The sequence below is a fragment of the Gigantopelta aegis genome, chromosome 4 (assembly GCF_016097555.1).
Source record: "Gigantopelta aegis isolate Gae_Host chromosome 4, Gae_host_genome, whole genome shotgun sequence".
NCBI classification, from domain to species: Eukaryota; Metazoa; Mollusca; class Gastropoda; order Neomphalida; family Peltospiridae; genus Gigantopelta; species Gigantopelta aegis.
In genome coordinates, this window is record NC_054702.1 from 94346557 (window position 1) to 94490735 (window position 144179).

The 144179-nt window shown below is 38.2% G+C and overlaps 2 protein-coding genes across 5 annotated transcripts; one reads left to right on the forward strand and one right to left on the reverse strand.

The window, feature by feature from the left end:
- The first annotated feature begins 4347 nt into the window (after nt 1-4347).
- LOC121371463 lies at nt 4348-35194 on the forward strand. Of its 4 annotated transcripts, none has more exons than XM_041497373.1 (4): nt 4348-4728; nt 28944-29338; nt 32172-32301; nt 33518-35194. In XM_041497373.1, exons 2-4 carry the CDS (start codon nt 28971-28973, stop codon nt 34343-34345), a joined length of 1326 nt encoding a protein of 441 aa, XP_041353307.1. In that variant the 5' UTR covers nt 4348-4728; nt 28944-28970; the 3' UTR covers nt 34346-35194. The 4 variants fall into 4 exon arrangements, with proteins under 4 accessions (XP_041353307.1, XP_041353310.1, XP_041353309.1 ...); XM_041497376.1 differs by lacking the exon at nt 4348-4728 and adding an exon at nt 20861-21008; XM_041497375.1 differs by lacking the exon at nt 4348-4728 and adding an exon at nt 25057-25288.
- A 36681-nt stretch (nt 35195-71875) lies between these two features.
- LOC121371464 lies at nt 71876-118509 on the reverse strand. Its single transcript, XM_041497377.1, has 4 exons — nt 118058-118509; nt 79512-79892; nt 75060-75189; nt 71876-74468 (listed from the first exon to the last, which is right to left on the reverse strand). Exons 2-4 carry the CDS (start codon nt 79862-79864, stop codon nt 73740-73742), a joined length of 1212 nt encoding a protein of 403 aa, XP_041353311.1. The 5' UTR covers nt 79865-79892; nt 118058-118509; the 3' UTR covers nt 71876-73739.
- Between the last annotated feature and the right edge of the window lie 25670 nt (nt 118510-144179).

Genomic DNA, 144179 nt, shown 5'->3' on the forward strand with positions numbered 1-144179 from the left:
CTCTTTGGCTCAATCCTACCGGGACATTCCAAATTCCATAACACCATACCACCCTCCGCCTGTTACCAGCTACGGTCGGACTGCTGGTGCTCCCCTGCACCTGCCAGTGCAGTCGGTCCCCCCTCCAATCCACCCCACCCCTTTCCTGTCTTGGACAGAGGAGCCGGTCGAGGCCGACACCTGTGCCCAGGACAGGCGTGCGCTATAACAGCGTAATCTGAATGTGCACGTTAAACACTCTGACCTGATCTTATGTGCACGGAAATAGCATGAAACAAAGCAACAACATTGTATATTCTAATGTTACAACTTCTTTCTACACAACTAGACACCCGCTCTTTGTAACATTTCTCAGTATTAAAATAGACAATACCTACCATGTGCTTCACACAGTTAAAGTTTGTTTTGTTTAACGACACCACTAGAGGACATTGATTTATTAATCGTTGGCTATTGGATTTCAAACATTTGGTAATTATGACATATAGTCTTAGAGAGGAAACCCGCTACACGTTTCCATTAAGTAGCAAGGGGTCGTTTATATGCACCATCCCACAGGATAGCGCATGCCACGACCTTTGATATACAAATCGTGCTGCACTGACTGGAACGGGAAATAGCCCAGTGGCACACTGACAGGAATCGATCCTAGATCGACCGCGGATCAGGCGAGCGCGTTACCACAGGGCTTCGCCTTCCCCCCCCCCCCCCGAACAACAACAAACAATATACAAATGAAAATAAGTATAATTTAAAATTTTGGATTGAAATCAAAATGTTTTGAATAAATAAATAATTATCAGTAGAATTTAAAGAATTCCAAAACATTTCTTTTACCACATATATCTATGATACAATGCATTTAAAAAATTTGTATAGAAATAAAAAAGTTAAAATAAAAGCATCTGCTAAAAGGTTTACTAAAGTAAACAAAATTATTTTTGCAAATATGTCTCATAACATCTTCCTTCTTATTTCTTTTTCACAACCTTAGGATTGGGCGGGGTTCAAGAGGCAGATGACCCGAATTTCCTTTTATTAAAGTTATATTTTCCGATGGAGCTTCGCCATCTAACCCGCTTCCCCTTGCATAATTTCTTGCACATGCACCTGTTTTTAGTTTAACAGTTGTGTGTACCTAAAAAAAAGGACCTCAATTACTGTCATCTCTTCACTTTTACTGACACAACCTCCCCTCCCCTCCCCGTTAGTTATTGTGGACTAGATACGGCCCTGGACGGTTAATTTTATTCCACAACATTTGCTAAATGAAATAAAGACACGTCATGTGGTAGACATCTTGATTTTGAGTTTTCGCTCTGATTAGCTGTGCTCGGATGTCGATAATGCAATTACTGACTTGAGGAGGATCCTGTGCACATCACAGCGGTTCCAGGACACCTACATCGTGGGGGTGAAAGGTGAACCCGGTCTGGCAGAACTGCTGGTGAATAATTGAGAGAGTTTAACGAGAAAGTTGGATACGTGATCAGCTGTGAACCCCGAGGTCAGAGTTCAAATAAACACTGCCGATTGCTTCTAAAGTATTGGCAAAGTCTGCGCTGTACCCCCAGATAGAGATTGTTTATTTATATCTAGAATTTGTGATTAACGTCTTTATTGTTGCTTGTTGATTGTAGATTTACTCGATAATATGCAGATTTGAATATTTGTTCAGTTAGGAAAATCGCGTTTCTCTTATTTTGCCAGAAGAGATTGTCTTATGGTTGCATTATTATTACCCTTCAGGGCCGTACTACAAGCTAGACCCAAAATACATTTTAAAACTGAAAATAACACCTTTCTTACCTTTAATTTCAAAAAATTTAACATACTTTTTTAACATAAATTTTTAACATACTTTTTTGACGTTCTAACAATATAGAGTAATGCCAGGACAGATTATAAATCAATTCAAAATAACTAAATTTCCGTTACATCCATTACAACATAACGTCATCCCATTGGTTCAGACGTAGCAACGGGGGTTTGTTCAATTTTAGGTGAACGTAAAAGAAATAACAGACAATTCTTAATTCTAAAGTATACTAAGTACGTTAATATTATCAATTAGAACATAATATCTGCAGATCTACAATTTTATTCTCTTTAAATACTTGTTTAAAAATTAGTACAGTGTCAAAAAGTGTGTTTTATATATAAGAAGCCCTGCGACTAACCATCATCAAACATGACTGGTACAACAAAGGTCTCTACCTTATCATTATAGAAGGACCACCCCATCTCTTGTTTGTACCACACAGGTGCGTGATTACAGTATTTTTGACACCAAGTAACCAATGATTATAGATTTTGGATAAGCAAACATTCCTTTTCTTTGTAAAATATTTATTGTATCGTCTTACGAAGTAAAATGGCAAGATATAGGTATCACGTTTTCTACGGCGGCGGCGGCGTTAAAGTTTCACGTTTAGATCAGTTTCTCACAAACTATAAGTCCTAGGTCAGTTAAACTTGGTTTGTAGTTGCACCCATGGCTGTTCATCACAGTGCATGCACTAGACAATGGTTTCAATAGCTGTTGGGTGTTTTTATATTGTAAGAATTATGTCAGACAAATGTTATATTATGTCGTAACAAAATAGTTTCAGTTTTTTTGTTTTGTTTTGTTTTTGTAATAAAGGACGTGGTATGTAGTATCCTGTCTGTGGGATGGTGCATATAGAAATTGGGGGGTGGGCATTGTCACTCGAAAAGAGTCGCCCGGGGCGTGGCGACACCGGGTTTCCTCTCGCATTATCTGTGTGGTCCTTAACTTATTGTCCGACGCAAATAAAAATGTTGTGTGTTTCGTTAAATAAAACATTTATTCCTTCTTGGTTTTCTTTACAACTTGTAAACAAACAACACACACTTACATACGCACGCGAGCACACACACACACACACACACACACACACACACACACACACACACACACACACACACACACGCGCGCGCGCGCAAACATGCATAAAAAAACCCATACCTACCCCCTCCCCCACACACATTTACACACACATACACACACACACACACACACACACACACACACACACACACACACACACACACACACACACACACACACACATACACACACACACACACACAAAACATATAATTACACACACAAAAGAAGCAAATCCATCCACAACGTTGCTAACGATCTAATTATACTAGTGTGGTGTTTCTCTCCGGAGAGATTAAGAAGCTGTCTCCGCCTTCCGTTCAAAGACCAGATAAAACTAATGTTAAACGGATGTGAAAAGGGAAGAAATAAATCCACGGTCTTCAGCAGGCTGGAATCAGATAGGCTTCATGGGAATACTCCAGGTGCTTCTCTTTTTTTTATGCTAAAGGCGTTTACCATAAATTTTTGAAATTTTTCATCCTTTGCGCCTCACCATAAAACAAAGACTCAAATGAAAGACCGGTGCGCTGAAGTGAAAACCAAATGCTTGTATCGTGTGTTGTTGGTTATATTTGGAAAAAGAATCACTTTAAGTGTGCGTTGAAGAATGGTGGTTTCGTTCCGATTTACCGCCTGCTAGGCTCTGTAATTCTGCTGCCTGAGTTAAGGGTTTTCAAGAAATCATCTCATGGGGAGGTGGAGAGAGGAAGTCAACGATTGTTTATCGATAATTCAGCACAGTGTTTTATGAGGGTTACTGGGTGTCTGACATATGCTGATTACGACATTTGGTTTAAAAATAAAGAAGATCTTTTTCGTCTAATAGTTCTGACTAATGGTGATTACGAGAACTGGTTTAAAAAAGAGGGAATAACCCCTCTGCCGTCAAATAAGATCTGGGCAATGCTGATTATGACATTTGGTTTGAAAAGAGGTAAGAACCTCTCTGCCGTCAAATGATGCTGATTGTGACATTTGGTTTTGAACATTAAAAACGAAACTCGCTGCCGCCAAATGAGATCTGAACAGATAGTAATTGCATTTGGTTTAGAAAATGAGATTTATGAAAACAACCCGCTGCTTTCAAATACGCTTCTCCTGAATGAAGCATGAGGCTTTATATATATTGACAAGACAGCACATACCATGTCCAATTCGTGGAACTCTAGTTGAAACAGGAAGGAATGAGGAGGATGTATTTTTAATTCATAGTGACTCTGCTGGATGCTGTTAACGTCAATAAAGGCATCTTATTTAATTATGTTAGATCTATGGTCGTTGTGTACTGGAACGAAACTCCACAATCACCCACCTACCCCCGACGTCATGTGAGTATTTATGGAACTGCCCTGGTGGCCACTGATGTCGAGATGACTGCAATAATTGGCTGTAGCCTTCTGTAGAGTTACTTTTCTCTTACACTGACAGGAAGCTACAGTCACGTGTTGGAAACAATAGCCACAACGCCTTCAGTTCAGTGAAGCATGACTGTTCAGATCAAATGTTGGGAGATTTTTGTGTACACTGTGCAAGTCGATCACTTTAAATGGATTTTTATAACAAAAACATCGGCGTAGATTGACAGAGTGGGATTGCTCTCCTTTAAAAACAAATTACAGCCCATATGTTTGGCCATCACTGACATTTGAGGTTTCCTTGGAAATACTGCTGAAACGGATCTGGAAGTGTGAACAACACTGTTCGCTATGACGATGTTTGAGAAAGATGATTTTCTAATGGAGCGAGGATGTGTGTGCGCTTCACAGCTTTCATTATGACATACTGGAGTTGACCGATGGTCAATATGATTACAGGTAGGACTTTTGAATATTAAATACTAGCAGATGAATATTGACACAAACAAAACTTCGGATTGAACAGTTTGGTAACAGGTTGCACTGGTTAGCTTCAGCTATAGCTTGGAATATACTGTATATATGTATATATAAGTAATAAATAAACTACTGAATGTAAGTGCTGAAAATTAGCGTTTAAATGGTTATCCCGGTATTATGCTTGCATTGAACAATTATTTTCGCGCGTATCCATGTATACTCCAGAGCAAAAAGAAAACAAAAACAAAAAAACAACAATACCACTCCCACGCCTCCCCCCAAACCCTGCCCCCCCCTCAATAAAACAAACAACGATAACAGCACCCCCAAACCCCCCCCCCCAAAAACTCCAACCAAACAAACAAAACAACAACAACAATAACAAAACCAACAACAACCAACAACCTACTCCCCCCCCCCCCCGCGCAAAACCCCATCAACAAACAGAATGAATGAATGAATGAATGAATGAATGATTAACGACACCCCAGCACGAAAAATACATCGGCTATTGGGTGTCAAACTATGGTAATGAAAACAAATAAGGTGATGATCAACATCAACAGAAAAATTCAAGATATAAATAAAAACAGTGTAAAGAACTGTGAGCAACAATACAAATACAAATATCACAGATAGATACTGACTTGTACTCTAAACTTCAATTTGTGCTGTATTGGCCATTCTCAAAGAGAATGTTACACCCCTGCACCACGGTGAGGTTACAGCACGCGCAGGGGACAACAAACAGAAAACAAAATACAAAAGTCATGCTATCAGCTGTCTGTTACTGGCTGTCTCTCACTTGTATTCTGTCATTCTCCCTGTCTCTGTCTCTCTCTGTCTCTCTGTCTCTCTCTCTCTCTCTCTCTCTCTCTCTCTCTCTCTCTCTCTCTCTCTCTCTCTCTCTCTCTCTCTCTCGCTCGACCACGCTCGATGATAAGAAATCATTGCAGAGTCTTTCTTACACAATCAAAATTACACGTTGTTATTGGAAGGGATTCATTCTAAACGAAACAGAGAATTATTATCACTTTATAATTCACGTACGTGTACATTTATCCCGTTATGTAACACATGTTTAATAAACAAACCCACTTCGTGATTTTGACACCTACTCCACCTAAAATTTCGACAAAAGAGCAAAAACAGTGTCAAGAACTTGTGTCCATGTGAAAATTGAAGACCCACCTGAAAGGTCACGATAGAAAGAAAATGGGCTTTTTATTATGTAAAATAACTTCTCAGCACCTTCGTTCTAATGGAAGTACTTGAGAAAATTTGATGGTGGAAATGTCGGACCCTTCTCCACGTGGGAACAATGGAAGACACACAGAGAGCCAATAACAGGATTAATCTATTGTCGAGCATCAACAGTCTTGATACTCTTAACAACTCAAAACTTCAGCTCTCCGCCCGCGGCTCCGTGGGATACTTTCTTTAGACAACTGGTCGCCTCTTAGGAAATGATTTAAACACCGCACTGGGGAAGTGTGGTTTGTCTAAAGTAAACTACATGGTAACACAGTTGTCATGTGTGCCACACATGCTCATATTTATCTGAAACCGTACCATACTTTATAATGTAAAATGATTGTTTATTTGTGGAGAAAACAACAGTATTAACTCGAAAAAATGTGTTGGTTATGCACGGTTATATATTTATCTTTATATCCAAAATTATTGTAGTAATGCCATTTGTTTTTCATATAAAAATACACCCACCTATTCTGTCTCTCTCTCTCTCTCTCTCTCTCTCTCTCTCTCTCTCTCTCTCTCTCTCTCTCTCTCTCTCTCTCTCTCTCTCTCTCTCTCTCTCTCAAAATTGTTTGTGATGGTTAATAAGAGCGAGAGAGAGAGAGAGAGAGGGGGGGGGGATGGGGGGTGGGGGGAGTTGGCCAATCGTAAATAGAAGTGTGTGCTGTCCTTTCTCTGGCAGTGTGTTTATAAAGGTTCAACAGTCAGAAAATGGGCCCGGTTTAGGCATACCTTAACCTTGATAGCATACAGACTTGATGAACGTCCAGTAAACCCAAATGCTTACAGAAGTGGTGTGTTAGATTAAGCCATCATCTCTGTTTTGTATAGAGAGCCATGCTGAGCACTGCGACAAATACAATAGCCAGCGGTTGTAACTAGCGAAATGTCGGTCTGGGCTAGTGGAAATTATCATTTTTTTAAAATTATAATACATAAGGCATTAGGCAAAGCTTTTGTGAGGGCTAGCGACTTTCTCAACCATTTGTGGAACTCTGCTTGAAGCGTGATAAATTATATTATCACCCCATAGTCTCCAGTCACACCAAACTGCACAGGCTATCTTCTTTTTAACAAACCCAGGGCTGTTAGACGGAGACACAAAGTAGGGACTATAGTGACTGTGTGTAAAAGTTTAATACTGTTGGACAATGGACTCAGAACCTGTCTTGTTTTCTGATGTTGTTCTCTTGCCCTGTCCTCTACCTAACACTCTGAGCTGTCCGTCAAACTGACCCGATCATTGTCCGGCGTGGACGTTGTTTAATGAAGACCCGCTTCCGTGAGATAGCGAATCTAGTCAATGGAAAGGATCAAATGGGAGTTTAATTTGCTCCTGTGTGAATTCACAACTCTTTGTTGCCAAAGCCAGTCACAATAATTCCAGGTGAAGTGTCTCGCTCGCTGTGGGCTTCTGCTAACTCTAATGGAGGCACACAGGTCAACTGTCGCATGTCAGGGAAACCTTCACGCTTGCGTCTAACACGAATTGAAACGTGCGTCTTTAATGGAATGGGGCCATCGCTGAAACCGATAGCCAGAGTAGATAAGAGTGGTGAAAGCGTATGATACGTTTCAAGTTGATCCTGATAAGAAACTGGATGTATTACACTCAATTACTGACAATTCAGGATCCTTTGCGTCTGACTAAGTCGAGATATTGATGTCATATTATCTTGACGGATAGGGAATGACAAGGCACCCGCGGTACATGATCGCTTGTTAAAACAGAACTGATAATGTTTTGACTTTGGAGGTTAGAGATGTGTTCTTGGCAGACGGATTAAACTATAAACTAAACAATGCCAACTGGGAGCTATTATTCTGTGAGCACTAGCGTATTTGGTGATTGTATGTGAAACAGTAATGGATTGTTCCAGACTGATACCGTCATCGGGAAGATATGGTAAATATATTGCCCCAGACAGTCTATTCAGATTTACAAATAATACATTATTCTAGATTTTATTCAGAACATGTGAACTCAACGCATGATCACATTCTAGAGGTTACATGTCATAAGTTATGTTATTGTAACAAGTTTTAAGTTTATTTATTGCTCACGAGCATACAATTTACACTGTTTTTGCTTTGTGTTTGTTGCTGTGCTAGTGTTGTATGCTCTCAATACATAATTGATGTAAGTGATTGATTTAAATGGTTAATACTGCTAATACACCACTACTACTGTTATACATAATATATTCGTCGTCATGGTATTTCAAGGTATTGAATTACATGTTGAGATTTGATTGAGATGCATGAACACTTAGGTAACCGGTCTAGATGATGCATGATGTCGACCTTGTCACATCTTAGTTCGAGAGCAAATTTTAGATTTAGTGGTTATTTATAAGACCATTTATACTTAAACAATTCTGAAACAACATGACCCAACAGTAATAAGTGTACCTGTTAAAACAATATGTCATCATCAAGTAAGTAAAAGCCCAGTTTATTATTAGAATATGTTTTAAACACAGTACTGAGATGTGAACCCACACCGTCGACATTATCTGGAAGTGTTCATGCATCTCGAATATCAAAATATAATTCAATGCCTTGAAACTTTGCTCCGACTCCATGATGATGAATAAATTACTTTTATGGAGGTGGGTGGGTGGGAGTTTCTTTCGTTGGTTTGTGTTTGTGTGTTTAAATATTTAAGATGTGAAATTTTTTCATTTAAAACAAAATTAACCTAGTCTCAAAAATTAAATACAGGAAACAATTAACCACATTATCGGCGCATGTTAAGTTAAAACACCAATACGATAATCGCCCGTTAACGTTTTAATAAGGGGATATTGCAGGAATTGTATCCATTAAACGTTGTGGAACAGAGCGTAACGAACTGCTGTTCACTTAGACTGTATTCATAAGGCAGACTGCAAAATATATTAAACAGCCGATAATGTTTCGCTAACGTTTAACAACAGGATGCCGAGGAAACATATTGTTTGCAAAACAAAAATCAGTAAACATTACAAACAAAACGTTATTCAATAAAGCAGAACGGACTTGTCAAGACAAACCCATTCACAGGTGTTTTCACAAGACTGATAACCGCATTTGGCAAAGATCACTAAATTGTGCTATTAAGTCATAAAGAGGCGGTAATTTTCCTGTCTGGAAGCAATTTTGTGGCAATAAATACCTCGTACATTACCGGCAAGGACTTAATCGTCTTGAAGTTTCGTCTGTAACGTAATGGTGTAGACTACCGCATTGCTTTTCAGTCGTCCTATGCGTCCATGTTTATGCTGTGCGTCTGTTATCAAAATCAGCTCCCTTCAAACTTTCATTTGATCCACTCAGTGTTATCTGAAAGTAAATCATGTTTGTGGGAAATGTTTCTTCTTGCTAATGGACGGTAATTGCGGAAAGTTGAAACACCAAGAAACCTTCCATGTAAACAATTAGTAGGAAATAGTTTACTGACCGACTCAGTAATTCGGTTTTGAAGCTAACCCAGAAATCATCGGTGGTTGACCATCAAAGACTAATTACGTACTTGTGGGAATGGGAAGAATGGTTCCAGTGACCACTTTTTCCTTTGACGTGTTTAGATTCCATTTTGAAGACTAGACATGTTGACAGAAGCCAGTTATTTTCCAAACTTCATGCTTCAATATGTTAGGTAACACGTTTTAGTTAACAACAACATTCTCTTCAATTAGAATATGAAAACCCTTTGCACATCTAGTAATTGGAAGGAAAGACGTGTTATTTTACGACGCACTCAACACATTTTATTTACGGTTAAATGGCGTAAGACATATGGTTAAGAACCACAAATATATAAAGATAGGAAACCCGCATCCCACCATCCCACAGACAGGATAGTAAATACCACGACCTTTGTTACACCAGTTGTGGAGCACTGGCTGGAACGAGAACTATCCCAATGGGCCCACCGACGAGGATCGATCCCAAACGGAAAGCGCATCAAGCGAGCGCTGTACCACAGGGCTACTTCCCGCCCCATCTAGTAATTGCTACAATTCTGAAACCTTTATAGAGAGATACATTACGTTTAGACTATATTCGAGGTGTTTAAAAGATACACAAAGCTGCTTCCAATAAACAGGCTGAATATTGTACAACAGACCCTACACAAATGTTTTAGATATAAATATATGGATGGATTATCTGTAAAGAGATAGATGTGTAAATGGACGAAGAAACGGACGGACGGGTGGATAGATAGATAGTCTTAAATTTAACATATGCTACTCCTATGTGTGCTCATCTTTAAAACATTAACTTAATGCACATAAATCATCAAACTGTTGGTTTCTGAAATGTGCAAATATGACAAATGAGACTGTAAACAGATACAGATTGACTTGAGAAACATCTTCAATTAAATATTGTAACTTCTAACTGACGTAAAATCGATGCCGTTTGGTAAATCTACAGCCGAGCTAGTCAGGCAATTATGTCGAATTAAAAAAAAAGCAAACAGAAAACAAAATACATCCACACAAAACAAACAACAACAAATAAACAGCATTTGTCAGCATTTAATATTATGGTTAATAGTATTTTAATGAATCTAGAATTATAGCAATGAATAAATACATGCACACATACACATACACACATAAATACACACACACATACACACGCACGCATGCACGCACGCACACACATGCATGTATCGACACATCCACATCCACACAAACACACACACACACACACACACACACACACACACGCGCACACACACAGACAAACAAACACACCTATTCACTACACCACATCACTTACAAACAGGCCAACACACACACACCCATCCACCACATCACACACAAGCACACAAAAACGCACACACCCCTACCTACCACACCACATCACACACAAACAAACAAATCAATACACACACACCCATCCACTACACCACATCTCACACTGTCACGGGGATCCTATAATACCCGTAACTGAATAAAACACGATTATCCAAATATCTATCCTAACTGTATATCTATTAGATCTCTCTGTAACGGGCAGTTATACCCGCGTGGCTCGTCTCTAGGTATGATCAGAGATAAGATCTTATATAAAGTATGTATAATATAGCACGTTTAGTTCACTAGAAAACACAACAAAAACACAATACACTTTGGAATCTGTATTAATCTACGCTGACAAATGTACTGCCGCAGTAGTTAATTAACAACAACATATAATAACAGCCCAGAACTGATCACTTAATTAGTTAATCTCTAGGTGTCTAGTTTACACAATATTCTAATCACTTCACCGTGACACAACACTCACACGTGTGATAATTGAGAAACGCTTCCAGGGGAATTTAAGTAATAAAGGAATTACAACTCTATTCCTAACTGGTTAATTTTTAATTAATCTTTAACTACTCATTCAATAACATTGTAATACAGAATTAAACTGGTACCTATCACAATAAAGACAATAACCCACAGTTTACCTAGGTCCTCTAGGATGACTGGTTAAGCTTTATATATATAGAACAGTGAGCCTACAGTTTACTGCGTCAGATTACCGGCAGCACCGTCTAAATAATATTGGTATTATACAGTATTAAAATATTTAAAGTCACATCAATCACATCAAGGTTATACAGCAGAGCAGAAATAATATATAATTACCAGTCCGGACGGACAACGTTCCCCCTGGAAGCCTTCCTATGTTTCTCCCTGATATCTCTAAAACCCTAGCTATTTATTATGAAAACCCAGTATCGCCTGGGGGTACATCGCGGCATCGAATACCTACAAGTGATATTTCCACAGCGACCAAGACGACAATTTTCCTTCGATGGCCAGACTTGCTGACGCCTAGTCGCCAAAATCACGGTCGTAAAAACTGCACTCGCGGAGGTATTACGTAACTACTGGCCACATGGCCTCCGCACCTGGGCTGGGTGTGTATTAGGCACAGCTCGACCACGGTCGCGCGGAGGTATTACGTAACAAAGTGCCCATCTGGGCTTAAGTGCATATTGGAACTGCACACGGCCCTCTAAAACAATTAATATCGCCACAGGCGAAAAGAAATAAGAGCATGTTCCGTCACACACACAAACAAACACACCCATCCACTACACCACATTACACACCAACAAACAAACACACACACACACACACACCCTCATGCACCACATCACATCACACCCAAACACACCCATCCACTACACCACATCACACACAAACAAACCAACACACACACACACAAACCTATCCACCACACCACATCACACACAAACAAACCAACACACACACACACACACACACACACACACACACCTATCCACCACAGCACATCACACACAAACAAACCAACACACACATCCCTATCCACCACACCACATTACACAAACAAACAAATCACACACACACACACACACACACACACACACACACACACCACATTACATACAAATAAGCCAACACACACACACCCCTATCTACCACACTACATCACACACAAACAAACACACCCATCCACTACACCACATCACACACCAACAAACCATCCACTACACCACATCACACACCAACAAACAAACACACACACCCTTATCCACCACACCACATCACACACAAACAAACACACCCATCCACCACACCACATCACAAACAAATTAACACACACACCCATCCACCACACCACATCACACACACTTACACACCCATCCACCATACCACATCGCGCGCGTGCGCGCGCACACACACACACACACACATATACATCCACCACACACATATCCACCTAACCTCATTACACACGAACACACACACGCACGCACACACACAAACACACACACACACACACACACACACACACACAGAGAGACACACACACACATACATCCACCACACCACATCACATACAAAGAAACACACTCAGACATACATACATCCACCACACCACATCACACAAATACACTCAGAGATACATACATCCGCCACACACCACACACACACACACACACACACACACACACACACATCGATAAAATCGATGCCCAACACAAGCAGAACTATCGTAAGAATAGTTGTGTCATAAAGAATGTCTGTGCGAATGGTGTTACTTCATGGCATTTGACGACCGGATTCGTAAATTATTAATGTTATCGAGAGACCTAACAGTCGAGGAAGATGAACAGTAATTACTCCTTTGGGGAACCTTAGTCCGCCAACTTTGAAATAATAGTTTTATTCATAGATGTCGCTCTGTTATTTTAATTAATGTTTGTAGAAAAATCACATTATATTACTTGGCTATTAAATGATATTTCACAATGAAAATCTGTCGCTAGAATATTTATTTTTAAAACACAACCATTCAAAAGCTTAATTAAACATTTATAGATGTGTGATTGAGCATTTGACAAGGACATCGTTTACAAGAACTGTCGCAGAAAACATAATTTTAAAATGAGACAAAATTGGAAGAAAAAAACCCTAGTGAACCGAACATCTGTATCATTACCCCTTTTAACGACTGTAGTTTTTTGGTGAAATCGCCAACAATTTAATCGATTTTTAGGTACAACCCTTTTCACGATTGGCCTATTATTGAGCGTTGGTGCTAAAATGTTCCATTACGAGTCTTTTAGGTAATGGCAAGTTAGTTCATTATGACCTGCTTATACTATGCGAAGTTTAATAACGATTTCATCGCTGGAGGAACCTTAGCAGACCACGAGGCCGTTTAACCTGGATTGCCTTGATGATCCTGTTAGGGATAAGGGATCAGACAGTCTAATTTGACTGTAAACTGGAGCGGGATATTGCACAGTGATGGAGTTACGACGGGCCATAAGATCGATAGACCCGATAAACTGTTAGTGGATCCTATGAGTTATCGTCCTTCTCAATCAGTGCTTCTCGACTGGTGTATCAGGGGATGTGGTATGTTCTGCTTTGTTGAAAAGTCTATATAAAAGAGTCCGTGCTAGTGATTGGAATACAAGTAAGTAGTGTACGTGGTGTCAGCGGTGTAACACGCTAGAACCAGAGATACGTGTAATCGTCAGACACCTATTTTCGTCGATTAAATAACCCTCACCTGTTGAATGAAGAAATGCATGTGAAACATATTGATATGCTATCCCCAAATTCGTATAAACCGCTTTGACAAACTACTTATACTTTGGCAAAGAATATAATGAAATAATATTGTACTTTTATCCACTTCTGGTAAAATAAAAATAACAGATACAGCTCGAATATTGCTATAGTTATACGTCGCATTGTATGGATTGTTTTTTTAATGTTGATAGCCAAACTAGTGTATTCTATATATAGCTAGTGTACCATAATCGAACAGTTGTTTTCTAAGTATGTTGTGTTGTGCACGTATACGAAGCGGTTATCACAAATATCCTTAATCATTTCATGAGTTACGTATTTAGCAGTTAGCGTTACATGTTTCTTTAGACTGTTATATTCAGTTCGTAATAGCCGATGCATTATGTGTATTATATTATACACTGCTGGTAAAAGCAAATCCAAAATATATACAGATCAAATAGTTCTACAGTTATACTTCACAGTATATAGGTTTTTTTAATGTTGATAACCAAACCAGTGTATCATATATACGAAACAGAATTGTTCGTTGTGTTGTGCGCGTATGCCAAGCGTTTAGCACAAAAATTTAATGTCTTTAATCATTTCATGAGATACGTATTTAGAAACTAATATTGCACGTTTCTTTAGACTGTTTTATTCTGTTCGTAATGCAGACGTTAAATTCACACAAACATCAATAAGTCAACGCATCGATTTAATCTTAAAATAGCCGACGCCTTACAAAGATGTCTGTGAGTGTTGAGATTATTGGGTGTAGTATTCCAAATTTGAGTCAATCATTGTCACAAGTTGCTGCAAGTACATGTATAGGGCTGCTTATTAGTTACATCCCACGCGTTCTAGAAAGAAACATCTAACAACCTGATATCAAAGTGCGAGCAGTGTGAATGTTCTTTCGTTGAAAAAAAAAAGGTTAGTGTGAGAGGAAAATGCCTTGTAGGCTCATTGCAGCCAGTATACTGTAACTGGTGTAACAAAGACCGTGATATGTACTATCCTGTCTGTGGGATCGTACATATCAAAGTTCCCTTGCTGGCAACTAAAAGGAGTAGCCCATGGAGTGACGGTAGGGAATTTCTTCTCTAGTTATCTGTGTCAGGACTTATAGATTGTGGTACCCCCATTATCACGGCTAGTGATATTCAATGTTGGGCTAGTAAATAACTACTATTGCCATGCCCGACGGCTAGTGATTTTGTTTTGGCCAAATGTTGCAGTTAAGTCTATTTTGTAAATATAAATATCCTGACCCCAACCCCTCAATGTTAGTGTTTCTAAGCTATAGATCATCCTTTAGGCGACATATCCGAATTTTACTATTATTTAGCAAAATTGTATTAACTAGTGAATTTTTAATCGTAGCCAGTAACTTTTTAAAATTACTGATCCCATGGCTAGCGGATTTAAAAAAATAAAATCTAGCAGCCCTATAGTGTGGTCCTTAACTATATGTCCGATCCATATAACATATAACCATAAATAAAGTCTTGAGTGCGTCATTAAACAAAACATGCCTTTCTTGTTTTCTTTCTACACTGTCGGTGGTTCATGTCTAGATGTCATCAGTGTGAAAACAGAAGCAAATAAAACATTTCAGTAAAACAGCTGTACTGTAATGACCATTTTAACCTATAAGAATTCATAAATCGTTAAACGAGGTGAAACCAAAATCTTGGCCACCATTGAATGGCATCAGCATGGTTACTTGCATTGCTTATACTGATTTACATACTGCAGAGATTGTGTCATAAATTTATATTTTAACTGTAGTGCCTGCATCCGATTAATGTTCAAACACACTGTCCTAGGCACACTTCGGTTGTCTGTGCAAAACCGAAGGTTAGCGATTAACTGTTAATGCTTAAAGAAAGAGAGAAGTCTGTGTAGTGGCCGTACATCTCCACATTCACCCGTTAAAACGCAATGTGGATACCGATACCAGGATGCGATCCCAGTACCTATCAATGTCCGATGGCTTAACCACTATGGCACTAAGACAGGCTGGTGTCGTTAGACCAAATCAAACCGGTTTTCTTTCTTTCTTTTTTTTTTTCTTTTTCACTTGCCCATATCCAGTAAGTTCTGTTATCTTCGCCAGTTCAAGGTGTCGACAGTAAAATATGAAGACCTTCTGGTTAGATTAATCTATGTCAGCTTGGTTTACTGGCCTGTTTTTTGGATGATTATGGCCCTTAGATGGCACCACCATCAGCCTTTCCACTAATATCAAATGTGTTTCTCCTCGCCATGCTAAGAAGTATTTCGTCACATCTTGAAGCACCAAGACGTAGCAAATGAGGTGCATTCAGATTAGAGGCCGCTGATGGCAGCTATAAAACGCAATGTGTAACAAAACATAAATTGAAAAAAAAATGTCCTAGAAATTCCATAGCACTTTAATAATTTATAGCTGTAGTGCCGGATGCTACGTAATGAATGTGTTTCCGATCAATAAATATCACAAGCTGCAATATGTTGGCTATCAATAAATATTAAGATGTTATATGTCGACATGGATATATGTCATAAATATATCAGCTATAAATATATGTCAAAAGCTTAAATGGGTCCGCTATGAATATAATATAATGTCACTTGTTGACATATATGTAAACCGATTATGAAATGTAAATATCAAGCTGAAGTATGTCAGCCATAATGGATAAATGTTTCAAGATTGAAATGTGGATGTCATTAAAGTACTAGTATATGTCAGGCTAGTTTTGAAAATCAGTCATTAATAAATGTCAGAAGCTGAAATATGCTCGTGATCGATAAAGGTAACACAAAATTAGAAGAAGAAATATGTCAGCAGTCGATAGATGTTACAAGTTAAATCTGTTGTCGATCAATAACTGTCAAAAACTTAAAGCAGACAATGATCAATAGTGTCAAAAGATGAAGTACATAACAATGTACGCTCGTATATGTCAAAAGCGGAAATACGCTGGCAGTGAAATTATAGTTATTAGAATAATATCGAATATTGCCCTTTGTCAATACGGTTTTTATATTTCGGTTGTGAATAATACAAAGATGCGTCAGATTCGCAAAACAAACAAACCGAAGAAACATATTGTGATGGATATCCATTATGCTAAACGCTCATCATAAAGTCATTTATCAGAGATTTGCCATGTGTTGTGTTTGTCTAGCAGTTATGAACAGTGAAGGGTTATTCCGGAATTACTGTTTGCTTGCCACTCGTGTAGCATTGTTCAAATGTGAATTACGATATTGTAAATGTGTACTCGTTTTCACTCATTTCCCATCATTCTCCACCACGACAAGCCGGCACACCAGCTGTACCCGAATATTGTGGAATACTCATTTGTGTTTCACTCCACTTGGCAAATACTGCACTGCTGACTGTAAATACAACCCTATGCATTATTAATTTCAGGAGCCTTAACAGTATCGATTTTGATTTGTGCTGGTACAAAAACATGCTAAAATTGTCCGACACTGCGTGTGCTAAATAAGTACTAGTAATTTAGAATGCCTAGATACCAGTGATTGGATAAGGCTTTAAACGTTAATATTACTTTATACTTTAATTGACGCATAAAACTTGTAAAAATGTAATTATATCGATTTTTCAGACTCCTATCACACTTGGTAATTTGACATATAGTCTTAAAGAGGAAACCCGCTACATTTTTTTCATCAGTAGCAAGGGATCTTTTATATCCACCATCCCACAGACAGGATAGCACATACCACGGACTTTGATATACCAGGCGTGGTGCACTGGCTGGAACGAGAGATAGCCCAATGGGCCCACCGACGGGAATCGCTCCCAGACCGACAGCGCATCAAGCGAGTGCTTTACCACTGGGCTACGTTCCGCCTCCTAATAAACAACAACCCCCACCACTCCACCCCCCAAAAAGCCCAAGCAAAACAAAAATGACGTAAAATGTCACGATACATGTTTGCCTCCATTAGAGATGTATATTTTCTAGGTGTCTACATAATCCCGTTGTTAGTCCAGTTAGAGAGAAGCTTGATTATTGGGTTTCAAGTCAATAGTATAGTATTAGTATTAGATACGGACCAAGCCACGTGACCACTATGAATATACTAAGACACAATCCGAGTTAATTCCTTTCCCGATTTCCACCTATCGACTTATTACACTTGGAGTTTGAAAAGCATTGATACATTTTTTTTTAAATCATAAATCTCTGCACATGGGCGAGCTACTCGTATATCAATATTGTCTGGTATACTTGGCTGGGTCTGCACGTTAAACATTCTTTCGTTTGACCCAGGCTAGACACTTGCAACAAAACAAACTTTTTTAATTAAGTCTTATCCAGTGTTATTTCTTAATGAGTCTCGAGTATCATAAAGGCTAAAAAAAGGAGAGTGAAGAACGAGAAGAGAACTATTCCCTAGCACAATGATTTAGTGTGTATTGAGCACTACATACACTCCATATATCACAGAGGTGGTTTGTGTGCTTTTCTAGCGCAGTATTGTGGATGTGCTTTAATCAACGGTCTCAGACACACGTTAAACTGCACTGTGTTACGAGCTGCATCTAGCGGCATTGTGATATTTCATTTCATTTCAACTTATGTTCGTGCTAATATCTAATTAAGGCTCAAGCACGCTGTCCTCAGCACACACCTCAGCTATCTGGGCTGTCTGTCCAGGACAGTGGGTTTGTGGTTAGTGGGAGAGAAGAGGGTGTAGTGACCTTACACCTACCCACTGAGCCCTTACAGGATTTGTGAACAGCGTCTAAATATTGTAATTGTGTAAATATATGATGCCAAATATAACTAAAAAAAAACTAAAAACAAATATATACAAATTTATTTCACTACTTAAAAGCAGTACAATTCGTAATTCTGATATCGTTGGGAAATATGCATATTTTACCGGCAAAAATCGGCAATTTCCGTGATGACGTCAGAGACGCTGTCCAACCGTGAACCGCTATTCAATAGCCTATTGAACTCGCTCTAAGTTGGAGCCTATACCGGGCTGCGAACCCTGTACCTATCGGCCTGTAATCCGATGTCTTAATCACTGCGCCACCGAGGCCGATGCATTGTCATAAGCAGTACTGTTGTATTAGGGCTTTGTGTTGTGTTACCTCTTAACTTAAATGCTATCCATGTTTGCATTAATTTTGCAATCATGCAACGATTTCGTACAACTGTCTCTGGATTCTGTTTTAGTCAGATGTACGGTTTCGAATATGCCATGGTATTTGTAGGTTTTATTTATTAGCAGAAGATATTATTAAACTAATTATGTGAGAGAAAAAGACGACTTTATTAAGCCTGTACTTCTAAGTATTGCTTAGGGGTGGGATTTAGCTCAGTCGGTTGAGTGCTCGCATAAGGTGCTTGCGTCGTAGGGTATTGTTTTTTCTCGTTCCAACCAGTGCACCACAACTGGACAAAGGCCGTGGTATTTGCTTTCCGGTCTGTAGGAAAGTGCATACAAAAGATTCCTTGCAGCATTAGGAAAGATGTAGCGATCTTCTCCTGATGACTACGAGTCCGAATAACCATATGTTTAACATTCAATAGCTGATGATTAATTAATCAATGTGCTTCATTGGTGTCATTAAACAAAACAAACTTTAACAAACGGCATTGTGATAAGCAGTACTGCAGCATTAGTGTCGCGTGTTGTGTTACCTCTTAACTTAAATGCTATCCGTGTCTGCATTAATTTTACAATCATACCACGATTTTGTACAACTGTCTCTGGATTCTGGTTTAGTCAGATGTACGGTTTCGAAAACGCCATGACATTCCTAGCTTTGATTTATTAGCACAAGCTATCACTAAACTAATTGAGTGAGAAAAGAATACGATTTTATTGAGCCTAGGTACCTGTATTTATTGCTTAGCGATTATAAAAAAAGAAAAGAAAGAAAGATACATTACTAAAAAGCAACATCACTATTACATTAAATTATTATGTGCTATCAAGCATTACTGTTTCCAGCTGGGTTTGATCATTAATAAGCGAGACGGCCATGACGCCCGTAATGACACCAGAGGACGCCACTAACTGCACGACGTCTTCACAGCAATTACGATCAGAAAATAATTAACACTCTTCGCAGTTCATTTTAGCTGTTCCGGTGAAAATTGGTTATTACGCAAGATTACTGACGTAAAATGTCCTCAGAGCTGCCATATCGATACATACTGTAGGTGATGCCGAGATTTGTCCTTTTGTGTCGACGTTAACACAGTCTGTACGTGGTTCTGTGATACGTCCACTCGTATTGACGTTAACACCAATTCTGGACGAGTGTTGATCATGAAAGGACGGCCAAGATCTTAAGACTGTCTGTAGGCCACGCAAGCAGTGTTGATGTTCAGGATTGCTGACTGTACAAAACTATGTGTGGAACATGCAAGGAGCATGTCCGCAAACAAACAGGTTTTAATTTGAAACATGGCACGTCTCATCGAGTTGTTTAAGGTAGAAATTAAGTGAACCTCACGCCATCCTTTCAAAGGTCCCAACAAGCGAAACGCAGCACAGATTGACACAATCGTTGGATGCGTTCGAGCGATTCATTAATTTGCAGATGGAATGGAAGTTACACACTGGCCGGTGTTTGACGATATGATATTTAGTTTGTTCGCCAATCCATCCGCAAAGCAGTTATCATCTCGTTTGAGCGCCTAAACATCGCTCGGCGTGATTTAACCTGTGGGAAAAACACACACGTTTAAAGCGAACACAAATACACTCTGGAATATTACCCATCTTTATGGAATTTATTGATGGTCGCAAACAAATATCCTCCTTTCCAAGTAAACATAAAAGAGAGAATTTTTTAGCAACCTTCGCTCAGGGCTATTACGGGTTCGTTGCAATATTTCACCTGCTGTTGGCTTTGAAGGACTGTTCTTGTTTTCTCTGATTTGCCGCTAGGTAAGTATTACCAACTAATTAGAATTGTGCTAATAAAGCATGGACTTTAACGGATGTGTATAATAATTCTAAACCATGTGCAGCCAAGCGTCACGTTGCTTTTATTTTATTGATCTACGGCTTTAAGAACGCGCGGACGTTACAAATGAAACGTTGTCCAAGCCACATTGTTTGGACTGACGCATGGAGGATCCCAATTGATCTAGACCGTAGATAATTAATTAATTCCCTTCGTTGCAACTTTACTGCCGATTGCCGCTGTGCAAATGGCAAGCGTAAAATATTTTAGATTATTTGACAGTTCTAAGCGAAAGAGTAGTTGTTGTTTTTTCTTTATGGGACATGAGTTATAACAAACGAGCGCAAGTACGTCGTAGACATGCATTTCGTTAGTGTTATTTATATGTTTGTATTTTATGTTAGTCTGACATTTAGATATTTAAAAAGCACAGGCAAATAGACAAACAAAAATATTATACTTACAAAAGTAATATCCATAAAAAAAGTAGGAAATTATGAAACTGAAATATTTCTGAAAACCTGTCATTTATGAATGCTGTCAAATATGCAAAACTATGTACATCGCAATTCTTCTGCTTTACTTAATTTGCAAGCCATATTACAGTCCTTCAATCTACGTCATAAAATAATATATACGTACATTTGAAGTAAATACCTGATGAATATCTTGTTTTGTCATTGTTCATAATAGATAGAACTGTTTGCAAATTTTAATTTGTTTGTGAACACCTGTAAATCAAATAATACTATAGTGTTTTTCATTCAGTGTTTTTTTTTTTTTTTTAAATACGCCTATATTCAACAAACCCTACACCTACGTCGTCTACGACGGTCTTTGACGTCAGTTGAAATTCTGTTAGATTCGTAGAATGTGCTGTCAAGTATATGCCATTACAGATTTCCATTTGAATCTCAGACCAAAACAGCCACATTGCTCAAGTGTAAATGCAATTTGCCGTGTGCAGTTCTTGGCAAGTTAAATAACGTTCGTACAAACTAAAAATTACTTTAGTACAAACTAATATTACAATGCGGGTGTCAAGTTGTATAATATTTTGTGTTTTATATTCATTATTTGATTTTAAGGTAGAATAGATTTCAAATGGTTGCAGTTATGAATAATGTCATAAAATTGTGAATATATGCATATTTGATTTGTGACATGTACAGTTTGCGACATCTAGTAAGTACAATACTTTGGTATTGTCTCATAATACGATTATTTAATCTGTCATATGACATGATAATGGCATAATAGCTACATTGATCCTAGATAATACGAGTTTAGTGTCCTACAGCCGCTAAGAAAACAGATTTTTTTTTTGACGACGACACCTCGACAGAGTTTAAACTTCGGCTATTTGGCGTCTAACATAATACTGGTTAGTTTGACTCTTGATCCAGGGCATTCAGGGCTCGCCATATTCCATTGTCAAATTAGGAAGTTGCTAATTCATATACAAACATTGGCTAATAAAATGTTCTTGAAATTACTGCCTCGGTGGCGCAGTGGTTAAGCCATGGAACTACAGGCTGGCAGGTATAGAGTTGGCAGCCTGGTACCGGCTCCAACCCAGAGCGAGTTATTAAGGGCTCAGTGAGTAGGTGTAAAGCCAGTACACTCTCTTTGCTCTCACTAACCAACTTACAACTAACCCACTGTCCGAGAGAGAGAGAGAGAGAGAGAGAGAGAGAGAGAGAGAGAGAGAGAGAGAGAGAGAGAGAGAGAGAGAGAGAGAGAGAGAGAGAGAGAGAGATAGATTGATTAAACTTACTGCCATCACATAGACTACTCCTAATAACGTAATAAGGAATCTTTTATGTACACTTTCCGAAAGGCAGCACACGGGTTTTAAAGTACTTGTTGTGGGTTATTGGTTGGGATGGAGAAAAGAGAAAAAGAATCTATTCAGCTATCGTACCTAGTGAATGTTCTGCCACCGTGATACACTCTGCCCAGAGCCATAGAAACTACTTCATTTGATTAGTAATTAGAAGTCTTTGATCGTTTGTGCACCTTCCAGTAGACAATATAGCACAAACCATAACCTATCATGCATAAACCCAGTTTGGTGATATCTTAAAGCATAGTCAGTGTTTCTTTGTCATTATTTGACATCGGAAACAACCAAATCGTTTCACTTCAATGCTATTACCACCCTATAAACACACTTATGTTCTTCTTTGTGTGTTATTTGGCTTGCTTCTCGTTACAGATATTTATTTAACTGACTACAAACTAGATTAACTGGAAATAATCAATCAGGGTTCTTCCTACTCTGGCCTGGCTACTGTTAGGGTATGTAGAGTTAACCACGTTCCCACCAGGGAGTGACAATGTTTCACGCTACAGAGAATAATCAATTTAAATCCACTTTTTCTCACTTCAAAAGAAATGGGAAATATGTTAGAGGTTTTTTTTTAACCCTTTCCTTTCGTGACTACTGGTTAGCAGAGTGAACCTTTTTTTTGTAAATCAGATTTAACATTTAAATTGTTATAAAAGCGAAACCTTCACAATATAGTGGAGGAGTAAATTAATGTTCTATCAGATGTGGAAATTTACTGTCTTTTTTGTATTCTGTGTCCTATTTAGAAAGAAATGTTCCGTGAAAGGTTGTAACTCTGATTTAAAATTCAAATTGTTAAAAAAAAGCGAAACCTTCACAGTATAGTGGAAGAGTAAATTAATTTTCTATGAGATGTGGAAATTTACTGTCTTTCTTGTGTGTTTTTTGTCCTATTTTGAGAGAAATGTTCCGTAAAGGGTTGTAACTCTTAAAGAACGTGTCAACTGGACGTAAAAGTAATCAGGCGTGAGAGATAACGTCAGCGCCATGATTGATTTAGACTGGCCGTCAGGTCGTACATCACAGGCGAACGGTGGCAGTCGTTGCCCGGAGATACATGCGAGTCGACAGTCTTCAAAAGCATGCTTTCGCAATCAAATGCATGACGGCGGTTTGCTTAAAAGACTCCAGTCTAAATATCCATTAGCATTAATAGGGATTTATAATTAAAATCCCAACATCTCTTCCCCCAAAACGACCATATGTGGTCATATCGTGACTAAACGAGTTTGGGAATTTTGGACCCAGACGCTCGAGTTACAAGTCGCTAAGAGTAGTAATTAAGGAATGCGCATTAAAATTAAACGAACACATTTAAGGATTCCCTTGTTTCACAGCGGGATCCTCCGAGTCATTAAATTAACCACATTAAGACTCTTGTTGAAATATTGTCACGTCAATGGAAGAGACACCGCTGGCACTGAACTGAGGTACATGCTTAAAAGATGGAATAGACTTATTGTTCCTCACCCTCGTTCCAACAGTACTCAATATGTAATATGGCGTGATATATGTCCTGTCTATTTGGAATTTAATATAACAGATAGCCAGAGGTAAAACAAATAGCATGTTGCACTGAGCAAATTGTTGTGAAGCTTTCTAAACTTGTCAACTCGATTTGGTAGGCCTAGACAAGGTGGGAGTGGGGGTTGTGGTATTATGATTTCATTGTGGCAAAGCACAAGAGAGTAGACTGCAATATATTTCGCAATTAAATAATTAATGGCCAATTCAGGAGCATGACATTTTTTCCTACTGGGTTGAAACAAGGGTTGTGACGAAAATGTGTTGATTATCAGAAATAATATTTGGCTAACTATCAAGACATGTCTTAAGTACACCGAATACCTTCTAATGAAATACAATTTCCTTTCATATTTCATATTTCGTCTTGTGTTTTGTAATGAACCAATTTGTGACATTAAGTAAAAACAAAATGTCCTTATTACTAACCTTAAAAGGATTGTAACAGATGCAAAAACGCATATTAAACTGCTACATTGCGATTGTACTTTTTACGCAATCATTGCCACAGAAACACCCACAATTTGTGACACGTAGGCGTAAAATACATAAAGTGTCACCCATGTAGAGACATTCCTTGTCGACTAAAAGTATTTGACCAGTCAGATATGGAATTGCTAGCTAGTTACGTAACAGTATGTAACCGGTGCGATACTGGCGAATCGTCAGCTATAACCTATATAAAACGCCAGTTGAGTATAGCAGGAAACTGGCCCGCGGGTACGCTTGTGACATTTCGCGTTCAAAAGTATGCCTCGCTTAAAAATAATCCATGTCTGTGCATCGGAGGTGTGCCACGCATTTATTACAAGTCACATACTGAATATTCTGAACATGCTTTTGTCAGTAGGGATTAACGGAGATACAGAGAGGTAAGGCGTGCAGGTAACTCATAGGTGTACTGTATTTTAATATTATCATCTGTGTTCGTACGAAGTCGGTGCGTATTGTGTGTACAAAAAAAACCTAGTAGTTAATTAAGTATAATATAAAAGGTATTTAGCTCGTTTATATATATATATATATATATATATATATATATATATATATATATATATATATATATATATATATATATATATCATTGACACTAATGAGATGTAAACACTCCAAAATATATTATTTGTAGGTAGAAAGGTAAATATATTTTTGGAGTATGTACGGCGCATGTTAAAATTCGGAATAGTTACAAGCCACACAAATTGCTGGTATTGGTATCAGAAACGGTATTACATTCGAGTATGTATTTATCTTATACATAAAAGTATTTATATTAAATTTCGAAAATGTTTCTTCAAAATTTAGATATATATTAAAGTGGTAGTTATCGTTTAGAGTTAGACATCAATAGTAAATATATTAGTAAACTACATGTCACCTGTCACGCTCTGTGTGCACCATTGTGCTGTCTGAACATTTAGCGACACAATATGTTATTAACATTTAGATGTTAAATTTACATGTTTATTTATCGATAGAAAAAATAAATCAAACACGTTGCTTACTATTTGATTTTTTTTTTTTAAACCCTGACAAACACAAATCCGTTACCTATACATCATTTGTAATTAGATTGTCGTAATTGTTTTAAATGTTAAAAAGAGAGTGGTCAACATAAATATCAAACTATTATGTCGATTTGGTGTTTATTTATTTGAAATGTATTTATTTGTTTAGAGTGTATTTTCAGTTTGGATGAGGGTAGGAAGAAACAAATGTATTCTATAGAAGATAAGATGTGCACACAATTTTCAAAGGCTCCCACAATTTTACTAATAAGAAAGAAGTATATTTTTGTGAAATGTTTCATTGATGTGTTGAAACGTTTGCCTATTCACATTTCTGTTTTATAAGACCTCAAGCTGATAGTATCTCCAGTGTGTTGACTTTTCTCTGAATGTTTTATTAAGTGCGCTATGTCCCCGCGGTCCTGATCCCTAATACATTAACACAATATAGCATTACAATTATAAACAGACAATGACAGTTTCGAGACTGCTATTGTCACGTAACTGTATGTTTCCGGCTGGTATACTCGTTGTATAGAAATACTTAAATGAAAGGACACTGGTTATATAATATGTTTAAACATTATTCCACGTAGCCGTTTCACAACATTGTCCTCCTGTTTACATATGGAATTTGCGTAAATACCCTTCGTGTTTACTGAACGGTAATCCATATTATTGGTTATGGGTGGCTGTCAACACGAAGGCTGCAGACTCGATAGGGTTAAAACTCCACAACTTGACTGAAATGTTACAGACTTGTTTCTCCGACCGTTGAAGTGATAACGCATTTGTAACAGTTCTCTCTATTGCTTTGAACATGTCAGGTAAGTTTGGATAATTGTACACAGAGTGGGTGGGTGGAAATGGGATGGCTTTCATTTAGTTTCTGAATCCATGCTTATAAAACTATAGAGCCTAAGACTCAAATCTTTACTGACGTCAAACGGTTGCAATGTTGTTTGATATGGCTTTACCCTGACGTTGAAGTCTCAGACTGAGTTTAGACTCTAAAGATTTTATGAGCACGGGGCCTGTTCCAAGTTGATGATTTTAGATCAAGCAAAAGTCAAGGTTTGTTTTGTTTAACCACTCCACTAGAGCACACTGATTTATTAATGTCAAACATTTGGTAATTTTGATATATAGTCTTAGAGAGGAAATCCGCTACATTTTCCCTTAGTAGCGAGGGATTCTTTATATGTACCATCCCACAGACATGATAGCACATACCACAGCCTTTGATATACCAGTCGTTATGCACATCAAGCGATCGCTTTACCAGAGGGCTACATCCCGCTCTCATGACGTTGACTATCCTGCCTGTGGGAAGCACAAATAAAAGATCCGTTGCTGCTAATTGGAAAGAGTAGCCCATGTAGTGGCGACAGCGGGTTTCCTCTCAAAATCTGTGTGGTCCTTAACCATATGTCTGACGCCATATAACCGTAAATAAAATGTGCTGAGTGCGTCGTTAAATCAAACATTTCTTTCTTTCTCATGACGTTGAAGTCGCAGACACTACTAAATGTTTTAGTCTAGACGCTAAAGGTTTAATAAGCACGGGGCCTGTTCTAAGGTGATATTTTTGCTTCACGCAGGTATAAAATGTTTTTGAAATACACTTTTCTTCTTTTATTTTCCAAATAACATTTCAAATTTCAAAGGGTGTTGAACGAAGTGATATGGGTCATTAAACAAACAGTTCATTCCTTTCAGACAGACGGAAATCCAGAACGTTCTTTTCTATTTCAGCACGCTGTCATTTACGCGTTATCTAAAACATGATATAATTCAATCGACAAAACATAGTTATTAATTCAGATAAACTACTCTAATGAATTTAATTCTGTACTTGCTCAGTGATGCATCGGTTTCGAAACAATCGTTATAACGGGGGAAATACGAACGTACATAAATATGCTTTTATATTTATGTATACCCGTGTACCGTTATATGTTTATTTGAGGCAACAACAAAACGCCGATCGAAGACACACACACACGAACAACATTCATAATCTAATTAATATCGCATTGCCAATGAGATAATTTCTCCAGAGACACGGCGGTGGCATGAACAAAAGTAATCAGAACATACGTGCTGTGGTCGCCCAGGAATCGGCGAACATCAGTTGGACAAATTTAATTTAGTTCCTAAGCTCATTTTTTATATGATATAACGGCATGTTCAAAGTGGAAATCGATATGTTGACATGTTGATGTTGTCACTGCTACCTTCTGTCTATATATTTATCTTTCTATCTATCTGTCTCTCAGTCCGTCCGTCTGTCCGTCCGTCCATTTATCCATCCATCTGTTTTGTCTGACTGTCTGTCTGATTGTCTATCTATATATCTGTCTGTGTGGGTGTATATCTTTTTATATGTCTATCCGTCTATATGTCTGTCTATTTTTAAAATCAATCAGTCTATCTATCTATCTATCTATCTATCTATCTGTCTACTATTTTTTAATCAGTTTCCTCTCTGTCTTCCCTCTTCCTCCTTCCCTCCTTTCCCTCCTTTCCCTCCCCTCTCTCCCTCTCCCTCTCTCCCTCTCGCTCTCGCGATCTCGCTCTCGCTCCTCGGGTTACAATCTACGATACAATAATAAATTGTCTCTTTTATTACAACAGCTCACATAACCAATATTCCATATGCATTTGTACTGTTTAACATCCTTAATGTTCAGAAAAATAAGTATCATTATGACAAGCTAGAACACACGAGTACTAGTATTACATTCTGCATAGGAACATTAACTACGGAATATTAATTTCAAATAAAGTCTAAATACTAGAGCGTCAGATAACGCGATAAACCATACACATTATCGTTTTTCAGCGTTCTTTATTGGAAATCTGTGACGAATCGCAATTTATTTTGTATCATTAATTCCTTGTAATTCCTTGATTGAAACCATCCCAGTTGTGTGTCGGCTTCAGTAAACCTTTGTTGTTTTATGTTTGGATAATGACATCATTGCAGTTTGGTTTCACATGGTTTTACCTTTGTGCTTTTAATATTTCAGAATGGAGTCAGATTGAAGTAGAGTCCAATGACGACACCAGCGCTCCTACCAAGTTTTGACCATCTCGTGTCGATGGCGGAAAAACATCTTGATCCGCTTCTGGAATCCTTCTGGCGGAAATTCCCTTGTCCTCCGCCATGGAAGCCCAGCCTGTTGGAGAAAGTCAACTGGACTGGGTGTGTGGGCGAGAGTGTGGGGCAGCAGCTGAAGATGTTTATGGTTGACAAGTGTAGGCTAGACTTTGGTCACGACAACGCCTCTGACGGGACCGATGACGACCTTGGCGAGGAAATGGCTCCTGACCCCTGTGATATCTCATGCAAGGTCATGGTCGTGATGGCCTGTCTGCTTGTGTCGATCTGCTTTACGGCAGGTGTCGTCTACTTTTGCCGCAGGTGAGATGGATGTGTCACACTTAAATAGATCCAGATGACTAATTGCAAGTTTATGATCTGAACAACAAAACCGTAATACATTATCAGGGCCCTATCAATGCAAAGTCGAATGGGCATTTGGTAAAATAGTGGTTGATTCCATGAATCTCTATCAAGTGCCTTGTATATAAACATTGACACAAAGACTCTGTGTTAAATATACTTTCGGAACTAAAAAAGTAAATCCACTTTATCCTTACAGTCAATCATTTGTTGTAAAATTCACACAATATTCTACAACCAGTGCATAGTTGTAATTGATTCAGTTTCTTTATGTTTTTATTTTCTCCTCTAATCTCCCTCTACCCACACTTTTCTTAATTGTATATGATTTTTTAAGTAGGTCTGTTAACGGAATTGTCATATATTGTACTGTTACGTCTGATTGTAAATCTTTTAAACGGTCTTTAAATATGTATTGCTAGTGTTTATCAACATATTCTGTTCAAGCTAGGTGTGTTTGAAATCGTAATTGAACACGATCATTTAAAGAAACCGAAATTTACTCCATAGCTCATAACTGTATCTAGCAGAGGATAGGATATCGGAAATCGGGATACAATTATTCAGTCCCCTTATGTCCCTCAACCATCCATTAAAAAAGCTCATTTAGCATATTATAATTATAAAGCAAAATAAATTTATCTCATTACACAGATTGTTTTTTGTCTCCGCCCTGTTTGGCAGCAATGCGTTTGAAAGTCTTTTGATGTATGTCATTTGTGAGTGAGTCTGAGATATATAATGAAGTCTGCTTCCGTTTAAAGGAAAATGATAGCTATTAAGTATTATCCTGCTCTTCGGGTTAACTGGAGATTTATGGTTTCCTGAAGATTGTAATTATTTTTTAATACATGTGGGTCAAAACCAAATGGTGTAGAATCAAAAATATATTATATAGGCCTTTCTAGACTTAATGAATGTATGGATGGAATTAGGTAACCTATTATTTAAGAAAATATACCTAGTGCCTGCCTGTAATTAAAACTGAAATCAGAATAGTGCTAGTTGAGTTCTGAAATGGTAAATACTACAGACGTATGAAGAATCAGTTTGGTAGGCAGATATATGGCAGGCTCGTTCTGATAACATTCGCTAAGATCTCGCTAAGACAGACCAGTAAGAGTTTATACTGAACCTTAAAAGGACATATTATGAATTATTAATAAAACGAACGTGTCATTTATTCAATACAAAAAGGGTAGTTCATGATTTCACTTCCATAAAATTTGAGAGAGACTATTTGGTTTGTCGTTTTGTAAAAAAAGAAAAAAAGAAAAAAAAAAGAAAGAAAGAAAGAAAAGAAAAAACAGAAAAGCGCTGTGCAATAAGAGTAGTATTTGAGGCTTGCTTATTGTTTTTACGTGTCCGTATCCATTTAAGGTTCTGGCAGGTCCACGCCAAGCCAAATCTTTAACATGGCCATTGCTTAGGCTTGGGATAAAAGGGTATTTACCTTTAAGGGATTACTAATATTTTGGTGCACGTCCACCCCAAGCCAACTCTTTGGCATTGGCAGTGGTTGGGCTTGGGACCAGAAGGGTATTTACCTTTTGGGAGACAATTTTGATTTACTTAACCACAAAAAGAAAGAAAATTATTTGAGAGGATTACTGGCGTTGTTTTTGTCTCACCTAACACTAGTTATTACACAGTTTTAACGTAAACCTCACGAATACAAGAGACGCTATGTACAATATCAGATGATTCGCCTGATGCTCACACAATAATGATCATCACACCAAATACCCCAGCTGTCGGTCTTATCGGTGTTAGCTGGCACCACAACCACTCACATATAGCACTAACTTAAAGATTTGTGTTGCATAGCAACATTACGGGATGCATCCATTGCATCAGTTAGTCAATGCATTTTGGCTAATGCTTGCGACTTAACCAATATTTCTTATCGTTGTAAAGCATTGCGTCTGCACTCAACATGTCATTATTAATAACAAGCTGAAAGGTTTTAATGTAACACCAGTTTACAAAGGGCTTTATATCAACAGAAGGGAACTACTACTACTACTACTACTACTACTACTACTACTACTACTACTACTACTACTATTATTACTACTACTACAACTACTACTACTACTACAACTACTACTATTACTACTACTACTACTACTACTATTACTACTACTACTATTACTACTACTACAACTACTACTATTACTACTACTACTACTACTATTACTATTACTACTACTACTACTACTACTACTACTAGTGCTAATATCAACAGTACTACTACTACTACTACTACTACTATTACTGCTAGTGCTAATATCACCAGTACTACTACTACTACTACTACTACTACTACTACTTACTACTACTACTACTACTACTACTACTACTACTACTACTACTACTACTACTACTACTACTACTACTACTACTACTACTTCTTCTTCTACTACTACTACTACTACTACTACTACTAATAATAATAATAATAAAGGTGATGATGACGCTGTTGACAACGTCGATGATGATGCTGATGGTGGTGGTGGTGGTCGTCGTTGTCATATTTGTTATTTAAATATTTAAAAATAAACGTATTATCGGACCTAAAACATATCTCCATCCTAATGGATCATTTGTGGACTGAGGTTGGATTTGTTCCAAACTTGTTAACATGATGACGATGGGAGTCACTGTAATTATTATTTGATGCCTAATAGGTCTATTTCTATTATGTTTCACTATTCATGATTTGATTTAAATAAAGGAACAACTCTTATGTGTATTGACGTAAACGTAAAGTGTATTTATTCTGTTTCAGACGTGTCTCTATAAAAGCCCGCGCCACTGACCGAGACAGCCAGGAGTCGATCCAGTCGGAGCAGACGGACGTTAGACCGTACTCCAGCTGTCACTACGCCTCAGCACCTGTGATTGACAGGATAGAAGGGGTAGGTTTGCATATTAATAATCATATTATTTATCGAATCTGTTTGGAATGATCAGTAGAAGAACAGTTTATTGAGATACCAAAAAGGCCAAAACGATTACATGTATTTTGTTAATTGAAATGAAAATAGCAATAATTTGTTGTGGAAAATATAACTGTCGTTCGTCTATTTCCAAAAAAAATGATACAAATGTAACAACTAGTGAACGAAAACCTACAGTGTTTCTCACTTTCATATATCAGTTTGCACTTTGACATTATCTGTATGGTCCATAACCATTATGTATGACGGGGCGGGACGTAGCCCAGTGGGAAATCGTTCACTTGATGCAAGGTCGGTCTAGGATCGATCCCCGTCGGTGGACCCATTGGGCTATTTCTCATGCTAGCCAGTGCTCCACAACTGGTGTAACAAAGGCCGTAATATGTCCTATCCTGTCTATGGGATGGTGCATATAAACGAACACTTGCTGCTAATCGAAAAGAGTAGCCCATGAAGTGGCGATAGCGGGTTTCCTCTTTCAATATCTGTGTGGTCCTTAACCATATGTATGACGCCATATAACCGTAAATAAAATGTGTTGAGCGCGTCGTAAAATAAAATATTTCCATCATTCCTTCATTATGTAAGACGCCATTTAGCCGTAATTAAAATATCTTGAGTGTGTGTTAAGTAAAACATTCCTTCCACCCAATTACTCTTAAATAAGATAAATTAAATAGCTATTTCACCACAGAAAATATCCTAATATGTTGATGATGTTGACAGTGACGACGTTGAAACAGTTGCTCGTCTAAACAATATTGATGCGAGTTGCTCTGGAATCACATGTTGACGAGCATCAGTTAAAGCGGTAGCGGCAATTGATTCGATGCGCTAAGACGATTTCAAAAGCGCTTACCTTTGCATAGACTAGTATTTGGTCTGCTGCTCTGGTCTGGGATATGAAATGGGGACGGGATGGGGGTGGTCAATCGATCTTACTACTTATTACACGTCAAACGGGCGAAATCAAATTCCTTGTGATGTTTAGGTTTGATAGATATTAAACCTGTATTTCCCGTGGTATGTGTTGTCCTGATTGTTGGAATGTGTAGGCTGTTAATGGACAAATCTAAGACTATATATCAGAATTATCAAATGTTTAACATCTAGCAGCTGATGATTAAGAAATCAATGTTTTAAAAATATATTTTATTTCCTGTCTGTATTTCAGGATACTTCAGCCATACGTCTGGGTGACTTGATGATCAGTCAACCCGTGTGTGAACTTCCACCGAGTTTCTTCCCTTCCGCCGTCCTGTGGCCGCAGCAGCAGCAGCAGCTGCAGCAGCAGCAGCAGGAGCAGCAGCAGCAGCCTCGCAGTAGAAATGTCGACCTTGCCAAAAGGGAGCTTCCCGCTATACCACACATCTGTGACGACGTCGGCCACTACTACACCGAGTCCTCACACCCGTACGAATACATCGACGACTCGGACTCGGTGGGAGACAGACGGTTCAACAACTCCAGAGACGGGCACCACTTCTGTACCTGCGACTACGCCGGATACGGAAGTTCCGAAAGTAATAACAGTGACCCGGATGCGCTACGGATTCCTTTGAGAAGTGCGCAGAGGCGGAGTGTTTTAAATGAATCTGTTCCACAGAGGAATTACATACTGCAGCCCAATTTACTGGATTTGAACTCGGTTGTGCCGATGCCTCGAGAACGTACTTCGAGACACATATTTTACGAAGACGATAGAGATAGTTCCCCCCATGCTGAACATCGCTGTACCAGTTTTGTGCCAGCTCCTTCTATTCCACCGTCAGTGCCACCAAGACAAGCGAGGTCTAAAAACTATACGAGTCATTATGATGACGATTTCAAAGATTGTGATTTCATCAAACCGCGTGAGAATGACAGCAGGGGAGGAAGAGGTGATACGGAAACCCCAAAGACAAACAACATGGTTGACAACCTCTTGTGGTTGGATGACGAGTTGCAGTTTGACACTACACACAGACGATCTGTTAACCTAATGCCGGCTCAGTATTTATGACACATGACTGACAAAACTGTATATCTTGACATATTTGCTCAAATTATTCATGTGTCAGTTAAAACAATATGTGAAATTGTAAATGTTTGTTTTGAATACCAGTTCGCCTTAATATAATAGCATACAACATTGCGGTGAAATTAAAACGACCAAACTGTTAATTTGTCTTGTCATATCTCAGCACAAAAAAGTGTAGGGTATACCTTTACATGATCAAGAATCCATCATCTTTCTATATCATTGTCGACAGGTTGTTTTTTAAACAGTATAATACAAATCTCTTGTTGCTGCCAAAATCGATTGATTGCTAGTCCTGGTCAGATGGAATCATTTTATGAACGTGGAATACAATATGCTGTTAATAAAACTTCTGTTGCATAAAGCCATATCTCCTTTTTCACATTGACGGATTAGTGTGTGGAATTCAAGATAGTGATAACATAATCATTATTTTCCGAAAGATTCTGCTTATCTTGTCCTGTTTATACGGCTAGAATTAAAGAAACAACTCCTGTGAATGTCAAAGGAAACATACTGGGAATTTGAGAGTTTTATTAAATATTGGAATGTGCAGTGGAACACGGAAATTGTTGTTGAATATCGGGCTAGAGATTTTTAAAGCTATCTTAGCGCTACGAAATCGAAAAACCATCGTAGGCCTTATTATGACTTTACTGCAGAATGCGAAACAGTGACGTCATAGCTTACGATTGTGTTACGATTTCATAGCGCTGAGACAACTTCGAAACTATGGGCCCAGATTCATAGAGCATTACAGTTTTCAATAATAATACACTTTGAAGAATATGTCTTCGCTGTAAGACGTAACTTCATTCATACAGTGCCAAATTAAATAGTTAAACTGACACATTCACACGTTCTTTTTCTTTTCTTTCTTTTTAAAAAACTTTCAACGTTCCACTTTTGTAGCAGATAATTTTCATGAAGTACACTGCATTTGATTTTAAAATATGGTATAGATTTTGAACTATTTAAATACCATTTCATCTTTTATTTCTAAACTGTAACCCAGTCTCCAATAAGTACTCAAGTTTTTGTCGTTTTAAACTATTACACAATTTAAAAAAAAGAAAAAAGAAAGGCTTGCTGCCAGATTGTAATTACTGAATATCCACAACGCAACAATTATTACAGAAAAAAACACTATTGCCCAAAAGGCGCCATCTTAACAAGCCATTGATTTTGTTTTCAACCCGTTTCTGCACGGGCCCTGGGCTGAGCTGAGCAGTATGTATACGTTTGACAGTTGTGACGAGGAGAAAACAGTCCCTGCCCCCGGGCATGCTCAGATAAAAGAGTATGATCACACATTTAGACGTGGCAGTAGGCGACGCTCTGGGCTCTGTCGATAATTATACTGATCCCCATAGATACATTATGGACACCTGTTACTGTAAACACATTATGCTGATAAGCCACACATACTGCAAATTCAACATAAGTTGGTTTATATGTTGTATTTCAAATACATTAGCAATGTGTTGACAAGTGTCTCTGCACATGCCGTGCATGTTTCCTTTCAACTGATTCTGCCAACAGAGAGTTGATTATAAGTTTTATTGCATGCTCTGGCTTTCAGAAAGAGAAAACAAAATTATTGTCAGCTTTTTTCTTTCTTTTTTTTCTTTTTTTTTAGCTTGGGGCTGGCAAGGATAATAGCAGCAGCAGCAAAGATTAGGTCATTGTTGCTTTATTTTGCAACATTAGAGTTCGAACAGAATATACATTTATTAACGACACATGAGAAACATGAAATTATTAATGTACACTGATAAAGTTTAAAGTTTGTTTTGTTTAGCGACACTACTAGAGCACATTGATTTAATAATCATCGGCTATTGGATGTAAATTTTTTTGTAATTTTGACATATATTTTTAGAGAGGAAACCTGCTACATTTTCCCATTAACATCAACAAGGGATCTTTTATATGCACCATCCCACAGGCAGGATGGCACATAATACGGCCTTTGACATACCAGTCGTAGTGCACTGGCGGGAACAAGAAATAGCCCAGTGGGCCCACCGACGGGGATCGATCTAAACCGATTGCGAGGCAAGCGAGCGCTTTACCACTGGGTTACGTCACGCCTACTGATCAGACAGATTTTACGGAAGATAATCATAAAATATTATATATAGTCGATATTTACAAACAGAAACTGAGATGTATGAAGTTTGTTTGTTTTGTTTAACGATACAACTAGCGCACATCAATTTATTAACTATTATCTACTAGATGTGAAGCGTGTAATAATTCTGTCACGAAGAGTTCAGAGGAAACAATTATACGCTACATTTTCTATTAGCAGCAAAGTATCTTTTATATGCACTTTAACACAGATAAGACCACACATACCACGGTCTTTGATATACGAGTCCTGGGGCACTGCAGGGGGGGGGGGGGGGGGGGGGAGAGAGAAAATATTTGTTTTGTTTAACGACACCACTGGAGCACATTGATTTATTAATCATTGGCTATTGGATGTCAAACATTTGGTAATTTTGATATATAGTCTTAGAGAGGAAGCCCGCTACATGTTTTTCCATTAGTAGCAAGGGATATTTTATATGCACCATCCCACAGACAGGGTAGCACATATCACGGCATTTGATATACCATCGTGGTACACTGACTGGAACGAGAAATAGCCTAATGGGCCCACCGACGGGGATCGATCCCAGACCGACCGCGGATCAAGCGAACCCTTTACCACTGGGCTACGTCCCGTCCCTGCTTGGGAAGAAAGAAAGAAATGTTTTATTTAACGACGCACCCAACACATTTGATTTACGGTTATATGGCGTCAGACATATGGTTAAGGACCACACAGTTTTTGAGAGGAAACCCGCTGTCGCCACTACATGAGCTACTCTTACCGATTAGCAGCAAGGGATCTTTTATTTGCGCTTCCCACAGGCAGGATAGCACAAACCATGGCCTTTGTTGAACCAGTTATGGATCACTGGTCGGTGCAAGTGGTTTACACCTACCCATTGAGCCTTGCGGAGCACTCACTCAGGGTTTGGAGTCAGTATCTGGATTAAAAATCCCATGCCTCGACTGGGATCCGAACCCAGTACCTACCAGCCTGTAAACCGATGGCCTAACCACGACGCCACTGAGGCCGGTCTGCTTGGGGAAAAGGTCATAGGATAGGTCCACTGAGGGTATTCTATCCTACGACCAACGCTCGTCGGGCGATTAGCTAGAAGACGCAGGATACAGCATCGTATGACAGATACTCTTTGAAGCTTGGTTTTCACTGCCGGGGGCGGGACGTTGCCCAGTGGTGAACCGCCCGCCTGATACGCGGTGAATCTAGGATCGATTACAGACTATGGAGCATTGTAATGACGAAAGAAAATGAAATATGTTTACTTCCAACTCTATTAGTTGTACTGGTCGAAGTAATATGACTTGTGGATTAGACGTTCAAAATTAGGTTTTGATGTTTTGTGAAATTGGTCCCTGGGCCGTTTAGTTAAACAATATTTAAAGAAAATGGCAACAGACCGTATTTTGCATCAAGACTCTTGACGATAGTCTACGAGAGTGAAAACATACTGGGCTATTAATGCCGCTCACCCTAGTTATTGGCAGTGTAAAATAGTTCAGTTATTGCAGCTTTTTTAACATTAGCTTGACCATTACAAATATTTGCTCCAGTTATCACTTTCAGCAAATTCAATGTTTCTGGGCCCAAGCTTCTAAAACCTTTTAGAGTCCAGACTCAATCTCTAATGACATCACACCCATGCAATTTGTATGGCTTTGCATGACGTTAAAGTCTCAGACTCTATTAGAGTCTTGAGTCTAGACTCTTAAACGTTTTATTAGCACCAGACCTGGTCGCCCTGATGTTGTAGCAGCTTAAACAGAACGGTACATACCACGAAAACCAGGGTCATTTACATAGGGCAAGATTGCAGATTTTATTATTTCAAAGGAAACTAATATTTTTACCTAAACTGCGCATTGGAGATTACCAACATATCTGATACTGATACGCGTGTAAACATTTATGTTATTAATATACAGGTATAACGAATCTTATTACAGTGAAATCATATTTTGAAAATATTAAATCAACGAAATCTAATTTAAATGTTCGGACACAAGACATTTTGTTTTACAAAATTTCACTGCATAAAGTTATATACATTTTTAATTAATTATTTTGAGTTTATTTATCTCTCAAGTCTGGCATACCATATGACGCATCGACATTTGTGTGGGAGCAAATATATATTTAGCACAGTGTTACACTTTGTAATGTGTGGTCTAGGGCACGAAAGATATTAAAACAACCATCTATAGCTTTGTTTTTGATGACGGTAAACATCTGGGGATGGCTATTTTCCAATATAGGTTAGAAAGTCGCAAACCAAACTTCTTGAGTAAAATGTATGCTCTAAAACTGTGCTGATACCAGACGTTTGTTAAATATTATATTATTCTATCCCTCTCCCCCACCCCATCCCAACTTAAAGACACGCTTCCCTCTATCCACAACTAAAACTAGTGTGGCTTTTATAACTCAGCAACTGAATACCGGACATAATAAATATTTTAAAAATAGAGAAAACTATTGGTTAAACTGATGGTTTTAGGAGTAGTGTATAATATTAATCGATTAAAAGAAAGAAGACGAACCCAGTTCAGTATTGAAGTTGTTGGGATGAGAACCTGTCATAAAGATAAAACGAAACACTCAATAATTCTGTGTTTAACAAACCAAACACTCTACAAAGTGATATAATCAAGTCCTTCAATCTACATCAGATAGAGTAATGCATGGTTAATGAAAGTTCTTGTTGATTTTTTCTTCTTATTTCGCCGTTATTCAAGAAAAGCATCAATGCATCAAAGACATCCTATCATTAGATTTATGTGTCTTGTAATGCTTCAATTTTATAAAATACTTTTTTCTTCTACTTCACTAGTTATGCTAGCGTGAACTAATCTACCATTATCAGAACTCCGAACCGAAGGTTTTGAACATTTCTAAACATTCTATGAAACAGCTCCACCACACACATAAATTAATTTAATAATATGATGTCTTTGACGCACCAATGCTTTTCTTGAACACCGACAAAATGAGCTAATATCCAATCTAAAATGCGGCAGGCATTTCCCCAGCTAATTAAGCCAACTGCTGTGACGTCGTTGGCAGGATTTGATAACACCATGACAACAATTCAGCGACCCTCGATGTACACAGCTCTTAAGGTGCATTTTAATTGTTCAACTAGTTCCAACGGTCTGTAATATGAATTGTTTTGGTGGAATGTTTTTTTTTTAAATTTATTATACCGATGCCTAAGGGCAATAAACCTCATAGGACATTTTCCCGGATTTCTTTTCCTTTTTAAGCGTGCGAACTCCCTTTGTCATACTTGACACATATTCGCAAAATAACAACCAAAGAGATACAAAACGATGCAGATTTATTGCCCTCACAAGTTGTAGGGACGGGACTTAGTCCAGCAGCGAGGTTCTTGTCTGATGTTATTGGGTTATTTCTCGTTCCGGCTAGTATTTCAGAACTAGTGTATCAAAGACTGTGCTATATACTGCCCTGTCTGTGGGATGGTGCATATAAAATATCACTTGCTGCTAATCGAAACAAGAAGCCAATGCCGCGGCGGCAGAGGGTTTCCTTTCTAATTATTTGTGTGGTTCCTGACCATATGTAACCATAATTAAAAGGTGTTGAGTGCGTTATTAAATAAAAAATGTCTTTCTTTCTTTTAAAAGATATAATGCGTCGAAGACCTGTCCTGGACAAACATCCCAGATAAATGAGGTGTGTTCTAAGATCAGCGTGCTTGGATATAAGACTTAAAATGAAAATGAAATAAATGTAACCTCGTAGCATGCAACTATTATCATTATGGTTTATACGTTCTCAGAAGGTGAAAATCGTCACTACAAGTAAAACTATAAGAACGGACCTTTAATTTCGTTTAATATTTAGATATGTTCACCGACGGTAATGGTGTAGGCATTGGCCAAACGACCTACATGTTGTATTTTCATGATAAATAGATATCTGATGGTCATCAGACAATGTGGTTTGTTCGCGCTAATGGCATCCCGTGTTGTGGGGACTTTACGCCACACATCCGAGGATTGTTTTCCCATTAGGCCAAGTCTTATCGAATGTGCTATGCAAGTAATTTGCATTATCATTAACACCATTTAGCGGCCATATGCAGACCGTATGCAGGCGGAACACATGGCTAACAAAACGCGGTCTCGTTCCACACTTAAAGCAACAGCTGCCGTACTGGAGTTTCACAGTAAGCTTGATTACCTGAGTGGCAGATGCACTAGTATTTAATATTTAGAAGTCTTGCTGAATCTCCGAAATTCTTACACCGAGAGTGTTTGGCAAGGTCATTGTTTGTGCTGTTGAAATAAGATGTAAAAATCTTCTTCGTTCGACCTTTGTATGACTTTGCAAATACCAAACTCTCAAACCGAAAATATAAATATTCTCGAGCGATTGGAAGACATTAGTGTGGAATCTAAGCATTATTTAGCCACCTCTCTGTTCCGTAGATGCGCGTCTGAAACAGCAATCAGCGTTATTGTTTGAAGTTCGCGAAGAGACAGGTGGCTTTTACATACTGTTCTTCCCACGAGCATAAATCATTTCCAGTATTTGTAGTTCGTGCTTAATTGATAGAAAAAACACATAAATAAATCGCGCAAGCTTTCAACACAAATTTATTCCAGTAGCCGACTTTCTCTACAATACAGTTACGTCTGTTGTTTACCTGTAACCAAAAAACCAACCGGTCGTCGCGTAGATATACTGTAATCGGCGGTAGGTAGTGAAACAAGAATATTCTTTAAACAATAAACTCCACGATACATTTGCGAATAAACTTTTAAATTATGCGATAGACAATGGAACAGATATATTGTTAATCTAACTGTAATGATACGTTCAAACAATTCTTTTAACGAATCGCATCTCTGCATGGTAAAGCGAAATTAGTATTTTAATAATGCTGTTGCGAAATACGCTCATGCACCACTTTCGAAAATGGGCAAAACCACGTCTGTCTATCCTGTCACGTTTTGTTAACCTTCCTTTGCCATTTCATTTCAACTTATTTTCGTGCTTATATCCAATCAAGGTTCAAGCACGCTGTCCTGGGCACACACCCCAGCTATCTGGGTTGTCTGTCCAGGACATTGGGTTAGTTGTTAGTTGTTAGTTGGTTAGTCGTTAGCCTGTAGTCCGATGGCTTAACCACTGTGCCACCGAGGCCGGTTTCCTATGCCAAAACATATTTTTCTAACATGGCATAGTATCAGTTTTTATTCCAGCCCGGGTGAAATAGCTTCCAAATGTTTTGAATAAGACATTATAACAATAGTTCAGGAAATCTAATCTTGCTTATAACATGCATATAAGGAGTTCACATCCACACAATTATCCCAGAAGCTGTTATTTGTAGCGGCCAGTGCTGGAGCAGAATTAATATTGACTGATATAAAAGTGAAACGCATGACTGCACAATTCATCTTGTCCATGTGTTTATCATAGGTGGTCAAAACGAACCGTTAACGGTATAAAAACATCCATCGATTCAGACTGTTTCGCAAAACGTAACAACATTTTGTAAGTGGTCGAAGTTGTGTGCGCTAACGTTTAGGGTAAATAATGACAATGTGTGATCTCTTTTATTTAAAAAAACCCCGTGCTAAATGGGACATAGGTTTAAAACGGCACCATCATTCTCATCCATTTTGCCCACATTTTTAAATACACTTAACAAATATCCCATTCTTCATCATTATCACCACCACCATCATCATCATCATCAGCAGCAGCAGCAGCACCAGCACCACGATATCCAGTACCACCACCATCTTCACCTTCATCACAACCACTACCATATTCATTATTAAATCATTAAAAATAGCATCATTGTCGTCCTCATCATCATCGTCATTGTGATCAATAACATCATCGACATCATCATAACTGTCATCATCATCAGCATATCTATCGTTCTTATACTGAGATTAGATCCAAAACTAATTATATTATTTTAAGAATTGACCGCAATGTGCACACTGTATGACTCCGTATAGTGGGTTATACAAAAGTGTGCACATCGTTTTTTTCGGTCCATACTTGCATGAACCAAAACATAATTGCGGTCAAATATTATAATTAAATTTATATGCATACTTTAACAATATATAACTGAATTTATTTTGTTTAGCTTTAAATACGCCTGTAGTATTGTTTGTGTAAACTTCACTGATAGTTTTGTCGCGTAATAATGCAAACGTCCATTCACATTTTGATAAGCTATGCCATTTCCTCTAGCTGGTGTGCATTTTTATGGGTCATTTAGTTATATTGGAAGGAATTGTCCTATTCGTGTTTAGTTTATATTTTATGAAAGTGAATGAAGGGTACGTGTCTAACATTTATGCTGTTGGTGGAACCGTTTAAACAGCAGTAGAACATCGCTTACAAGTAAGTTACAGGCGTGAAGTTTCCTACATGATTTCTTTGGCCACCCGACCGAGTCTCATCTCATGATTAGCGAAGAGGGTTTTTTTGTTTGTTTTTAAATCAATACATATAGATCAACATGTCTACTCTGCTATACCATTTTTTAAATTAATTTATCGTATACATTTTTTTATTGCTTTTGTAGCTTTCTCGTGTGTTTTCTTCAAAATATCTAAATATGGTTGCCTGAATAATCCGGCTTGTTGCACAAAAGTAGTGCGAGTCAGTGTGTGTGTGTGGGGGGGGGGGGGGGGGGGGGGGGGGGGGTGGGGGATGATGGGGGTTTAGTAGGCGTGGCTATGAACGAAAAAAAGTAAGCACCTCTGGACCAATTAGATAGACGCAAAGAAAATTTAATTATTAGACGAACAACCACCCACGTGTTCCCTAATGTTGTACATGTTGTCAGTGAAGATGGATGATACGAATTTAGTAATATAATTATGTATTCAAACAATTTAGTTTTAATATAATTTACACAATTCAATAGGCTAAATGAGTTCTCCGTAGACTGGCAGGATATTTTCACAGTGGCGTGCTAGGTCTTCAGGCCTGAACGGATTCCCCCGATGTGCAGCGAATTGTTGCAAACCTAACGGAAACGGTCTAAATCTCTCCATCAGCGAGCACAAAGCAGCAAAAGAAAAAAGGAACATTTATAACGCATTTGCTGTGACAAGGAAAATAGCTAAAGTGGCGAAAATATGTTCCGCCCATTACCTTGCATACCGAACACTTTGTTGTTAATCGCGTGCATTGGTCTGTAACCAAACAAGCAAGACGAATTTCTCCAGTTACCTCCCTGCATGTAACTCTTCCATCAGACTAGATGTCAGCTGCTGTCAGCTCCTAAGTTTCCGCTTGTGCTCTATGAGTGCAACCTGGTAAAGGTGGTAGAAGATAAAAGAACCACGCCTCCGTCCTTGCGTGTGCCTCGCATGCAAGGCTGTACCTAACGAAGGGAAAAAAGAACAAAAACGCCCCCCACCTCAAAAAACCCCCAAACAAACCCAAACCCAAATCCAAACCCAAACCCAAACAAAACAACAATAATAATAATAATAATAAAAATAAACAAAAACAAATAAAATAAATATCCCCCCAACCCCCCCCCCCAAAAAAAAAAGAGAGAAAAAAAGAGAAGAAAACCCCCACCACCAGCAACATTATACAAATAAACAACAACGAAACAATGATCTTTTTTGTTCAAAAGTAGCTTTTTGTCTCACTTAAGAAAGAAAGAAATGTTTTGTGTAACGACGCACTCAACACATTTTGTTTACGGTTATATGGCGTCAGACATATGGTTAAGGACCACACAGATATTGAGAGAGGAAACCAGCTGTCAACACTTCATGGGCTACTCTTTTCGATTAGCAGCAAGGGTTCTTTTATATGCACCATCCCACAGACAGGACAGTACATACCACGACCTTTCATATACCAGTCGTGGTGCACTGGCTGGGACGAGAAATAGCGCAATAGGCCCACCGACGGGGATCGATCCCAGACCGACGGCGCATCGAGCGAGCGCTTTACCACTGGGCTACATCCCGCCTCTCTCACCTAAGAAGACTATATTACTGTGCACTAGTTCATTTTCTACTACCCCCGCTCTCTATGTATTTTAGACTATATTACTGTGCAGTAGTTCATTTTCTACTACCCCCGCTCTCTATGTATGTTAGACTATATTACTGTGCACTAGTTCATTTTCTACTACCCCCGCTCTCTATGTATGTTAGACTATATTACTGTGCACTAGTTCATTTTCTACTACCCCCGCTCTCTATGTATTTTAGACTATATTACTGTGCATTAGTTCATTTTCTACTATCCCCGCTCTCTATGTATGTTAGACTATATTACTGTGAACTAGTTCATTTTCTACTACCCCCGCTCTCTATGTATTTTAGACTATATTACTGTGCACTAGTTCATTTTCTACTACCCCTGCTCTCTATGTATTTTAGACTATATTACTGTGCACTAGTTCATTTTCTACTACCCCCGCTCTCTATGTATGTTAGACTATATTACTGTGAACTAGTTCATTTTCTACTACCCCCGCTCTCTATGTATTTTAGACTATATTACTGTGCACTAGTTCATTTTCTACTACCCCCGCTCTCTATGTATGTTAGGACTATATTACTGTGCACTAGTTCATTTTCTACTACCCCCGCTCTCTATGTATGTTAGACTATATTACTGTGAACTAGTTCATTTTCTACTACCCCCGCTCTCTATGTATGTTAGACTATATTACTGTGCACTAGTTCATTTTCTACTATCCCCGCTCTCTATGTATTTTAGACTATATTACTGTGCACTAGTTCATTTTCTACTACCCCCGCTCCCTATGTATTTTAGACTATATTACTGTGCACTAGTTCATTTTCTACTACTACTGTGCACTAGTTCATTTTCTACTACCCCCGCTCTCTATGTATGTTAGACTATATTACTGTGCACTAGTTCATTTTCTACTACCCCCGCTCCCTATGTATTTTAGACTGTTACATCCTGTCTAACATATGGGTATTTTGTCAAGATGTAAACAGTGAGCAAATACGCTGCCGACATATAGGTTACTCATACTTAATGCAACAAGAGATATGTTATATGCACTTTCACTTAGCCATGATGGTAGTACTAAACCATATAACTTCCGGCTGGGTCAATGTTCTAGGTGCACCCATCTTTTGATAGAGAAGTGATTGGTGATAAATGTGAGTGTGTTGGTTGTAAAAAATAGTTTCATTTGGGGGAAAAAAATGTATGCAATTTTATTTCATCTAGTATCACTGTGTCAAGTTGCCTTGTGCTTGAAACATGTATGGAGTACCTGTAAAAAAGTATTCGAATATTTTGTCCGGAACTGGGGTAATCATAGACGCTACCCGTTATCTCAGAAATGAGCTGCTTGACCCCCAATTTTTTCTGACTCACTTTAAGGCTGAGGGGTGGTAGTATTTATATCCGTGGCATTTATGTCGATTGATACGCTGCAGGTAGGAGTTTTAGCCACATATGTTACTATTGTCGTCTATGAGATTTGATTTGATAGTATACACCCTGATCGCACATAAATTTGATATACCATACTCTTCGCACCTGAATAGAACATTCCACCACTGAGCTTCATTCATGTGGTGAAGCCAATCAACATGTTCTCTTGTTCTTAAATATATAAAATAACTTTAAACAAAATAAAACTAAAATAACAATGTGTTTACAACTCTCGATAGTGACATAATATGTTGGTGAGAACTTAATTATTGAATGCTGCAGATATAGTATTGTTGTCTACCAAACTCAGTGTTATAAGAGATATATCATGAGTCTTTTAATACCCAGTTTTCTTCATAACTGTCTGTTAAAGTTAGCAAAACATTTTCTACATTTTTGTTTTATTTTGGCATTATGCTACATCCATTTTTGACATTTTGGAAAAAAACCTACAAGTGTTTTGCAATAGGTAAAACACATCTCGTTAAACCAGTGGAAAGACATTTCGTTTTAATATCCTCTCTGTTTATTTTTATAGGAATCAGACAACTTTGGCTTCCAAAAAAGACATACCCACCTGTAGACGCGGTTTAGTACCTTAACTACAAGACGATATCTATTAAAATATGTTGTCTTCTGTCTGTCTGACGAAAGTTCCAAAAACAAGAATGGAATTTCCGAAAGGAAAATTGGCAGGAACGGTGAGATAGGGGCACGCAGGTGCACGCGAAGACCCGCCAAATATGCCACAGTTCTGTGGGGTAACTGACAGAGCAACTGTTTTGGGTGTATGGATGCTGGCAGTCAAGCGAGCAGTAAAAAATAAAACAAAACATGTTTTTGCGCTCTTTAAGCTTAAAGTGGATATCGTGTTGCCGGCTGTGTGGAGGTTTGTGTCAGGTTTTCTTACAGGAACGAATATGACGAAATCCTTCGCAGGTATGAGATAGCAATTGGCAGCATTTAATGGAATGGTTAACATATAAACGTTCGCACGTTTGGCATTACTTACATGGAGGGGGAGGAACACAAGCAGTTTTAAGACGCCAGTTGTTAAATGTCCGTCTGAGGTATGACAAGTCGTGGGATTAACTTTCTTCTGAAAACCCATTATGTTCCACTGTAGTGGTATGTACTGTCCTGTTTATGGGCAAGTACATAAACAAATATTTTGCAGCCTTTTGACAGGAATAGCCTCCTCCCCCCCCCCCCCCCCCCCCCCCCCCCCCCCCCCACCTTCGGCCGTCTTTCTCCAGATCAAGTTCCGAAATAATGATTGTTAGACAATAAATAGATAGGATAAACTTTGCTAACGTATCTGAAAACAAAAATCCCATTCTCCCCTCTCCCCTCCCCGTTCTAGCCAGGTCTATGGCTTGTTTGTTAAAGATAAGGATATTTCCTACCAATATCTGCGAATACTTCATACTAACATGTTTATGCCGAAGGATACTGACTAACTGACTTTAATAATCAAACACTGATGCAGTGTAAAAACAATGTCTATTTGGAGGAATTCATCAAACAAAGAATAACTTAAAAAAACGATTACAGCCATCTACAAAAAGCTTCCATTCTTAACTTAACCTTTTGAAAGCTGTTTTCGATTTACTTAAAAAAGGTGTATTTACTTATGATTTGCAGGTAGGAATGTCAAGATTGTACATGCATCATAAAAATGCGCTGATTCGGGCAATAACAAGCCGTGTCTTTGTACTTTAAGGAGGTGGGAAATATTTCATTACACGGTGGCAGAAAGGTTCGTCGCAAATGACCTTTAAAGTACAATTTGTGAAAGATTAACACACTGGTGCATAAATCACGTGTCACTCGGAGTCTTAGTAGGTGAAATATGTTTAAGCTGCGGGTAATATTTAATCTAAAACATAGTTGACATCAGTACACGACAACAAGAAGCTACAAAAGTGTATATAAAACATAATAAATGTGTTTTATGACGAAATATATAATAAAAAACATAATAAATAGACAAGAAAAGCTTGGTAGCTCTGGGGTACTTTTATCTCCGTGTTATGATATACTTTATTTACTCTTAAAGCTTTGGTAGATGTCATTGCTGAGGTTATAATCTAAACGACAAAATCGTAATTCGCGACCAAGACAATATCTCTGTACAAGCCGAATGGGTATTTGGCAAAAAAATGGTTGATTCCAGTGTTAGTATTGTACTTTATTTCTTTTAGTCTTATATGTGCAAAACTGTGCAAAGTTATTCGGTTGTCAAGTGCTTATGTTGATTGAAACATTATGAATAGCAGTTGTAGTCACGTGTTACTATCAGGCGCGGATCTAGGGTTTTTTTTTAACAGAGGGGACCCAAGACCAGTTGTCGTTTTTGAAACTAGAATTTAAAGGTCCTTGAGAGGTGGACGGGATAAATCTACGTTTCTTGTATTTCCTATAAAATACATAGTTTCACTAAAAATAGGGGGGGGGGGGGGAGGTCGGGACCTTGGGCCCCCGCCTGAATCTATTGTCGTCTATCTGAGTTGAATTGATGATATACACCCTTAAGAAATGAACAATAATCCATTTGTTTGGTTCGCATATTAGTTGGCTGTTTGCAAAATTATATACAGATATTCCATCATACCTTCACTGTCACAACACAATTACGTGTGAAAAACAGGCAAACATAACATTATTAAGTTATTTGCTTAATAATGTATTTACGTTCAGACTATGTACGTTCAAGTAAATGTTTGAAATCTAACCAAAAAACCAATAAAACTGAATCTGTTCCTTTTAATAGACTGGGTATAGACAGAAACGCAGAAAGACTCTTTAGCTGACGGCTCTACTTAACTCTTTAATTTGCAAAACATATTTATAAAGACACATCGTGTTGGCATTTGCGCAGTGTGTCGTAGAAAATGTTTAGGAAGATGTGCTCTCCCGCACAGTTGTGGTGATACCAGTTTTCACAGTAATGGACTTTCCAGATGGCTCAGTCTTCATATGTAATTTGTTCTCACCACTGATAGGCGGAATAACTACGAAATGATTCTCACAGACAGATATTACGTTGATATAGATTCTGACCAGTAACTGTACATTCTATACTATATAGATCAACTGTGTAGTAAGTTGGCATTTAAGATATGACACTCATGTGTGCAATTCTTTTGATTTCTGTAGTTTTGACTTTAAAATGAACTTAATACAGGCGCCCGTGAAGGAATTTTAGCGGAGTGGGGGGGGGGGGGGGTGTGCCGAGACTGTGACGAGCGAAGTTTATAGGGGCTCGAGCAATATTTTGAAAAAAATGTCCTTGTGCAGGGAGGGGTTTCGACCCCAAAACACTCCCCCTGCATACCCGTTTATAATAATCAATAGACATATGCGTACGGACTCCAATTTGTGTGTGTGTGTGGGGGGGGGGGGGGGGGCTGAGTTTGCCCGACTTAAACGAAAATGCTGAAATCTGAATAACAAAATTTATTAATATTTGCATTACTACCAAACGAATCACCATGCATTTTTACACGGACCACAGTTAAATAGTGTGAGTAGGTTGATGAAAATACATAATAAAAAGGTTTCAAGTCAACTCATTGTACTGGATCGTCTCAATCGATTTTCCCTCTGTCTGTTGGATGGTGCATATAAATACCCCTTGCTACTAATACAAAAATGTAGCGGGTTTCCTCTCTAAGACTATGTAAAACAATTACCAAATGTTTGACAACCAATAGCCGATAATTAATAAACGAATGTGCTCTAATGTCAAACAAAACAAACTTCTAGCGTTTTTGCCCGAACTTTATTGCTACTACTTGAATGCGAATATTTTTTCCAGCATTGGGGAGCAGACGACCCCTCTGTACGCTAATATTTTGGTATAGCCCGAGTACACTGCTGTTCTAGAGCTAGACGGACATTTGGACCGTCCAAATGTCCGTCTAGCTCGCGAACGGCAGAGTACTCTTAGTTCTGGCTAATGTCCGTAGAGACGATCCTATTGAACAAAAGATCGGTTTTGTCTCTTAACCACGCAGTAATCATCGCTAAAAGCACAGTGGCATCACGATTACAAACTGAGAAAGACTTGGGTAATTTTGTAATTTACCGTTAGAATTCATCAAAACGTCTTCAGCTAGATGCTTTCAACATTTATTAATTTCACTGATGGAAGTATTAAAATAGTTGATTTTTAGCTCACAGCAGGATTTCTGGCTATAGGTTGACTTGAGCAAATCGGGGACTTCTGTGTGCTACATTCGAAGCTAACCGTCAAATACGGACAGACTAAAAGCAACTGCAGCGCTGTCCAATCATACATGTGGTGACTGTTGTATTTATACAAAGTGGATCTGCTGTTGATTTGATGAAGCAGTTTCAGCGTCTGCATTCATTCATTCGTTCGTTTGTTAGTTCGTTCGTTCACTCGCTCCTCGCGCATTGATTTACGTTTCTTCAGTTTTAGACGATAATATAATAATTTAGTTTACAAAATAAACATTAAAAACATTTTATCCACTGAATGATTTAAAATAAATTCAGAAACATCGGCACGAGATTAAATTTATTTATTAAATCAAATAAATGAAAGAAATCTTTCAGATAAAAAATGCTGTAATTTATGTTCATTACTCACTAATGTTATATATGTAATGTGTCCAAGTCGTTAAAATATAGTATTCAAGTTTTTGAATACCCAAAGGTAAAATTGAATATTAAAACAGAAGATAAAACTACTGAAGTTCTGTAACACAGTAGCCTTATACAGTAGCCTTATAATGTAATGACAATATATACTAAATTATACTACAGTTACTATAGTAGAGCTGCACTATGGTATTGTAAACATGTAATATACTGTACCACTGTAGTATTGTGAAAATAACAGTACTGTTGTATTTGAGCACAGTCGTGCTGTAAATATGTAGTACTGTAGTAGTGTAACTGTAGCATAGTAGTACTGTAGTGTGGTAGAACTGTAGCACGGTAGTACTGTAGAATGTTAATACTCTTACAGTATTCAGCTATAATATATTAACTGTAAATGCATTTAGTGGGTGGGGGTATCTAGCTCAGTCGGAGGGACGCTTGCTTGAGGTGTTTTCGTCGTATGATCGAACTACCTGACAGGAGATTCTTCTCTAATTGTTTTTCCCCGTTCAATACAATGCCTCACGACTGGTATATCAAATATTGTATGTGTTGTCCTTTATGGGAAAGTGCATATAAGAAAACTTTACTGCTAATGGAAAAATACTGACCACATTCAATAGCCGATGATTAATAAAAATGTCTGCTCTTGTGGTGTTGTTAAATAAAACAATCTTTATAAAAGAATTAAGAGTTATAATAGTCCAGTAAAAAACGCATTTCGATTCCCGTTATAAAAACTGAAATTATCGTCTTTTCAAAATAGTCCGACAATGTTTTAGCCCCACTTGGCAGTAACGAGACCTAACGCTATCCGTGTATTAACTGTAACCGAATCAGTATGTTCACTAATTTTCACGAAACTCTGGATGAATCTGTGCACGGCGCGGAGTTAGGATAGGTTTAGGAGGCGGCCATCGGCTCCTTATTAGATTGAGGCGTCAATTTGCGACCCGCGTCTACGGGTTAAGCAGAGTTCTGTCCTTTATTGGATCGACTCACTAATGAAGGATGAAGTCGAGTTACTTTATCTGTCAGCTGCGGTTTCACTTCTTACCTAACAATGTTCCTATCAGAATAAATCGCCATTTAATTGAATTTGCTAAGTAATGGTGATCCATCCGCGATGAATCTAGACTCGTAGTTAAAAATGTGCAGTGATATAGAGATATGTTATTTATTAAACCTTAGTTGACAAAAGTTATAGTTTGTTTTGTTTAACGGTACCACTAGTCTAGACTCTAGAGCACATTGATTAATTAATCATCGGCTGCTGAAAGTGAATGTCTAAAACGTTCTATTGTTAAAAGGACATTCCCGAGTTTTCTACGATTAAATTTACATATCAAATATATTTTCTTGTTTAGAATATCAGTGTCTGTATATTCAATGTGTTTCTGGTCGTCTTAATATTTGTAAGAAGCCCAAACTGGATGTTATCTTCAAATAATTTCGTACGTACAAAAAAACCCCCAATATTTTAGGAAATAAAATGAAATTTAACCTAGTACAAATATTAGAACGATCAGAAACACGTTTAATATACAGCCACTAATATTTTATACAGAAAAATATATTTGATGTATAATTACAGTCGTCAAAAAGTCTTTGTTAGTCGATAACATCTTAAAAGTTGCAGCAAACTCAGAAATGTCCCTTTAGGTAGTACTAAACCAAATAACTTCCGGCTGGGTCAAAGTTCGAGGTGCACCGAACTTTGGATAGAGAAGTGAACACCACAAGTCCTGTGATTGGTTATAAATGTGAGTGTGTTGGTTGTAAAAAATAATAGTTTCATCTGGGTAAAAAAAATGTGCAATTTTATTTCATCTAGTACCAATGTGTCAAGTAGCCTTGTGCTTGAAACATGTATGGGGTACCTGTAAAAAAAAGTACTCTAATTTTGTGCGAAACTAGGGTAGTCATAGACGCTACCCGTTATCTCAGAAACGAGCAGCTTGACCCCCATTTTTTTCTGATTCACTTTAAGTGTAAGGGGTGGTAGTATTTATATCCGTGGCGTTTATGTCGGTTGATACGTTGCAGGTAGGAGTTTTAGCCACATATGTTACTATTGTCGTCTATGGGATTTGATTTGGTAGTATACACCCTTTAAGAAATGACTCCAGTTATGGGCTACAAGGTTTGTAATATATGATAATTCCGAAACGGAAAGGAAGGAAGGAAATGTTTTATTTACCGACGCACTCAACACATTTTATTTACAGTTATATGGCGTCAGACATATGGTTAAGGACCACAGAGATATTAGGAAAGGAAACCCGCTGTCGCCACTTCATGGGTTATACTCTTTTCGATTAGCAGCAAGGGATCTTTTATATGCACCATCCCATAGACAGGATAGTACATACCACGGCCTTTGTTACACCATCCGACGCCATGTAACCGTAGATAAAATGTGTTGAGTGCGTCGTTAAATAAAACATGTCCTTCCTTGTTACACAAGTTATCGAGCACTGGCTGGAACGAGAAGTAGCCCAATGAGCTCCGAAACGGAACAGTAGGAATATTTTTCTACTCTTCTTCAATGATAAGCAATTTCTTCTGTAAGGACTGTACGTATTTTACCCTTATTCTCCCTGATTTATTATTCCTGACACAGTAACATCTTAAAAATTACTAGTAGTTTGAATGATTTACCGTGTCTTGTAATAAGATGAAGTAAAATGGTATTGCTTCTGCGCTTATTTTGTTTAATAGTAAACGACACTAATTCTAAATTGTTTATGCTTACATAAATCAAATACCGTATTCGATAGCTATTGATGTTTTTTGTTTGTTCTTCCCCGCAGAATGCTGGATCAATTAGAAAGCAGATCTGAAACATGACTAACTGCCGCATTGCCTGTTGTGGGAAGTTCATCACGGGCAGCGCACGAGCGTTAAGCCTGTCACATGAAATATTTAGCATGTATAATTAGTTGGTAATTGATTAACTCGCTACCTCTTCTGTCGGCATGACGGAACATGTAATAATCAGCCAAATGATTTTGGTTGACTTAGTGAATCAATTAACCCATCTCCGTCCATAGAGCAAAAAATCAAAAAGACATAAAATGAACAAAAAATTAATGAAGGAAACCGACCATCACCGACTGTGTGATTTTCATCAGTTAAATTATATGGTTTTTGTCTTAGATTTAGTCACATTAAATAAGGCAGCTGTTGCATTTAACTCATTTGAATAGATCAGTTTGGTAGCCTTGGTCTGAATATATGCTGCTTAGTAGCTTTGATCCCAATAAAAATGCGTAGGTCTTCATTTGAGAAGACGGGCCGTTTGAGACTCTTAATTTAAACAGAAGTCTAGGCTGTTTAGCAAACTTGTTATCAACAGACGTCTTGACCTTTTGGTAGCCTTAATTTCAACTGAACATGGTAGGCTGTTTGGTAGCCACGTAGTTTCTGTGATTAGTTTGTGCCTTGATGTTACTACTACGGTAACAAAACTTCTGTTAGAATGAATATAAAATGACTTGCTGTTTCGGCTGCTTTTCTTTTGTTCTATCAGATAGAAAGATACTCTTTATTTCCTCCATATTATGAAGATTTGTACACACAAACAAATGTAGGAATATAAATAAATAAATTGATTAATTTTGGCTGCGTTTCTACGTTTCTAATATATTCAGGGCTTTTCCATTTTACAAATTGGTGTGTATATGTTAGTAACAGATCCAAAGTTTTCCTAAAGCGAGGATAAAACTTCGATGGAAAAATGCATTTTGCCTCTATACGATCTGGACAGCCTTGAGTGGGTATATATTAGGAACCATGTACTTTATAATAAGTTTTTGTTTGACATGACATTTACTACATCTTTGGTAGCCATGCCTGGCCAAATATAACTAGGGAACATCGAAAACGAACCAGGACACTGTGATATAGGGTCTTAGCCAGCTTGAAGAAAAAGGTCACCCTTAGATTAAAAACGCTGTTTTTGTATTTATCGCGGGAAGAGGCACTTGCCCCCACCAGGTACCATCCTGATTTTTAACGACATGATTTGAATATTTAAAACGCAAAGCGTAAACTGACAGGATTCCAGCCTACTGCACCGACTCGGATGGCATTTGAGAGCTCATTTCCCACTGGGACATCTACAAAAAATGGATGATCAATTTACTGTAGTTAAGAATGTGTACTGTTAAACACATTTGATGTTTGTCGCATTACCGTATTATCTCAGAGAAACGCATTACCAGCTAAGTAATCACATTTCCAACGACCATAATCAGTCATCATGTTCCGTAAAGAAAACCGCATATAACCATCACATTATTTCTAAATAGATGTCGTATATTCAGCCCAGCCACACGATATGACAAATGCGTTCTGTGGGATGACCATACCTTCAATTTGCTGTAAATTACGTTTCATGTCATGCGCCCGTTATTAGCAGCCATAGATCAAATACAAGCCACACGCTCTGAGGTAATCAAGACTGAAGATGGTCTGACGAAGATGGCAGCTCCCACCGTGTCAAAGCATCGAATCAATGATGAAAAGCGTGGGTATTAGAGACCCCTTATTATCCGCCAGTAGATTATGGTCCTCGTTTGGCCTTGTTTTAACGAGACTGCTGATTAACTTCACCTTGCTATCTCTGGAGAAGAAAATCGATGGTATGTCTCGAGATTATCAATAATTAGAAACTTCTCAGGGTAAAAGACATCTAACGCAGTGAGAAAGCTTTGATGTTGGCATCTTGTAATGGTGGTATACCCTTTGAAAAGCAATTGGGGATAACTTCAGAGCTAACACAATAATGCTTCTAACTAGATTTCCTTTTTTCCAAAGCTTAATAGGCTTTTGTCATGAGGATTTTTTCTTTCTTTCTTTCTTTTTGACAAGTTCACTATTAATAAAATTATCAAAAAATTCTATATTATAATATCCATTTGTACATACACACATTTTATGTTTAGTCTTCGTATTAAGAGAAGGGCACAGAAGTATAAAATCCGATAGGCAACACTGTCTGACGTTATCAAAAAACTATTTCTGTATGACGGTAGTCAAAATATTGTTTTACAACGTTCTGACAGTCTGCACTTGTAAATCACTGTCAAACTGCCATACCATGAAATGCTAATCTCTTCCATGCATTAATACACAACTCCTAAAAATTACATTTCATATATAACGATTCGCAACTCATATTTGGCACAACCTTGTAAACAAACCTGCCCACACGGTGCCTATGTTTGCATTTAATTGGCCACAACGGTGTAACTAATGAGAACTGATTTCAAAGTGTTTATGAAATCTACTAGACATTGTATTAGCCTTTGTAAAATAATATGGTAACTCACGGTATTGAGTCATAAGTGGAACAATCGAATAAATATTTAGTGATATATATAACTTTAATACATGTACACGTACTACTTCCTTCCCAGTTGTTTTTCTCTATTTGTCTGTTTGTCTGTCTCTCCGTTAGTTATTTTTGTCCATTAGCATGTTTATGTTTTTACTAGTGATGCCAGCAACTGAACATGTGCAACCGATGAATCTTCCATGTCGTTTATTAACCAAGATGACTAATTTAGGATGATCGCAAAAGAAAAAAAATCTTCAGAACTTAATCAGAACAGACTTTGTCCTTTTGTCTCCTTGTGATTAAAGTGGTTGTCGTGCTTCGATACTGACCGTCATCCCATATCAAGTGACGTGACCGTCTGATCTGGTCATTGGTCAACGAATAGTTCCAAATGAATTCATCCGCGCAGAGTCTTCCGGTGACCTGACCACGGACTTCTCACAGCTGAGACGGCGTCGGGTTTCACAATACTGTGATCCACGTCGACGAGCAGTCACGGAGAGGGAAACATCCCATGGTGCACCGGTCAGCGCTTTTGAAAAGATCCCGAACTAATTTCATTTCTGATCCTTTGATGGCGGCCATAGGCGTGTCGCAACCAAGGAAGTCGGTCTAATTCAAACTGCCAGTTATCACTCTGTCCGTGAACTTTGGCTGGCTTGTTCACTGAGCTGTGTGATCAAAATACAATAATTACTGTCAATTAGTTTTTGTTTGTCGCGGAATTGCTTACAATTTGCAGTGATCATAACAACTATCAAGCTCACATCACTTAGCATTGATCTTAGTTTTACAAACTTTCATCCATAAGTGGACATTCTGAAGTGGACAAGTAAAACCAATTTTGATATTACTTTTTCTTCAACCTTGTTTTCTTAATATTGAATAACTCATATTTGACTTTTTAAAATATCTAATATGATAAATTTGGTACATTTGACGCATTAAACATAAACAATAATACAAACAACAACAACGACCATACATTTAACAATACTAATGATGATGATGATGACAATGATAATGCCGACGATGATGATTATAAAGTCAAAACCTTATTAGTAACCATCTAAGATAGTACAAAAATGTTGTTTGAAAGACAATTCGCAACCTCACACAGGTGAGTTTGCAATGTCAAATACTTGAAATCTTAAGTGTGTTGTTTTAATTCAGGTGGTCACTTACCAGAATTTGTCGCTTGAATCAGGTTTGACTGTACTAATAAGATGCATACTTTACTTTGGCTGAACTAAAATAGAACCCACTGCGACCACACAGGCTATTCCTACCGAGAAAGCCACAAGAGATCCCCGTAGACGGGACAGTACATACTACGGCTTTTGATATACCAGACATGGAGCACTGATTGCGACAAGAAAAAAAAAAAAACGACTTTATACATGGCGACCTCAGGCGAGCACTCTACCGACTGAGCTAGTTCCCGACATCTTGTAAACTAGAGACATTACTATTTTATTGTTGTGTATTACCGTGAAGTGTTCAACTGCAATATTAATATTTTATTCTCGTGTATTACCGTGAAGTGTTCAACTGCAATATTACTCTTTCATTGTCCTGTATTACCGTGAAGTGTGCAGCTGCAATAGTACTGTCTCATTGTGTATTACCGTTAAGTGTTCAACTGCAATATTACTCTTTCATGGTCCTGTATTACTGTGAAGTGTTCAACTGCAATATTACTCTCTCATTGTCGTGTATTACCGTGAAGTGTTTAACTGCAATATTACTCTCTCATTGTCGTGTATTACCGTGAAGTGTTCAACTGCAATATTGCTATCTCATTGTCGTGTATTACCGTGAAGTGTTCAACTGCAATACTACTCTCTCGTGGTCCTGTATTACTGTGAAGTGTTCAACTGCAATATTACTCTATCATGGTCCTGTATTACTGTGAAGTGTTCAACTGCAATATTACTCTCTCGTGGTCCTGTATTAACGTGAAGTATTCAACTGCAATATTACTCTCTCATGGTCCTGTATTACCGTGAAGTGTTTAACTGCAATATTACTCTCTCGTGGTCCTGTATTAACGTGAAGTATTCAACTGCAATATTACTATCTCATTGTCGTGTATTACCGTGAAGTGTTCAACTGCAATATTACTCTCTCATGGTCCTGTATCAACGTGAAGTGTTCAACTGCAATATTACTCTCTCATGGTCCTGTATTACTGTGAAGTGTTCAACTGCAATATTACTCTCTCATGGTCCTGTATCAACGTGAAGTGTTCAACTGCAATATTACTCTCTCATGGTCCTGTATTAATGTGAAGTATTCAACTGGAATATTACTCTCTCGTTGTCGTGTATTACTGTGAAGTGTTCAACTGCAATACTACTCTCTCATGGTCCTGTATTACTGTGAAGTGTTCAACTGCAATATTACTCTCTCATGGTCCTGTATTACCGTGAAGTGTTCAACTGCAATATTACTCTCTCATGGTCCTGTATTACCGTGATGTGTTCAACTGCAATATTACTGCCTCATGGTCCTGTATTACGGTGAAGTGTTCAACTGCAATATTACTCTCTCATGGTCCTGTATTACAGTGAAGTGTTCAAATGGAATATTACTCTCTCGTTGTCGTGTATTACTGGGAAGTGTTCAACTGCAATATTCCTATCTCAATATGTATTACCGTGAAGTGTTCAACTGCGATATTGCTATCTCATTGTCCTGTATTACCGTGAGATGTTCAAGACAGGAAGGTGCACACACGCCAGCTACTGCATCTGTTGATTACTTCCTGTATACACCACGACACCAGCCAACCATGGCGTCATATCAAGAATCTTCCTTGAAACCTTTACATAAAGATAAAACCTAATCACAGATTACACGCTTGCTTTCCTTTCTTTCACGGGATATTGGCCTTTCAACCCCGAGAAGACTGTCTAATCTGGTATATTGGGCACTCGCACAAATAGCGTGGTCTTTATGTCAAATGTATTGTCAAAATATTCAATAAACACAAATATAAATGCGTGCTGTGTTCTTTTGCCAGGTATGTCAATATGTACATATTGTATTACAGATGCACCAAAGGTGTCTCGTGGGCGGCAACACGTTGACACGAACGAGGTACTGTTAGAAAGACAAGAATGACAGACACACAAAATATATATGCCATGAACTAATGAACATAAAGAAAAGAAAAAAATTTTTTATTTAACGACGCACTCAACACATTTTATTTACGGTTATATGGCGTCAGACATATGGTAAAGGACCACACAGATATTGAGAGAGGAAACCCACTGTCGCCGCTTCATGGGCTACTCTTTTCGATTAGCAGCAAGGGATCTTTTATATGCACCATCCCACAGACAGAATAGTACATACCACGGCCTTTGTTACACCAGTTGTGGAGCACTGGCTGGAACGAGAAATAGCCCAATGGGTCCACTGACGGGGATCGATCCTAGAACGACCGAGCATCAAGCGAACGCTTTACCACTGGGCTATGTTCCGCCCCTAATGAACATAAAACTAAATCTTAATTAAAGAAAGAAAGACATGTTTTATTTAACGACGCGCTCAACACATTTCATTTACGGTTATATGGCGTCAGGCATATGGAAAAGGACCACACAGGTATTGAGAGAGGAAACCCGCTTTCGCCACTTCACGGGCTACTCTTTTTGATTAGCAGCAAGGGATATTTTTATATACACCATCCCACAGACAGGGTAGTACATACGACGGCCTTTGATATACAAGTCGTGGTGCAGTGGCTGGAACGAGAAATAGCCCAAATGGGCCCACCGACAGAAATCGATCCCACACTGACCGCGCGTCAAGCTAGTGCTATACCACTGGGCTACGTCCCGCCTCAAATGTTAATTATGCCCAAGCACTAGTACACGTACATCGGAGATGAACTTACAATGTTGGTAACGTGTTCGTCTAAAGTACACGTAGGTAAGGTCGCTGGGCGGTTTTGACATTGCACAGTCGTCATCTTGTAATCGTTTTGTGTTACATACCTTGGTATGATATTTTGCTTACTGTTTCACAGCTCTTTCAAAGACGCCATTTATTAATGAATGAATCAATGAATGAACGAACGAATGTTTAATGACACCCCGAACACAAAACCTACATCTCGCTATTGGGTGTTTACCAGCCTTGGTGGCCTCGTGGTTAGACCATCGGTCTACAGGCTGGTAGGTACTGAGTTCGGATCCCAGTCGAGGCATGGGATTTTTAATCCAGATAGCGACCGAGTGAGGCTCAATGGCTAGGTGTAAACCACTTGCACCGACCAGTGATCCATAACTGGTTCAACAAAGGCCATGGTTTGTGCTATCCTGCCTGTGGGAAACGCAAATAAAAGATTCCTTGCTGCCTGTCGTAAAAGAGTAGGCTATGTGGCGACAGCGGGTTTCCTCTAAAAAAACAGTGTCAGAATGACCATATTTTTGACGTCCAATAGCCGATTATAAGATAAAAAATCAATGTGCTCTAGTGACGTCGTTAAATAAAAACAAACTTTACTATTGGGTGTCATAATAAGGTAAATGAGTAAATGAAGAGATCATGTTTAGTAACAAGAAATAATGCAAATAATTCATATGCCAACATTCAACTGAACTTCAAATACGCTTTCCTTAATATACAAAAAAAGTTTGTTTTGTTTAACGACACCACTAGAACACATTGATTTATTAATCATCGGCTATTGGATGTTAAACATATGGTAATTTTTGACAATCATAGAGAGGAAACCCGCTACATTTTTCCTTTAGCAGCAAGGGACCGTTTATATGCACCAACCCAGAGACAAGATAGCACATACCACGGCCTTTGATATACCAGTCATGGTGCACTGGCTGGAACCGACCGCGCATCAAGCGAGCGCTTTACCACTGGGCTATGCCCCACCCATCCTTAGTATACACACACCGGTAATATATACAGCACATGATGTAACAGAGGGGGACATATCCCTACCCATCCAGTTATAAAGTTCTCGAAATACCATGTTAGAATTATACTACATGACTTTCAGTTTAATATCTTTTTTTTTTATGAATGAGTATATTAAACGTGGTATCTAAACTGAGCTAGATGCCACCTTATAATTACTATAGAAGTGAAAACTGAAAACCGTGCAGTATTTTTTTTTATACAGCCGACAATTACAGCATTCCTTGAGAACCCTTAAAATGTTTTACATTGAATGTCTTACATTGTTGACGTCATGATGTAATTTTCCCTCCGGCTTATCGATATACCAGCTGGTCCCTTTTGTTACCACATTGGTATGCTCCATTCCGCCAACTTTATAACAACTCTTATAATACAAATGCTAATACAGAGGTTTAAAAAGAGAACAATACATTTTTTGTCAAAGAAACTTAATTTAATCAGCACCTTTGAAAACATTCATGTCAACGCTCTAACAGTCGTATAAGGAAATACACTGTGCACTATAAACGCCAATGTTAAGTGATTATGAAAACACGGGCGATGGCAAATGAGGTTTTTTCAAAGCGACCTATGTTGATTTTGTTCTGCCTACGTTCTTTTTTTAACAATTACGTTAGCTTTGTTGCTGAAAATCGTACGTTACTAATGTAGAAAGCTTATAATATTACACTGTCATCACGCTAATGAAAGTGATTTCGGTTTCGATTTCATTGCATAATATTTCTCTACAATGACTTTCTTTTTCTATATTCATTATAATAAGCTAACACAAAGAGCAAGCGATATTCATAAAGACGATTTTTTAGATCAAACGAACATGACTAACTGCGGAATATTGCCTTGATTGGTGAAGTTATACTAACGTCACATATTCGTCTTAAAATAATCTGGTTACCATGGTGTTGTTTGATGCACTTAGATACACAACAAACCTTGTTAGATTATGAGCGAAATGTCTCAATGGTTTGCCAGATATCCTACTGGGAGGAAAGTGGAATCAGGTGCGAGATAAGAATAAACCGAGAGCCACCTGCCGGGTAAACTTTAATAAACGTCAAATTTCAAAATGCTTTTGGCAGCCCTGTGAGTCTTGATAATAGGGTCCGTTGTGTACTGTAGATGAAGCAACTGTTACGTGGTTGTATTCAAGTGCAATTATAGAGCAAAAGGTAATCAAATGGCATTCCAAGTATAGCACAGAGCGTTCAATGACTGCCTATCAAATTGCGTTGTATATCTAAAAGAATACGGCAGAAAAAAGCACTACCTTTGATTTAAAAAAAGAAAGAATTAATCACATGCAGTTTCAGAGATAACCCCCAATTTGGTACGATTTTCCCCGCAGTGTGAAGAGATATCCCAGCTAGTCTGGCGATGCCTGTCTTTAATTTGGACCAGTCTGAAATAAGCAATGTGGAAAGTAATGTTTCGCCTGAGGTTGTTGTCTCAGTGGCCCAATCTCTCATTGGGCTTTTCCCCGTTCCAACCAGTGCCCCACGACTGGTATACAAAAGATTGTGGTATGTGTTGCCCTGTCTGTGGGAAAGTGTATATAAAAATTCACTTGCTTCTAATGGACAAAACGTATCGGGTTTTCTCTAAAGACCAAGAGTCAAAATTACCAAATGTTTGATATCCAAAAGCGGATGATTAATAAATCAATGTGTTCTAGTGGTATCGTTAAACAAACCAAACGTTTACGTTTGGCTATCTATATCTGAGCGCAAAGTTTCCTTGGAATCCCCAAGATGTCGAACGTAATGCAACTGAGTGCTGTTCTGTTTTGTTTTGTTCTGTTCTGCTCTGCTGTGTTCGGTTCTGATTGCAGTGTGGGAGATGCACTGTTGTTGCCAGACCAACTATTTAAACGTTAAAGTTTGATTTGTTTAACAACACCACTGGAGCAGATGAATTTATTAATCATCGGCTATTGACTGTCAAACATCTGGTAATCTTGACATAGTCTTAGAGAGGAAATCCGCTATATTTTTCCATTAGTAATAAGGGATCTAACAGACAGGATGGCACATACGACGGCCTTTGATATACCAGTCGTGGTGCACTGGCTTGAACGAGAAATAGCCTAAGTGGCCCACCGACGGGGATTGATCCCAGACCTACAGAGCATCAGGCGAGCAAGCGTTTTACCAGTGGGCTACGTCCAGCCCATAGGTCTTCCGCGTCGTCACTTTCGTCGTTCTTAGTTTTGAAATATATTTGCAGCTCAATCGTAACCTGATTATATGTTTAATGAAGCCACGAGTACTGGGCGTTTGAAGTACAGACAAGAGAAGCAGACCTATATACAGGACTCGTACGTTATGTATTCCATTACATCAGCTCAGTGGCTAACGTCACGCTGGTTATAATGCTGTTGACACCCTACGCATCGTTTAACATGGCCAGTTCTTTCTTTGAACTCTATTAATTAGCAACATTGTCTCACAGTGTAAATGGCACACGGCAGTCTCCATTGTTTGTGTCTTTCATCGATCCCGTGGGTAATGATGGGGAAATATTTTAAACATGGGGACAGAGGCAAGCGTGCGTTTTGCTGACCTTTCACTTTGTTTTGCAGGTGGCGCTCGCTGACCCGGCTTTTCTGCGCATGTCAAGGATCAGCAATAGAGCCTCGCTTCGGCTTTTGTCTTGCGCGACTCGTCGTTGTCTATCGAATACAATAACGTTATGGACAACGTTCTTCATTACTGTGGAATTAGCACAACAATGGCAGGCACAACGTGAAGCAGCTGCGAAGAGGTTGTGTAAACGCGGTTCCGGAGAAACCCTCTAAGTACCTCAATGTGCAGGAAGTGAACACAATGCCAGGCCACACAAAGCAGTAGCAGATTATCTCAAACAAATGTCCCATAATAAAGGGTTCGCATCAAATAAACAGTGCAATCGTGCAGTCAATGGCACTTGTGTCAAAATGTCCACAAAATTGATAGTTCGATTCACTTTCAATGGATGCTCGGAAACCAAAGTTCATGAGTTGGCGCATATTTCCGATATCTGCTTTAAAAGGTATTCTTTTAAAAACAGGTATTGTTACTGATATGGATCTAGGTGTTTGTAGAAGTTCATAAATGGGCTGGACGATCTATAAATGAACAGAAATAATGAAATAACCTCGATTGATAGAAACTAGGTTAAAATGAAGGGAGGAAAGTGAAAAAAAGAAGTTAAAATGGTCAATTTTATTTGAGATATAAAAATATGTTCATAAATCGTAATACATTGTACTGCTAAAGAAATTACTAATAGGCATGAAGCAAACAGTTGCAAGTACAACACCAGTTTCCACTTCGATCTTTTTTATTTTTAGAGTGATATCACTGATACAGATTCTACACAAACTTTTACGATAATAGATGATCTCCCCTTTATTTTTATCACTATTCATTCGTGTACATTGGTTATCATTTCCGTGACATAGCAACATACTTATATATGATAATCCAGATATTAGTATTCAGATATCTAGATAATCTAATGACAGTATTTGCTGTTTATCAAAAACAAATTATATCACTTCGTAGTTAATGGCCTCGTGTGATGCGGAATGTGGATTACGATAACAATTATTACTTTTTATATGGATTAAAACGCGTCTAATGGCCTATTAAGAGTCACAAGCCACGTTCCTTGCGCAGTGTATGATAATATTATTATTTTAATTCGAGTGAAATGAAATGCAAGAATCCAACTCGAACCATTTATTTCACGAAAGGTCCCAAAAACACTGGAAATTACCCACGTTATCTTATACCTGCTTATGCAAATGAGTGCGAAATTCGGGTCTTCATTGAATCACTATGCCATTTTTGTCAAATTTTGTGATGATGTCACCAATTTGTATTCCTTGCTGCTCATATTTCAATCGATTTGTTCCACAAATGATGTGCCACGACTCTTTGCGCTGGCTCTGTACAGCATTTGCATGTCTCTATCTTTATGATCATCCGCCCTTGGCACAACGCGTCTTTGATCTGGTAGATCCTCGCGCAAAGTACCTCTATTGATCACGGTGAATCAAACACAGCCTCCGGGTCCCGTGCACAGTAGCTAAAATATCTAAATGGACGATACAATCTCGGAACGGTGGTCGAGCGGTCTACGCGCTTTATTCCATATGACACTTGTGATATATTTATCGCTTCGCGGGATTGCGTCTAATTTGGTAATGTCACTTGCGCAGTATAGATCATTGAGAACTTAAACATCATGTACTCAATATCTGTCAGAAGTAATAAAACGAAAATAGCCTACATGCCGGAGCACGTTATGCAAACATGCGCCATGTCGTATCGTATCGTGTGATATTAAGGTGCGTATCACTACGAGCGAATAACGTTACGCAAACTAACTAGTTTATACGAAAGCTGGATCGCTCTGGGTGATGCCTGTCGTAAATATGGATTTATATCACGCAATATTTGCATCATGCTCGAGTTAGGAATCCAAATGAAGATGTATTATATGAATATGACACCCAATTGGTAAAATATGTCTTATCTAATCGACAGAAGCTTTTGTTTTGTTGAACATCTAGGTCTGCGTTCAGAGTTAACGTTCGAAACGATTTGCTTGATTCCTAGTTTGGACATTTGAATGAACGTGAAGCGTATAAAGCCAGTCTAGCGACTGTTTGTCTTCTGTGTCAGGTTGAACTTAGACTAGATCATGTATGTATATACTACTCAAAAGAATTTAAGGGTCTAAAATTTATAACCAAATAAGTTTCAGAGTGTATTAGATTGATGATGTAAACTACACCAAATTTTTTATTTATTGTTCCATATTTACAAAAAACCACAAATAAACGTCACTGTATACAAGAAAGTCACATGACATGCTGTCAAAGTTGAAGGTTGTCAAACATGGATTTTACACATTAGAACATTCGTTTAATAGTGTGTGAATCCACCCCTGGCGCGAATACACTCGACACATCGTTGCCTCATGCTGTTGATCAGACGTCTGAAGAACTCTTGGGGAATGGCCTGCCACTCTGCCATAAGAAGTTGACCCAGATCATGAAGGTTGGCCGGAGGGGCATGGTTATCCCGAACTCTCCTGCCTAATTCGTCCCAGGCGTGCTCTATTGGGGCCAAGTCAGGCGAATATGATGGCCAATCCATCCTGGCGATACCTTGTTGTCTGAGAAAGTCTGGTACCACCCTGGCGCGGTGGGGTTTGGCATTGTCATCCTGCAGAACTGCCCCGCCGCCAATCTGCTGAAGGCCTGGGAGAACCAACGGCCGGATAATCTCATTCAGATAGCGGATTCCATTCAGATTGCCATCCACCACATAGAGGGGGGTCCTGTGGTGGATAGAGATGCCGCCCCACACCATGACGCTGCCACCACCGAACCGGTGACGTTGTCTAACGTTAACGTCAGCGAAGCGCTCCCCAGGACGTCTGTAAACACGAACCCGACCGTCGTTGAACTGGAGACTAAACCTGGACTCATCAGTGAACATCACTCGACCCCACTGAACACGTTGCCACCGCAGATGAAGCGTGCACCAGTGACGTCTGGCCGTTCTGTGACGCAGTCCGCAGATTGTCACGTAATCGGCGTGCAGTGGTTGTGCGTTGACGTAGAGCCATATTGGTGATGTAGCGGTCCTCTCTATTTGTAGTGCTTCGAGGTCTTCCCGACTGTGGACGATTTCGAACAGAATTCGTTGCTTGGTACCGTTGCCACAGTCGGCCAACGACACTCTGACTGACACCAAGTCTCAGAGCAACATTTCTTTGCGTATTGCCATCCTGAAGCCAAGCAATAGCCCTTCCTCGATCTTCGATAGTCAGTTGAAGTCGTACCATTGTCGAATTTGGAGTGTGCACCGTACACGAACGCAAGCTCCAATTATACAGAAATTCAGCATTGGGAACATGGAATATACGTGCAAAGCGTGCAAATGAAGCGCTTTGTGAAAAAGCAAGTTATGGGCACGTAGCAGACCTTTCGCTTTCGCCCTAATTTACGTGCAAATGTAAGCATGTTTTCGCCATTAAAACTAGTCGACAGTGTCAATGACAGTGGATTTTAATTCATTTATGGGTTGCTTAGACCCACTTTCGTCAAAATGGAACAATACCATGCGTGACATTATGGTCTAGCTAATATAATTGACATTCAGAAAATAATGTCGAAAATATCGTCTGACCCTTAAATTCTTTTGAGTAGTATATATATAAATGTTGAAAGAAAGCAAAAACAAATATTTAATATACTTTTGATCAGACATCACTTTGGCTTGGGATAGGATGCTCACCTTTTGTGGCCAGCATAATTTATCAAGTCGATCAAGCAAATGTTTAGCCACTGCGAATAAAGGTTTCAGCATTTCTGTTTTGGGGCACATTATCTGTATTTTCTGGGAAATGTGCTTAAAGCAAAGAGTTCGCAGTCAAAATTGCTATTTTTAATTAATGAAAATTTTGTTTCAGAAATGATTGAAGCACTTTTACGATATGTTACCGATATTCTTTTGCGATAAGTCTATAAAGAAAATGTCATTGCCAGCCATTATAAACATGATGACGATACTTGGACGAAACAATTCCAAGTCAAAATCCTTAAGAGAAACGATAGCGGTAACATACCGAAAACGTGCTGGTCTAATTTTAATTCAGTATACTGCAAGTACTTGGAAAAAGAAAGAAGGAAGTGTTTTATTTAACGATGCACTCAACACATTTTATTTACGGTTATATGGCGTCAAACATATGGTTAAGGACCACACAGATAATGAGAGAGGAAACCCGCTGTCGCCACTTCATGGGCTACTCTTTTCGATTAGCAGCAAGGAATCGTTTATATGCACCATCCCACAAACAGGGTAGTACATACCATGGCCTTCGATATATCAGTCGTATTGAACTGGCTGGAACGAGAAATAGCCCAATGGACGCAAGTACTTGGAGAACTTTGCATGCACATGGAATTCAGTTTTCTGTGAACCTCTTGTTTTCTCTCTCAATGCTGTTATATATTTTCGTCTTTTTAATATAGCACCGGTTTTCTGTCATAATAGATATTTTGTGCCCTAATGCATTTTCTGTTTTCATTTTGAAAGTGGATTAAGAGAATGAAATTTCACTTTATCTGTCTAGGTTCTACAGAGTAATTGCTTATTGATTTTCAGAATGTTCATGGTTTGTTTTATTACGTCTATGTATTACATTTTATCCTCAAGTAATGGGTTATTACATTTCAATAACCCTCTGCATGTTTTACAAGAGAATGATTTGAAATGCAATTTCGTAAAAGAATGCTGTGATCGATAGTTGCTGTCATTTTAGCATGTCAACACGACTAGTCATTACACTATGAAATATGACATAACAAAATCCACCATAATCTTGGTTTATTTTACTTTGTTCTTTTTTGTCTATGTGTAATTTTATGATTAGAATTTCAGTGTACAGAGATACGTTTACAGATACAACATACTAATGAGACGTTTCTTTCGATCTGATATTGTTTCAGCCAGTGTATATTTCAAAAGAAATGAAGGAAATATTGTGTATGTGTGTTAACGACACTTTAGAGACAAAGACGACTACAATGACTCAATTTTTGTTTTTAGATATTGTTCCTGTAGAAGACAAAGTCCAATAAATAATTTACAGAAGCAATGACAGTATGCAGTGCTGACAACCCGTTGATAATGACGATGGTGCTAGGTATTCGTCAAGTTGTTGATATCTACTGACGTCAAAGAAAACATCTTATTACCTACTAGAAGCAGGCGGTATTGTAAATTCGCTTTCAGACAACTACGACAGCACATACCACGACCATTCAAGGGGGAATGACGAATGAATGAACGAATGAATGGATTAATGAATAAACGAATGAATGAACAAAGCACTGAATGGATGTATGAATGAGTGAAGGAATGGTGAGGAACAGAGAGAGAGAGAGAGAGAGAGAGAGAGAGAGAGAGAGAGAGAGAGAGAGAGAGACGGGAAGAGAGAGACAGACAGACAGAGACACAGATACAGATGTAGCTAGTTTTTAAGTGGTTTCATGAGGTCCCTTAGGAATCATGCACCTTTTTCCTATCGTTTCAAACTAGTGTCAAGGTGTTCTTGTGAGAAAAAGCATACAAAGGATCATTGTTTTTAACCGTAGTGTAGTCAAAATAGATGTTGGTCCATAGTATTTTAGTCTTTTAGAGTGCACTTTACAGCCCAATACCTCAGATTTTGGCGCTTGATGTTTCTGTTCTCACTCATGGTCCATAACAGACCAGATATACCAACCCAGCACGAGTGAACGTAATACTAGTTGGCATACTATTAGCTCTCTAGGTCACCGAGACATACAAACCGCTTTCACCGCGTCAAGGAATAATAATAAAACAATTAACCATGGAGTGGTGGGCCGTATTATTGAGAGAAGACAGCATAATGGCCAAACATATTCCCACTGACTGTTAAAACGAGAACATCCAGCCTTAATAAGGCCGATTCCATAACCGCCACGCCATGAAGATCGGCACGAAGGCCTTTAAAATTAAAGTACACGTTTTGCTAATAAAGCAAGAGCTTTGGTCGGAATAGCTTGTGTAAATACGAGAAGGCTCTAAACATTGTAATAAACTCTAAAACCTTTCAAATGTATTACCGACACAATGAAAAACACGTTACATTCACTTTAACACAACATTCTCAAAAGAAAAAGAAAGAAAAAAAAGTGTTAATGAATATGGAACGTAACAACAATTACTCCGCTGATACATTAGAAATCCATTTTCGCCGGGATAGTTCTTTGTATGAGTTTGGTTCCAGAGGACGACATTTGATTTATGTTCCTTTCACCATGATCGATACAACACTTAGATCTCTCTTACCACGGGTAGTTTGTTTTAGTCACTCAGGTAGACGCGTTTCATGCCCTCTTATTACCGCGGTGCCAAGACAAATGGCCTGTCTGTTCAAATCAGTGAGTTTATTTACGAGAATAGGAACTAATTTCCGTGACTCTGGTTTTTGTGCGCGGTGTTAAAAAGGAAAATCTCAAATAGGAAATTAAACATTATAATGTGTCATACGCAACAGTTCTCTTGAACAGCATCACTTTGATGTTTTCGTTGTGGGCATCATGCAAGTTTGCTGCTACTCTTAGTGATATAACGATATATATACAGAATAATTTGCAGTTCACTTCACAAGTAACATGGTCAAGTAAAATATAGTACAGCCACATTAGATCCTGTTAAGGGATTATAAAACAATCTGTTTTTATAATCAATATTCGATTCATGATTAATTGCTAACCAGTCGGACCTTCTGTGAAATATAGAACGACTGGTACCTCAAAGGTTGTGATATGTGCTGCCTTGCTGTATAATTATATGTATTCGAAAAGTTCACCTTATTTCATAGCAGCGTGCCTGAAACGTGTACCATCGCAGAAAGTTTATTGAACGATGGAGAGTAAGAAGATTGCCTTTAAACCATTGACTTAAATACTGTGCAATCGAGGTCGACATCTGGCTTCATTTAGAAAACTGCGTCTGATGAATACCATTCGTTGACATCCAATAGTTAAACAACTGTCCACCCATCCGTCCGACTGTCCATACATTCAATCATTCATCCAGTCATATTTTCATTCATTCATTAATTTATTCAGTAATATGCATAAGAGTAAATATTGTACTAAGTTCTTTAGTAGTAATAAGCTGTTGATTCCCTGTCGTGTAGAACGTTTCTCGAGACAGTGATCGTCTTAATTGGTCAATGTACATTCACTCATGTCGGTCGCTGTAGAAAACTACAATCAATGCCTACCTATATTGCGCTGCTCGCTCCTCTGAATTAATTGCTACAAGTCCTCTATGGATATCTCGGTATCTATGCCCCCCCCCCCCCCCAAAAAAAAAAAAAAAAGAAAAAAAAAAGGTATTTTATTTTTAAAAACCCACGGCGAGCGACGATCACTTAAGTGTCAAGACCTGATGTAACGATCTCAAGGCGAAGTGCTAACTCTTGGACAGATCCTGACCCAATTCTGTCATGCGTATAACGAAGTAGCACGAGCAGCAACATTTAATTGGAACTGTAAAACATGATCGATTTGAATAAAATATCCATTGTTAATTTTCAATTTCAGTTGTGTAATATCTCCCAGTGACTCACCCTAGCCCTAACAGAGCTGGATGATCAACGATGCACGGTCTCGTCTGAGTTGCAGTGACGACAAACGCGTGTTGTTACTAAAGTTCATTACAGCGGGTGATTAATGTCTTTAATCAGAGAGAAGATGACTCCAGATCATCGCCACTCGACCTCTGTCGCCGTGTAGTTGTTTCTCCATCATCATTAAGCCACTGAGCTAGATTCCGTTGCGCCGTCGTGTCTGTGGTCGTCTAGGATAAAGTTGCCTGTCTGCTGTTAAATGATTATGAAGAAAACTCCATTTGTCTGTAATCTTTAAACATAATCCGTAACGCGTGCGTGGTCCACACGCGTATAACCAATTCGGATTCCATATACAAATGTCAAAACTTTAATCGTCGTCTTGTTTTGCGCATATGGGCTGGGCTTTAGTAACTAAATATATACCGCTTTGATCTTACCTTTAATGTCAATATGAAATTAATTATATAATTTATTACACAAACTGCTCCAACTACCTCCAACGTGGTTGAGCCGGTATTTTGAAATGTTACGCATTATTTGAACAATGCAAGAACACAAAATCAATCAATCAATCAATAAGTAAATAAATAAAAATAAATAAATTAAAAAAATGAATTAGTGAATGAATATATATATATATATATATATATATATATATATATATATATATTTAAATTCTGCACCTACCTTACTTACTTTTTAAATATTCAAACAGGCTATTCTGAGCCCACAGCTAAGTTTGCTGGGATGTCCGTCTAGGACAGTAGGTTATAGTGCATACTGAGAAGAGGCCACGCACATCCTCAGTGAGCCGCTCAAACTAACTCACGAAAGAAATGAACACATATAAGTTTGAGTATATTTATTTTCATTAAGAGAGGCTTGATAAAACTGAAAAACATTTCATCAATTTACCACAATATGTGCACTTCACCACGGCTTTGTTACAGACGCTCCACATAAAACTTAACATGCATTAACTATAACAAATAATATTAATAAAATTGATTGCGGTGTCATGACAAATATTCAGATAAACATGATATGGCATATTTCTGTACACACACACACACACACACACAAATCGGTGATCTGCGCCCGTGCCTATAAAGCTTTGGAGTCTAGACTCAAATATGTAATGACGTCACACGCATACTAATAATGTTTATGGCGTTGCCATGACATTGAAGTCACATATTCTATTTTAGTCTTGAGTCTAGACTCTAAACATTTTAGCAGCACGGAACCTGAAAATACATTCGTACGAATATTTAATATTTTATTTTTAAAACATTATTATTTTCAATTGGCCATTCAAAATAATGATAAAGTTAAATATGGAATATAAATTCAATACCCGACAACTCCAATATTGCTACTACACCTCAAAATCCCAGAATATATTTATAACTTCATTTTTGGAAACAGAATCTTATTAAATTGTTATGGCTAACCAAGTATTTCGGACTTTCGACATCTCAAAAGTATCGGGTAAACTCTTTCAAAGTCAGCATAACAACGTTTTACAATAGTACACATTTGCAGACTAAATGTTAACAACCTATCAGTAGAGTACCACATCTCTTTCATTGCTGTTATAAGAGATACAGTTTTGCAGAAAGTACACGCCTGAATACGAAGCTATTAATGTTACTTCACATACGTTTCTTATAAATATTTTTTAACAAAACCAGTTATTTGATCAGTTTTGAAACAGTGATCCCATATACCCAATAATGGATTTAAAATCAACAAAACAAACAATTTCTTCAATATCTGTTAAGTGTCTAGTATCCCATGAAATCGATAGGTTACAATGAATAATTATTAAGAAAAATAATATATTGTAAATTAGATTACTTTTTTTTAGTAATCTGGAATGAAACTGATATGATACCGTATGATATACAAAAGATGCACATCGAGTTGATAAAAAATTTAAAATTTCATTTGTCATAACATATTACCACTGAATGATCAATTAAGCACACACACACACACACACACGCGCGCGCGCACACACACACACGCACACACACACGCACGCACGAACTCACGCACGCACACACACGATGATTGTCGATTGACTTATACTTACATAAAGTTGCAATTTAACGGTACGATTTGTAACAATTAATAGCATACTGCTATGGTTTTCTTGGTGTGTACGAAACAGAATATGTTCTAACTGCATTAACGCCATTAACTAAACTTATTGAGAACATTTACTGGAAACGATTTTTATACGTGCAAATTAGTCTGAGACTGGCAGTGCTCTTATGGCAGTGAAATCTCCGTCGACAATAACACATTACCGTATCTACAATTCGAGATATAAACAGAATATACTAAAATTGGAACGACAAAAACTTACGGCATTCCCCTCTGTCTACCCCCCCCCCGTCTCTCTCTCTCTCTCTCTCCCTCCCCCTCTCTCCCTCTCTCTCTCTCTCTCCCTCTCTCTCTCTCTCTCTCTCTCTCGCTCTCTGTTGCTCTCTCTATTTGTCTGTCTCTCTCTACACCCACGCCCATAAACATGTGCATATGACTGTATGCTAAAAATCGTTCCTTCAGGTTATACTGTGATAATGCGCCTTAATATGAATACATACACACTATCCATATACATCACTGTGATTAGCTTTATATTAGCACACTGACACAAAACACTGCGTGAAAGACATTGGTGACAACAAACAGTCCACACCCGGCTATCTGTATGACAGCTCGGGTGGACAGAAATAATGAGGATGTAAGGCTGGAATTGGTCTCGGCTGACTTTCACCCCTAAACGTGTATCGTCCTTCCTCGTACATGGACCCGGATTCCGACCCCGAACCGGGCCGTTTGCGCGTCCTACTCGTTCGTCTTGGGTTCGAAACTCGAGACATGCTCGAATCATCGATATCAAAATTCTCTGGCCGAGGCACACAGCACGGACTGCCACTCCTGTCCGTGGCGGCGGGACTGTGTCTGCTGCCTCCATAGCAATAAGGGTCCCTGTCTCTATCTCTGTCTCTGTCACTACTGTACCTCTGTCTGTGAAAATGCCTCACCGGAAGCGTCTGCGTGGCGCGTTCACTGCAGTACGTGTCAGAACTACCATACCCAGTTTCCTCACAGTCACAAAATCCCATCAGGTCCCGTGACTGACGCGACTTCCGGTCCCTGGCGATGGATCCCGAATCTTCGATGTACTCGTATATGGGCGACTTATCGCTGTTGGCCTGACTGGCGCTCGACGACGAGTACTCGGCCTCGGGCAGACGTCTGTAGTTAGAGTTGAAGCTGTTGCTCACGGGAAGGCACAACTCCTGTTTCGGAACCTGTGAGTAGCACAGTGGAGCTGGTTGTTGAAGGCTGGGAGTGTAAAGATGGTCCATGTATTTCGAGCTGCCATTCAGAACTCTCGTTTCCATTTTGTTTCCACGTAAAGTAGTCTGAAAATGAACAACAACGTTAAAATGGTTGGAGGTTTTTGGAAACATCACTACTGCTATGTTTAAAACATTTGTTGATACAAAACAAAATAGCTATATCAATAATTTTAAAATGGGATCTTAACAAGTCATGATGTACAATATTTATGCAACAAAAGAACTTTGACACAGTAGTTCACTATTTCGATACAGTGTTATGTGTTGTCAGAACACTAGTACTTTCAAAAATGTATTAATCTCTATGGTATTAACTACACCAGTGCGTTTCATAATGTAGAACTAGCTAGCTGTTTTCCTAAGCCAGTAATGTTCACTGTATATACACTTTCATTTTTATAACAAAATATTAATTTAACTAGACTAAATCTCGATTCATACAACTTTTTGTCACTAATGATCCACTGCATGGGACGTTCGCTCCAAGTGTGCCAGTTATGAGCTGATATTAAACCTTGAGATTTGTCTAGGGTAAGGAGTGATGATTAATTATCATGTTCTTTTATTCATCTTTTTATATTTAAAATTGTACACATGATGTATTGTGGTAACATATTTTGTTTTGTACAAATCTCTTCAGTTATTTCTGATTACCTCCACGTGTCTTCCAATCACAGGCGAAGCAGCGTAGTGACAACTGGTGTAGTATTTACTTGATCCATGTGGGTTTAGTGCCGTCTGGTGGCTAGGACTGGCACAACTATCTGGTTTACTCGACTTCCTTCTGCAACAGAAAACATTCAGGGCTAAAACATAGAGTGTTTTAAATACAAATCAGAACGTGTTGCACCATACATTCCTCTCTTTATTAAAAACAAAACGATGGAATATAATATTGCTCAGACCTTCAATTCTAAAGATTATCTATTTGGTATATGATATCGCTATGGGATAACGCTTTAAAACGTAAAACCAAGTACCGTCACATAGTAACCGTGTGTCCATTTCTGATCAAGGTCAGTTATTTAGTGTGTTTTAATGATCAAAGAGCAAATCAAGCTTATCAAAATTCTGGCCTAGGCCTGACACCACATGATATGCTCAAAATGTTGGCCCATTTAACAGAAGTCCATTTGATATAGTCTTTTGATGACATTGTCTTTAATATGTGTGTTTGAATATTTCATGGAAACCCAAACCAATGATTCCATAAAGTTTTATTTTTTTATCAACATCTTAATCTCGTGCAGATCACACGGGAATCCTATACTTCTGATGGTCATGATGACCTACGTATCACGACAAAATCCCATCATCCAGTTGAGATAAAATGTCAAGATGAAACCTGACTGCTTCACATGCCATCGTGAATTATCCTGACATGTCAAGTCCGTGCATATAGATCAGCTGCAGCGCTCTCTGCAATCGAACAGATCGAGTTTCAGTTTAAAAACGAAACACGTATTCGCGTATTTCCTGTTATTCATTTAAAATGCATCACCTTTTTGTAAAGTATTGCATTGCAAATTTAAATCCTGACAGCTACATGCAAAAGAAAACAAGAACAGGACCGAAGAAGACATTAATTTAATAGAAAGAAAAAATAGTACTGTAGTCAGAAATATTGTGTTCACAATCTGGTGTCTTTGCAAGACATAGTTCAAGGGTTATTTTCAAAAATCGATGACAATATACTCTCGTGGATCATTGTGAAAAAGGTTATGATATTTTTATTTTCGTTGTGTTTCGTAGTCTAAGGGACTAAGACTTTATACCAGTTTGTTATAGATTTCGCTGTATTTATAATAAAACCACCTACGGTGTATTTAGTTTTAACTCATAATAAGCGTAAACAACATTTATTTGATAAAATAAAACATAATTAAACCCAACGTTCTACCAATATATGATCAAAACATAATTACTCCCCTTAACATCCACTATATGAAAGTTTTTGTCTTAAATAATCATAGGTACAAACTCAATTTACCAGATATGAAAACAAATTATTGCTCTTCATCATGTCCCAATGTTTGTAATTGTGAACAACCAGGACTAGCGTTTGACCACACTTGTGTACATCCAATACGCGGAGTCTCTTGCCGACGCGAAGGCAAACTGAGCCTCTAGTAATATTATCATAGTGGAATGGTATCGATATTGACAGAGTAAACTGTCGAGATGAACTCACAGTGACACCCGGCCCGCTCCAGCCCTATGTCAATATGTATAATTATCATAGTGCCAACACTGGTAATTACACCCTCCAGTGCGTCTGCCTTCCCATACACTCTGCTTATCTATGTACTTAAACATGGCTAAGGAGCTTCAGGGCAGCAATAACAGAGACACCAATTCAGGAGAGGTGGAAGGATGTGTCTGCAATAATATGCAGATTCTAAACGTGTTAACTCCATATTCAGTGGTATGGTCCAAAAGGTTAAAAGACAAAAAAAAAAAAAAAACCAATTCCCCAGAGAACTTTATTCAATGTGTATAATGTCATTTGCTTGTCCGAATATGAACATCTGAATCCTGAAACATACATATGCACCCACGCATTTGCGAACACAGACATACACGAACGCACGCAATCACTAACATACTTCAGCGATTCCATATTCCAAGCCCATCAATATTCATTGACTTCACGTTCATCCATGTATACGAATCACTATGTAAAAAACAGGAAATGATGTCTACATTTGAAAAGGAAAGGCATATTTGTTTAACGATACATTTTAAAACAACGGTTATTTGGGGTACTTCTAAAAACTAGCATGGGATCTTTTATATGTACTTTCCCATAAATAACATGCCACACAACATTAACATTAATACACCGGTCAATGAGCACTGGATGGAGCTTCAGGATCGATTCCCGTCGTGGGACCAATAGGCTATTTCTTGCTCTAGCCAGTGCACCACGACTGGTATACCAAAGGCCGTGATATGTGCTATCCTGTCTGTGGGATGATGCATATAAAATATCCTTAGCTACTAATAGAAAAATGTAGCGAGTTTCCTCTCTAAGACTATATGTCAAAAATTACCAAATGTTTGACACCCATTAGCTGATGATTAATAAATCAATGTGCTCTAGCTGCGTCGTTAAACAAACCACATCAACACGCAGACGTACAGGTATATTATCCCAATGTACCGACCCACCCTACATACCAGTAGGCCTACATCAACACGGAGACTTACAGGTATATATTATTCCAATGTACCGACCCACCCTACATAACAGTACATCAACACCATTACTTATAGGTGTATATTATTCCAATGTACCGACCCACCCTACACAACAGTAGGCCTACATCAACTCGGAGACTTACTGATATATAATATCTCAATGTACCGACCCACCCTACATAACAGTAGGCCTACATCAACACGGAGACTTACTGGTATATAACAGTAGGCCTACATCAACACGGAGACTTACTGGTATATAACAGTAGGCCTACATCAACACGGAGACTTACTGGTATATAATATCTCAATGTACCGACCCACCCTACATAACAGTAGGCCTACATCAACACAGAGACTTACAGGTATATATTATCCCAATGTACCGACCCCACCCTACATAACAGTATATCAACACCGAGACTGCAGCATGACCATCGACTCCATGCATAATTCAGCAACATTAAGTCCCAAGCGGCGGCGGCGCGACGTGCTTTAATCAACCTTTTATCTTAAACAGCTCATCCGGTCACGCTGGACCTTATTAACAGTGTCTGCATGAGCCCCTGATCAATCAAAGGCATGTCATCAGTAGATGCTCCAGATAATCCACGGTGGGAGGAAAACGGGAAGAACTCGTCCAAATTGACAGGTATTCTACTTGAAGAAAGAAATCGAAAATATCAAGTGTCAGGTTTCGCATGTTTTAGCTTTGTCTTGTCCAATATTAAGCTCGTCTCTTTTGTAAAACTGACAGGGTCAAGATTAATAAAATTTAATGAACTAATAGGTGTGGTCAATATCTCTTTCGGCTGTCATCTTGACGTATCGATGTTGGAAAGTTAATGTTCTCTCCTTGTATGGCACAGCCAGTGAAATATGTTTATGTGTATGTATGTATTAGTGATTAACATATAAACATTAAGCTGTAATTATTTTGTTATGGTCAAATGAAAGATATGCAATGAAAGCAGCCATAGCAACACATAGTACAAATGAAATCCAAAGGATCTTTTACTTTTAAGAGTGATAAAATGCGACGCCGAATCACAGGAGGGCGGGTGCTCGCAAACAATTTGACTGGTACCATCATCGTCTAACACATAACATTCATGTAACGGTTGGCTCAAAAGTCAGACTAGAGAGCGTAAGCGATCGCCCGCCCACCTGAACACGCATCTGCTACAAATACAAGTTAAAACCAGCATAAAACAAAGCCAAACTATAAGGTAATAAAACAAAACTATACACAACGCCAAAATACATTATCGTGTTTCAATTTGGAATGCCAGTCAGAATCTATAATATAATACGCAAGGCCTTTATGACAGTTTCCTATGGTCGAGGTGGCTTCTCCCCTTGTGATTTGTACTGCTGACAGCCTTCGGTTTTTTTTTTCGCGTTACGTGCAGTCGACTACCTTATTTAAAGTTTGTTTTGTTTAAGGGCACCATTAGCGCACATTGATTTATTAATCATCAGCTACTGAATGTCAAACATTTGTTAATTTTGACATAGTCTAAGAAAGGAAACCTGCTACATTTTTCCATTAATAGAAACGGGTCTTTTATATGCATCATCACATAGACAGGATAGCACATACCACGGCCTTTGATATATACGTTGTGTTGCATTGGCTGGAGCAAGAAATAGCCCTATGGGCCCACCGACGGGGGTCGATCACAGACCGACCGCGCATCAAGCGAGCGCTTTACCACTGGGTTACATCCCGCCCTGGACTACCTTAGGGTTATCGATATAAATGTTGAGTACAAAAATTAATTCCCGGTGTAAGGCCACCGTACACCATATAACTTCCCTGTGCATAGAGCAGGTTACATCTATCTACATGTAGTTATATAATAGTTATGGCAGTTCTCACTGTACCGTCACGGCAATGCTCACCTGAATTTGAAGAAGACCACAGCTGTGAGGACAGCAATGAGCACCAGGAGTCCGGCCAAAGCTATCATCACCTGGCAGGGAGTGGTACACGTCTCGTGGGTCATCCTCTCGCTGGTGTCTATCGGCGCACGATCCTCGAACTGAATGTCATATTTACATTTGTCCACCATCAGTGTCTTCACCTGGCGACCAATGCCGGGTCCCATGCAGCTGGTCCAGTTGACCTTCTCCAGGAGACCCGTGTTCCATGGCGGGGGACACGGGAATCGCTCCCAGAACGCCTGCAGGATGGGGTCGAGTTTCAACTCTGCCATCAGCAGGTCAAAGATGTACGGAAACGGAGTGGTCAGCATCAGCAAGGCTGGTCAGTACACGTGCATGCTGAAAGACACAAAACATAGAGGTTAAAACAGCTGTAGTAAGACAATATAAGACCAATCAATACTTTGTCAGGATAAATCCTAAAATGCATATGATGCCCTATCCCAGTCAAGACCTACATATAATTAAAATATTAGCAAGATAAAAAAGACGAGTATAGAACGGCTGAGTTGACGATTTTGGAAAAGTTAGTTGTTTTATCCTTCAGAGAAAGAAAATGCAGATTAATGATTAACACATTATTCTGCTATTGACAAAGACAGTTTGCCGTGGATTCGTACATTGCAGGAACTGTTGTGGTAGACGGTATTAAGAAGTGTTTATCCAATTTCTGTATTCAATTCAGGTTTTGTAGCTACTGAGAACATCGTGTGTTCCGAAATTATGGGACTAGTTTGTGTGATCTTAATGTCTTAACACATGCACGGGCAAAACCTTTTCGCAGACATAAAGGCAACACACTGAATCATGAAATAGGGAAACATCATATAGGCGGTCAGAAAAAAGTTTGTTTTGTTTAACAACAACACTAGAGCACATTGATTTATTAATCATCGGCGATTGGATGTCAAACATATGGTAATTCTGACTGTCATAGAGAGGAAACCCGCTATAGTCTTTTATAGTCACTTTCCCACAGACAGGATAGCACATACCACGGCCTTTGATATATCAGTCGTGGTGCACTGGCTGTAACGAGAAATAGCCCAATGGGCCCACCGACGGGGATCGATCCCACACCGACCGTGCATCAAGCGCTTTATCACTGGGCTACGTCCCGCCCCTTGGCGGTCAGATGACTATAACCGGGTGCAATGATGGCTTTAATTTCTATAACATTTATTTCTGAAAACTTGAGTTAAACGAAACAAAAATATACGGTAGAAATAAAGGTAAAACTCGAATATTTAATCTAAAGAGAATCAGACCTTTTTGTTATTTATCACAACTTTCGTCGCAGACAATACAAAATTGGACCTTAAAATGCACATACATGCACATACAAACAGATGGCGGAAAAATTCAGAATAATAAAATGAGAAAACTATGTGTTTATTTAGGTTAAAATCAAAGTAAACTAAATTTGATAAATGTTATTAAAAAATCGAAAACATTTTTAAATGCTTGTAAAAAAAAAACCTCTTATATATACAGAAGAGGGCTCAATTTCGTTTTCAAAAATCAAAGATAGTTTACAATGGAAACTCTCAACTATAAGGAACAGGATTCAGTTTACTCATCTAAAGTATTCAATTCCACTGGCACTTCCAAATTTATTTGATTTTCATGAATGTCATTAGCTCCAACATAAGTCTTATTTAATTGCTGCTAAATAACTAAGAAGCTCATTCGTATACAGCGCCACCTTGTCTCACACAAGTACACTAAATTTCCAAAGAACGATACAGAGCTAAAGTATCTAAATATTGAATGTCCATAACCTGGTAATCCTTCATTTCCGAACAAAAACATTACTAAAATATTTCCCTAAAGTGCTGAATGTCGTTAATCTGGTAATTCATCATTTACTACTTAAGCACTTTACTGCTTTACTGACATATACCACTAACTATCCATGCGTTCTGTACTACATCATTTTCAATGTTTTGATACATTTATTCTTAATGGAAAAAGAATGTCATGGTCCTGAAACACCAAACTAGAAACACATATATTTTGTTTCCTATCAGACGCTGAATGAATTTAATCCCGTTTACCTTAGTTTCTAAAATGCACTACAACATACTATGCAACTTTCTGGTAAGTTCCAAAAAGCACTCCAATATACTATGTAGCTTTCAGGTAGTTTCCAAAAAGCACTACAACATGCTATGTAACTTTGTGATATTTTCCCAAAAGCACTACAATACTATGTAACTTTCAGATAGTTTCCAAAAAGCACTACAACATACTATTCACTTACGTAGGTGTGATGTTTCGTAGCCTGTAAGGTGGCTTAGCTTCAAGATTGCATTCTAACTTGTGAGCCTTTGCTCTGTCCCGTGCCTACATGCTGTGTGCACTTAATCCAGTTTCCTTAGTGTCCAAAGACACTAGAAGTCTACAATATTACACTAGAACGTACAGAACATGTAATCTTAGCACCAAGATGACCACTTAACATGTTACAAATTACAACGTTCGTATGGACGATCTTTTTGGATAGATCAGCAAGAACAGAGGATGCTCTCCGTACATTCATCTCGAGGAAATCAATGACAAACGGGAAGAGACAAAAATAAAAGAGTGCGCTCTGATTGATCGTCGGAAGTGTGTGACACACTGCATTCTGCGGAATGGTGCACAATGGAGTCAATTTGCTCCAAACTGCATTCCGAAAGCCATCCATCTCCACACCGCTTGAGACCAGTCGATACATCGAGTGCACATCGATCCGACGAGGCGGAATACAATGCAAACACCAGTGTGGATATATCGGCTGCTAGTGTCAATGGGTTGTGCTCGGCCAAGCGCTAACCGTGACAGTAGTAAGCGAGACACAATAATGTTGATTCTTGTCTGTAATGGAATGTGGGAGATAAACTGAGGGAGTGGTGACAAGAGCATAGTGGTTCACAGCATTGTTGGTAAACTAATTAAAACATCATTTCGTAATACTGTATGAAAAGTTCAATTCAGTTCAGTCTACTCTAGTGTTGTTTTGTTTGGGCTTGGCACATGGAAACAGAACTTATTTCTATTTCAACAAGAACCATTTATTATTAAACATGTCGTTATGCCTGGTTCCATAACACATGACAGAAACATGGCTTTGCTACCTTTTCAAGATAAGGTTGTGAATATGAAATCAGACCGATCATTTCGTGTGGCTTTAAAATGCACCGTGTTGTCACTAACTCTTGACAGACACCCACTAAAAGTATTAGCTTCTGGTATCGTGCTGACTTTGCGGTTTAATAACTCAATTACAGGTCATAAATCAATAGTTGTGCAGTGATACACATGTTTAAGAAGTTCGTGGGGGTTTTCCAGTGTCAATATAACCATGCTTCAATACAAATAAATATTCATTTTTGGAAACGAGTCCTTTGTAAATAATAATTGTACAATACTCTGCGACAGTGATTCGTAAACAAAGATAGGTCAAAAGGCATACGTCTGGTAGGGAACGAAAAATATGTGTATAGGTCAAAAGGCATATGCGACTAACAACATTCATTAAAAGTATATATTAACAAAAAATACAAAATCATATATTGTGTGATGAGATTAGCTGAGTTTCCCTTCGTATATTAACATTATTTTACAAACTATTCATCCTTGTGCATTGAGACAACATATTGATACGTACCATAAACGGAAATCGCGACATTTCTATTATAGAAAACACTAGTAAAATTTATTGTCTTCGACTTTCACACACATTTCGACAAAAAACGCCATGTGGTGGTGCAAATATGTGAGGCGTGTTTTAAATGTGGATTTGTTTGTGAAGTATTCAAGCAATGCACCACATGTGCTTTCAATTCTAGAACCACAGCAATTTCTAAACACTGACAACTGTCCAGCGTTATGGTCTGTGTTGTGCCATGTTGTGGTTTAGGGAACTTGAAATGTGCCCATGGGACAGTGATATTCGTGTTATCCATGCATCCACAGAGTGAATGTAAGCACGGGATAGGCATGCACTATTTGGTGGTGGGGGATAAATGAAGAAGAAAAGGGTCTTGCTTCAAATACGTCTGTAATCACAGGTTACGTCTAAATGTTTTACACAATACGATTGCCTCATGTGAGAATAGCCACGAAAATAGCCGATTGTAACAAGACAACATTTCTATTTTTTCAGTTGCTATGCAGTCGGCTATTCTCGTACGAAACACTCGTATCGTGTGACATCGCCTTTAATCTCCACAGCTGCAAATGTCAACTTCCCAACATTCAAACAAGACCATATTTCTGCACCCTAAAAACAAAACAAAATATATTTTTCTCTGGATGACACATACCGACCCTTACATTTTTAAAACGCCACCTAGTGGATACAAATGCCCGGGATGGGGAGCGCTGGATTAAACCACTGGCATATGAGGCAGGAACACATGGGCCCTGCCCCTCCTCCATCACACCTCTTTTTGTAATCACCTTTTATATTTGTCTGTTACCATATAACACTTGTAAAGGTGTTGGTGCGCACCCACCCACCCCGAATATGGGTTCCTGGAAAGGTAAATTAATTAAATAGTGGTATTTATTTCAGGTGGGGTGAACATGAGTCACAAGTATATGCATATCTGTTGACAGGTCGAGCTACCCGATCTCACAGCAGTCAATCGCCATGACAGATGTCAGTGCAGATGTGTTATGACTGTCAACAAACTGCACGTACAGAACACTGTGGGAGTCCATGCACTCTTCACACGTCAGTCAGGTAGCATAGATAATTCAAAACAGGATCATGTGGGCAACCCTCCCTGTTCATCTCAATGAACCCGGTGCCACTGATTATGTGATGAGTATGGGATCCAATAGCGTTTAGAGATGTTACAAACGAGGCAACATATCATGTTAATGGCACAGGTAACTGCTAAATTTGTGTTTTTGTTTTCTGAACGCACTAGGTGTTGTTTTGTTTTTTAAATCATCATACGTTGCCTCTAGCCCAGTGCCATGGTAACATAAACTACTGGTGATGTCAAGTGTTTGAAAAAAAGAATAAACGTATTCTTCCTACAATTATGCATACAAATCAAAATTCACCTAGAATGTTGAACCAATACTCATAAAAGTGCCATCGGAAAGACACTTGTAGCAACGATTTATAAAATGTCATAATCGCTTCCATGCTCTGTCTGAGACTAACAGTTCAAATTAATAGACTCAAATCGTAACCAGTTAGAATTATACAAACAGAATGAATGTCATGCACTGTGATAACGCGCTTTTACCACTGTGGAGATGTAGCTAGTGTTTTTTGTCGCAATGTTACGCACGGTTAGCATGTGCCAACGTACATTTTCGTGCTTATATCCAATTAGGGTTCACGGACGCTGTCCTGGGCACATACCTCAGCTATCTGGGCTGCCTGGATTAGCTGGTTAGTGATTAGTGAGAGAGAAGAGGGTGTAGTGACCTTACACCTACCCATTGAGCCCTTAAGAACTCGCTCTGAGTTGGAGCCGGTACCGAGCTGCGAACCCTGTACCTACCAGCCTGTAGTCCGATGGCTTAACCACTGCCCTACCGATGCCGGTGCACGGTTAGCAATGTTATATCAACCAGAGTATAAATTACCACGACCTTTAATCTCAGTCTGAAATAGCATGTGCATCTACGTTTATTATTAGCTGATTGCCATGAAACATGAAGTCTCAAACTGTATTAAAATGGACTCAATGGCACGGAACTGAACGACATTTTTTACAATATTTTTGCTATTTTCATATTACGCACAAAAATAAACTATGAAATACAGGTATATTGTATCATAAAAAGAACATGAACTAAAAAAGAGCAAGTTCTTCGAAACCGATATTACATTTTGGAACCTAGATATATACAAAACAATCACACACATACCTTCAGAGCTTTCAGTGCTTCTATAACCACAGACATGTTACATCATTTTCTGTCAGTATCTCAGTTCAACATCTTAACTGATGAAAAACCATCAGGACGCTTTGGGGCGGCTAAACTTTCATCACCGTTTGAACCGCTTTGTGGACGATTATGTAAAAACCTATGGCACGGGAATGCAAGGCTTCGCCACGCCAAAGGCTGTTCAAATAATCTGGCCGCTTCCAACAAAATACGAAGATCAATGGAGCAAATGTATACTACCTGTTGATGTAGACATAAACAAGTCAGAGGTGACGATATAAGCGCAAACAAACTGGAACTGGAAGCTAGGGGTATATTTGGCGGAACACACATGAACGAAGGGTCGCTGGTTTCATACCTCGGTGTGTTTGCACTGAACTGCTGCTCCTGCCAGTTACAAATCCCAGGCGTATTTATTGTATACGCGTCTTCAAGGCAGATTAAACACATCATTGCCGCTATGCTTTTTAATATTAAAACGTACAAAACAGGCTTGTCTGTATTGTTGTGCTACATGCTTTGTTATACAATATCTAGGACATCTGTAAATGATTTTTTTCTCTCTTTACTATCATCTAATGAAAGACAGCTCCCGTTATTAGGCTCTGTCGCAGATTGGCTCAGTGATTGATTATCATAAAAAACGTTATAATGTTACGGATTTGTAGGCTGTCGCTGTCAAATAATTGCATAAGGATGACAGATCTTTTTTGTTATTTTGATTCTTTTTTTATATTTTGTTGACAGTGGAGGAGAACAACTGATAACTGAAACATAAAACCGCTTTGAATATGTAGCTGTATTTATGTTTTTGTTAAGTTTAAATTACTGAGAGTTGTTAACACAGAGAATCAGAAGATAGGCTGATACAGTAAATACAAGTGCAACAAGAGGATGATAATGTAATTTGCGATTGGAATGCTGCACTACGTGCACAGTGAATGTCTATATCTATCATCAGTTTAGATCAACGTCATTACCTGTTATTGTCTACTCAGATCCGCTGTTATAATGCATTATTATTTTATAGGAATATAGCACACTTTCCCTCTGCCAAGAGATGTGAAGTTTGGTTCAATATGCAAGTCTGGACAGGTACCGATTTAGACGATTCATTGTAGTGAGTATTTTATCTAATGTTAGTGCGTCTTGCCTAAAATATTTTATAGTTGCTAAGAACACTACATGTATTTTAGTTACGTGTACTTAATAACTGTTATTTTAAAATAATTATATAATTGTTATTTGCTCAATATATGAAACGTATATTTGTTAATTGCACAATATAATATATTTTAGTGGTTTCTCTGCTTGCAATTTGTGTGCATGCACATGTATTCTTCCTAAAAACAAACCAAACTGCGACCCAAAGACCCTTTCACTTATACTTCCTCATACTCCAAATGTGTATTTTACCGTAAATGTGTTTTTGATATCGAGGACCATTTCTCTAATGACGCCATTGGTGCCAAAACTCTCCCTTCAGACATACCAGCGATGTGCCCGTGAATATCTCTCTAACCCTTGGCCGTCTGATGTTCGCCCTAAAGCATTGATTTCCTAGCCAGATATATTGATAGGTTTGTCGCCGAATCAAACCACTGTAGACCCCATACAAGCGATAAACGAGATAAACATGTTAGCCGAGACCATTTTGCATTACAGAGTGCTCACAGTATGAGAAGATTTGTCCAGTGAAAGTGGTCGGGATACAGCCGCGATGCAAGAAAAAGCTGGCAGATTAAACAGGGACATTTGAGAACAATTCTTTGCGGGTTCTGTTTAGCAAAGTACCAAAATAGCTCCGGCTTTATATTTTTACATAATCCGAGAAAATTAATTTGATAAGGAAAGCCGATCTATATAATCCTTCGTCCGCGATGAACAGAAGATTAGCTTTATCATGTAGATCAGTCAGTGGTTAGCATTTTTGGCGACTAGTCTTTTATAGAATAATAATATGGGATACTAGTATTCCAGAAATGACTATGAATGGAAAGAGGGTTCATTTGACTCCAAATGTTTTTGTGCATAATCGGTTTTGGGCAATTTCTAACTGTAAAAATGTTCAATTATCTAATTTGTTGAATATTGAAAAAAATAAATTCCGCCTCATCAAATTAATTTCCTCCAGCATGATCACTGGGAAGAGATCTTTTCTCTGACTTTCCTTTTCGTGGTTTTGTAATACATTGCTCGTATTACATTCAAATTATATTCAATAGATGGTTGCAAATTACTTGACGTGTCTTCGCTGGTTAAAAAACAAATGTTTCCCTTCATCGCCTCCCCCTCACATCCGTGAGAATAGCCCCTATTGAGCTGGTGTTGATAGTTCAGAAACATTGATTATTATAATACAAAAAGCCATAATCAATACCAAGTTCACCGCGTACGTGAACACTTACCATTAGAAAAGCAAACAGTGTGGCAAAAGGACGCGATGATACATGCCAAAACTCGTCGACCTTAACCGCGTTAATATGTCATGGTCTGGCAATTCACGAAACTGGTGATGATGCGTTAAAGGGACTTTCTCACAGAGTAAGGTATAATAACGATTTTTACCAAGTGACTGAACTGTGGTGAAAATGTGCAAATTGTAATGATTTACATTATACTTTGTAATATGCCACATTTTCAATATAACACAACATATGTTAAATGGACCAGAAATAATTAAAGTTGATAAAAGCAAGATTCATGTCAGAGCAAGACATGGTCCAACGCTCAAAAGAGTGTCACCTTCCATGCTTAAGAGCTGCCATTATGCATTGCTTTAACAGCTACATTATTAACGAACGTTAATAATAACAACTATGTTTACACCAACAATATTGAGTTATCATTAACATTATAACCAATAAAAGTGTAAATACTGACAAATAAACATGACAAATAGTACTAGTGTTTATTTTATTTGTAAAATATGTGATATTCAAAGTATGTCCATCAACAATGGTACAACCCTGTGATCTTTTATTTCACTCTCAATAATGTTTATATTTTTATTCTGATATATTATGTGAAACGAAAATTATTGTTATAAAGGGTAGGTAAAAATAACGAAATTAAAAGACACGGAAAAAAGACAACGTAAAACAAAATAGTATATGTGCGCAGCTGCCTACTATAAAGTATTTACAGCTCATTGGAAGTATTGCGAAGTTCCAGTAAAGAATTCAAATCAATCATCGCCACATTATTTGTTCGCATCCTGCCATGTTTGTCTTCCAATATGAATTCCATACACTGGGGATAATACCTGAGAAAATATTTGTTCATGCTCGTAAATGTGTGCACTTCCCACAAACTGTAATCCGAATCGCCTTAGCTCCAGACACACTTAAAATGTAAAGAATTATAAAAGGTGAACATGATATCCAGTATCGAGTGTCGTATGATACATATTAGAAACTAATCGAGCTATAAATTGGTTGTTTCTTCACAGATTATGACGATGATTATGATGATGATCATGATGATAAAGATGATGATGACGGCGGTGGTGATGATGGTGATGATATTAATTATGGTGGTGATGGTGATGATGATGATGATGAACTCATAAAATAAATGCTAATGATTTAGTATGAGAGTTCAAATTTTGTAAGAGAGACTATTGTACTGTATATTTCCAAAAAGACATAATACGCATTAAAACCTATAGTATACAAATTTAACAGAATTAATTTTGCTTAATGGATCCTAGTGCACATTGATTTATTAATCATCGGCTATTGGATGTCAAACATTTCGTAAGTTTGTTATATAGTCTTAGAGAGGAAACCCGCTACATATGTTTTCATTAGTAGCAAGGTATCTTTTATATGAACAAGTTTGTTTGTTTTGTTTTGTTTTAACGACACCACTGGAGCACATCGATGAATTAATCATCGGCTATTGGATACCCTGTCCCGAGTCAGACACCCGATCGTATCGGAGGCCGGACTCGGGATAGGCGTGCCCGAAACCCTAGTGGTACATGGACACGTTAAACCAGTTACTAAGCTAAGCCATTAGTTATTATCCCTGTCCCGAGTCAGACCCCTGATCCTATCGGAGGCCGGACTCGGGATAGGCGTGCTCGAAACCCTAGTGGTACATGGACACGTTAAACCAGTTACTAAGCTAAGCCATTAGTTATTATCCCTGTCCCGAGTCAGACCCCTGATCGTATCGGAGGCCGGACTCGGGACAGGCGTGTTCGAAACCCTAGTGGTACATGGACACGTAAAACCAGTTACTAAGCTAAGCCATTAGTTATTATCCCTGTCCCGAGTCAGACCCCTGATCGTATCGGAGGCCGGACTCGGGATAGGCGTGTTCGAAACCCTAGTGGTACATGGACACGTTAAACCAGTTACTAAGCTAAGCCATTAGTTATTATCCCTGTCCCGAGTCAGACCCCTGATCGTATCGGAGGCCGGACTCGGGATAGGCGTGTTCGAAACCCTAGTGGTACATGGACACGTTAAACCAGTTGCTAAGCTAAGTTATTGGATAACAAACATTTGGTAATTTTGACTCGTAGTCATCAGAGGAAACCCGCTAAAAAAAAATGTCTTATGGAGCAAGGGATCTTTTATAAGCACTTTCCCTACAGACAGGAAAACACATACCACTGCCTTTATGGTGCACTGGTTGGTACGAGAAAAACCCAATCAGCTGAATGGATCCACCGAGGTGGTTCGATCCTGCGATGCAAGCACCTCCAGCGAGAACTCAGCCGTCTGAGCTAAATCCCGCCCCTTTATATGAACAATTCCACTCCCACAGACAGGATAACGCATACAATGGCCTTTGATATACCAGTCGTGGTCCAGTGGCTGGAACGAGAAATAGCCCAATTGGTCCACTGTTATACTTCCAAAAAGATAGGATAGTACACGTTAAAGCCGGTAGTATACAAATGTAACAGAATGGTAAGGCATGCAGCATTCGGTATCATTAGACAGATCCTAATGCAAATGTTGCATTCAGTGTTGCTCAAATATGTTATGCACAAAACCAATGGTTTGAATGCTGTAGGTATAGCGTCTTCATTACTGGGGATACCAAGGCAGGTACAATCTTGCTACGTCTTGGTAGGTAAAGTATGCGTGCTTTGATCGCGATAAGAAAGTGAAAGTTGGGATGAAAGATACATTTTTTTCTTGTCTTGTTGTTTAGGATTTATTCGTAATGCATATCTTATCTTTTGGCAATCAAGAACAAATGTAGTCTATAATGGCGTGTTTTTGTTAGATACAATTAAATTAGATTTATTTAGAACCCCCAGTGTAAGAAAACAGGTCTACGTTCAGCAAGCCGGTTTTTTGCTAAACGTTTGCAAACTATTTTGACTGATATGATTCCCGACGTTGTCATTCGGGTTAGGTTTAATGTCAAAATCAATCGAAGCGTTAGCAAAAAAACATATGGCTGAACTTGTCTCTGGGCTTTGGCACCATACGAAATACGAATACGAATATGTGTATTTGGATTGCCGATAATTTCACAGCGTGTTTCACACATACATACATTACAATGCATATATATAAATACGCATCTAGTTAATTAACATTAATATTAAATAGACTGGAGTTATATAACGCGTTGTGTCCTTTGCAAGACTAGTGAAAGCAGTATTCAGAACCAACGTTTTATAACAATAACTGTTTGTGTTGTTCACAACAACAAAATACTTTAACTGTATAAAAATACCAATCAGAGTTAGGCGTGTTCAGCGTGTTGCGCTGCTGGCATATCATGAACATAGTGTTGCTAGTTTCCACTCCCGGCTGGTGCTCTACGACTGGCATATCAAATGTCGTAGTACATGCTCTGCTTATAGAAGGTTCTTACTTCTGGTAGGAGTAACCTAACCTATTGTGACTTTTCATAGTTTATTGCCTCGTTCTCCAGACCAAGTGTGAAAAACGCATATTATGGTACACACTGAATAGCCATTGTTTAAAATGTGCTGAGGTGCCGTTGAACATTTGTTACTTTCCTCTCCTTAATACACAACCAATTTATTGTTTTCTTGTTCGGACTACACATAATTACATGAACTTTGCTGATGCACGAAAACTGAAATAATTTTACAAACCTCGATCTAAAGAAATCTAGGGGAGTGATTAGTTGCTCCCCTAACTTTATGGGGAGCTATTTAAGCTATTACCATATTGATACCATATAAATTCACATGCTAATGGGAACTAAACATTATTTCCTTGAAATAGTCTCATAGAAGTGACGGGGAACGAGAGTGATAGCTCGCATCAAACGACGGGGTTTGATTTTGTTATTCACATCTCTGTAATAACGCGATAATTTACCCACAACTGAAAGCATTCACTTCAGGTTTTACCGAGCAAACATCATTATTTGTCACATAAATATGATACGTAAATACCAACGTGTATTCTTTTCTTGGTAATATGAGTTGATATAATAGCTATGATTGATGTTGGTCATTTTAATTGACAGCAGACGTCTTAATCGATGCCAGTCATGTTAATTGAACCTTCGGACTCTTTGTTTTGATACTTGTTAATATTTAACTACCAGCTAAAAGTAGTATTGATTCGAAAGGGCATACTCATGATATTGTCAGTGTGCTGTTACGGATTGCTAGGGATTTCCAGAAAGGCCATTTGTCATGTTTAAGCAGAAAGAAGTTATGTAGTAAACGAAAATACTGATAGTTAATAAGTGTTATTGCAGCACGTATTATTATTACGTCTTTTTATTTACACACAAAATACTTTCTTGCGGGCAGTCCGTAACGACTAGGGTTTTCCCGTCCCAGTAAATGTTCAACGACCACTATATCGAAGGTCGCGGTTTGTACTGTCCTGTGTGTGAGAGAGTGCATACCAGTATAGAAGCTCACTAGTTACTAACACTCATTGAAACATTTAGCGGGTTTCCTTTAAACTATATGTCAAAATTAAAATTTTGTTTGCATCAATTAGCTGATGATTAAGAAATCGGTGTACTTTAGCGGTGTCGTTAAACAAAACAAACTTTGTAACACGTAATCTAGAGCAGTATGCGAAAACACATTTCATACTATTTTCGATTAGAAGCTTGGGATCTTTCGAAAAACAGGGCAGCAATTATTACAAGTGTCGATGAGGTGAAGATGACGTATGTTGATCCAATATATTAAACTAGAGTGTATTTTGAAATTTAGCCAATTTTAATTGAGTCAGATGGGAGATGTTTCATTTACTACATGGATAGCATATATTACCAAAGTTGTGAGACTACAAACTTCACACCAAAACATACAGTTCGACCACCAACAGCGCCACGATCAATACACAGCTTACAACAAGCGTTCTTTGGCATAAAACACGTCCCCACCGCAGAAATATTCACATGCACGAGTCTTGTGTCTGAGTCAAACAAATTTATAGTCCGTAAATAACGGACCTGTAGCGGCTCATGGGAACAACTTTACGTCTGGGAATTAAAGAAAAATGCTATGAAAGGTACAGGTTTATACAGTACATGGTAAACATATTTTATAACTTGCCACTTGTGTTACTAATGGAATGGAATGACGTTGCGTAGAGTGGCGTGCTATGATTTGAAATAACTTGAAAGCCCATGCGTTTTGTCATAATGTTTAAAAGTCTAAGTATGTCCATAGTAGTTAAAACAACTCACTGCTGGTAGTTAAATATTAACTAGTATGTCTTTTGAAATACAGGTACACCATTTCATTATTAATTTCGGTGGGTTTCGTTCAACACCGCCATGTGAACTGAGGGGGTTGGAGTTGAGGTTGGGGCCATGCTTCACATCCACACTATTTCCAACACCGTATTAAAATGAAAAACAAAAACCTCAATTAAAACGCCCTACAATGTACAAAAGATAATACTATAACAAATGGTTGTGATCGGTGAACTAACATGACAAAATACCAATTCATTGCCTAAATATTTCAACATATTGAAACCAAATGCTCTCAATTCCTCAGTACAACTAACACAACAAGTCTCACCTGCGTGTAAAATGTCCAAGCATTTTTCCTCCTTTGTGGTGCGCCACTACTTTTACGAAGCAACAAGACATCAAAAGTACAGAGGTGCTACCTGCTAGTCACCCTCTGTCCGTGTGGGTACACGAACATTTCCTCCTGTCACGTTTTATACTTGCGGGCATGTACTTGCCCTTTCTATAAATGATATTTATTCAAACGATTTGATAATTCGCGAGATTGTCCATAGATATAGCACGTAGTTGTCACTTCCTTTGTTCAAATATGTCGCCTTTTCCGGACATCTGGATTGCGAAGGGGAACTGTTTGCTCTGTCAGATTTGAACGCGGTGAGACACGAAAGATTTTAGAGGCTGTTGACTGGGAACACGTCCGTAATGACGGCAACAAACACGGAACATGGCTGTCAACTGCACGATAAGTGAAAAGAGCGATTAGCACAAACAAAAGAAGTAAACCCAAGGAGCCGAGGTACTGAAAAACAAACGAGAAGTTGATGGCTCTTGAAGGATTCATATTGCGTACACAGCCATTCTTCAATCCAAACACTCCAGCTTTCGAGTTTCTCCATCAATAAAGGTTGTGTAACCAGAGCGGCATTAAAGACACGTATATGAGTTGATTGCTGTTGTAAATGACAATGCTTCAGTTTATTATTGGTTTCTACAACAACCATAACAATCACCAAAGAAAGAGGGTATTGCCGCACGGTCTTTTAATGTCCATAACGTGCGCATTAAAACGTTTGTTTTAAAATACAATGGTGGTAACGTTGACAACTCATATAATTCAATGTAATTTAACAATAGCTTTCTGTTGGTATATTGTTTCCTAAGAACAATATGTATATACAATCAGTCTTAAAAATATAGATTTAAAACTACAAGTAGATAATGTTGTATGGGTACGAGCGTTTTAAATTAATAAAAGATGTATTTCTGTGTTGCATATTAATGCATAATTTGATACGGGTCAATATTTGTGTTAAAGTAAATTCACTTTATAAGCATGTTTTAAACAAATAAAATACCCCATGACAAAACCAAACTTAAATAATTAAACATCTTCACCCATAAAACTGGTATTATTAATATGGAAGAAGTCGAAGACACCATATTTTTTTATATACACCACAAAATAAAAAAGTGTATACCGAGAGAAACAATTACAGAATACCCACCAGGCATAAAATAATGGTTATGGCATAGCTTTTATTTTTATTTTATGTCTGGTGTGTACACCTCCCTTCTCTGTACATACATGACTTTTAAAAAAGTACATTTTGTTGATGAAGGATATACACAAACGTGCCTGCCTTCCTCACCTCCTATGTGACATTGCCAGACTCATTATGGATGGGCGGGGTCAGCTGGTATATAGTACTCCTGAACAAAAGTTACAAAACAGTTTCTTTAGACCATATTTTATGTTGTACAATACCTTATAATAAATTGTAGTGTCAGGAAACGTATTGCCATTATATTGACGATAATAGCACCACCGTATAACATTTATGTTTATTGGTGATTTAACTTTATTTTCTAAGTCGGTGTTATGGGAGGCATACGTGAAATGATTGGTGAAATCGTCCTGTGGATCAACTGCTTGGTGTAAATCACCAATTTGTAGTCACCGTATCAGCTGTGACTGTATTATATCACACGGTTAGGAAATACAAATTTCCGTTACGTGATAAAACATCGCCATTAGCCTCGTATTAATTTTGCCGCGTAATACTATCCTGACAACTAGTTGCGGTTTATTTGACGTCTCGCGCATCACGCGGACAACTGATCTAGCCAATAACCGGTTGGCGATAAGACATGTTTGAACGCAATTACTGGCCAATTTATGAGGGATGCTGATCCCGATTAGACCATTATGCGGCGATCAACACTGATTGTGCCTAAACGGTAATATACTGGTATAATGTGACAATATACCACAAACCGACGGAAACCACGCGAATAGTAATTTGTTACTAGTTGTGTAGATATACGTATCTTGTAACGAATAGTTGCGTGTCGGTTCGTAACATTTCCACTTGTTTAAGATCTATCGGCGTTTCACCTGTGTGCTAAAATAGTCGACTGTCACTGGTAATTGAGCCCCATGGTAGACTGTTATCTTCAAGTGTCAGCTATATGCTCGAATCATTTTGTATAACCTGTGGATTTTTTTTTTTTCCTGTTCCATTCAATGTTAGTTTCAAATAGCTCGAATATTCTCCCGGTCGAAAGCTAAACAGACGTTTTTGACGATTACGATCGATTATAACTGTTCAAATAACCGTCTAGCTTTAGAATGGCAGAGTACTCGAGCTAAGTCTTTTGTGTATACTTATTTTCGTGCTTATATGAAATTAAGTTTCAAGCTCGCTGTCATTGGTAAACACCTCGGCTGTCTGTTCACCACGGAGGACTAATGGTTAGTGAAAGAAAAGTCGGTGTAAATAATCTTCTGCCTAACTAATGAGTCGTTAAAGTCGCTCTGGCTGGAAGCCGGTACCGGGATGCGAACCCAGTACCTACCAGCCCGATGGCTTAACCAATACTCCATCGGGGCCGGTGCATATTTTCAAATATGTTTCAGAATTTATACCAACTACTAGTCGTCAACTGTTTGAAAACGTGCGTCATATTCAGCAGCATTCTGACAACCTTGACAAGTAAAAGAAAGAAGATTTGATCTAAAACCTTGTTTAGGAGAAATCAGATAGCAATTACCACACGAGTTATCTGTTTTCCGGGCCGGGGCGCTGTAATCCTCGGTAAGCCTCAATGGTGTAACACGTAGATAACCGGGCTCGTTAGTTCTCTGCAATCCGATTATTCTACATAAATGGTTGTCTCATTAAAATCTTCAGGATTTTTTTTTTTTAATTATAAAAATGAGGGGTTGTTTTTCTTTTCTTTCTTCTTCATGTCTCATTTGTAACACGAGAGCATGTTTTTACTAAATAATCGATTACATACATTAATGTTACTAAAATAAACTTGGAGAAAAGAAGTACGTATGCATTGAACAAGAATGTTAAAATTAACAAATATTGCCTAGGTGTGTATGCGTGTATGATGTGTGTGATGTATGCTTATCTCTATGACTATATGATTGTGTATGTTTGTGTCTGAGTGCTTTTGTGTGTGTGTGTGTGTGTGTGAGAGAGAGAGAGAGAGAGAGAGAGAGAGAGAGAGAGAGAGAGAGAGAGAGAGAGAGAGAGAGAGAGAGTATTGAATGTGTATTGTCTTTGTTTTGTGTTGTGTTGTATTGTATTGTATTGCTATTAATTAAAAAGATGTAGTACGTTTCCTCTCTAAAACAATATGCTAAAATTACCAAATCTTTCACTTCCAATAGCCGATGATTAATAAATCAATGTGCTCTAGTGGTGTCGTTAAACAAAACAAAACAATAGTGGCCAAACGGCCCTGTTAGAAGAAAATGCCTTACAATGGCTACAAAATCAGGATGTTCCCTTTAATACTCTTTGCTGTAAAGACAAATAACATGTCGATATCTAGAACATCACCAGATTTACACGGACATTCTGACCACATGCCATAAGCCGGTGTTGCAAAACGTTTCAACTTTCAGAATTATCATCGTCCGTTCAGCAACAGCGAGCGACGCTAACTTGAAACGTATTAAACCAGTCTTGCGCATGTTTTTCTGCTCAGTCTGACTGAACTCAGCTCAGGTGTTGCCTGGCATTTATCTCAAAATAGCGAACGTTAAAAATAAATTATTCATTGCGAAAAGTGGAAGAAGCTGCAATGCCAGCGTCACAGAAATCAGTAAAGTTATATATAGTCAAATCATCCCAAGCGGCCATCTCTGGTAAGCGGCCACCTGCCTTTTGCATTAACCCATATAAAGCGCCCAGCTGTTATTATTTTAGATGGTTGTTTAATAAAACTAGACTCTAATCATAAATTAAAATTAAGGACATGCATAATCTGCGAACTAAATATTAAATGACCACAGCTACGGATACAGCTACAGCTACACACACACACACAGGGGGAGAGAGAGAGAGAGAGAGAGAGAGAGAGAGAGAGAGAGAGAGAGAGAGAGAGAGAGAGAGAGAGAGAGAGAGAGAGGAGTTAGATACTACGCCCATACTTAACATACATACATTGCATACATGCATACACACACACACATATATATATAACAGGAGTAGGGGTGGTGGTCAGGTCAGGTCAGAGGGTTTTACGTGCACATTCAGAACAAGCTGTTGTAGCGCACGCCTGTCGTGCAAGGGAGCACCAGCAGTCCGATTGAATCGGTAGCAGGCGGGTGGGGGTGGTGGTGGTGCTATGGAATTTTGAGTGGAGCCATTTTAAAGCCAACGAGAAAATGGTGCGCAGTTTTTGTTGAGTAATTTTGGCGCAATTTGTTGAGTAATTTTGGGTGGTGGTGGTAGCAGTATTTGTTTTATACCAACTCTAATGGCTTTCATATTCGCGTACTTGTCAGCATAAATGTCTCGTTTATTTAAACAGCCATTACATAACACATGTCACATTTAAACGGAATCCCTGTCAAGAACGTACATAACATGTGTCACATTTAGACAAGAACGCCGAGCGCACCCAGCTTTTGGTGGACTAATCTACAATGGGCACGTGGCCTCCGCTACACAACACGTGTAAATCGTTGAGAACACTTGTCCCATTCTTATTGCGCCCATGATAAGAATTCCCTTGTAATGCCCATTACTGCCCGTCTAAGCACTGGCGCTGTCTCGTTAAAACGTTAATTGCCACATTAGCAATCATTCGCGAAAGACGCTCTGATTTAAAACGGCTTCTTTGGGTAATAAATCCACGATACTTTGTGTCGCTTACATGCCGATTTACTAGTTCACGTGAACCGAAAACACTGACATTTATTATGATTCCCTGCAAATCGATAAGTCACCATATGTACAGGTGGAACAGGCAGACGGCTCCTAAACAAAGCATGAATGATTTCAAATGTGAACACGCTTATAACCCGAACAGATCATATGTAAACAAGAATACGACCCATAAATTGCACATTATACCAATTAAAAAGCACACCATCCAGAATAAACACTGTATGAATTTCAGTCTAATAAAACATCTTATAAAATATGTTTCTTTCACTGTCTTGAATATGTACACATCCTACATCTGTAGCAAACTTAAAGATTTTCGGTAAAAAAAAAAAAAAAAAAAATTATTTTTTAATATAAACCTTCACAAATTTAGTCAGTCGAAACTCGTCAGGGATTAATTAATCGAGCCCGTCGTTCAGCCAACACTTTCACCTCAATGTTTGCAAACTATTGCGACCGGTTCCCACAGTAGTTATTCGGTTTAATGTGAAGGGCAAAAACCAGGGTAGCAAGCGTTAGCAACAAACAGTTGGCTGAACTTAACCCAGAGGGGTGTTCAGGGTGAACAATCGCGGTTGCTTCCCTGACGAATAAGATTTGATAGAAGATTATGGAACCAGACAAATTGTTTGTGAGCGCTTGGTCTCGTGAACACGCAACAGAAAAGTAAATAAAAAAACCCATACGAATTGGAAATATCAATGGAAAATTTTATTCATTTCTAAAGAACCATTCCGTGCTTATCGTCTGTTTTCTGTCTGCTATTAATGCACATAAATTACACAGGAAGTAAATTACCATGCAGATGCGCTTCCCTTGACACGATAACACCTACCTAATAACTCAGTGTTATCAGGCTACAACACTGATAACATGAAATAAGCAATGATTTGCAGCAAGAATGCTTGGTATAACTCATAGCATCGCGAGATCTTTTAACTAACTCGCTATCTCTCTCTCTCTCTCTCTCTCTCTCTCTCTCTCTCTCTCTCTCTCTCTCTCTCTCTCTCTCTCTCAGTGTTAGCTTTGATTATTTTATTAGCTAACAAGTTGGATCTAATAACAGCTTAAGAGCATTTAAATTTACAATAAAAAGAAAAACATGGTTTATTTTTCCTTCTCACAACACTTTCAACAGACCACGCCAACACATGGGCTATATTGAAAAAAACTATTTCAAGCATGAACTTGTCAGTGGTATGCTGTTTAAAGCTTCAATTTCGATTTTTCCTCCTATAAAATATTCTGTCTCTTTCTTACATCATGTCTAGTAATTCAATACACTGTATTTCCTTTCAACGACTGAAACATTAGCTGCAAGGTATTGAACACGTGTCGTCATTTCCCTGTACTTAGTTACGTGTTGTGTCGTCATGCTCAGGGCCGCAATCACCCCGAGTAAACACAAGTGTTTTCGATTTGTGTGCTAATAACCGGACAAACATGGCATATCATGTCCTGCAAACAACGTCATTATCCCCGAGAGTGCTTAGCCTCACTCCAGCTTCCCACCTGGTGCGCTCAGTTATGTGATGGAGCAGGACGTAGCTGGTCCTGGGATCGATTCCCATATACTGACCTCTTGGATTTTTTGGTCCATTTACAACTAGTGATCCTTGACTTGTACATCAAACAATTATAAGTTTGTCTTGTTTAACGACACCACTAGAGTACATTGATTAGTTAATCATCGGCTGTTGGATGTCAAACCTTTGATAATTCTGACGCGTAAGTCTTCAAAAAAAAAACTTGGTACATTTTTCTGTTAGTAGCAAGGAGTGTTTTATATGCATCTTCCCACAGACAAAACAGCATATGCAACAGCTTTTGGGAAACTATTAGTAGCAGAAAAAATAACCGGAGAATGTATCTACCAAACGGAGTTCGATCCTACGACCCAAGTATCTCAGGCGAATCCTCTACCGACTGAACTAGATCCATACCCCTACATATCAAAAGACAGTAGTGCATGATATATTATTGTGGGGGGCGTATGTTTTTGTACTGATTCGTTAAATCCCATTTAGATATTATCTGAGCTAGCTGTTCCCAACAGGTGTGAAATAATTACTTTCAAGTACATTTCTATGAAATTTGTTGTCCGTTAATTGAAAGAGTATCTTGTGTTGTGTTAGAAGGTTTTTTCTCTAATAACTATAGTCCTGCACTATATAAGCTAGTTTATTTTAACGACAGCTCTAGAGCACATTGATTTATTAATCACAGGCTACTGAATGTCAAAAATTTATTAATTTTGACATATACCTGCTACATCTTTCCATTAGTAGCAAGGACTCTCTGATACGCGCCATCCCACAAAGAAGAAAGCATATACCACGACCTTTGGTAAACCAGTGTTTCGTGAAATAAATATAATTTTCCTTTGTGCCTTTATTCTCCTGTGTACGAAAGCTCTTTTCAGATTTACACCTGAAGCGTTGGGTCAGGTCTGTAATGGATGGTAATCACTTTGAGGCTGGATGCACTGTTCGTCAAAAGTCAGCCAAGCTGTACATTTGTCAAACAAATTAATAAATTTAATATATAACAAAACAAAACCCCACACTATACACAATGCATAAAATAGTGTGTAACCTGATTTGTGAAACGATACAACGTATGCGGGTTCCACCATGCATACGCTCTGTTTGAAATATTAATGCCAAATTGACAAGACGTTGTGTGACAAAGTGCTGTTTGCTGCCTTACCAGAATGGCTACTCGATATCAAAAAGAATTATAAATAAAGAACAAGGTACCAGATAAAACAGGTCTGGGAAAATCAATCTGCTGAAGCATTACTCTGGGGGTTTTAAAGTATAAATATAAACAAAATGTGAATACTGCAGCACCATATGTGATGACATATGGAGAGGAGACGTCGTCAGATGTGTTATTCCGGAGGAATATTTTTTATTCTCGTAATACCCAAATGTTTAATATTATTTTAGTGCTAATGTGTGGGGGATGGGCGATTACATTCGATCCTCCTCATATATTTCCACCAAACTGTGATGCGAATTTTGGATAAAGTATTTTATGTGCATTATACAGCACATTCCAAGTGACAGTTGTAGTCGGTTTGCTATGTGAGGGTGGAGTTTATACATTGGGCGATTAATGGAGTGTTCAGCCTATACACTATCGTGTAATCCTCAACATATATCTGCTTACCTAATGGACTATTCACGTACTAAAATCAGGGCCGTAACTAGGATATTTTGTGGGGGAGGACAGATGAATTCTTGGAACGAATGAGTATGGAAGGAGCAAGATACTAGGGGGTCCGGGGGCATGCCACCAAGTAGATTTTGAAATATAATAGAGGCTCTGAAATACCATTTTGCAGCCATTTCGGAGAGGTTACATGCTTAAAATGTTAATATAAATAACCAATAAAAACAAAATGCCCCCTCCCTTCCTCCCCGCTAGCTACGGCCCTGAAAATAGTGCGACTACTCAAGACGTATTGGTTGTGGCTAAATACATTTGTGAAATATATACCGATTTCAACAATACAAGTCACCTGGTGTGTATCTAATGCATTGTCCAAACTGAACCAGCAGTTTTTGTTTCACTTCAGTAGCGTAATGCTAAACACGCCAGGTGCGCTTATTGTGTACTAACAAGAAAACGTATGTCCTTGGTTTGATTGAAAACATATTTTATTACATATAATGTCAATCTAATTAAAATTAGCTCCACTATTACATGTGGATCTAACAGCAGCCAGTTGGAGCTCATGTCCACCAATCAAAACTTTACTTGCAGAATCATGCCAGTGATTTAAAAATAATTTGAAAACATTCCGAATTACGAATTGTGAATTACGAATGCCTTAAAACATGTTTTACTTTATAAAATAAATAATTTGTAATGTAAAACTGCAGACTGATTTTTTTTTTTTTTTATATAAATAAATAAATAATTTTTAATGTAAAATTGAAGACTGATAACCCATCCCGTATGTATTGGTATGGTTCGCTGTACTGCGGCCACTAAAATAGACTCGCCCGATATTTTTAGAATTTGTATGCTCCCAAATAACGTTATAAAAGACGAAGTGTGATTGGTCAATATTTAAATTATTATTTACAGACGAAATGTTACCTGCACATTGGAGACTACGCAGTGTTGTTAGCAATCTGATTAAAATTAGTTCTACTGGTCTAAATAAGGCATTCGTAATTCACATGAAACATATGGTATACCCTCAGGATAATTCGGAATGTTTTCAAATTATTTTTAAATCACTGGCATGATTCTGCAAGTAAGGTTTTGATTGGTGGGCATGAGCTCCAACTGGCTGCTGATAGATCCACATGTAATAGTGGAGCTAATTTTAATTAGATTGATATAATGTATATATAGAAAAGGATTGTGCCATGTCCTAATAATTGGTTCACAAGCCAGAATTCAAACCCAGACATTCTGATACAGCTGCTTCTTGCACATTAGACTCAGTCTAATTTCTCAATATTCTGTCACAATTCGAAATGGGGAAAGAAGTGAGATTATGAAGAGAAAAAAAACATTAATCATTTTACAATCAATCACGGTTTCCGCCGTGGATCTTCTTAGGACAGATTAACAACAGCCTCTAGGCACAGATGGGCTGTATCAGAGGAATCGTGTTTCCACTTCCTTCTGAATCGCCCCGTGTCTGCAGGGTATACATAATCAGCTCACCTATCTGCTAAAACAACGATATTACGATTTCACGGTGTACCACATGCAAGCTTGCAATGGCTTACACATACGACCCCAGTTAACGTATCCTCCAGGCCCGAGGCCAGAGCGGCGATTACGTGAGATCCTCTTTCAATATGATATGCGCCAGATATCGTGCTGGAACGCCAAAAGTCAGGCAGGCGTCACACGGTTCGTTGCTCTAAAATGCTTTGCCACCGAAATGTTTTTCAGTTGATGTCGTTCGATCTCGTATTCTATTAAAAGATAATGCCCCTTGTCTCTCGCAAGAACAAATAAATACAATGATCGCCATTTCTCAGACTATCTCCGCCCAGATGGGCGTTCGAGTTCGCCCGGGGGTGTGAGAGAGAGTGGAAAAGAGCACTCTTCACTTCGTGATCTGACGGTTTGGTGTGAGCCTTGAAACATGTTTCGTGGATCACTAATCATTTGTTTTATTGGAAATCCGAGAACGGGGACGATTTAAGAAATTTATTTTAAAAGATTGCTTCAGACGGCGTGCTTTTAGATGAAACTCTGCCGTTAGTTGGAATAGGGGGAGGGTGAATTAATTATATGCCTAAGATTAATTTTGTTGTTGCTACCAGCGTGTGGTGATGGCGTCAACACGCGGAAGAATTAATCAGTCTTCGAACTAAACCCGAGTGAACTGAGACAAAGGAATAGCGAGGTGGAACACAGCGATGAGACATTTTCTCAAAATGATATAGCCTTTTTTTAAAAGCAATCAATAGTTAAGTTTGTTGAAGATGCGCAGTTTTAATAAGTTATTGCTTGTTCCAGATTGCCCCACATCAAGTGTCAAACGCTTCTGTCATTAATCAATTTTAACAGCTTCGTTACGGATTAGAGAAAATGTTTTTGTGAAACGAAATTACTGAGATATAACGTGTAAATGCTCAAATACGTTGTAACACAATTTATTAATCACCGCAACTTGTCGCGTCTGTTTCGATTGTTTTACTGATATCGTGAAACACGTAATATTCATTGATGTTAAAACTTTAATTGTGAAAGGTATTAAAGATAATTTGCTTTACGTGGTCTTCTAATATTGCATTTGTAGTACCAATCGATGGTCGTTAACCATCTATTCCGAAAAGTTAAACAATTAAAATAAACCGTTGAGATATTCAGAATTTATTAAAAATGTGTCCATGAGTAAGATTTAAGATTCTGTTATGAAATGGGATTAAGAACCGTTTAACTGATAACTGCATGATATTTTGCTTAAAGGGACATTCCTGAGTTTGCTGCATTGTAAGATGTTTCCGACTAATAAAATATTTCTATGATTAAACTTACATATTAAATATATTTTCTGGTTTAGAATAACAGTGTCTGTATATTCAGTGTGTCTCTGGTCGTCTTAATATCTGTAAGAAGCACAAACTGGATTTGGTCTTCAAATAATTTCGTACGTACAAAAAAACATATTTTAGGAAATAAAATGAAATTTAACCTAGTACAAATATTAGAACAATCAGAAACACGTTTAATATACAGCCTCTAATATTTTATTGAAAAAATATATATTTGATGTGTAATTACAATTGTTAAAAAGTCTCTTTTAGTCGATAACATCTTTAACGTGGTCTATGAATATTGCGCTTGTAGTACCAATCGATGGTCGTTAACCGTCTGATTCCGAAGACTAAAAAACCCCCATAAAAAACGTTAAGATATTTTGAATTTGTTTTTAATGTGTCCATGAGTAAGATTTAAGTTTCTGTTGGTATAACTTGTGAAATGGGGCGCAGACACGATTTAACCGACAGCTACATGTAAATGTAATAGTAATAATGTTGTTTTGGTGAATTAGTCTATAGCATAGTCGAGTTAGTCTATAGCATAGTTGAATTAGTCTATAGCATAGTTGAGTTCTAAGGAGTTATCATTACATCATCATGCATGTCAAACAATCCAGGAACTCGAGCTGTTGTTCGTCAAATTTATCAGCTGCGAAAAATAATTAAAATGTGCGAACAATTTACGGTTTGTCGAAAAACAAATTGCGAATGTTTTTAAACCCACTTACGCTGTACCCAGTTGGGGGAAAGCCAGAGAAACAGTGTGAAAATGTATCCTTTTTATTCAGCAGAAGAAATACTGATATGTCACTGCCCTCTGACAGATGTTACTATCTAATTAGTGATTCTCCAAGGAACAAAACCAAACGAAAGCAAAAATAAAGGGATGCTTCTTTAACATCGTTTAAACCAGCGGCTATGTCATTGTCAGCCATAATTTCATTTAAATCAGGCACTATGTCGACCTTAATTTGTAGTCAGTGTAACACAGTTATTATAACCTACAAGTGCGAGAGAAGAAACAGTGTTCAGTAACTGAGGCTACGCTTTTGACTATTAGCAAGAGGTTATATGCGTTTTCAAAAAGACAGGATGAAAGTGAAGACTACAAGAATGGACCCCACGATCTCTAAACCTCTAGGCTCTACCATTGAGACAGATACCACCCAAAGAACAAAACAAACAAGTTTTATTTTGTTTAACGACATCACTAGAGCACATTGATTTATTAATCATCAGCTATTGAATGTGAAACATTTGATAATGTGTACGTATAGTCTTTGACAAGAAACCTGCTACATTTTTCCTTTATGGTATGGTATGGTACAGGGATTAACGTGCACATTCAGAGCAAACTGTTTTAGCGCTCGCCTGTCATGGGCACAGGTACCGGCCTCGGCATTTAGCAGCAAGGGACCTTTTATATGCACCATCACACAGACAAGATAGCACATACTACGGACTTTGATATACCAGTCATGGTGCACTGGCTGGAACGAGATATAGCCCAATGGGCCGGCCCACTAACGAGGATGGATCCTAGACTGACCGCGCATTAGGCGAGCGCTTTATCTATGAGCTACGTCCCCCTCTCAAAACCAAACAAGAGCCAGACATCTCAATTGAGAGATGGCTTCTGATAAAACCCAAAGTGCTTGTTAACTTGTGAGATTATGTCACAGAGTAATCGCGCTCCGCCGAGTGTTTTTATAATAAACAAGCTGTGGAACTGATAATAAACAGTAAATATCAGTTCTGTTCGGTATGGGCAGACTGGTCGCACTTTAGATAGCACTCTGAACAGACTAAGAAGAGAGATGTCTCTTTAACAACACCAGATCATACTGTTTAATTAGAGACTGGTAGGCGTTTAGCATACTAGAGTACCGTATTAAAATGATGATATTTCAGACATTATGGTCTATACATTGAGAGTGAAAACCTGCGACATGTTTCCATCAGATAACTGTTTGCGCACACCTATTTTTACATGGGCACAAACCATGACTTCTTATGAGATTTGTGTATATGGTAGGCTCTATATTAACAGCAATGATTGTTTGCTTTTTGTTTTTATTTTGTTATTGTTTTTGTTTGGTTTTTGTTTGTTTTGTTAGGTTTTTTTTGGGGGGTTTTTTTTTTTTTTTTTTTTTGGGTGTGTGTGTGTGTGTGTGTGTTGTTATTATGGGTTTTTTGTTTAATATATGCCGTTTCTAAAGACACGAAAGTACATGAAATGGTTGGAACGAGAAATAACCCAGTGGGCCCACCGAAATGGATTGATGGTGCGACACAGAGTACTTTGGATGGGTGTTGTACCGCTCATTTAAACATCACTCCACACATTGAACAGTCAACCGTTTGACACTGCTTGTTATAATATCGATGGTTTTCGAATTGTAACGTACGTACTCATATGGAAATGTATAGGATTACTGTACATCGTTATGGTAAATGTATTATCATTATGTTACAGAAGATTTGTCAAACAGATGTCATAATGTGTTCTGTATGATGCGAATATCTATACCAGATTGGTACTGGCATCGAACTACAACATTAATAGACAGTACTGTTATTGTTCCAGACCTGTCAAACCGCGGAGGTGGTTTTTAATCTTATACATTACCTGCAGGATAAAAGAATTAAATAGCCTGACATTTGAATTTTAAAAATTCAGGAGGAACTAGCAGGCATAATAAAGTGTCATTACGTTTCCACCCACTCACATAATAATGACCATTTCTGAGAGAAAAAGTCTTTAGGCACATCCTAAACAAAAATCGTCCTGGCTACTTAATTCGTGTTATGAAGTATTTCTGATGGGCAAGGGTGGGTGGCTTACAAAATAAGTAATTTGAATAGCACTATCTTATTATTAACCGAATTGTAATTGCTATTAGTATCAAAAAGATGCTATCATATTATCTTCCTATACAAATAATCCACACAATGGACGACCGCAATAAACTGTTAATCTACTGAGTTTTGTATGGATTTGCAGCCAGAGTCTGAGCAATGAACATCCAGTAATTGTGTACCACAATGCCAGATCGATTGTGTTCAGTGGTGAAAACACCGCTACAAAGACCCAAGTTTGGATACAAATATCATCAGTATATAAGTATTTGTCCATTCGCGGGATATATCCAGAGTTGTTGTAAGATACTGTGTACCAACATGTCAAATCGATTGATAATACACCGCTACAAATACAAAGTTTGGTTACAAATATCATCAGTCCATAAGTATTTGTCCATTCGCGATGTAAATCCAGAGTTGTAACATAACTATGTACCAAAATGCCAAATCGATTGATAATACACTGCTACAAAGACCCAAGTTTGGTTACAAATATCATTAGTGCATAAGTATTTGTCCATTCGCAGTGTAAATCCAGAGTTGTAACATAACTATGTACCAAAATGCCAAATCGATTGATAATACACTGCTACAAAGATCCAAGTTTGGTTAAAAATATCATTAGTACATAAGTATTTGTCCATTCGCAGTGTAAATCCAGAGTTGCTGTAACGTTAATAGAGTCTCTCGGGACGTATTGCAGGGATCACAAATCAAATAGCTGCTTGACATACATTTATGTAGAACTCCAATGGTCGGCGGACGTTGGTGGCAGCAATCGGAGCGGTATTAATGCTATCATCTCATCGATGTCTAAAGTGTTGTTGTTCCCGACGCCGCACCGTCAATAAACCATCGTGGGATTGCAATGCTCTTTGGAACAAGATGCAAGTGTGCTTGAAGAGCCGCTGATTACACGCAATCACCGTCTTGTGGCTTGCGAAAAGAAGCGTGTAGACATCATGTGACTGAATCCGGCGAACACTGGTGTCTTGGGAAAGATTTAGAAACTTCAATATCAACCCTGCTACGCTTTTAACGGTCAGGTCACAGATATTTCTCACAAATTAGCCAATAGATTTTCAACATAGCTTTCGACAAAATGTTTGGATCATTTAGAGATCGTTAAGATGAGTTCAGTAGTATCAACCATGGCTACGCTTTTAATAGCCAAGTCATGGATATCTTCTTTTTTAACGCAGATTTCGAAAGCGTGTGTGAATCATGTTGAAAGTGTTCAACTTCAATATAATCTGTCGTTGGGTTACACATACTTCTGCTGATTACCTAGACAGTATGTGCTAACAGGTGCTGGGTGCGAATCACAGCATCAGTATCAGTTCCAATACTGAGTAGATGCCCAGCTCAATATTATTTAGGGAGTACTCAGTACACAATGTACTCAGTAAGGCTAACTATCGACCCCCCTCCCCACCCCCCATCTCTGTCTGTCTGTATGTCTGTCTGTCTGTCTGTCTTCTCTCTCTCTCTCTCTCTCTCTCTCTCTCTCTCTCTCTCTCTCTCTCTCTCTCTCTCTCTCTAATAACCTACCACACGTAACCTGTCGCGGACAGCTGAGGCGTGTTCAAGCACAGTCTGTTTTAACTGCACTTGGTTATAAGTAATAAAATAAAACGTTTAAAACACCTTTGGATAATCTAAACCTAAACAAAGACTATTGAATTCAAAATATCTTCATATAAGATACAGAGTCCAATCAAGATAACTTCCACATCATAAAATAAACAAGTACATCAGTTTGCATCATGTCAACAGAAATAATAGATTTGAAATGAAAAAGTTGTGTCAGTCCAGCAACGACAACGAAACTATTTGTTACTGTACCGTGGACTATTCTTGATACTAATACAATGGTTATCCTGTGTCAGTGCAATATATGTGAAAGTTTTCTGGTTTATGTATGTAACCCATGCCAGGATCTGCATAGAACAATTATTAATGTTTGGTTATTGGTATTTGAGATTATTTCATAAATTGCTTGCCCATTTTCACATCTTTGATTTGAGATACTTTAAGTAACACCTTGGTGAAGCTAGCAAGTTCAGTATTAAAACTAAAAACATTGTGTAACATTTTGTTAACCCATATAGATAGTTGTTGCTACAAAGACTCGTCTATCACTAGTTACACAAAGTAAACATTGTAAAAATGGTTGTACTTAGTTATCTTGTATCTTTTCCCTCAGACACCCAGATTGTTGACAGATGTGTATGTTCCTCCAAACTGACTTTTGTTCCTTATTAAAGATAAAGTGTCATGTCTAATTACAAAGCACGTGCAGCATGTTCTTGAGCCCTATTCTTGTGTACATTCCCCCCTACAACGATCAGGGGCGTATTGATCAAATCTTATGTTGCTTCTGGCATCTCGAACAACTGATAACTTTGTGAGGAACGCGTTTCGCAGATTTGCATGTTAATCTTGCTCTCATGTTACAAACAATCAGATGGAAATTGCAGGCAGCCGTCGAACACCGCGGGCAAAGTCAAACGATGAGCACGCGTTTAGAAAAGTGGTGTCTGGAGGGAAGGAGCCACTGTAATGATCGGTTGCCAACGTTGGTTTGATTTAAACAGCTTCTGCAAACGAATAGTGATTGCAGAATCGGATCCAGAGGAAATGAAACCTTGCTGCAATGAAAAACACTTTTTCTTTCACATTAGAAAGTATTTTGTAACTAAAAGAAAAGAAGGATAGTGCTTCTGAACAAAGGTAGCAATGAAAGACCGCTGACTGTTCAAGAAACGCATGCATGTAGATACGCACGCGCGCGCACATACACACACAAAACACACACACATGTATTTATTTAAATATGTATATACATGCACATCTAACCATGTTATTGTTTTATACTCATAGAGAATAATACATGAGTGGCAGTTAGATACCATTTATCTCACAACGAGTTGTTTTAAAATGTATCTAACGAGCGAAAGCGAGTTTGATACGTTTTTAAACAACTGGTTGTGAGATAAATGGTATCTATCGGACACGAATGTATTATTTTTTTATTTTTTTTACATGTCCTCATAAACCAGGTTAAAAGGAAATTTGAACATATGTTTCAACTAAAAGTTATTTACAGCCGAGCGGGACCTAGCTTAGTGGTAGAGCGCTCGCTCGATACGCGTTTGGTGTGCGATCAAATGAATGAATGAATGAATGTTTAACGACACCCCGTATGCGATCGATTCCCGTCGGTGGGCCCATTGGGCTATTTCTTGCTCCAGCCAGTGCACCACGACTGGCATATCAAAGGCCGTGGTATGTGTTATCGTGTTTGTGGGATGGTGCATATAAAAGATCCCTTGCTGCTAATCGAAAAGAGTAGCCCATGAAGTGGCGACAGCGGATTTCCTCTCGCACTATCTGCGTGGTCCTTAATCATATGCCTGACGCCATATAACCTTAAATAAAATGTGTTGAGTGCGTCGCTAAATAAAATATTTCCTTCCTCCCTTCCTTTATACTCATGCTATTTTCATATATGTAGATCACCAACTCGCACTGTTTCAAGTGGTTGCGTCTTAGTTTTGAATATCTTTATTTCTGACGTAATCAGGAGATTTCAATCAGCATGTTCCCTGTGAAGCAACGTGGCCCGACAAGAAGGCCGGCAAACAACCTCAGCAGCTTTAGATGTCATCCATTACAGAATATCCGCGAGCCCTGGCGCCTACCGTCTACAACAGCCACATGTTTTCACTTCCCAAAGCCTTTGGGGTGTATTAGTTAATTTTCTCTACCTACATCTCCTAGCACGGTTAATCCGTAAAGGCTAAATGCTCTATCGGAAATTCAAAATAGTTTTAAGAAACAAGTCTTGATTGTCGATGCAGCCGCTTCTGCTGATGTTGTTGTTAGTGGCAGTGGTGGCTGTTTAGGTTTTAAGTAATACAGCACAGAAGTCCCTATTAAGTAACAGTTACCGGCCCCGGTGGTGTAGTGGTTAAATCGTCGAACATAAGGCTGGTAGGTACTGGGTTCGCCTCCCGGTAGCGGCTCCCATGCAGAGGGACGTTTAACGACTCATTGGGTAGGTAGACGACCACCACACCGACGTCTTTCTCACTAACGACTAACAACTAACCCACTGTCCACATAGCTTAATTGGATAGAAGCAGGAAAGAAAGTATAATGAAATGACATGGACGTATTGGATTTACCCAAAGAGTTGCAATAGTTTGTAATGGTGTGCGGATATGGTTAAACAATTTACTCCCAGTCTCGTCCGTCCATTGTATTATACCACGGCTATAATGACCTTTATTTTAACTCGATTTTCCTACATATTATTTAGGTTCTTTGGCGTTAATGGTTATATATTAGTGAAGGAAAAGTCGGTGTATTGGTCTTACACCTCCCCACAGGACCATTAAATCTCACTCAGTGTGGCGCCTGTACCGGGATGTGAACCCAGTACCTACTATTTCATTCCATCGATGCCTGTGTAATAATTATACCATACGCCTACTGACTTGAACAGCTATGTTACCACGACACCAATGGTACGGACACTTATGTTACAACGGCACCACCGATCCTACTTAATGAATTTCTATTGATTCCTCGCATGGTCTAGTTGTCTTCCTAAATCTTTAATTGCCCTCCGTTTGACCCAAGTGACCCAAATCACAGACTATAACACATCGAATCAGGCCTTTCCTCCTTTAATTTGGTTAACCTCCAGACCGAAAGACACATTGACGACTTTGGCGCCTTTGTAAGACAATTTAACAATTTTATTAGCAGGAAACTCGTTCAGGCCAAGTCAGTTATAAATATATTAATTACCCTGCAGGTGTAAAAAAACATTTGAAAGATTTTTAGGAGTTCTTATCCTGACAAATTAAATAATTTCTTTTATTAGGGAACTATGTTGCTTATAGATAATTTCATTCCAACTAATTGTTTTTATGTCAATATCCAGTGAAAGTTCAAGCACGCTGTTCTTGGGCCAGGGCACACATATCAACTACCCTGGCTGTCCGTCCATAAGAGTTAACAGTCAGTGCGAGAGTAGTCGGTGTAGCTAACATTGAGCCATTAAAATTTACTCTGGGTTAACTTAGAGGAGGTTCCAGGATTCGAACTCGATGCCTACCAGCCACTGTCTGAACCATCAAGCCCCTGCAGAAATATTAGTGATTTTATTTATCCGCTGTTGTAGACCATTCCATTGTGGCATATCTCGTATATTAACTACACTTCCAAGGAATGAAGATACCAGGAAATGCCTCACCCTAGCCACATTGCCTTGACTAAAGTACGCTTCTATAACACTTTTTAAGGAAACTGTTAGCAGGAATCATATTAAGGGGAATGAAGAGAGAGAAAAAAAATTCAATTACACGAATCGGCAGTCCTCCTGTGTCGTATCAAATACGTTGTGATTGGCAGTTCCAGATGCTGTAGGCTTGGATTTGCTGCCTGGGTACACCGGATCCAATTTAACGAGGTACTCGCCAAGAAGCGACAAACGCTTATCAAGACGACTTCTCAAGTTCGGCATATTACATATCGGCTGACATGCGTCCGTTTACTCTGACAACAGATGTCATCCTACAAAACAGCAAGCATATGGCGAGGCTGCGTCTGCGGAATAAAGTAATTATTTCTCAGGTAATTATTGAGATATTTCACTGTCAAATCCTGCTTTGATATCGAGATCTGGCGGTGCTATGGCTCGTCTTGAAAACTAAAAAACTAAATTCATATTGGAATTGATTGGTATCTTGTCCAAACCTCGCCACTCATAAAATAACTGAATTAATTTGTGCACTGTGTTGAAATATTGCATTAAAAGTATCAATTATATCCTTGTAAGCTACAGGAATTGGTGTAACGTTTTTAGCAGTTGCTAAAGTAAGTATTTTTGTTTTGTGGGGAGTTTCTTGTTTTTGTCCTTTGCTTTGGTTTAGATATTTTAGTAGCTTGCGTCCAGCGCACTCAAAACCGAGTTATCAAAATCAATAATGCCATAAAATAGTAACAATAAAAATAAAGCCATCATAATATTAATAAGTAAGAATAAAATACTAAATGCCACAGGATTATTTCCAGAACTGTCAATAACTGTGATAAAATCCTTTGCCTCGTAAATGTGTTTCTGTCGTTTAGATAGTGCTATCGGGTTCATCTCTACCAGCCGGGATTGTACAATGCTTGACATTAAGCAGGTATTGATGCCCACATATTGGTATCGATTACCACCCAAATACACCGCATTTCCTTCTTGCCTTCGATTTATTAGTTGGCAAGCCATCCATTAGCGTAATGGCTAATAAAGTGTTGTCCATAAGTAACGTGTTAATAGCACACGTCAAGTTATAGGCATGATTATATGCATTGTCTAATTGCACCCTTGCATGTGGTGAGAGTAGATCATTGCTTTGCAATAGCATATACTTCAGTTTGCGTTTCCTGACTTCGTTTCACCGATATGTGAAATGTTACAGACATATTGTATTTAGTATTTCAACCTGTGGTTTCTTGTTATAAAATGTAAATTAATTTAAAACAGAGGAAATGATCTAAGTTACTTTGACCTGTTAGCGGTAAGGGGGTATACTCTAGAGACAGGATAGCACCTACCATGGTTTTTAATATACCATTACTGAAACACAGACTGGAACCCGAAATACCGTAGGGAAATCTAGGGAATATATCACATTGACAGTTTCACTACTAATAATAATAATAAAACAATTCACTGACGTTGATACTGATTAACTTTAATTAGTATCAAATTGAGACCACATCTATAGAAAACAACTTTCCATGAATACAGTATCGTGACATTTTGAACTTGTAATTTCAAAGAAAAAAAAAGTAATTCAGTTGAAGCACTTTCATGTTAGAATGTGTTCTTTCACACAATGATTGACTTCATTCATGTCGCACCAAACAAAACTGGTCATTGTAGCACGTTCTGTTGAGGATTCCCTGTGAAACCGCCCGTATTGTTCAATTAGACAAGCTGTTATTAAAATTACTCACCACAATGGGGGGTCTGGCAATAAGAAGGCAATGAAACCTCAACAAAACCTCATAACGTTTCAAGGCTTTGCAGCGTCGCCCTCTGTATTTGTTAGTTCCCTGGGAATACACGTTCCTATTCAATAGGACATACTTGAACGTTCGAAAAGAGACCTTTCATATACGGGCTTATTCCGAAATTATCACATGAGGGTACAATTGTCCAACAATGCCCACTGATAAAATATAATTACAAATGTCCTATTTAAAATGTTCCCGCAGAGTTACCATCGATAAAATAAGTATCCAGACACTTTCTGCCATTACGGTTACCCACACTTTACGATCATTTCTAAAATAGTACTAAAATAATTTTAGATAGAAAAGTCTTTATTCTGATGAACAACGGAAACTAACTCTTATTTAGTAATTTAGTTTAATACATGTATGTTGACTTTTACGTCCACCTAAATTAACGAGTATAGTAAATAGCATGACAGGTGTGGAATCCTGGGATTTCTGCTGGTAATATTACCGTCTAGACAAACTAAATATAACTGTTGGCTCGTTCGGTGGTTATATCATCTTGGATATCAGTCATTCTTACTGGTTACCAACTGACGTGACAATGTATGCGATTGACAGTTGATAGGATAGTCTTACCGTGAACGGACGTCTGTTATGGTGACTCTTTTAAAGGGACTGTCCTGTATTTGCAGGTATTGTAAGATGTTTCCGTCTGACAGAAACAGAGCCTTTTGGGCGACTAAAATTGTATACTAGTATTTAGAATACCAATCTCAGTATTTGCGTCCGTGTGCTAATGTGTGCGCATAGCAGTCAGTTTTCATTTTACTTCGGTGTATATATATATATATATATATATATATATATATTCAAATGTACGAAATTATTGGAAGGTAAAATCTGGTTTCGGCTATTACAGATATTAAGGCAACAGCAAACATCTTATTTATAAAGATGTTGGTATTCTAAACAGAAAAATATCTTTAATATATGGTTTTAATCATCCAGGATATATTAAAGGGACATACCCTAGTTTTTAAACACTATGACATATTTTTACTATTAGAGCCGTTTTTGATAACTGAAATCAGACATTATTTAGATTTTATTGTTTAGTTTATCTATTTCCATACATTCGAAGTGTGTTTGGTCATTTTGATGTTTATAATATCACAAAACGCATTTTTCATATTTTTAAAAACGCACGTGCGTCTGAGAAGTAACAGTTATGGAGTCGAGTTTTAGTCTATTTTTAGAGGGTATTTTTACCATTTCAAAGTCACAGACTCATGTTTCACTCAATTGTAACTCTATTCAAATGTGTTACAGATTTGTAGATTAACTAAACTTAGTGTTAATTTTCACGTGTTAAAACTGGGGTCTGTCCATTTAATCTAGTAAAGATTTATTAAACATGTTACGATAGCAGCAACTCAGAACAGTCTCTTTAACAGTGATTTTGATCCCCTTGCATGTCTTTGAGTCGTCAAATTCTTACACTTTTTACAATGTAACTCAAATTATATTTATTTAAATGTCAAACTTTAACTTTCAGTTTTATGCGTAGTAAGGTCACTTCAAATTATTCAGTTAACTTCACAAAGCTCGGTACACTGTTTGTATTGTCTAGCTAACTATATAGAATGCATGCAGATCGAAAAACTCGGTGTTTTGTGGAATAAACAACTGCACTACTGCAGTATCATGTGGAGATCGCGTGCAGCGTGGTAGTTAGAAGACACCACTGATGTATAAAAGGAACAGGGACATCTTTTATTAAACAGTTCAGTCTAAAGTAATTTCGCAAATGAAATGAGATATAATTATAGATTTTATACCACAAATTGGAAATAACCTTTTATTATTTGAGGCCAGGGACGATTTTGAATAGCGTGCGTTCGGTTTTATGGGTTAGTTTTGGAAATTCTGTTTTCAAGCGGCTGCTGAAAACTTGTTTCTGTGTCTTTCTTTTGAAAATAGGTCTATTGTGTTTATGGGAAACCTCGTGTTTCATCCTAACCCGTGTAAGCGACTTAGTACGGGATACCTAGTAATAACATTATATATTTGACAGCAAGAGTCGCTGACAATACTAAATATACCTAAAGATGTCTGTTGTGATCTTGTAAGTATATATTATTAACGAAATCTGTAATTTTAGGCTTTACCGATAGCTATAAAATCCGTCAGGAGTGACATCTCGACTAAGGTTGAATGACATCCCATGACCGTTATCGCCAGGACTATGAGTCAGGTATTACCTGCACGACGATTCCATCCTTCATTGCATCAGCCACATGAACAGGCTCTGTGACAGCTACAGCGGCTGCAATCTCGACCAGCCAACATATTACCAAACCGAACTGAAAGTTATGAGGATTCTTTGTTCACGTAACCTCTTGAAATATTAATTTGTAATTACTTCCCGGTTGTGAGGAATCGTACTAGCAGCGCCATGAGAAGAGAGGTGGGGGGGGGGGGGGGGGGGAGGGGAGACGGATAATAACACGTTCGTTGATTTATCGAACAGGGTGCAAACAGAAACACTGGGCGCTGTTTTGCCGTCAATGTGATATAATTGGAGTGTTCTGTGCCCTCGCAGACCGGGTAATCCCCTTCACGGCTATCAGACATCTGTCGTGGGATCCCACTCGGTCGCTCTCTCCGTGTCACCGTTCACACGCGCTGATGGCAGGGAATGGACACGTAATTAAGCTAAATGTTCTTTGTTCCCACTGCACCAGTCGCGAAACATTAAATACTTTTTGGACAGACGTGCTGTTAAAAGTGTCGGCTGACATGATTTTAACGCTCATGTCGAGTAGTAGTTTGTAACATAATTGGACAAACAACTCATCATTTGCATTAGTCGCCAGTAAAAAGGATTGATATATTTTACACTGAATTCAGTAATATAGATGTTTAAGATATTAATCTGTCTGGCAGAAAAAAGTAATCCTCTGGGATAATTTAATTGTTACAATCTTGAGCATTCAGTTGAATCACATTTATACCCTCAGGTGTTTGTAATGTTTCAAGACAGTTGTACAAATGTTTGTATGTATGTATGTATGTATGTATGTATGTATGTGTGTACGTATATACGAATCAGACCTATAGGAATGAGATCAGGAGTGGACGGGCCACAGTCTCTAGTGGAGAGGCACAAGCCATATATTTATCTTTATATATATATATATATATATATATATATATATATATATATATATATATATATATATATATATATATATATATATAAACACACGTCTGTCCTCAAATTGGAGGAGGCACGTGTATGTATGTATGTATATATGTATGTATGTATGTATATATGTATGTATGTATGTATATATGTATGTGCGTGCGTGTGTGTATGTATGTATGCATGTATGTACGCATTTAATTTATGTATCATTGTATGTACATGCGTGTATGTATTTTGATTTATTTATGTATGTATGTATGTATGTCTACGCGTATATACGTACGATTTCGAGTTGGTATTTTATAAACGTAAACTTTGGGAGACAATTATATGAATATTGGTACCCTGAGTACAACGTACTACTCGGATTAGGAGAATTGTTCGTTTTCTACAGAACTGACATGGTTATTTTATACCTTGAATTTATTTACAGTGGATTTACCTTTAGTATAATTAGTGCAACACGTGTTTTACATATCACTAACTCGCCGTTAACAAACCAAAACACTTAAAAGGATATCCCTCTCAATGTTATCAACAAGAAGTATGTCAAAGATAAACAACATTTGAGATATCCCACTCAACACGAACCAGAGCATCGAGATAAACATCACATACCTCTCTCTCTACCTGGACCAACTTCTACACAAATCTTCTTCAAGATGACGACTCCAATCCTCGTGTAGACAAAAAACTAAACAAAAATCAAAAAGCCAGGCACAACAGAAATCCTCCAAGTCACAAGTCGTGTGAGAACTGCTGTCAAGGAAACTCAAAACTCATGGTAAGAACATTTTAAATCCCAGTCACTTCGTACAGAGAGACTTCCTCCGCCGACCGATCTGGTTGGTCGTGTTCGTCTGACTCCGGCGGCGGACGCTGTGAGTAGCGGCAGACTGAGTCGGCGTGTTGCGAGATCAGAGGCAGCGCCCCGCTGGTAAGTATTGATCTTGCGGCCGTTGATAACGACGCTTTTCGATTCTTCGTTTACTTCCCCCACACAGCACACATGTGCACCTCGTTGGTGGCAGAAAGAAAGAGAGAGAGAGAGAAGAGAAAGATAAAGAGAGGAAGAGAGACCGCCAATAAAAAGCCAAGTCTGCAGTTAGTTTAGTTTCTAGTCACGTGATGACAGGGACTGTTGTAGGTGTGTGTATTTTATTCATTCGCATGGTACAGGTTAAATGGTAGACTGCTCACCTAAGGTGTGATATTGTATCGTAAGATCGATCAGTGTCAGTGCACTCGCTGTGTTACATAGTGTGTGTATTCTCCCTACCCGTAACCCTATATAGCAGGGGCACCATTTATCAGGCGGGGGCGTGGGCTCCGGTCGAACACCCTAAAGAGCATCTCTCGACCCCCTATAAACGTCGTTGGCCATAGCCTAGTTAAAATCATGCACAAGCGCCTATATATATATATATATATATATATATATATATATATATATATATATATATATATATATATATATATATATATATGCTAATCTATCTGTAAAAGAGCTTATAAAAGACTGCTGTGCAATATATGTACTTATTCTTTCGCGTAGGGGCGTAGCCCAGTGGTAAAGCGCTCGTTTGATGCGCCATCGGTCTAGGATCGATCCCCGTCGATGGGCCCATTGGGCTGTTCCGCGTTCCAGCCAGTGCAGCACGACTAGTATGTCAAATGCCGTGGTATGTGCTATCCTGTCTAGTATGATCCATTTAAAAGATCTCTTGCTACTAATGGAAACAAATGTAGCGAGTTTCCTCTCTAAGACTATATGTCAAAATTACCGAATGTTTGACATACAATAGCCGATGATTAATAAATCAATGAGCTCTAGTGGTGTCGTTACACAAGACCAAAGAAATAGTCCATACCCGTACTCTATATGGTAGGGACATCATGTATGAGGCGCGTGTGTGGGGCGGTGGTGTTTCGGGGTCGGACTCCCCCCCCCCCCCCAGACCATGACCTGATCTCCCTATAAACTTCGCTCACCATAGTCTAGGAAAGATTATTGCACTCGCACCTATATGTATATGCTGATCTGTCTATAAAAGTGCTTATACAAGACTGCTGTGCGATAGCTGTACATTATTCTTTGTCTCTAAAGCAGGATGCAGTTAAAGGTAAAGTGATACCAGTATGTGGTAAGATCGATTGTCCTCCGCGGACTGTCCTGTATTATTTACGCCGTAGTATGTGTCTATTCTGTGGTATATGCGGTCACGTCTGTGAAAGAGCTTACAAAAGAATCCCTTGTTGCCTTGCTCTGGCGACAGCGGGTTCCATCTCTCATACTAATTTGTTAACCATGTCCTAAATAGACTGTCATGGAAAACAAATTGCCTAGACATTGTGCTTGATACCTAAGTAATAAAGTATGTTGCATGATTACATATTCATTTTGTTTGTTCCATTAAAATTTAGAATAAAACAGTGTGTAAAACGACAATATGTTACTTGTCTGCTATTAGATATGCCATTTCGGACATATTTTGTAAATATGGACATATGTGTTTTCATAATTTTAGTATGACTATTTCATCGGTGGGGAAGATTGTTTCTTTCTGGAACACATGTCCAAGTTCAGCTAGTAAACGTTTAACTAACGTTCTCGAACTATTTCATTGGTTTCCGATGTGGCCATTGGATTTTCCATTAAACGTAACTCAGCCCTAGTGTATTCACTACTTTTAATGCGATTTATTAGTATTTATAGTCTTAATTTCCGTCAATCAGTTACCAATCTCTTCGAACATGGCTGAACTTTGCAAGGCCACAACATATGGTTGTAGTTTTTGTTTAAATACTTCGAAGAAATCTTTATTTACAACTACGTTTATATATGATATGACATAAAGCCGCCTATGGGATGCTTATCGCATGCCATATTTTGTTCCTTAAGTTACCGGTAAATGTTTTTGTGGTAATGTAACACGCGTGGATTAGATTTTGTGACGTCACACCCGGAGATAACCACTGATCAAAAGGACTGTTATCAAACATCTCCTTCCTCCTGTTTGTAGCACGTATGAAGCTTACGAATTCATTGTCAGCAGCGGTTAGACATGTGTAGGTGCAATATGTACACAGATAACTTTAATCAACGTTAGCCAGATACCATTGTCTGCTTTGAAGATAGCTATATCAGGTGTTCACAGTAGAATAGTGCTTTTCCTTTCTCCACCCGCGACACCTGTCACCAAGCAACTTTAGCTCTTGTTTTTACTACAGATTTTAAAAATATATTAAAAAAATTATGCACTTCAATTATTTTTTATAAAAAATGGCATTCTTGTGTAATAAATGTATTAAACTCGCTATCACATATCGTATTTATGTTCCGCATGAATTAATATTCATAATTTAATATTACACATTGTAAATACTAAGCGGCGGGATTTAGCTCAGTCGGTTGAGTGTTCGTCGGAGGTGCTTGCGTAGCAGGATCGAACCACCTCAGTGGATCCATTCAACTGATTGGGGTTTTCTCGTTCCAACCAGTGCACCACAAGTGATCAAAGGCCGTAGTATGTGCTTTGCTATTTGTGGGAAAGTGCATATAAAAGATCCCTTGCTACTAATGGAAATGTAGCGAGTATCCTCTCTAAGACTATATGTCAAGTTACCAAATGTTTGACATCCGATAGCCGATGATTAATTAATCACTGTGCTCTAGAGGTGTCGGTAAACAAAACTAACTTTTATTAAATACTAAATATCTTCTCCTGGTACATTTATTTCAATTAGATGACATTAAAAATACATATATGTTTAATATTTAACGTGGTAACTAAATTATTCATGCCGGTGTTTTTCGTTTTGGTCCGTATTGTAGCATTTACAGACGTCTTGATCCGGGGAGAGCACTGCCCTCCCCCAAACTCTGAAGGTAAGTTGGTCCCCCATCCCGCCCCATTGAAATAATTAATATAACAGAATCCTAGATGCTGACATCTTCCGACGCCTATAGCATTCAATAAACGTTAAAACAAAAACATTTTGAACCGAATCCTGTATCTAGATTCGTTTTTCTCCCATAATGACAAATTCATTTATGTACTATGATTTCAACGAAACCACTTTTAAAATGCGTTTAGTATTTCACGTGCATTATTTATGTGCCTCCTTTCATCTGGAACGGACTAATAAGTATCGAGTTTACGAGCACTTCACAATTGTGGGGCACTTGACTCCAGATGCCCAGATTCCTATCTCTAGACCCACAAGAAGCTGAATCTTCAAAGTGAAACCTTGCTATCAAAGGCTATCGTTACAAGTGACATGGACGTTTCACGTCGTATGTCCACTGACTAGGGTTTCAGTTCGTGACCTGGACAGCACTACATTACACCTGTTAAGACCAACACCCCGGTGCGATAATTGCTGGGAAATTATCTCTCGTTTCAATATGTATCAAAAATTCTATAGCTTCGCATTACACCTGTGACCTGCCGGTATACAAGTGAAACTGTATGTTCAGCGAATACAGCACAGTCGGGGATGGTTTTTGTTTTGTTATCAGTGTCACACTTTGATTGGCTTGTATTTCTGCACAATGTCAAATCATTAATGGTTCGTCTGGGTTATGGACAGTTTTCTCACAGCGGGTAGACATGTAGATGTTAATGAATGGAAATGAATGTTTGTTTGACGACGCCACAGTAAACTTAGTTATTAGGTGTCAAATATAAAGCAATTGCAATGCGGTCTAAAGTGGTCTGAAGTAGATAATGTATCCACCATCGCCAGGCCCGGATCTAGTCTAAAATACCTGAGGGGTGCAGTGCAAAAAGAATCGGGTCACAGCAATATTTGGGGTATTCTTCGGTTACACAAAAAGGAAACCAAAGGGACACTGTTCGTATTGACAGAACTCCACTGGAGATAATGTCGGATGTTTCCCTTATCTTTTATTACGGAGTTTTACTGAATAAAGTGAGGATCCTTGTATACTTTTCCCAGAAAATCCTCTTCTTTTTTTTTTTCTTTTTTTTTGGGGGGGGGGGGGGGCAATGACATGAGGCGGAATTCCAAGGGAATTTTGGGGGAGGTTTGGAGGGGATGAAACTTAATATATAATAAAATTATAACTGTCGCAAAATTTAGGGGAGGGGAGGCGAGCCCATCCGCCCTAGATCCGCCTCTGAAAAGCTTATCCGGTATTTCCTTGCTTTTAACGCAGATTGTAGGTTCAAAATTACTAAAACAGATACAAAGTATAAAGATAAGAACCATCTGTTTAACTACACCATAGCATATTTAAAACTATGTGATGTCTTATGGACTGTTATTTCGACACTTTGGAGAGAGAGAGAGAGAGAGAGAGAGAGAGAGAGAGAGAGAGAGAGAGGGGGGGGGGGAGGGGGTCTCTGTGCCGCTTAACCTGATCCTGCGGTTGATCAGACATCAGAGAAGCATCGTACCACTGAATTACCACGCACCTAAGGTATATATGGACCTTTATGGTAGTCTGTAACTCGGCTTTTCGGCACATTACTGCACCTTAGATGAATTCTCTACCAGTGAACTACGTACCAACTTCTGAAGACGTGTGAGATAAGTCAGCGTGCCATCAGTTCAATTATATAATTATGTGATATTTATTTTTATTCAACTTTTTATATACGAATCCGTCGAGGAATCTAATAACTCAAAGCCTAATTTGCCGGCTAGAAACCAGCTTTTTGTGGAACATCTGCCAAAATCTATATAATAGCCAACGTGGGTTCCCTTGTTAGCCACCAAGAATCATCTAATCCCGCATGTGTATTATGTGGATAAATTCGAGTAATTAGTATATGTCAATAATACACAGCTGGTTTTAGCTTCTCAGGTGCAGTAATTTCACGAAAATGTAATTAGTGGTTGGACACAGCGTCAGATTAACTAGTGCAGTCTTATCGCATATTTCTTTTTTAAAATTGTACTAGCGATCATTTTCGTAAATGTTGGATGGCAAATTTCATCATTCATGTTTTTTAAGTTGTGTTGAAGTACAAAATGATTAATTGATTTCAATTTATCACCATTATAAAACAAATGAATTTAATTTAAATATACATATAAAAAAAGTATAGTAGGTATTGGGTTGGTGGTGGTGACTAAATGTTCCAATTTTAAAATGTAACTAATATGATTAAATGTAATTAATTTAAAGGTCATAATTCTGATGCCAAACAGAATTTGAGCGAAATGTTTGTAGTCTAAACAGTTCTTAACAAAGCATCACAAATATATCAGTGTGATGGCGGGACGTAGCCTGGTGGTAAAGCGCTCGCTTGATGCGCATTCGGTCTGGGATCGATCCCCGTCGGTGGGCCCATTGGGCTATTTCTCGCTCCAGCCAGTGCACCACGACCGGTGCATCAAAGGCCGTGGTATGTGCTATCTTGTCTGTGGGATGGTGCATATAAAAGATTCCTTGTTATTAATGGGAAAATGTAGCGGGTTTCCTCTCTTTGACATGCAATAGCTGATGATTCATAAATCAGTGTGCCCTAGTGGCATCGTTGAACAAAGCAAACTTTAACTTGTGTTCACTGTTCATGTTTAAACCACTAAACATTAAAGCAAACTTTAACTTGTGTTCACTGTTCATGTTTAAACCACTAAACGTTAAAGAAACTTTAACTTGTGTTCACTGTTCATGTTTAAGCCACTAAACGTTAAAGAAACTTTAACTTGTGTTCACTGTTCATGTTTAAGCCACTAAACGTTAAAGAAACTTTACCTTGTGTTCACTGTTCATGTTTAAACCACTAAACATTAAAGAAACTTTAACTTGTGTTCACTGTTCATGTTTAAACCACTAAACATTAAAGAAACTTTAACTTGTGTTCACTGTTCATGTTTAAACCACTAAACGTTAAAGAAACTTTAACAAAGAAATGTTTCTTGTTTCTCCATGTGTTTATTTTTCTGTATTTAGGGCTCTGTTCTATACCTGACATAATTGTGTATCATTAATGTGGGTTTTTTTTATTTGATCCAAGAACAGAAATTAAATTACACGGCAAAATGGCGTTTACTTTATTTCCCTGAATATATTTGCAAACATTTTAACAAAATAGACAAAAATAGTTATTATTTAATCAGAATAATGAGTTCGTTGTGTTTAACGACATCACTAAAGCATATTGATTAATTATGCACTGGCTATTGGATGTCAAACATTTGGTAATTATGATACGTAGTGTTGAAGAGGAAACCCGCTACATTTTTACATTAATGGAAAATAGACAGGAAAGCATTAATTGTTTTGTAGGTTTCTAATCGAGGTGTTACATTTTGTTTTTAAATGAACAACAACAAATATATATAAAACACTCCCATAATCTCGGATTTGAAAAAAAAAATCGAAATGAATGACTGCTTTAAGAACGAAAAAGCATCCCCTCCAGAGCAATATAGACTGGGATCTCATCAAGCAGTTCAAACAAGGTTTGTCGATAAATGACCTTTACGTGTGTTATCCCGCGAGAGTGATATTGTATGTAACACTCCACGTGGAAGTGAACTACTGCTTCAGTGTTGCCTCTCAATCGCCTGGTGTCAGTCTGGACAAGGAACCCAACCCTCCGTGGAGCTGACCGACGTAATCTTTTCAGCGAGAGAATATTTGATATATAGCTCTTGTTTACACCATATATACCGAGGACTCCATGTAAATTAACCCGTCCTGTCCAACGAAAGACAAGATAAACTATTGATGGACGAACTGGTTGTCCCGGCCTTTGGCGTTTGCCCACCAATGGATTGTCAATCACTGTGCTCTTGTCGGTTATCTGCCTGTAGATCGGACAGATTATTTGGATGCTACACGAAGTACATAGACTCGATGGAACACGGTAAAAGAATACAAATTGGCTTCTTGTTGAAGACGTTTGCGTCTGTGGTTGACTGTTTATAGCTAGTGGATAATAGCGGACACAGAAGGCCAATGCACACACGCGTAGCCGTATGCAAGGCATCATGTGTCCTAGATACAGCAGAATTAATTATTACGCATTTTAGAGCAGGTTATAAATACAGCAGAATTAATTATCACGCATGTTAGAGCAGGTAATGCTCTCCGTTCTCAGTAATCTGGTATCATCATTTTGAGCAGACTATCATAGATTTGTCAAGATTTTGTCATAAACTGTCATGAAAAAGTTTTTAATGTGGTAACTTTCATGCAAAAGCTTTTAGTATGGTACATGTGTGTTGTTTTGACTGATATTGCTTTTAGATATCACTAAACAGAATACTAGCAGATTTGTATATCGCCATGAAGAATTCATAGGCGAGACATATGTCTATACACAAGCACTACCATTTTTATTGACGGCGTCTGCAACGACGGCCATAATTTGTGAGTTTAGCTCCATTTCCCTTACAAACTACAGTGAAAGCTGTCTAAACTGGACGCTGAACATACCGAAATCCTGTCAAATCCGGCCAAAGTTTATGTCCCGAATTTGCTCTGATTTAAACCATGTATTAAAACCCTAATGAAACCGGAACCTGTCCATTTCGGAAACCGGACTGATTTTTGGTTTAGATATTATGTAAAATCCTTAATTAATTAACCTGATGAAACCGGCGTAGCGTAAACGAATGAAAAAAATGCTGACCGGAATATATATCCTATGCAGCATCTACGTTACGCCAATTTCCGCGGTCTCGACCCCATTAACTAAATCTTGGACCGATCTGTGTGTTCACCTTAACGCATGTTTTTTTAATTACGTTTTAGCTCATGTGAATGCTATAAAAATTAGTAATGCATTAAGTTAAAATGTTTTTATATTTCATTTCAGAAAGTGTTAAATTCTTTTAAAGATCTAAATTAATCATGAATGTTGTACTGCAATTTTTTTATTTTATAAAATTCAGTAAAATCTATGTGTGCAATATGACCAATAGTAAGTACGGTTACTGGAGACGAGACATGTAACTCAGAGGAATAATCAAATTTGTTTTCTTTAACGACACCACTAGAGCACATTAATTTATTAATCATCGGCCATTGGATATCAAACATTTGATAATTTTGACTAATGCATCAAGGGATCTTTTAAATGCACTTTCCCACAGACAGGAACGCATATATCACGTCCTTTAACCAGTTGTGGTGCACTGGTTGGAACGAGAAAAATTAACTTGTTAGAATTCTTGTTTACTACATATTTTGCTCCCGGTTACTTTTTAAATGTATAATATATGTAATCTTAAACAGCAAATAATTTTCCCAAATAAAAAAGTAAAACAAACCATCTCTTCATGTGAATGTGTGTGTGTTTTTTGTTTTTGTTTCTTGGTTGTTTTGGGTTTTTTGGTTGTTGTTGTTGTTTTGTTTTTTGTTTGTTTGTTGTTTTTTTTGTGGGTTTTTTGTGGTGGGGTGGGGGTGTGGGGGTGGTGATGGGAGGGATGGAAGAGGGTTAATACTCGAATAAATAATGCTAACAAATTCGTGATAGAAAGTAACGCACGTTTCACCGATTTTGCGTTTAAAGGACAAGTGCATGTATATTTCAGCTCTAAAAATAGTTTTGTTTGGTCTGAAAACAGTCGTAAAAAACATTTGAAAATAACGTCTACATATCCTTTATATTAAAATATGACATTAAATGTGCAGAAGTATAATTTTCGTTTACTTTTCAGCTGGTAATATTTAATCACTATGTTTCAACGTTTTGACTCATAATCCTTAAAGGGACATTCCTGAGTTTGCTGCAATTTTTAAGATGTTATCGACTAACAGAGACTTTTTAACGATTGTAATTACGTATCAAATATATTTTTCTGCATAACATATTAGTGGCTGTATATCAAACATGTTTATGGTCGTTCTAATATTTGTACAACGTTAAATTTCATTTTATTTCCTAAAATTATTTGAAGACAAAATCCAGTTTGGGCTTCTTATAAATATTAAGACGACCAGAAACACATTGAAAATACAGACACTGACATTTTAAACAAGAAAATATATTTAATATGTAAGTTTAATCGTAGAAGTATTTTATTAGTCGGAAACATCTTACAGTGCAGCAAAATCAGGAATGTCCCTTTAAACAAATAACTTTAAAATAAAATATTAATAAATCTTTACCGGACACGGATCACAAAGAGACTTTTTGATAACCTTATCAGGTGTTAGATTCCAAGGCTACTGATCTTCGTTTATTACAAGGTTATTGGTTTCATACACAAGACCATGGGCATAGATAGCTGCAAGCAAAACGCGAGTTCCAGCTGTCGTGACCTTTGCTCAATCCTGGATTGAACTGATCACTTTGGGTCAAATGTCTGGTTATCTTTCCGTGACCTTTTCATCTCAGCCACACATCATACTATAATAAAGTTCACCCTGTCCTCCGCTGTAGCAGTTGTTTTAATCGCTCCCCGGGGTGATGCAAAATAAACAGACAAACATCCTGTCTTATTATGGTAATTTAACGAGGTATAATAAGGTCTGTTTACACGCATTTTTATAAAAACTTAAAGTTTGTATTGTTTAACGACACGGTCACACCACTAGAGCACATCGATTTATTAATCATCGGCTATTGGGTGTTAAGCTTTTGGTAATTCTGACATATAGTCTTAGGAAGGAAACCCGTTACATTTTTCCATTAGTAGCAAGGGATCTTTTATATGCACCATTCCACAGACATGGTAGCACATACCACGGCCTTGTAATATACCAATCGTGGTGCACTGTCTGGGACGAGAAATAGCCCAATAGGCCACCGACGGGGATCGATCCTAGACCGACTGCGCTTCATGCTAGTGCTTTACCACTGGGCTACGTCTCGCCCTGTATTTTTATGAAAGTCTGCATAATAATTTGGGAAAGCCATTGCCTGATTAAGTTGTGTGGGTATAACACCTCAAGATATTATGTGGCTTTTAAAAATACACCAGTACTGCCGTTCGGTGTTTGCCATTTCAGAGCACCTCAATCTCCAGTGCTTAAATATAATAAAATAAATATAATTAATACTAATGAAATGTATATTCATAAGCCCGTTTCAAACTAAAAACATCAATAAAGTATTATAAAGCCACTGGTGATGTCAGAAGTTGTGACCAGGACGGACGAGTTGAACATTAAATTGATATAGGAACAGACGAGCACCTGCTGACGTTGGAGAGACAAGGACTGGGATGTAGAGGTGGACAGCAAAAGACGTTGAAAGATAGGAGGAGCTGCCAGAAGAAATGCGATGCAAATGGAAGGAGAAATAGCAAAGGAAATAATTAAGGAGCTAGACGTAATTTCACATATAGTCTTAAAGAAGAAATCCGCTACAATTTTCCATCAATAGCTAAGGATCTTTTATATGTACCATCCCATAAACATGATAGCACATACCACGGCCTTTAATGTGCCAGTCGTGATGCACTGGCTGGAGCGAGAAATAGCCTAATGGGCCCATCGAGGGGATCGATCCCAGACCGATCGCGCATCAAGCGAACGCTTTACCATTGGGCTATGTCCCGCTCCTAACTATATATGGAGTCTAATCTTAGCAATCACAAATCAAATTTATCTGTACAAATCAGAGTTAAAAGGGTATTTTAGCAAGGTCATGATTGCTGTCGGGTGTAAAACTGAAATGTGATATCGTTTGATTCTAACACTTTTTTGATATGATAATACAGCCTATTTGCAACTTCCTGATATTAAAAAATATATATATATACTTTTTTTTATTCAAACAAATATATTTAAAAAACTCACTCCTTACTTGCTTTCAAGAATGGTATTATGTTTTATTTTCAAAACATTTCATATTAATCCGAAAACCCCCACAGTGGCATCAAGAAGGATCTTAGTAAATATCTGTTCATTATTTCATAATAAAAGTTTCCTTTAGCACTTACCGTTTCCACGGAGATGTTGATTTAACGTAAGCACTACATCACTAGTTTACACTGGAAATTACGTTTTGCTTTTTGCGCTGAAGGTTTTGTGTAGAAAAACATCCATCAATCAGTGGTAAATAACCTGACGTTTCCTTCTCCCTGTAATATCATCCTTACTACTTAACTCATTTGTAAATCGATTAGGTTCTTTAAAACGTTAAAATAGTCCCATCAGTTTGTGTATTTATAAATGTAATATTCTACAAAATGTGTTTTTCTTACGCTTTGCACCATTACTTGTCCTTGAGTGACGCCAGCTAAGATTTCTATTAAGGTGACGCACTCTAAGTAGAAAGTTATATGCCACGGAGTGCTTATTCCACTCTTAAAGTAGAAATCAATTCAAACTTGTGGATATTTATGGTAGCAATCTATATGCAGATAGTGAATAATATCGCGAAAAGACAAATAGGCCTATTAAAAGAAAATCTTCTTTAACAATAAGTTTGTCGAGTTAGAACATATTTTCCACGCAACGCGTGGTTTCCGTTGAAAGTGGTCAATAAATGCAATCGATACACGAACTGGGGAAAAAAGCCGGAAGTATTAAGGCCAGTGGCCATACCGTAAAGAAGTTCTCATTGCCAGCCAGAATCATTAATGTACTGCAATTTTGTGAAAATGTCTTTCCTCGGATTACTTTGTTACATTAAGGACGCAGAAATCGCCTCATCGTTCCATCTATTAACCATCATCAGGCACGATTTACTCTTCATGCAAGAGTTTATGTTGGCCAGCGGACTGCGTAACGCAATTTCATCCGCACCCATCCACGATATTGCAGTGTCTTTATGACTATAGATTCATTTAACTTGATATATCGAATGCCAACGTTGGCTGGCGCTGGATGCGGTTATGCAAGTCCATTACTTGATACAACACCATAAAAATGCGAGCTCTTTTTGTAATATTATCTTGTATAGATTAATAATAAGCTTTTTTCTTCTTTCTATCTTGTCTAAGTTTGTATGATTGGGAAAGAAAAACTCGATGACGTAGGGAATATTTCTTACATGCTGACTCACAAAATGAAATGATACAGAATTTAATTTAAAGGGGAAAAAATCGGTGCCGTAGGTTCCAATCCCGTCAATATACACATTTTGTGATTTATATTAATTGCACATAGAATAAATCAGTAACATATAAGATTTTATACGTTGCCTGTAATCATTACTTTGTGCATGCATTACTTAAAAGGGACATTCCTGAGTTTGCTGCATTGTAAGATGTTTCCGACGAATAAAATATTTCTACAATTAAACTTGCATATTAAATATATTTTCTTGTTTGGAATATCAGTGTCTGTATTTTCAATATGTTTCTGGTCGTCTTAATATTTGTAAGAAGCCCAAACTGGAGTTTGTCTTCAAATAATTTCGTACGTACGATTTTTTTTTTTTAAAGGAAATATGATGAAATTTAACCTAGTAGAAATATTAGACCGATCAGAAAGACGTTTTAATATACAGCCACTAATATTTTATGCAGAAAAATATATTTAATATGTAATTACAATCGATAAAACGTCTCTGTTAGTCGATAACATCTTAAACCGTGCAGCACACCCAGGAATGTCCCTTTAACACGGTAAACAGTACATGTACATTATACACAAAGTCATGGTCCTTTCCTTGACATGGTGAGGTAGCTTGTATGTCTCAGTGACCCAGAGAGCTATACCAGTTCCTGATAGGGTCGCCCAAGCTCGATTGGTCAAACAGTAGATGCCAGACTAATATGTATGACTGCCGAGGACAGATGAGCTGAGCCTATCAACTTGTAACGAGGCGCCTAACTGCAGCTCAACGCATATTCGCTCACATGACAGATACACAAACTCAGGTGTGCTAGTCAAGTACAGAGCCAACATGTTTAGTTGTATTAAATTTAATAATGTTTGCATATTTTACTATAATTAGAGACGCCAAAAATGTAATTTTTTATCTTCTCCGCTGGATATAATGGACACAATGGTATAGTGCTTGCTTGATGCTCGGTCGGTCAAGGATCGATCCGCGTCGTTGGGTTCATTCGGCTATTTCTCTTTCAAGCCAGTGTACAAGGACTAGTATATCAAAGTCCGTGGTATATGCTAACCTGTCTGTGGAATGGTGCATATAAAATATCCCTTGCTACTAACGAAAAAAATGTAGCGGTTTTATTTTCTCTAAGACTATATGTCAGAATTACCAAATGTTTGACATCCAATAGCCGATGATTAATAAATCAATGTGCTTTAGTGGTGTCGTTAAATAAAACAAACTTCATCTTTATCTCAGCTGGATAATTTTGTATTGTCTTTAGACAAGTCATTAACTTAGCCGTTAAAACTACTGTGGAAGTTTGTGTTGCTTTAAATGTAATGTATGTAATAAACAACAAATCAGGAAGAAAATGCTTTAATGCGTAATCTAATTTTAAAGATATTTTGATACCTGAAGACTTATTGTTTAAATGTTATTTTTCATATTGAAATTATTATTTTAATTTTTGTATACCATTTTGTCAACGGCTTCCTTTTTTAATTGCTTAATGCGCGAGTTATTTCAGCTAATGAAATCAACACGGCAGAAAGTGTTCGCCTTGTTAAACATCGATGAGTTCGCGTTGCCCGATTTGTCACTGTATCTAATAGTGATAGGATTCCTGCGCTACAACTGTCTTATTGAAAGAAAGAAAGAAATGTTTTATTTAACGACGCACTCAACACATTTTTTTTACGGTTATATGGCGTCAGACTCATGGTTAAGGACCACATAGATATTGAGAGAGGAAATCCGCTGTCGCCACTTCATGGGCTACTCTTTTCGATTAGCAGCAAGGGATATTTTATATGCACCATCCCACAGACAGGGTGTTACATACCACGGCCTTTGATATACCAGTCGTGGTGCACTGGCTGGAACGAGAAATATCCCAATGGGCCCACCGACGGGGATCGATCCCACACCGACCGCGCATCGAGCGAGCGCTGTACTACTGGGCTACGTCCCGCCCTCAAATGTCTCATTGAAGACAAACAGGGACGTTGGAGAAATTCTTGACATTTGTGAGGTAGTGGTTATTGGCTTTAAAATTAGTAGGTACTGGGTTCGCACCCTAGTTCCAGCATTCACCCAGAGCGGCGGAGGGGATGCAAAGCCAGTTCACCGATTTCTGTCACTAAACACTAGCCATTAATAGGAATGCGCAAAGTCAATAAACCACTTCCTTCACAAGCTATTAAGCATTAACCTGTCCTGGACAAACATCCCAGACAATTGAAATGTGTGCACAGAACAGCGTGCTTGAACCTTCATTGCATATAGAGTTACGGGTCAAATACGCTTCTTCTATACACACATGTAGGCTACACCTCGGCTATCTGCGCCGTCTGTCCAGGACAGGTTAATACTTAATAGCTGGTGGAGGAAATGGTTTATTGGCTTCACGCCTTCCTATTATTTCAAACATATGTTACGTAAACTATGACAGTTTTATCGCTGAAATGCATGAAAATCGTTATCATCTCTATTGGCCAATAGCGTGTGTGTCCACCGTTAGGCTCTCTTTATGGACACATGTACACACCCTCTTTGAAGAGAAGCAGGAGATCAGATAGATGAGGCTGAAGTTCCTTTCCGTCTCGGAGCTTTAAGTAGCTCAGTGCTGGGGCTAACGTTTGGGGCACCATGCATCGCAGGATCGATCATTGACTGTTCCTGTGTATGTGTTGTATTACGTTTATGGTGCATTAAGTAGCAGCTATGTATTGTATACTAGTTACGACTAACACTAACACTGAAGAGATTTAGTACGAACCTAGTTATTTGAACACTTGCTATTTTGCAAAACTAATATGAAAACATTAATAAACCATTTATGCATAAGAGAGAGAGAGAGAGAGAGAGAGAGAGAGAGAGAGAGAGAGAGAGAGAGAGAGAGAGAGAGAGAGAGTGTGTGTGTGTGTGTGTGTGTGTGCGTGTGTGTGAACGGGAGTTTGATGAAGATGAATTAGGTAGAGTATGTTTGTGTGACAAAACATGTTGTGAAATGGTTTGTGTATTTAGCAGACTGTATTCGGGAAACAGAAATAACCAAACCAGTGAGATGTCACATTCTAGCATACACTGCAGTGGATCATAAATGAATACTTTCGACAGCATTAGTCGTTCCTTTAGTATTGCCGCCGTAGTGCCGTTGCAAAATTCATTTGCGACGGCACTTAATTGCCGAAGCAAAATTGTCTGAATTTCAAGGGTTGGTACTACTATGTTATAATTCGATAGATACTGAATCTAATAACGGCGACGGTTAATGTTTAAGAGGGATGAATTGGTGGGAGGGGGGGGGTTCACATGTGTTGTAGCGCTCTCGGAAATCCTCCCCCCCCCCCCCCCCCATCCCATCCCATCCCAGCCAGTGCACCACTACTGGTACCTCATAAGGCTGTGATGTGTACCATACAGTCTTTGGGAACGTGTTTTATAAAATATCTCTTGATACTTTTGGTAAAAAATAGACTATGTGACAGAAGCAGGTTTCCTTGTTGTTTCCTCTCTCTCTCTCTCTCTCTCTCTCTCTCTCTCTCTCTCTCTCTCTCTCTCTCTCTCTCTCTCTCTCTCTCTCTCTCTCTCTCTCTCTCTCTCGGCCAAGTGTCACAATAACCACATAGCCGAAATGTACTGGTGGTGTCTTGTTAAACACGTACGCCTTTCGTTTGCTTTCCCTATTGCCCCACAGCAGTGTGCATCGATGTTCGTTTATAAAAACATGTAACAGATGCACATTTCACTTAGACTAGTAAGTGTGTTTGTTTATTTTCATTTACTTTGAACTGTTAGCTATGTTTAATGATGTTCTTGGAACAAGAAAACGAAAACTGATGATGACGGTAATTAGATTCTTGCCGATAAGTCCAGCTAACTCTCAAACACGCTGCCAGCATAGGTTAGATTAATGAGATGAAAATTGATGCCGCAACACTCTTTCCGGTAGGCAACAATGTTTATTATTTGACATTTGTCCACGAATATATGAAGACGTTGATATACCAAAGATCATATCATAAACCAGCAATCCACTGAGGGAGATCGCATCTTAGTCACACTCGATCACACAGACTTAATAGACAAAATGTAATATACTGAAATACATTAGGATCGCACCACACCATTGACATATGAGATGATATATTGATATACAAAAGAACATTTTAATCCATACAGTACTGAAAATATGCTGCCGTGACACATTACATGTGCTGCAGTAAGGGAAAGGGAGCGTCTTAAGTTGAAATGTCGTCTGCTTTGAGTCGTGGCAATGGATTTACTGAAAATCACAATTTTGTTTGTACAGTGCTGACCACTGTGCAAAATACTTATTGGTAAAACATTGTGTTTTTTGGGGGGGTAGTGGCCTTTGTGGTTGTTTTAAGTTTAATAGTGACGCCCTTTTCAATTGTTTATATACCTGACTATCCACACACCAAGCGACAAGGAGTTTTAATTGATATAGTATCACCATTTGCATTGTCATAACGCATACATCAAGCGCACACTAAACATGACTGTTCATGGCCAGATCTCAGATCGTCAAACGTACGCCAGAAATCGACCAATCAATCATCAATAAACCATTTGACTCGTGCTTACATCCATTGACGGTTCAAGCACGACTGTCTTGAGCACATCCTCCGATATTCCACTATGGATGTGTCCAAGACAGGAAAACCGGTTCCAGGCACCAGCTACCATCCTTAAAACAAAGAGCATCAGTCCGCAAATCATGCTTTGTCAATTACTGTCAACGTCTTCGTACGCTGCAGCAGGATAACCCCTTACCCTAAACACAGCATAAACATAACCAACAGCACTGTCTTACTGAGGCATCAGTGGCTCATGATGTAGCGGCTAATAAACAGGTTTGGGATGAACTGGTGAGGATAGTTCCACAAGTCCCGCCCAATAACGTTCATCAACTGGAGTGTTCGATTACCTGGGGTTTCCTTCAGGAGAGCAATACCTTCACTGAAAATACGTTTCAGTGTTGGATGAAACGATGGTCAAGCCCCTACTCATATAGACTCAGTCGCCTTTATTCATTCGCATGTTACTGTCCCCTGCCCATGCCGACGCTGGTTTTGGCCTTCAGTAAATAATGTCTCAGTGCAGTTGTTTGCTGTTGTTGCCGTTGTCGGGTTTTTTATATTGGTGTTTGTTTTATAATAATGAGTTATTATGTCTATATACATGGTTGTACTACCTATTGCATTACTGAATATATAGTACATAGTTCTACCTCAGTGATGCATTCCTTATGGATTTGAGTATATTTTATAAACGCCGTGTTTTAAGAATTAACGCCAATTTGGGAGCAGCGGCAAGCAAATCGTTTTCGTTCAGTGAAATAATTTAGTACTTTTTGTTCCGAACAGATGGTTTCTTATGAAGCATTTAATTTCCGGATCACCGGCAGCTGACCTAGTGTAAACTGTATCAGTCTTCGAGGAAACCCTACTGGAGTCTGACAACCAAGGCAGTACCGCGAAACCGCACGTGCGTCCGTCACCACAGGGAATAACCGTGACGTTTCACTGGGGTTTAGACGTCTGCTACCTTGGTCTCAGAGGAAACCAATAAATGTAAACATCTTGTATGGTTCCTTTTGCATGTCTGTTAATTAATAGAATACTACACAAATCTCGTGAATGCCATTAAATTCTGCAGTTAAATGAATTGCCATGATCGACGCTTCAAAAGGATATAATTTACAATTAACAATATTAAAGCAGCGTTTACAAAGTTGGGATTTCTCGTCTTGGTTATTTTGGTTAGTCATAAAAATATAACATACTATTGTAGAAATACTAATTAACCAGTAATTGTACGGACTAAATTAGTTGATTTGCATACATCATTATCTCTTCCCATCGTAATAAAATAAACAATAATTTGCGAGCGCTCATGTTATATCATTATTATGTTTACATAAAATGCTCCTACTTCGCAAAACCACTAATAATGGGCTTATCCTTCCAACACGGATTCAAAAATAAAAGAAAGAAAAAGAAAAAAGACCAAAAACAACCACCACCATCTACGCATTTTCACACATGCCAACAGAAAGTTACGCCAATAATGAAATGAAAACATCTGTAAAAATCAAGGCACAATGCTAGCCAACCCAAACAAAGTCAGACATGGGAGTGAATCAATTTTCAACTAAAGCATGAAAGACTCTGATGAGCCCGTGAACTACACGCAAAGGGTGATGGTCAGATCCGTTATTATCGCTGATCAGGTCTAACGAAGTCATGCACTGTGCGGAGCCCCGGGCCTGCAGGACGGACAAAACTTGGCGAGGGGAAATGGGCGAGGAAGTAATTTCACTGTGATTTCCTCCCGACCCGCTATTGAAACACCAACATTACTTAACTACATTACACTCTTTAACTCGTCATTCGGTCTCCGGGAAATGAAAATCGGTCCAGAAATGATGACTTAGAGGAATCTGAAAGGTTTTTAACTTAATTCTTTTTTTTTCTTCACATTTTGACTTTGCTTTTGGCGTTTTCAAATAACAAATAGAGAATTGGATTTGAACTTCACTTAGAAGTATGGAATGAAAACAAAAAATGTTTAGTGTTGTGGAACGTGTAAATATTCCAATATTATATTGACAATATTTACATGCAATTTGCATGTATTCAACAACACAATAAATACTTCATACTGTACTAACATTATTTGATACACGTAGGTTTAATTTCATTATTTTTGTACATACCTGTTGGTAAGAACACCATGTATTATTTATGATATCATACGTAATAATCTGTCAATTTGATGCTCCTAAGTGATGATCGCACCGCCACAACCATACCATCCAAAGAAATAAACACGAACGAATTAAAAATGTTCTGTAATGTTAACCTGACATGACTGTAACGGTAATAAAGTAATTGCAACGACAGGCGCCATAAATATGTGTTGTTTTTTTTGAGAGATTTTACCGATTCTATCAACAAGCAATAAAAAGTTAATATTTCGAATGACCTATAATACGTTAAATTAAAAGGTTCAATTTGCGCACACATTTGTTGTTATAGCTGGGACAAATAATTATATTTTACAGTTATCATATAATATAGCTGTAGTGCCGTAACGCTATTTAATTATAACTATTCCACGGGAAAAAGTTATCGATCATTTCAGTAGATGTAACTTCCATTTACAAAGTACCACCTGGGAATTAAAATACAGAAAATATATAACCTAGTTCTAGCATTCGTTAAACATACGTTAATAGTAAAAGTAAAGTAAAGTTTGTTTTATTTAACGACGCCACTAGAGCACATTGATTTTTAATCTTATCATCGGCTATTGGACGTCAAACATATGGTCATTCTGACACTGTTTTTAGAGGAAACCCGCTGTCGCCACATAGGCTACTCTTCTTTACGACAGGCAGCAAGGGATCTTTTATTTGCGCTTCCCACAGGCAGGATAGCACAAACCGTGGCCTTTGTTGAACCAGTTATGGATCACTGGTCGGTGCAAGTGGTTTACACCTACCCATTGAGCCTTACGGAGCACTCACTCAGGGTTTGGAGTCGGTATCTGGATTAAAAATCCCATGCCTCGACTGGGATCCGAACCCAGTACCTACCAGCCTGTAGACCGATGGCCTGCCACGACGCCACCGAGGCCGGTCACGTTAATAGTATAAAAAAAAAACCCCAGCCACTAGGAACAGGTTGAAAAAACCCCCCAGGTCAGGTGATAGTTTTTAACGTCCATGTTCAGAACAAGCTGTTGTAGTACTCGCCTGTCGTGGGTACAGGGGTTGACTTTCGCCTGCTCCTCCGTCTAGAACAGGAAACACTCCCCCCCCCCCAAAAAAAAACAAAAAAAAAAAACAACAACTAACAAACAAACAAAAAAACAAGTAAAAAAACAACAATAAAAACAACAACAACCCCCCAAAAAACCCCACAACAACAACAACAACAAAAAACCCCAAACAAAAACCCACAAAAAACCAACAACAAACAAATCCCAAACAAACCCCACCCATGATTCTATAATATATTATTGATGGATTTGTATTACAATGTAATCTTTTTATATGCTCCAACGCCATATAACCGTAAATAAAATGTGTTGAGTGCGTTGTTAAATAAAACATTTCCTTTCCTTTTTATATGCATATATTAGAAGTAAATTCTTGAGATAATTTTTAAAATGATAAATGCAGTGTATTATTTATAATATTTTATCTAAGCATATTAAATTCTCGTTGATATTTCATAAATTTGTAGATGCATTAAATTCTTGTTGAGACTTTAATGCATATTTTAAACCATTGTCTGTATAAGATAACAGACTAATGATATCAAGCCTCTTATTATATCCTCTTTTGTATGCAGTATCTAAAACTTTCAGGGTTATCAACTATTTAAATATTTAACGCTCTATATTCAGAACTTAACGTCTGACAACGCAATACTTCGTATAGATAATGAAAGAAGAAACCCGTTGCCTCTAAAGTTCAATTCTTAGTAATTATTACTACCGCTTAGCAGGAAATATTAGTTTATATGAACTCCCCCCAAATATAAGAGGCCTTTCAATATGCAAGTAGTTGAGTACTGGCTGAGTTTGAGCGCTCGCTTGATACGCGGTCGGTTCCCGTCGGTGGGCTCATTGAACTATTTTTGTTCCAAGCAGTGCACCACAACGTGTATATCAAAGGCCGTGGTATGTGCTATCTTGTCTGTGGGATGGTGCATATAAAAGATCCCTTGCTACTAAGGAAAAAATGTAGTGGGTTTCTTCTCTAAGACTATATGTCAAAATACCAAATGTTTGACATCCAACAAATCAATGTGCTCTAGTGGTGTCGTTAAACAGAAACTTGTTTTCGTTAGCAGCTAGTTTGTGTTTAACACGGATAATTTATATGATACCGAGTCTAGAAATGAGTGTCATTGCTTAACAGCAATGGTTCGTACATGCACTTTCTCACAAACAGGATAGCATATGTTCAAATACTTTTAACGTCAATAATGTCTAGGTAATTTGGTGTAAAAGAAAAAGTTAAATAAATAAATTATACTCCTCTGCTTCGTACATTATATAATTGGACCTTACAATAAGATATGACATTTTAAACAAGCAGGCAATATGCCACCAATGTCCTAGTCGGAATTCATTACTTCCCAGTGTGCCTGGAATTAAACATTCCGCGATTCGTTACACGAGGTCTTCCACAACCTCTAGGTTGATGCAAAGTTCACATCAGATGGGCACTGATGAACAAGTCCTTTTGTGACTGGATTGAAAAATGGAACTCATTATCTTTGGGATGTTCGTGATTAGGGAAAAGAACCAGATGAGATGGGGTCCTTTGTTTCGTAAGAAATAACCACTTTAGAGGAATAAAAAGAAAGATCTTAAAACATATTTTAGCTGTGTTGTGCTGTATCGATTAACTCTTATTGGAAATGAGAGTAATTGTTGTGTTTTCTAGAACATCTCCGGCTTTCATACTCAACGAGGCAGTCGTGCGGTTACTCAAAGTCGACGATATTTTCAACTCGAGAACACCTCGTTATTTAAACACAATGAGGTATTTACGAACTCTGGCTTAAAACTTTTTTTTCCCCACAATGAGCTATTTACGAATTGCTTTGTTTTAGACTTTGAAACATCTTTTTCACAATCAGTTATTTCCGAACGCTTTGTCTTATAGCTTTGTTTTTATAGTAGCGATGTTAGTCACGGTAACTATTTTGGCATCTGCGTTGTTCGGAAGATAAGTAGAACTGGTTTAACGTGCTTAGATACAGTTAAGGTTCAAACACGTTCGTTGTGAATACAAACTCTGATATAGCCAGATTATTTGTATTCTTTGCTCTGCAGTTTATTATATCTCTTGTCATAATTAAACGTGGTATCGTGCTTAAACCATCGGACACAAGGCTGGTAGGTACTGGGTTCGCAGGCCGGAACCGGCTCCCATCCAAAGCGAGTTTTAACAACACAATGGGTAAGTGTATGACCACTACGCCGACTTCTCTCTCACTAACCACTAACCACTGTCCTGGACAGACAGCCCAGATAGCTGAGGTGTGTGTTCAGGACAGGGTGCTTGTACCTTAATTGGATATAAGTACGAAAATAAGTTGAAATGAATGAATGAAGGAAGGAAGAATGAAGGAATTTGTTCATTGGACCTGTCTTGGACGGACGAGCTGACGCCCATTATAGGCGTGTGCTATAACAACATGCTATGTGCACGTTAAATGCCCTGAACCGGCCTCGGTGGTGTCGTGGTTAGGCCATCGGATATAAGGTTGGTAGGTACAGGCTTCGCAGCCCGGTACCGGCTCCCACGCAGAGCGAGTTTTAACGACTCAGTGGGTAGGTGTAATCATTAACAATTAACAACTAACCCACTGTCCTGGACAGACAGCTCAGTTAGATGAGGTGTATGCCCAGGACAGCTTGCTTGAACCTTAGTTGGATATGAGCACGAAAATAAGTTGCCCTGAACTGAACTGAACTGAACTGCTCATTGAATAAAATCTGCAATTGGGGTACGACAGTATTATACACAAGTACTTGTTTGTAACTGCTATACCAAATGCATGTCATATGAGCCACTGTCGTAGCCAGGGGAGCCTTGGGAGCCATATCCCTAATCACACCTATTTTTGCTCCCACTTTATACCTTTCCCTATCGCCTCATAGGAAAAATGTCAAGTTTGTTTTATTTCACGACGCCACTAGAGCACATTGATATTTTTTATCTTATCATCGGCTATTGGACGTCAGACATATAGACATTCTGACACTGTTTTTTTAGAGGAAACCCGCTGTCGCCACATAAGCTACTCTTTTACGACAGGCAGCAAGGGATCGTTTATTTGCGATTCTCACAGGCAGGATAGTACACACCATGGCCTTTGTTGAACCAGTTATGGATCACTGGTCGGTGCAAGTGGTTTACACCTACCCATTGAGCCTTGCGGAACACTCACTCAGGTTTTGGAGTCGGTATCTGGATTAAAAATTTTGGATTAAGAATTTTGGTGTTCACTTCTCTATCAAAAGTTGGGTGCACCTCGAACTTTGACCCAGCCGGAAGTTATTTGGTTTAGTACTACCGGTACGGGCTATGCAGTTTATGTCTATAAGTTACCACTTTCTAATAAATGGAAATACTAGTATTAAAGTCACAGACCCTAGTTTCAACCGTAAAAATGGACACTAAGTTTGGTTAATCTACAAAACTGTAACACATTTGGATAAAGATACAATAGAGTGAAACAAGAGTCTGTGACGTTGAAACGGTGAAATACCCTTAAAAATAGACTAAAACTCGACCCCATAACCGTTACTTCTCAGACGCAGGTGCGGTTTTTAAAATATGAAAAAATGCAGTTTGTGATATTAAAAACACCAGGATGAACAGAAACACCTCGGATATACGGAAATGAATAATCTAAACAATAAAATCTAGGAAAAGTATGATTTCAGTTATCAAAAACGGCTCTAATAGTCAAAACTACGCAGTATTGTTTAAAAACTAGGGTCTGTTACTTTAATGATTCTTTGTAACATTCAGACGTAAAGAAAAGGGAGGGAAAATACAACTAAAAATAGCACATAAAGTGGTAGAGGTAACATCTTGGGTTTATTCAAATGAATAACAGAAGAAGCTAGAATAACTGTTAACATTTTCATGATTCAACTAAATGAATATTTGCCTTTCTTTTGTTATTTTGTCCATAATAAATTTTAAAATGTCAATGCCGGTAGAAGCATAAAGGAAGCTAAACCATAGTCAGGGTGAGTAATAGTCTTTGGAGATAATGGCAGACATTTTTATCTTAGATTTGTATTATTTTTTTATTTTTTTTTACCTTTATTATTATTTTTCGCGCTTCCGCATGTCTTTCCCTGATGTGTTTTCATTAATGCATCACTATTCGGAGTAACATGTTATTAATGCACCTGTAATCCTGGTGTATTTTATATTAAACCAACCCTATTTCCTTGCAGCGTTTTGCTAAAAGCCAGGCTCCGATGATATCGATATTTGCGCATGCTAAGACAATGCTATATTTACATGTCGTAAACTGTGACAACCACACTGCCTGTTACCGAGCTTAAAGCACCACGCGGCCTCACACAGGCAGCGCGAGATACAGGCAATCACACGTTTCCATTAACAAAACCAACTGATAAATATTGCATGGAACATTTATTCTACAGATAAATGGTTCCCCAGGGATTACATGGCGCTATCTGATTTAGTGGACGTTTAGGACAAACCATACATAATGCAGCCATAGTGTTGTTTGCAAGCCAGCAGACATATATTGTATTAACAGCATTTGTCACCATGGGGAGAAAGATGACGCCAAGCTAGGCTAAAATCCATGCGAATAGTGTCTGTTTGATGCTTCACTAGAGCAATTTTGCTGGTGTTGTCTTTGTATATTGATATCCCTTTGATTGGGCATAATGTTTCTCTCATTTTACCGGCTGTTAAAAACATATATTTGTTTATAAAGGACAGCCAACCCACGGGACTCGTAAAATGAGCTATCAGAGGGTGAGCTTTCTGCTTAGGTTAAAAGCTGAGGTCATATGTTTAACGTGTGCATGCCAGCACATCAGTTTTCACAAAAGACAACAGTAACATGCGGCTAAAGCTACTACATCCATAGGTACTGCAATACTAAAAGCTAAAACCCTTATAATAAATCGAAGGAAATGGAAGCTGAAATTGCTAGTTTCGAATTTGACCCGAAGCATACCGTGACCGCTGCAACGCCACATATAATGATTTAGTAGCATACCATACATGTTTAAAGAAAAGAAGTACTGATATTAACTGAAATCAAACTGATTACATTTAAAGAGCAGATGAAAGAATAACTTGCAACAACCAGAAAAGGGATATTTTAACGACTCAGCACATTTAAAACTATTTAGTGTCTAACGTACGGTTACATTGACATGTAGTTGAGAGAAAGATAGCAAGGAATATTTCATATTTATAATAAGACCTTTGTCAACAGCGACAGAGATGGCAGTATTTAATATTTTGTTTTTAGTTGGGAACATTATGAATCAGGCAGACATGACAATATTTAATAGTTTGCTTAAAACTGGGGGAAAATTTAACTTTAGCCCAGTGAGAAGGAAGAAAGATATGTTTTATTTAACGAAGCATTCAACACATTTTAATTACGGTTATATGGCGTCGGATATATGATCAAGGACCAAACATAATGTGAGGAAACCCTCTTCCACCATCATGGGCTACTCTTTCCTATCAGAAGCAAGGTGTCTTTCACATGCAACATCCCATAGACAGAGTAGTACATACAGCGGCCTTTTCTACACCAGTTGTGGAACACTGGCTAGAACAAAAAATAGCTCAATAGGTCCAACGACTGGGATCGATCCTAGATCGGCCACGCATCACGTGAGATCCTTACAACTGGGCTTCGTCCCGCCCATTGACTCGTTGAGATGCTATCTGGTATATTGCTAGAAGAACTTAAATCTAACAGAGTATTTTTGACACTTCATATCATCTTATTTTCTTTTTATTGATTTAAATACATTGTGTAGGTGGATGTAGTATTTTCCATCAATCTCAGATTTCCAAACAAACACAATTACAGCGCGACTGTCAACTGCAGTAATAGACGATTTTTATCTCTTATTAATTTTCATTTTGAAATAAAACATCAATAGGATATTTAGTTTTCATGTTAAAATAGGGGGTGGTGGTGGTGTTATGTAGCGGTTATTTCAAC

Bases quoted from the DNA above. Each gene is read 5' to 3' on its own strand.
- LOC121371463 (XM_041497373.1), top strand. From the start codon at position 28,971: ATGACGACACCAGCGCTCCTACCAAGTTTTGACCATCTCGTGTCGATG. The intron at 29,339-32,171 runs GTGAGATGGATG...ATTCTGTTTCAG, and splicing joins GTCGTCTACTTTTGCCGCAG to ACGTGTCTCTATAAAAGCCC. The intron at 32,302-33,517 runs GTAGGTTTGCAT...TCTGTATTTCAG, and splicing joins TGATTGACAGGATAGAAGGG to GATACTTCAGCCATACGTCT.
- LOC121371464 (XM_041497377.1), bottom strand. From the start codon at position 79,864: ATGCTGACCACTCCGTTTCCGTACATCTTTGACCTGCTGATGGCAGAG. The intron at 75,190-79,511 runs GTGAGCATTGCC...TTTCTGTTGCAG, and splicing joins GTGGTCTTCTTCAAATTCAG to AAGGAAGTCGAGTAAACCAG. The intron at 74,469-75,059 runs GTAATCAGAAAT...GTTCATTTTCAG, and splicing joins TGATTGGAAGACACGTGGAG to ACTACTTTACGTGGAAACAA.